Here is a 144,179-nt window from a genome sequence, read left to right as displayed (position 1 = left end):
TTGGGGGATAGAAAGAGGGACAAGAGAAAATATTAAAGAGAAAACAGTTACTTTTTTCTGAGTTAGAACTCAGAGAGTCCTAGCTGTAGAAGTCTGCAAGCAACTGTGTGGTACCGAGAGGAAGAGAAGTTTGTGCAGGAAGTGGGGGTACAGCAGCTGGGATCTGTGAGCAACTGAGGCAAGAGAGGGGCTTCTGGGTCTACAAATTCATTAAGGGCTTAGGTTATTCTTGGGACTTCTTTTTGTGTGTGCAGGTGTACTGAGATCTTCACTAAGAGCCTTAGGTGCTCCGTTCAGCAGCTGTGTGCTGTGTACAGGCCAACAGTGATCAATATGGGCAGCATGAGATGATATCAGGTGCTATGACGTCTATGCCTTGCAAGATGATTTCTACATAGGGAACCACAATCTCTACAATGTGAACTGTGAGCTGAATGCGGAGGGGGTGGGTTATAAGTACTTACGGTGGTTATAAATGCATACAGTGCTTCATGAAGTCTATTCTGGGTACACTTTCCAATCTACTGGGCCCTGTCATTCTATTCACAGCCTGATGACAGCTATAATTTGTATTATGAGATGTATACAAAAGCAGGAAGATCTTTGTATGGACCATGATGCACCCGAACAAAAGCGTAATGTGAGATGAATTGATGGTACCACAATTTCCATAGAGGGAATTACATGTCTCATTCTGCTGCACAATCATAAATGGTCAAATATTAGGCACAGAAGTGCAATTATCTACTCTAGACAAGTGTGCTGTCAATATATAGATGCACTATAGGCTCTATGCAGGGCAATGTGAGCCTCATATACTATAACATGGCACTTTTGCAGAGCACTATAGACTCTAGAGCAGGCAAAACGAATTATGTACAGCAAAGAATGGCTTATACAGTATCCATTAGGAGCTGCATATAGGGTATCACATATGCTATACAGGGCACCAGGACATCATACAGAGAAACATGATGAATGCATAGTGGGAACTATGATTGCTACAAAATGTGCTGCATGAGCGTTATACAAGACATTGTGAGCTCAATAAATTTGCACTATGATGTTCTCTACTCAGGAGTACTATGATCTCCATAAAGGGCATTATGAACTTTACACTGTGAGCTATAAGCTAGGCAATACAAGCTCTAAACAGGTCACTGAAGCCAATATACATGGCATTATGAGTTCAATAAATGGCTTTATGACCTCTATAAAGGACACTATGAGATGGATAGAAGTGTAGTATGGCACCTCTGAGGCCACTGTGAGCTGTTGTTACAACTGCTCTCTGAGATGCACAGAGGAGACTGCGAGGTCTACAGTTATCCCGTCACACCATGATCATATATTACTGCAGTACCTGAGTTCCCACATTCACTGTGAACTCTACACATGGCCCGGTGAGCCCTGATACATGCACTGTGAGTTCTGTGCAGTGCACTTGGGCTCTATAGAGGCCACTATGAGTTCATAGATACCGTACCCTCTGATGGTGAGCTCTGTGAGCCACACAGAGGTGTACTATGAGCTACGTAAAGGGCATTTTGAATGATCCAGTGCTCTATGAGCTCAACACAGAATTCAAACATGTATACATGGGGCATCATCATAAGCTGTGGCCATGGCATTCTGGGCTCTACACAAGTGAAGGAGGAGTTCAAATCAGGGCATTATGACCCCAGTGAAGAGCAGTGTGAGCTCTAAACAGGCCACTCGGAGCCTGATACATGACTCTATGGGAGCAGCACAGGTTCACTGTGAGGTCCACATAGGTCACTACCAGCTCTGTTCAGGGCTATATGAGCTTCAGGTGTATTGTGGTTATGAGTGGCTATGAAAGGTGTGCCGATAACTCTATGCATATGCAGTATGGTCTCTGAATAGATGTACTATAAACTGTTTGGGTGGATTATGGCCTATACCCAGGGTCTCTGGAGCTCCAGGAGCTCTGAGCATCACAGCATGCACACCCTGTACTCCATGCTAGTGTAACATGATCTCAATGCAGGGCGTCAGCCCAATGGAGTTCCATGTTTTTTGTTTTGTTTTGTTTTTTGAGACAGGTTTCTCTGTGTAGCTTTGTACCTTTCCTGGATCTCACTCTGTAGACCAGGCTGGCCTCGAACTCACAAAGATCCGCCTGCCTCTGCCTCCCAAGTGCTGGGATTAAAGGCGTGTGCCACCACCGCCCGGCCCATGGTGGGTTTTAATATATAACACTATGCACTCTGAATAGGGCACTTTGAGCTTCCTAAGATCATTGTGAGTGCCACATAGTGCACTTTGAGCCACAGATTTTCAGATTTTCATGGTGAAAGTGGGCTGTGCCTATTAGAATCTTCATAGTGGTCTTTGGTCTTTGGGTGCGTAAATGCTGTTTTGATTTTGTTCCTTCATATTTGTAGTCAATCAACCCTTAGATCATCATGTAGCAATCTAACTCAGTCTCTCTGGGTTCTATTGAGCATCCTGAGACCTAAAAGTCAGCAAGTGTGAAGACCTTAAAGCCTTCTATACTTCATTTCAGCTTTAAGTGGCCAGATCCATTCAGTACCTGTGGTGGTTTGAATGAGAATAACCCCCACAGGCTTATCTATTTCAATGCCTGGTCCCCAGGCAGTGAAACTCTTCGGGAACAATTAGGGGGTGTGGCCTTATTGGAGGAGGTGTGTCACTGGGGGTGGGCTTTGACATTTCAAAAGTCCATGCCATTGCCAGTTGGCTTTCTCTCTCTCTGCATTGTGGTTGTTTCAAGATGTAAGCTCTAAGCTGCCACGAGAGCTTACTGCCTGCTGTCATGTTCACTACCATGATCGTCATGGGCACACCCTTGGAAACGGTGAGCCCCCAATAAACTTTTCTATAAGTTGCCTTGGGCTTGATGTCTCTTCACGGCAATAGAAAAGTAACGAAGAGCTATCCCCTACGTGTTTTAGGGTTTCAACTTTTGAGTGTGAGCTGTTAGGTCAGCTATGAGAAGGCTTGACCATTGTTGAGGATAGACCCTTCCTTACTGATAGGTAACTTGTAAAACTAGCACCTGAAACCGCAGGACTTCAGTTCCTTGCCAAAAGATAGATTTATTTCATCATTGGCTCTGGTGAAGACATGACCTTCTAAACTTCCCCAAAGATGACAAGGTTACTGTCTAGCTGGGAACTTTCTGGTAAAGAACGAAGATATACCATTGTCCCTCCTCTAAGAGTTAGTCCAAGTGGACTGGTTGGTGAAGTGGACAAGAAAACACCCCCCAGGAAGTTGCCTTTCATATGTAGATGGACACAATGTTCTCACTAGCTATTGTCTGCTCTTTCCAAAGAGAGTGTTTCCGTCTGCTATGAACACTTTCTCTACTACTGTCCACTCTCACCTTGAGTGTACCTTATCTACTCTGAAATAAACTCCCAAGTCTCTGTGTCTTGCCTGAATACTTTCGATGATGTTTGCAAAGACTGGGGAGCTAGCCGAGGGGAGGCCGGAGGAAGGACCCAGTAACAATTGCTCTGGTGTGTTTGTGACATGCATCTGCTACATGCATGCGCTCACAGGTGATATGTTTGATTTACATCAATAAGCCGTTGGTCAGTCTTTGCTTTGTGATTTGAGCTGGACAGATGGTGGTTGTTTGACTGCACAAACAAGAGGGAACACTCATCAGCCCTCAGCATTGGCACTAGGGATGGAGTTGTCAGGAGCCTACTGTGTCAGAACCATTGATGACACGTTTGTGTCATCCCACGGTGTCAGAATGCACTGAATAACAACGAATTCACCAGCTACGTTAGTTTCATTGGAAGCAAGTTGCTAAGTAGCCCTGCTTTCCTTTGATAGCTGGGAAAGGAAAATACACAATCTTTTTATCCCAATGCTGACTGCTATTATTAACACACCACACAGTAAACACACACACACACACACACACACACACACACACACACACACACACACAGGTTAAGGATAGCTAACCGGGACCACAGCAGTGTGTAAGGAGTTTCAAAGGGTTCTACACGGGAGGCAGAAGCCGAGGTGACAGGACTGTGAAAGATCTCTGCTGGGGTTAGAGAAGGACCCCTGCTGGAGGCAGCTGCAGAGTGAAGGTTCACAGTCAGAGTTTAATCAAGTTTAGGGTCAATTCAAACTGCAGAGTCAAGATATGGGATCCTGGAGGCCATGGAGGTGAAGGTCCAGACTAGGTCTAGACAGAGAAATGAGTGGACAGCGGCTCCAGGTGGACTAATGGCAGGCACATTGGCGGGGGTGGGGGTGGGGGCAATTCTAGTAGGTCACATCAGCATTGGAGACTGAGCCCAGCTGAAGTCCTGGGGAGTTCTCTGCCTGTCAGTGCCTTGACTCACACCATGGGTGGCCAGATTGCAGGTTGGTGGGAACTGTTAACCACCACAGTTGTTAGGTTCATGGGGTGGTCCAGGGGAGGGTGTTGGATCCTTTCCTCGGTCTGGATGTTAAATAAGCTCTTGGCCTGGTTTGCTTGATAGAGTATTACTATGCCCATACAGTGCTCCTACAGTGCCAATTCCCTCTGATAAATTATAGTGTGGCACCCTTCCTACAAGTCAGTCATCTATCAGTCTGTGCCCCACGGGTACTGCTAGACAGATGGTGTTGATTATATGTCCACCAAGGTGCAGAGACATCAAGGCACAGCCCAAGACACCACTGGTTTATGCACTATGGGAGAACTTCATGTCCAGTACAGCTTTCAAGAGGAGCTGCTCTGTCAACTAGAATCGCCAAGGCTAAGGCCCCATCGAACACAGGACTCTGCATGCTACAAAGTAACTTAGAGCAGAACCGCATCTGACCTCTTCCCCACCCCACTCACCTCCCACACGGGAAATTCTCGAGCAGCCATTGAAACCTCACTGAATTTCTTCTGAGGCATGTCATTGTTTTTCTCATTCAACCCTTACATCACACTAAAATTCCTGTCTGGGGCTTTCAGGCCCATTTGTAGCAGCCAATTCCATCTCCATCCTGACTATTTCAGCGTAACTGAGTGGGCCACCCTCTTTGGACGAATGGTTGGGATCTTCTACTTGCCACACCGTCATTAGGAAGGTCCTCTAAATACGGGGGGGGGGGGGGGGCGCATCATACTAATGACCATGTGAAGTGCTCTCACTCTCACCTGGGCCAAGCTTTTGTCCACGCAGCCCACTCAGCTGGACCCCACGACTCCCGCGCATTCCTACTACCAAGTCCTTGGAGCTGTATTCCAAATGGTATACATCACCTACCATATCAATGTTCTTTCAGTCTCCTGTAGAATGAGAAAACCATATAAACACTGTTCAGTGAGTCCAGGCAATTCTTTGCAGGCCTTTGCCTAAGAGGATTAGTTACAAAATGCCAAAAAGACTCTTTTATAATGTAAATACAACCTTTGTCATGGAAATTACATCCTGTGGTCCCTGAGGACAGAATGGGAGCAATATTAACTTACTGTTTAATTCATCTTCCTTTCTCCCATTTCTGCCCATGATTTAAGGATTTGGAGACAGGAAACACAGTTCCATTCCACCCCCCCACACACATTCTACAGCACCTTAGCAAGGACAGATACTGCCCTTGGGAAGGCACAATGAACTGGGAACTCTCAGACATCTAAATGGACCTTGAATTACAAGGAGTCCTCAGAGTGGTCCTATGGAAGGATCCGCTCACATTCATTTGCCTTAATTTATTACATGTTTGATTACTGAATTACAACCACAGTTTGTAAACATTTTTTAAGCACGGCTGGGATTGAACCTAAAGCATGCTAGGCAAGCACTCTAACAAATGACCTACATCTTCAGCCCTCTGTACTCTTTGAAACTGAGTCTTTCTAAATTGCCTAGGCTGGCCTTGAACTTGGTTTTCTCTTGCCTTGTCCTCTGGAATAGCTGGAGTTAAATGTCTGTAACACCAGACTCATCTTTATTATTCTTAAATAGAACAAATTATAATTAAGAAAATGCCAGGCCAATAACAAAAACAACAATAACCCCCTTCAAAAACAAACAAACAACAACAACAAAAAATCCAAGAAACAAAAAAACTACCAGTTGTGATGGTACATGCCCTTAATAATAGCCACTGGGAGACAAAGGCAGATGGATCTCTGTGAGTTTGAGGCCAGCTTGATCTACATAGTGAGTTCAGTCTACAGATCAAATTCTAGGCAGCCAGAACTATGTAGAGAGATCCTGTTTCAAAAAATAAAAAGAAAGGAAGGAGGGAGGGAGGGAAGGATATAGGAAGGGAGGGAGGGAGATAGGAAATCTTGACAAGACAAGATCTTGGTCAGGAATTACTGTCTTTAGCTAAAGTAGAAGGACATGACTAGCTACAATACTTAGTACTACTTTTTGTTTGTTTTGTGGTTTTTTGTTTTTTTTTTGAAATAGGGCTTCTCTGTGTAGCCCTGACTGTCCTAGAACTTGCTCTGTAGACCAGGCTCGTCTTGAACTCAGAGAGATCCACCTGCCTCTACCTCTTGAGCTTAGTGCCTGATTAGTTACTTTTCTGTTGCTGTAAAAAAAAAAAAAAAAAAAATGACTGAGGCAATTTATAGAAGAAGGAGTTTGTTTTGGCTTACTTCTCCAGAGGGAGATGAGTCCACCCTGGTAGGGCAGCATGGGCGGCAAGGCTGTAGGCATGGCAACAGAGACAGGATGCTGAGAGCTCACATCTCTTACCATAAACACAAGACAGAAAAGGTAACCCGGAGGCCACACAAGGCCCTTCACACCAAAGCCAGCTAGCTCCCAGTGACATAATGCCCCCCAGCAAGGTTCTACCACTTAAGCTCCCCCAAACAGCATCACCAATTGGAGACTATGAGGGACATTTCTCATTTAAACCACCACAAGATTCTATTAATAACGTTTGTCGAGTAGCTATTAAACCATAGCATGATTTCTTTAAAAAAAAAAAAAAAAGCTTCCTGTTATGTATAATAATTCCAGTGACAGTGATTTTTCTGTGTGAGTAGCTCCCGCCAGGTATGACAGGCATTTAATGTCACTGGCTTCTCACCTTGGTCCAGTTTAGCAGATGGAAGCTGAAATTCTAGGGATTCCAAATCTGCTACCTGAGCAATCCCACAGCTGCAGGTTACCCAAGAACTTAACTCATTTCTTTGACCCTAACGTCTGTGTTCTAAGAAGGGCATGTTGCCAAGGAGAAAAATGTGAGCTGAACTATCTTCAGTTTGCCCAACTCTTTATATGGTTCACTACTGAAGTTACATGCATCCCCTTTGTAATTTTGGCTTGTAAGTAACTTCTGAACTCATGAAAACAATCATTTCATTCTTAAGTTTGGTTTGCACAGGTCTTCACATTTCGTTCAATAGAATGGTTTTTAAAGATTTATATATATATTCCCATTTCCCCAGCATTCTCCAGCTTGGAGGCTTGAGACAGTGACTGCTATATTGCATTTGCTTGTTTTTGTCAGGCTCTGCTCTAACACTTCTCACCTATCTCCCCCATTCACTTGAACTTGAACCCCTGTTGACTGGCAGCTCCCACATTTCACCTCCCACTCCCCAGTTGTTGAGGTTACTGGGGCAGATTCCCTCCAATTTGTACCATTATTCCCTGAAGTATTATGTCCAGCAAATGGCAAATCAACCAGCTGGACCCTTCCTTCTCACCGTGTCTGCTTTACAGATGTCATCTGCAACATTATAGCCTTCATACGTCAAAATTTAATGCAGCCAAGTGAGAACCAGGAAGGGAGATGCATCCTGAGTACACATTTACCCAACATCCTAACTCCTATTCTACCCCAGGTTCAGCTTGGTTGCATCAACAACCTGCTCCTGTGGTACTTGTGGCTTTATTCTGGACAGCCACCCTCACCTCTTCCACACATTCTCAACCCTACCAGCAGCACTGACATCGTTTCTCCATCCCCTAAACTTTGTATTCTAAAGACAAAGAGAAAAAAAAAGGTGGACAACATTTCAGGGTTCAGGACAAAGCATAAGGAATAAGACAAGCCCAGAATGGATTTCTCAAACCCATCCAATGGAGCCAATTCCTTTGGATCTGGCTGTCCGGTGTTGGTGTTGAACAACTCCTGGGTCTTTTCACATCCAGCATGGGAGCCGGGGTCAGGCTGCAGTGGTCAAGAGCCAAAAGCTTTAGTTTCCAAGCTGTGTTCTGTGCAAAGAGGCCATTGTGTGTTCTGGAAGATGGAGTGAGGCACCTTCAGTGCAGAGTAGATGGATCTGAGGAAGCTGAGGAAGTTCAGAGCCCAAGGGGGTCACATGAACACCAGCAAGAAAGTGAAAGGAAGGTCGGTCTAAACTGGTAGGCAAAGCTGACATTGGGAGGCCTGGCCTCGAGGTTCTTCCTACCTACCCCAGTTCTGTGGCACCGAGCAAGCCCCTATACCCGCACCTGGCCCTACTAGTGGATCCCAGATTCACTGCAAGCCGCTGTGGCCACTGTTCTGTATTTCGGGAAACCTAGCGCTGCTCAACTGCCGGGTCATCTCTACCATTCTGGTTGCTGTGTCCCAACACTGCAGTAACCTACTGAGGCAGGCAAGCCCTGGCCCCGCTGCAGGCGCCACATGTCCTAGGTCTGCGTCCCTCCTGGAACAGGACCAAGGGCCAATAAGCTGATCCAAGGGCTCTGTGGGGGAGGGGGTGTCTGCTCATCCAAGCCTGGATAGGGAAGGAGTTATCTCTGAAGACTTCCTGGAGGAGATGGTGTAAAGAAACACACTAACACTCCCCCTAAGGCCTTAGGTACTGAAACTTCTTGATTTTCTTTTGCTTCCTGAGAGCTAGGATTTAAAGGTGTGCATCGTCCTGCCCGGCTTCCCTAATCACACTCTTTGTTACCTCATTAAGCGATGCCATTTTGTTTGAGACCTTCCTGCTGTAGAATAGCTTGTGACTATGTGTGCGCAAACACACACACACACACACACACTCACACGTACACATCCAGAATGATAGGATTGTACTCAGATGCCCTGATTGTCACGCCCTTCCACCTATTCGGAGAACTATGTGTAGATGGGTTCTACCGCTCTCACTGAACCCAGAAGTAGCATAAGAGGCATTTCCTCTCGGGGAACCTAGGCCCGGGGTTGTGCTGCCCTTCTACCTGCAAACTCTTCAAGATGAGCTATTCTGCAGTTGGCTGCAACTCTATCCTCTCTATGAAACAAAAGTAGACACACTTAAGAACTCCCTTTTCATTTATCATTTTTTTCCGCCCTTCCCTTCCTCTCCAGTACCAATAACTTGCAAGAAACTGGAATGCACGCTGTCAAGTCTCAAGGCTAGACTGACCATCCTAGAGTGTGGTCCTGTTGGGTTAGACTGGCCCCTATTCTCCTAACCCCGACCCTTCCCTAAGGAGTCTGGCCGGCAGATGACACCCAGCCAGAAGGAACCGCAAAAGCAGATTCCCCAGCTGTGAACTGGAATGATGTATGCCAACTCCAAAAAAGTGTCCAAGAAAAAGATCTTAGAGGTTGAGGATTTCAGTCTTTTCCATCTCTCTTATAGATCTGACCCAAGGAGCACTGTCTTTCTCATTTCCAAGGTCATCTGCAGAGGGGCTGGGGAGTGAGGGGCCGGCAGCCAGAGCTCTGTGGTTCTCAATCATGTGAGAGGATCTTGAGCCAAGTGTGCACTGAACTGAAGACAACTGGCTTTATGAGTTACTTGTTTCGTGAGAATAAGCTTCAATGTATAAAAGTCCCAGCTGGGCTTAGTGGGGGTGATTAATTTTCTTCGAGTGACATCATGTGGAGGACCACCCGGCTGGTTCCCTCAAAGTGCCCATACATTTTGAACCTGCAAGGGAAAGGGGTTGAGAGCGTGGGCTGTGTCCTTCTGGGGAGGGGGCGGTCACAGAACCCAAAGGCATGAAAGGAATTAGGAATTGTGGCATTTTGAAACTGAAAGGGACTTACCCTCCCACACAGATCTGAAGCCCATAGAAGGCTTCTCCCAGCCCTGGCTGGGAGGCTGTGTTTAACTCTGGATGCTCTGCCTTCCAAAAATAGGAGCCCTCCACCCAGAAGGGGCAGCCAGACCACGCATGATAGGACCCATAGAAGCAAATCATGTGTCAGGCTATGGATGTCATGCTTGCCAAGTTCCGGGTGAAAATGGTTTTACAAGGGTTGGCTGAACTTAAGGTGCTGTGAACAATTTTTTAATACTGCTGTCAACTTAAGACTAAAACCAACACGCTCCACCGTGCACCCAGGGAATCAAGTGTTACTCGAATCAAAGGGTTCTATGGTAAAATCAGATTTAAAAAAAAATACTGGACTTAAAAAAAATAGACAGGAGGGCCCTCTATGGTGTTAGAGCACTTCTGCTTATAGCAGTATCAATGTCAAGGTCCCGGTTACAATACTGGGCTATATAGGTATATAGGTAAGGAATATGCTACCGAAGAAGGAAACTGGGTAACTGGACCCATGATTAGTACATTATTTCTTTGTGACTATAGTTATCTCAAAATAAAATGGTTATCTTAACCATGTTAAGAATTTAGGGGCTGGAATGTAACTCGGTTGGTAGAATGCTTACAGGAAGCCCTGGGTAAATTCAGCTTGGTGGTATGTTTATTCCCATACTCCCAGCTCTCAGGAGGTGGAGGCAGGAATCTTGACTATTTAGCCCAGGCTACCCTGGGCCACATGAGACCTGTCTCAAAACAAACAAACAAACAAACAAACACAAGAGTGCAACTTGTAGTAAGTAATTTTTACACTATCTAAGGAAATATGTGTGCTTTTAATTTCTAAAAGGTGGCCCAGCATGATCCTTGCTTTTTAGGACCATAGGCAAGTTCTATGCTGAATCAGGGCTATTTGTGTGTGAAGGAGAAAAAAATAACCATGTATGACTTTGAAGCCAGGTCCAAAAAGGCATTAAAATCTTCATGTGGCCCCCAAACACAGTCTGCTGAGTTCTATTTGCTAGTATTTTACTTCAGATATTTGCATCTAAATCACCCATGTAATTTGCATTAAGACCTTCTCTTCCTATCTCCAAGTGGGTACGAAGGTTACATTACATTAGCCTTATAGAATTAGCTGGCAACTTCCTCTTTTTCTCTGTGAAGTGGTTTGAAATAGATAAATGCTCTTCGTAAGTAAAATCTGACATGGTGGTGTCTTTTTGAGGGGTGAGACAAGGCCAATGGGACCCTCTGACTACTGATTTTGTTTCTATCATGACTGTCCTATTTATGAGAATCTTTGTCTTTTTGGTATCTTCGAGGTTCATGACTTTTATTTATTAATTTATTTATTTTAGAAAAATAATTATTTCAGCAAAGTTTTAGGCACTCATGTGTGCTTTTAAAAATCTCCACCAAACCAAGTGTGATGGCTCACATCTGTAATCCCAGCACTCAGTAAATTGAGGCAATAGATCCTCTACGTGCTTGAAGCCAGCCTGGGCTTCAGAGAGAAGCCCTGTTTCAAACCATAAATACATACATATTCAAACTCCACTACATCCATAGAGATATACTCTTTTATTATGAGTATTATTTGTGTCTTTTTTATTTTATTCCATTTATTCACTTTAGTAAAAAAAAAGTTTTTTATTTTAACCCCCAGTTTCTTTCTTTCATTATAAGACACAGAATTCCTTATTCTTATTGACAAGGATAAGAGAAACCAGGAATGTTAAACATGCATGGTTGTCTCTTCAAAGAAAGAGATGTGTAACCTGTTTTCTGCCCAGAAGGCTAGGAATGGTTACGGTTAATAGTCTAGTGACCTCTGCACTAACTGTATGACAGAGACCATACCAGATCCTCCCCAGACCTTTAAGATGTCGCATGTAGTCAATCTATGAAACCTTTCTTGATGGAAGTGGTCGCATGTACTTTGCAGAGTTTCAATTTAGTCATACCTTAAGCTTTATTGTGCACATGGGACTGAGTTAATTATCTGTGGGAAACTTTTTTCCAAATTGTGCTGTACTTAAATATGCTAAAATCAACTGCCTGGTGTCAGACTCTAGAAGTCTGAACCAACGCTGGCTACTGAGTCCTGTTGAACTGGACTTCCTTCTTGGCCTTACTCGGATCAACACTCTGCTGACCATGGTGTTTGCAGAGACTCCCACAACATTTTATTCCTTTCTGCTCCTTTTTAAGTTCTTATGTTTTATGCGTATGGGTGTTTTGCCTGCCTGCATGTCTGTGTACTATGTGTATGTTTGGCTCCTGAAGAAAGCCAAAAGAAGGCGTTGGATCCTCCGGAACTGGAGTTAGATAGGTGTGAGCAACCAAGTAGGTACTGGGGATTGAATCTAGGTAATCTACAAGAGCTAGCCCAAAGGTAATTTTTACATGCATATGTATTCACAAGCACTACATGTTCCTTTTATTTTTTCACATGTATGCTTTTTCTATCAGTTGTACTTTGTCTGAAATTGACATTGCTAGTCTAGCATTTTAGGGTTGATTGAATTATTTTCAAGGCACAAGTGTTCTAATCCTGTTTTAATTTATCTTGCTGCCTTAGTATTATGCTATCTTGCCTCAGATAACTATTTGCTATGGTCTGAATGTCGTATTTCTCCTACATGTTGTCTTAACACTACTGTGATAGTATTAGGAAATGGGGCCTTTGGAGGCGATGAATTCCTGAAGCTACAATCCCTGTCCTTACAGACTATGCATCTTCTTCCATCACGGCCAGGAGGCTCCCTTTGTGACCCAACTCTGCTGGTGCCCTGACCCAGGCAGGGACTTCTCAGCCTCCAGAACCATGAAAAACAAATGCTTTCACTTGTAAGCCACCCAGGTTATGACATCTTGTTATGCTAAGCTGAATGCCCTAAATCACCACGCCAAGATTGAAAAACAATTTTTTGATCCTATATCCCTTACTTTTTGCTTTACAGTGAACTAATGACATCTTCAGAGCATGGGTTACTGATGAATTTACAATGACTCCCTCGTGTTTTGACCAGTTGATAATCTGTTGTCTTCTCAGATTCTCCTTGTTCCCCTTTCCTACAGTCTGCCAAACTGTACAGCTTCCCGTGTTTTCCCTTTTTGTTACTGACACTACCGATGATGCTTTCATTTTTGGACTGCTTATCTTTCCTTATTTAACATACTTATTAGACCATACATTCTAATGATTCCAAAACGTCTAAAAAGTTTTTGGTTTTGAAAAAACAAAAGCAAAAGAACTCCTAGTACACCCTACATGCCATCCATGTTGCTGCTCCCATATCTAGAATTAGTTTTGAACTTACTGAAACAGAACAAAATTTGGGGGACTTTTTGCTGCTGTTTTATGGTCAGCAGTTTGTAAATGCCGGCTTCTATTTGATCAGTCTCTGGACTTTCACTCAATGCTGGCTCCTTTCTCTTTTTAGTGAGGAACATTTTTTCATCACTTCAGTATAGGTCTTTCTTGGACACTGCATTTAATAGTGTTGTATTTCTGGTCAACTCCTAGCCCACAAAGTCATTTATTTTGTTTTTGAACAAACTGTCTCTTCACAGTTCTCTTTTTTGATAGCCTGTCTTTCCTGGGGATTCATAATTTAATAGAAAGAACTGGCATGGTCACTCAGGACCAAAACCAGAATTAGTGACTGTTGAGTGTCTGGTCCTTAAAGGAAGAACCAAAGCAGTGCCCAGCAAACTTGCTTGAAAAGGGAAAGTGGTTTTTTAGTTATATGTACACTACAATTTAAAATGTATTTGGATTATTTTTTTCTTGGTAAAATTCAGAGGAAAGCTGGGGAGCTCACGCTTGGTGTGCTGACCCCTGGTGGATTCTTCAAGTGCTTATTTATGGCAGTTTCTGGAGACAAGACTTCAATGCCTCCAGAGGCCAGACAGGTTATATAAATGTACCAGACAAACCCTGTATATGACAGTAAGTTGTGGTGTCATCCAGCAAAACTGGATAAAGCTGTCTCCACCAACAGCATAGACAATGTTTTTTAAAAGTTGGCAAAGCATACACAGGTGAAACCCAGAGTGAGTCTTTAATTGGGTCAATCATGCTGGTGTCCAAGTATCCAAATTCCATACTTCAGTTGCACACAGAGAGGTTATGCTGTGACCAGGTCACACACAGAGCTGGGCTGTAAGTTAATAATCAATGTTCTTTCAAGGATGTATTCTGTCTTTGCAAAATGTATGAAAAACTCATCAATGCTATGGAGAGCTATTTTATTCAAGTAAGGTTAAGTATATGCTGACAAGACCAGTGGGAAAAACATTCTTCAAGTGAATTAGTGCATTATTTCTGTGTTTTAAGGAATAATTGCTTTTGTTCCTATATTATTTGGGGGTGCTATGCAGAATTATCTACCATGAAAGTTGAGTGCTGTGATAATTACACTCTTTCTTCTTTTTGTTGTATCTGTGGGCATTTGTTCATTTTTGTTGTTATTTTGTTTCATTTTGAATCAGAGTCTCACCATGTAACTCTGATGAACTAATATTTTGAAGCCCGGGCCAGCCTAAGACTCATGGCAATTCTTCTATCATGATCTCCCAAGGGCTAGGATTTGAAGTGTGAGCCACAATACCCAAGCTTTTCATATATATGAAGCTTTTATATACATATCACTTATATTCTCTAACATATATACATATGTTATATATACAGATATATATTAACTACTGATGAATAACATCAAAACCCAATCCTAATATGATATTTTTATCTGGATAAAAGAATATGAGTAGACCACATTAAAAACAGCAAAAGCAAAGGTATAGAAGAAAGATATATATTTTACTGACATTTAAAAAAAAAATCCAAGTTACACTTTAATTATAATTGTCAAAGAACACTTACTTAGTCTCCTAGCAGCAGTAATGATTTATACTTACTTACCCAGTCTTTTTCTAGGACCTGTATGATGTCTAGCTGTTCTTTAGTTTAGTGACTCTTTGTAACTGTCATGCCTGGAAAGAATGAGAATATTCCAGAGAAACTTTGCCTCTCCCTTTGGCTACCAGACTATTTAAACAAAGCACCCCAAGAAATTGGAATGTCCTAAGAATCTCCTGCTAGGAAGAGAAAAAGGCTGAAGACTGGACCACGCAGAAGTGGAACTTGTCTCCTTGAAAGAGATTTACAACTTGTAGAAAATACTGGATTCCAGACAATGATAGGTGATGAACAGTGGGCTCACACCCTAAGACCACTTAACTATGCATAATTCTGGCTCTCTGCTTAAACATAAATCTCATTCCAGTACTCTCCAGACGATTTGAAGGTGAGTATTATTGGATCACTTTGTTCCTTTTCCCAATGTGGCCATACTAAGTAAATTTTTTTTTTTTTTTGCTTTTTGCTATTGTATGTTTAACTGGCCTAGCAGATACAGGCAAAGGGATCTCAGGGATCCTGTGGTCTGTTTTGTTAAGTCCTAGAATTTCCCCTCCAGTTCCACCTCTGTTCTCCACATTTTCTGTTTTTCTTATTTGTTTTTTGAGACAGGGTTTCTCTGTGAAGCTGTGGTGATATTTTATTTGTACTGAAATGTTATTTTAATTTTATGTTAATAAATAAAGTTGCCCTGGGGTCAGAGCTATTAGAGCCATAGTAAGAGCGTGGTGGTTAGAAGAGCTAGGTAGATTTCTGTGTGTTCAGGGATACAGCCAGTATTGGAGACATACGCCTTTAAGACCTGGAGGGCGGTACTTACAGGCAGTGATGAGGCAGTCATGTGGTTGGGTTTACAACCAATGAGAAGGCAGAACAGAAAGATTATTTAAACAGGGACACAGGAAGTACCTCCCTCTCTCGGGGAAGCTAGGAGCACTGCAGGAGGTAAGATTTTATCTCTGAGCTCTGACCTCTCGGCTTTTCTCTTTTACCTTGGCTCTGTGTTTCTTATTTTAATAATACGATTGGTTACATCTACATGAAGCAGTCCTGGCTGTCCTGAAACTCATTCTGTAGACCAGGCTGGCCTCGAACTCAGAGATCCACCTGCTTCTGCCTCCCAAGGGCTGGGATTAAAGTTGTGCACCACCACCACTCAGCTCTGTTCTCTACATTTTAAGCACCATGTGTCCATCCTACTCTGTGGTCTGAAATTCTTCCAGGGCTTGAAATTTTGTTTCATCGCGATAACAGTGTATTGGACCTGTTCTGAGCACTGAGTAGGTATTCTATCTGAAAACACACATCATTCTGTCTTAAGACAAATGGAGGAGGAGGAGGAGGACGAGGACGAGGACGAGGAAGAATTTCTTTGATGTTAGTTGTCCCTTTATTTTTTCCCCTTTCCCCCATTTTCTCTGGAATTAATGTAGGCATCTAGCATCTTAGATCAGCCCTCAATTTTTGTTATTTTTCTTACTTTCTGGTATGTTTCCTTGACTTTATCCTCCAATTCTTTTGTTGAGTCTTTCATTTCAACAACGATATTTTTAATTCTAAAAGTGCATCTTTACTCTTTAGCGCTTTGGGAGAGGGGCTATTGTGCTGTGTTTTATTTTATTTTAACATTTCTTGTTGCTTCATTTATATTATATATTTTCTTTACAGTTTTTAACTAGATTTATTTACTTGTGTGTGTACTATGGCATGCACGTGGAGCTCAGAGGATAACTTATGGGAGTTTTTAAAAGTTATTTATTATTTTTTAGAGCAAGCAGTCAAAAGTATAAGTTAGAGCAATCAACTGTTCTTTGTCTTGGTTTCTCAAATGAAAGTTGTCAGGATCAAAATGGAGTCACTGTGTCAGTTTAAGTAAAAGAAGTAATAACGCCTGAAGGCCATAAAGGAAGACTTTACATACGGTTGCCTGAGAAAAGCAGCTATCACCAAAGACTTTGCCAGAACTACAACCTTGCACAAAAGCTACCACCTTATGTAAAAATAATGCTGGCTGGGTGGTGGCACACGCCTGTGATGTCAGCGCCTTAGGAGGCTTTGCTGAAATGCATCTCTCATTGACTCAACTTTCTTCAAAAGCAAAACCTTACTTTAGGTTCATTACTGGCTGTTTTTGTATGTGTATCAACCTGACACAAGCTAGAGTCATCAGAGAGGAAGGAGCCTCAGTTGAGGAAATGCTGCCATGAAATCCAGCTGTTAAGCATTTTCTCAATTAGTGATCAATTGGGGGGGGGGCGCAGCGCTCGCCCATGGTGGGTGGGCCATCCCTGGGTTGGTGGTCTTGGATTCTATAAGATATATGAGCAAGCCATGGAAGCAAGCCAGTAAACAGCATCTTCCATGGCTTCTGCATCAGCTCTTGACTCCAGGATCCTGCCCTGTTGAGTTCCTGTCCTGACTTCCTTCGGTGATGACCAGCAATGTGGAAGTGTAAACCAAATAAACCCTTTCATCCCCAACTTGCTTTTTTGTCATGGTGTTTTGTCACAGCAATAGAAACCCTAAGACAGTTTATAATTTCTTTATCCATTAGTTTCTAGTTTTATATTTGTTACATAATTTTCCTGTCTTTTGATTCATTTTGTGGTTATTTTATTACAGGCTTAAAGTGAGTGCTTAATTTGTTTCCTACTTACAAATAAAAGCATTGAATCCAGAATTCTCTTCACTGGATAGCTGTAGCCAATTCCATAATTATTAATAGCTAATAATTCTATTGTATTGAATTCTAAGGAGTTTGTATCTTCAGTTCTATTTTCTGACTGTTTTTGCATTTTTGGAAGAGTAATGACACCTTCCTATGCAGAATTGTCACCCTTTCTGTTTATTAATGTGTACCCTTGCTTTACTGCCTCCCCAAAGGAGACCTGTGAGCATTTTAGTAAAATATTATTCTTATATTATATCAATCATACATTAAAAATAGCTTTAGCTTTCTGTCAATTTCATAACTACTGTAGGAAAATTATTTTTTAAATAAAAATATTAAAAAATTGTACACTTTTCTCTTCTGACTTCCCACACGAGTCCCACGTGTTCATCTACCACCAAGAAGAAAAGTGAGGAAACGGGAATTACTAAGATTACTTTGTAGAAAATCATAGAAGAAAACTTTTCCAACCTAAAGAAGGAAATGCCTATGAAGATACAAGAAGGTTACAGAACATCAAATAGACTAGACCCCCCCCAAAGTCCCTTCCCCACATAATAATCAAACCACTAAACATATAGAATAAAGAAAAAAATATTAAGAGAAGCAAAGGAAAAATGCCAAGTGACTTTAATGGCAGACCCATCAGAACAACACCCAACTTCTCAATGGAGACTCTGAAAGCCAGAAGGTCCTGGACAGATGTAATGCAGACACTGAGAGACCATGGATGCTAGCCCAGACTACTATACCCAGCAAAACTTTCAATCACCATAGATGGAGCACACAAGATATTTCAAGACAAAACCAGATTTAAACAATACCAATCCACAAATCCAGCCCTACAGAAAGCACTAAAAGGAAAACTCCAACCTAAGGAAGTTAGATGCACCCATGAAAACACAGGCAATAGATAATCCCACAGCAGCAAATCTCAAAGAAGGGAAATAAACACACTACCACCAAAAGATAACAGGAATTAACAATCATTGTTCATTAATATACCTTATTATCAATGGACTCAACTAGCCTACAAAAAGACACAGGCTAACAGAATGGATAGGAAAACAGGATCCATCTTTCTGCTGCATACAAGAAATACACCTCAACTTCAAAGACAGACACTACATCAGAGTAAAAGGTTGGGAAAGGCTTTCCAATCAAATGGACTTAAGAAGCAAGTTGGTGTAGCTATCCTGATATCTAACAAAATAGATCTCAAACTAAAATCAATCAAAAGAGATCAGGAAAGACATTACATATTCATCATAGGAAAAATCCATCAAGATGAAGTCTCAATTCTGAACATTTATGCCCCAAATACAAGAGCACCCAATTTGTAAAAGAAACATTGCTAAAGCTTAAATTGCACATCAAACCCCATACACTAATAGTGAGAGACTTCAACACTCCACTCTCACCAATGGATAGGTCTGCCAGACAGAAACTTAACAGAGAAATAAGGGACCTAACAGATGTTATGACTCAAATGGATTTAATAGATATCTACAGAATATTCCACCCTAACACAAGAGAATATACCTTCTTCTCAGCACTCCATGGAACCTTCTCTAAAATCGATCACATACTCGGTCACAAAGCAAATCTCAACAGATACAAAAAAACTGGAATAACCTCCTGTATCTTATCAGACCACCATCCTTAAAGTTAGATTCCAACAACAACAAAAACTACAGAAAACTTACAAACTCATAGAAAATGAATAATGCTCAATTGAATCACCAATGGGTCAAGGAAGAAATAAAGAAAGAAATGAAAGACTTCCTAGAAAATTCAATGAAAATGAATGTACAACATACCCAAACTTATGGGACACTATGAAAGCAGTGCTAAGAGGAAAATTCATAGCACTAAATGCCCACATAAAGAAGTTGGAGAAATCTCAACAATGATTTAACAGCACACCTGAAAGCTCTAGAATAAAAAGAAGCAAACTCACCCAAGAGGAATAGATGACAGGAAATAATCAAATTGAGGGCTGAAATCAATAAAATAGAAACAAAGAGAACAATACAAAGAATCAATGAAACAAAGAGTTGGTTCTTTGAGAAAATCAACAAGATAGACAAGCCCCTATCCAAACTAACTAAAAGGCAGAGCGAGAACATCCAAATTAACAAAATCAGAAATGAAAAGGGAGACAAAACAACAACAGACAATGAGGAAATCCACAGAATCATCAGATCATACTTCAAAAACCTGTACTCCACAAAATTGGAAAATCTGAAAGAAATGGACAATTTTCTGGATAGGTACCACATACCAAAATTAAATCAAGACGAGATAAACAACTTAAATAGACCTATAACTCCTAAGGAAGTAGAAACAATCATTAAAAATCTCCCAACCAAAAAAAAGCCCAGAGCCAGATGGTTTCAGCATATAATTCTGCCAGAATTTCTAAGAGCTTACACCAATACTCTTCAAATTGTTCCACACAATAGAAACAGAAGGAACATTGCCAGATTGTTTTTAAGAGGCTACAGTTACCCTGATACCCCAAACCACACAAAGATACAACAAAGAAAGAGAATTACAGACCAATCTCCCTCATGAACATTAATGCAAAAATACTCAATAAATACTGGCAACCAAATCCATGAACACATCAAAAAAATCATTCACCATGATCAAGTAGGCTTCATCCTACTTGATCATGGTAAATGATCAAGTTGTTGAGCCATCCATGTATCTACATGTATCTACATGGATGGCTCAACATATAAAAATCCGTCAATCAATGTAATACACCATATAAGCAAACTGAAAGAAAAAAAACCCCACACAATCATCTTATTAGATGCTAAAAAAGCCTTTGACAAAATCCAATACCCCTTCATGATAAAGGTCTTGGAGAGATCAGGAATACAAGGAACATACCTAAACATAATAAAGGCAATTTACAACAAGCTGACAGCCATCATCAAATTAAATGAAGAGTAAATCAAAGTGATTCCACTAAAATCAGGAACTAGGCAAGGCTGTCCACTCTCCCCATACTTATTCAATATAGTACTTGAAGTTCTAGCTAGAGCAATAAGACAACAAAAGGAGATCAAGGGGGTACAAATTGGAAAGGAAGAAGTCAAACTTCCACTATTTGCAGACGATATGATAGTATACATAAGTGACCCCAAAAATTCAACTAGGGAACTCCTACAACTGATAAACTGTGGTGGGATACAAGATTAACTAAAAAAAAAATGGGCCAAAAAAGAAATCAGAGAAACATCACCCTTTACAATAGCCACAAATAATATAAAATATCTTGGGATAACTCTAACCAAACAAGTAAAAGACCTGTATGATAAGAACTTTAAAGTTCTTGAAGAAAGAAACTGAAGATATTTAAAAATGGAAAGATCTCCCATGCTCATGGATAGGTAGAACAAATATAATAAAAAAGGCAATCTTACCAAAAGCAATCTACAGATTCAATGCAATCCCCATCAAAATCCGAACATAATTCTTCACAGACCTGGAAAGAACAATACTCAACTTCATTTGGAAAAACAAAAAACTCAGGATAGCTAAAACAATCCTGTACAATAAAGCAACTTCTGGAGGCATCACCATCCCTGACCTCAAGCTCTACTATAGAGCTACAGTAATAAAAACAGCTTAGTTTTAGTATAAAAACCAACATGTGGACAAATAGAATTGAAGACTCTGACATTAATCTGCATACCTATGAACAACTGATTTTTAACAAAGAAGCCAAAACTATACAATGAAAAAAAGAAACCATCTTCAACAAATGGTGCTCGCATATTGGATGTCAACATATAGAAGATTGCAAATAGATCCGTATCTATCTCCATGCACAAAACTCAAGTCCAAGTGGATTAAAGACCTCACCATAAATCCAGTTACACTGAACCTGATAGAAGAGAAAGTAGGACGTAGCCTTGAACACATTGGCACAGGAGACCACTTCCTAAATCTAACACCAGTAGCACAAACACTGAGAGCAACAATTAATAAATGGTACCTCCTGAAACTGAGATGCTTCTGTAAGGCAAAGGACATGGTAAATAATACAAAATGACAGCCTACAGAATGGGAAAAGATCTTCACCAACCCCACAATTGACTGAGGGCTGATCTCCAAAATATATAAAGAACTCAAGAAACTAGACATAAAAGTACCAAACAATTCAATTGAAAAAATGGGCTACAGAGCTAAACAGAGAATTCTCAACTGAAGAATCTCAAATGGCCAAAAGACATTTAAGGAATTGCTCAACATTCTTAGTAATCAGGGAAATGCAGATCAAGACAACTCTGAGATACCATCTTACACCTGTCAGAATGGCTAAGATCAAAAACACTGATGACAGCTTATGTTGGAGAGGATGTGGAGCAAGGGGAAGAACACTCCTCCACTGTTGGTGGGAATGCAAACTTGTACAGCCACTCTGGAAATCAGTATGGTGGTTTCTCAGAAAATTGGCAATCAATCTACCTCAAGACCCTATGATACGACTCTTGGGCATACCCAAGGAATGCTCAATCATACCACAAGGACACATGTTCAACTATGTTCACAGCAGCATTATTCATAATAAAACCTGGAAACAACCTAGATGCCCCTCAACTGAAGAATGGATAAAGAAAATGTGGTACATATACACAATGGAGTACTACTCAGCAGTAAAAAAACAATGACATCATGAAATTTGCAGGCAAATGGATGGAAGTAGAAAATCTCATCCTGAGTAAAGTAACTCACTCAGAAAGACCAACATGGTATGTACTCATGCGTAAGTGGATACTAGATGTAAAGCAAAGGATAACTAGAATACAACCCACAGCTCCAGAGAAGCTGGCTAACCAGGAGGACTCTAAGAGAGATGCATGGATCAACCTGGGAAGGGGCAATAGATGAGAGCTTCTGAGTAAACTGGGGATGAGAGGTGGGCAATGGAGGGTAGGGGACGGGGGATGATAACGGAACAAGATAGTTGAGCTGGAACAAGGGCCGAGAGGGAGAGCAATGAAAGATATCTTGAAAGAGGGAGACATCATGGGGATAGGGAGAAATCTAGTGCTAAGGAACTTCCCAGGAATCCACAAGGATGACCTCAGCTTAGACTACTAGCAATAGTGAAGAACTACCTGAGCTCACCTACCCTGACAATTAAATTGGTGAATACCCTGACATCATAGAGTCTTTCTCCAGTAACTGATGGAAGCAGATGCAGAGATCCACAGTCAAGCACCAGGCCGAACACCAGAAGTCCAGTTGAAAAGAGGGAAGAGGGATTCTATGAGCAAGGGGCATCAAGATCATGATAAGTAAACCTACAGACAACCAAACCAAGCTAGTGGGAACTCACGAACTTTAGATCAACAACCGTGGAGCCTGTATGGGACTGGACTAGGCCCTCTGCATAGCAAGAGAGTTGTGTAGCTTGATCTGCTTAAGGGGCCCTTGGCAGGAGGATCAGGATTTATTCTTGATGCATGGACTGGCTTTTTGGAGCTCACTATCTACGGTGGGACACCTTGCACAGTCTTGATGTAGGAGGAGGGGCTTGGCCCTGCCTCAACTGAATGTACTAGGCTGCTGACTCCCATGGGAGGCCTTACCTTGTCAGAGGAGGAAATGGGGGATGGGTTGGGGAGAGGCTGTGGGGAGATCGGGAAGAGGCATGAGAGGGGATCTGTGGTTGGTATGTAAAATTAATAAAAATGTATTAATAAAGAAAAAAAGACCAAAGAAAAAAAGATTCCTTTGTAGAAATGAAATGACAGTTTTTCAGTTTCTGACATTTAAATGGGATTTTGCAGTAAGACAATAGGCAAGTATGTGTGCAAGTTAGTTGAAGACAAATGTCTTTGTATCTGTTTAATGCATCAAATGCTAGGCCTGGCACAGAAGTTTGCAGGACTTCTAGAACTCAGAAAAATCATCCTGCTTGCAGGCAGAGATTAGCCAGGAAGGCTTGACTCCAGAGGGGCAGGGGGGATTAAGCAGAACTAGTATATAAAAAGCCTGCTTGCCCTTTCTGGTCCTGTGAAGATCAAGACAAGGGAGTGGGGCATGAGACCTAGAAGGAGAAAGTCAAAGAGGTTTTGTAGTTCCTCATCTTGGAGCCCTACCTCGGTGAAGGAATCCTGTGATGAAATGTTAGTGAGGACTCTGTTTCCCATAGGTATGGGAGGAGCCTGAGGTGCAGACCATCTGGTTTAATGAAGGAGGGACCAGGGAAGGGAAGACAGGTGTGTAGTGACACAACCCATATTGTGGTCTCAGTCTTGTTCAAATCCAATAGTACACTGAGGATGCTGAATTGCGCTGGGCTGGTAAAGGAGCAGGTAAAGTCAATACTGTAGCATGACGTGTGACCTCCAGCCAGCTTCAGTGAAAACAGGAGCAGGGAGGAGCAACTAGGACCTAATAGAGTCTAGAGAAACTAGTGGTAGGTTTCTCTCCTCCAGAAGCCAAAAGTAGGTTCTGGTCAGTGGCACCCAAGGTCCAACTTGAAGCAAATGAGTCTCAGAGGATCTTGTTATCTGGACCCTGTAGCTGGAGAGTTTCTCCCCGGGGTTCTGCCAAGCCTCTGCAGTTCCACAGCCCGCTTATAATCACTTAGACACTTATATTACTTATAAACTGTATGGCCGTGGCAAGCTTCTTGTTATCTGGTTCTTCTATCTTAAATTAACCCATTTCTATTAATCTATATCTTGCCAGGTGGCTCGTGGCTTATCAGTACTTTACATCCTGCTCCTCATCACTGCGGCTGGCAGCATCTCTCTGCCTCAGCCTTCCACTTCCCAGACTTCTCCTCTCTCTTTGTCCCGCCTATACTTCCTGCCTGGCTACTGGCCAATCAGTGTTTTATTTATCAATCAATCATCCACAGCAGAATCCCCGTTCTGGATAGCATGGTAGGCGGAACAAGGGAGGTTGGGTGAACCCATAGTCTGCAAATTCATGCCACTGACACAAAGTTAAGCCTAGCTATTGCATAAATGATTGTTTCAAACCAAATTGGCATAAAATCAGTTGAACTAAAATTTAAAAGTGCTTCTAGGCTTACTTATTAGAGACTTTTTCACATATGAATCTGTCAAATCCCACACTCTGATTTAGTCCTTCTGGGTGTGACATGACCTTCGCTGTTCTTTGTTATCAAGAGTTTTTACTCGTTTTTCAAATTGAAATTAAGATTCACACTTACTTTAGGCTGAAGGACTTCAAAAGAATTCATTTCAGAACATTGTATGCTCTTTTGTCCTCGGTGAGTGCCCTTAGGTCTCATGGTATGAAGTTCTGAGATGTCTTAAATTCCTCAAATGCTGTATCACAGTTCACTCTGAATTGGAATTGCAACAGTAATTCCTGTCCCCGTCTGAGTTTCCTTTCCTTGTAAGCAACTCTTTATTACTGTGTTGCTTAGCTTGCAGAACATGTACTTTGTTGAGAGAGGCCAAGTGAGTGATTTCTAATTTGTTTCAACTTTTTAAACAACCATACTCAGCATGTATGATGTGTTTGGAGCAAGTGTTCATTGGTTTTTAAACTTGGGAAGTCTCTTCTAAGTTCTTTTTCTGCCCCAGTCTCCACCCCCATCTCTCCCTCTCTCCCCTCTCTCTGTTGTTTTGGACTCCTGGAGTTTGTTACTCTTCCAGCCATTATTTCACTTTTGGGAATATACATTCCTTTCAGTGTCTCTATTGAATTGAGACTATTTTGATAATTTTTTTAATTTTCAGAGATGATTTTTGTTGTCAGAGCCTTTTCCCTGACAATATTGGTTTATTGTTCTAATATCCCTGAATCAGTGAGTCTGAAACACAGTTTTTTAAATACTATTCTATTGTTCTCTTGTTGCTTTGTTAATTCTGTCTGGGAGCCACTTGCTGACGATTCAGTTTGTCACTGTTTTCACATGGCTAATCCTGCTCAGGGGATTCTTGTCTGTCCCATGCCCACCTAGGATGGTAGAATATAATTGTACTGTAGGAGACATGGACTTTGTAATGGCCATGGAGGCCAGATTGAAGCAGCCCAGCTCATATTCTATGTCAGGCCAGGAAATGTGTCTTCTCCCTTCTGAGCTGGCAGTGTCTGTTGTAGGCTTAGGAAGGTAGTATGTTCTTCCTTTTCCCATGATGGTTAGAAGGAAATCACCTAGTAAGTGACCTGTCCTCTCCAAAATGACTGATGAGAAATACATCAGCCCCATTTGTCACGTTCAATTAGACACTTGGGACCACTGGTTGTAACTGGAATCTAGTTCTCATTTTTCAGGATTGAGAGAGTGAGCTTTCTTTATACTGACTGATATACATGGCTAAAGGGCCAGAAGAGGGAGGTCCCATAGTAGGTCCTTAGTCTGAATATATATGTATATCTATCTATCTATCTATCTATCTATCTATCTATCTATCTATCTAATAAATACATTTATATAACATTTTTATATAATACATTCTGATCAGTTTCCCCTCCTCGAAATTCTCAAAGATCCTCCCCACATCCCCACCCACCCAACTCCACACTTTTAGTCATCACAGCTGCTTGACAATTAACAGGCATGGGATGGAATTAGGCTTGTTACACTAGGCACAATAATCTGTTTCATGCAAACAAACACAGGTTAGAGAGAAAGAGAACCTTCTGGGTTTCCTACATAATCATGAAATGTAGCAAGATGATATTCACTATGTACATAAAATAATAATACTTTCAAGAGGGAACTTCATTTAAATAAATCACAGGTTAAAAACCTCATATGTGAATTACAGGTCAGATGCTCTGCCTTCAAAACTTGTTATAACCCTCTAACCATAGATGACAGAATATAAATAGACAAGTCAATGGAGCAAAAGTAAGGGTTGAGAAATGAATGGAGTCAAATAAATCCAACTGAAGGAGAAAAGGCAATTCAACAGAAGAGGATAGGCTTTCCAACAACAGGAGCTTTAACAAAAACATCCATGTGGGAAGCAAGGAAGCAAGGAAGGAAGCAGGCAGGAAAAAAAGAAAAAACCTTGAACCTTTCACAGAAAAGAACTCAAATATGCCCAAATTTAAATTGAAAACCTTTAGAAAATTACTTGGAAGAAAAGCTCTTTGACCTTTGACTTGGCAATGACCTTTTCAACTAAAAACAAAAACGTATTCTATGAAAGGCATGAATGCTGGTGATCATTGTCAGAGGAGCAGCAGGTGGCAAATGAAATTCAAAGTGTCAGCCCACCAGGAGGAAACTCTCTGATGGGTCAATCTCAGACAGGCAAGGGCCCAAGACCACAGACCCTGGAATGTCTTTTGCTTCTGCTGTGCCTTTACAAGTTTGCCCCTGCCATCTTCCTCTGGTATCTGGTATGGTGTGAATGGATGTGGGGAGATCCCCACTGCCTGTAATGTAATGTGTTTATCTCATAAAAATATTCCATTCTACTGGGCATTTTTACTTGTGGATATTATGAAGATGATTTCTTCCTAAGCTATACTTTCTAAATGATAATGTTAGTGTAGTTTAAAAAGAGTTTTGATGATTAAAAATATAAACAAGTGTCACACTGCTACAACACATGAGTTTTTATTAAGGAGCCTATAGACTGTGGCTCAGGTTAATGGTTAAGAAAAACAAGTAAGTCCCAGCTAGCCCAGCTAGCTTAAGTTCTTTTAACTTTAATATTAGGGGGTGTATTCACAGCTTTTAAAGTGTGTCACAACTGAAACAAAGCTTTGAAAATAACTTAAAGTTAAACTAACATGTTTTTGTCAAATAGCTTTGAGGTAAAAAACCCAAGAGCCAGGCGGTGGTGGTGCAGAGGCAGGCAGATCTCTGTGAGTTCAAGGCCAGCCTGGGTTACCAAGTGAGTTCCAGGAAAGGCGCAAAGCTACACAGAGAAACCCTGTCTCCGGGGGAAAAAAAATTAAAAAAAATTAAAAAATTAAAAAAAAGGATAAGAAATATTTGGTAGAAGATGGCGGAGACAAGCAGACGCAGGTAGGCCTGTGGCAGCGGCCCGCGGAGGTAGACGGGCCCAGAGGCAGCCTACAGGGACGTTCAGGCCCGGCAGCAGCTGGCGGAGACATTCAGGCCCAGCGGCAGCCCACAGAGGTGGACAGGCCCTGCAGCAGAGATAAGCAGACGGAGGTGGACGGGCCCGGCGGCGGCGGCCAACAGAGACATTCAGGCCCGGTGGCAGCCCACAGAAGTGGACAGGCCACGCGGCAGAGACAAGCAGACGCAGGTCGGCGACCTGCAGAGGTGAACAGGCCCAGTGGCAGCAGCCGACAGGGACATACAGGCCCAGCAGCAACCAGCAGAGACATACAGGCCCGGTGGCAGCCCGCAGAGGTGGATGGGCCCCGCAGCAGTGACAAGCAGAGGTAGGTAGGCCCGCGGTGGCAGCCGGTAGAGATATACAGGCCCGTTGGCGGCCCGCAGAGGCAGACAGACCCAGCAGCAGCTGACAGGGACATACAGGCCCGGTGGCGGAGACAAGTGGATGCAGGTGGGCCTGTGGCGGCGGGGCGCAGGGGTGGACAGGCCCAGGGACGGAGAGGGGCGGACGCAGCTTGGAACGGGGATACCCCTAGCCCCAACACCTGGGGAAGAGGCTATCTCCGTGGGACGGAACCAGGGCGAGTCTGGGCACTCTGTCTGGGGACAACCCAGGGCCCAACTGCTGATCCTGTGAAACCCAACAACTTGGAGGTGTTGGTGAGACTACCCTGCTCAGCTGAAACCCATCTGGGAGAGGATTCAGATGCCTACAGTTTGAAGTCTGAAGAAACAAGATCAGCTGAGGAGTTGACAAATGAACAAAACGTGACCTGGGAACACAGAAGAAGGTGCCACCCAGCCACTAAACCAGATCACCAGAATCATAAGTATATAATTCACCAACTGAAATCAGCTGTCCCTGAAGAAACAGCCCAATAGCACCAATTTAACCAAGAACCCCTACTAAACCAAGACTAAAAATTAGAACAAGAGAGGCACTCTCAGACACAGACACCACCTGCACCGCACAGAGGAAAAGATGAGTAGACGCCAGCGCAAAAATACAGGCAATAACATAAAGACCTATATGGCAACATCAGAACCTAGTGATTCTACACCTGCAAGACCTAAACATACCATGACAGAAGAAACAGAAGAAATCAACCCTAAAAATGACTTTAAGAAGATGATAGAGGCCCTTAAAGAAGAAATAAAACATTCCCTCAATGAGGAAATAAAAACTTTCCTTAAAGAGGAAATGAAAAACTACCTTAAAGAGGAAATAAAAACTTTCCTTAAAGAGGAAATGAAAAACTCTCTTAAAGAGGAAATAAAAACTTCCCTTAAAGAGGAAATGAAAAACTCCATTAAAGAGGAAATAAAAAACTCCCTTAAAGAAATGGAAGAAAAAACGAACAAAAAATGGGAAGAAATCAAATCAAGCCAAGAAAAAGCAATTAAACAGATGAAAGAAACATTCCAAGATCTGAAAAATGAATTTGAGACAATAAAGAAAACACATGCTGAGGGAATGCTGGAAATAGAAATCCTGACTAAACGAACAGGAACTACAGAAACAAGCATAACCAACCGATTGCAAGAGATGGAACAGAGAATCTCTGACACTGAAGACACGATAGAGAAAATAGATTTGTCAGTCAAAGAAAACACTAAAGACAAAAAAGTCGTAACACAAAACGTCCAGGAAATTTGGGATACCATGAAAAGACCAAACCTAAGAATAATAGGGATAGAGGAAGGAGAAGAATACCAACTCAAAGGCACAGAAAATATATTCAACAAAATCATAGAAGAAAACTTTCCTAACCTAAAGAAAGAAATACCTATGAAGATACAAGAAGCTTACAGAACACCGAATAGGCTGGATCCAAAAAAGAAGTCCCCTCGCAACATAATAATCAAAACACTAAATACACAGAACAAAGAAAAAATATTAAGAGCCACAAAGGAAAAAGACCAAGTAACATATAAAGGTAAACCCATCAGAATAACACCAGACTACTCAATAGAGACTATGAAAGCTAGAAGATCATGGACAAATCTCATGCAGACACTAAGAGACCACGGATGCCAACCCAGACTATTATACCCAGCAAAACTCTTAATCACCATAGGCGGAGTAAACAAAATATTCCAGGATAAAACCAGATTTAATCAATACCTGTCTACAAACCCAGCCCTACAGAAAGCACTAGAAGGGAAAATTCAACCCAAAGAGGCTAAACACATCCATGAAAAATCAAGCAATAGATAATCCCACACCAACATACACCACAGAAGGACAACACAACACAACCACAAAAAATAACAGGAATTAACAATCACTGGTCATTAATATCCATCAATATCAATAGTCTCAACTCACCTATAAAAAGACATAGGCTAACAGAATGGATAAGAAAACAGAACCCATCCATCTGCTGCATACAAGAAACACACCTTAACTTCAAAGATAGACACTACCTCCGAGTAAAGAGCTGGGAAAAGGCTTTCCAAGCAAATGGACCTAAGAAACAAGCTGGTGTAGCTATCCTAATATCTAGAGAAAAAGGATGTTTCAAAAGAGAAGAAGTCTTGTGGCAATGCCTCAGTGGTCCAGGTAACTACCAGGACTCGTAAATCCGAGACAGAGACTAAGGCAGCAGAGATCTAGAGTGGAGTGCTGAATTCTGGCAAACAGCTGCATCTTTCTTCCAGATGTTGAGAAAGATGCATCACAAGCACAGACTGGAGGCTGGGGGCTAGATGGTTTTGAGGAAGAGGTCTTGGGGGACTCTTTCATAGATCAAAGGGAAGCAATGCCTTCTGGGAAATGAGCTAAGTTTGAATCTAGTCTTTAAGATTAGAAGTCAAAAACAAAAATATTAAGGAAAGGAAAACCTAATTGATCTTTGAAGTATTGTTATGTGGAATTGAGTGGGACTTTTGAGGCCTTGGACTCAAAACAAGGACTTGGTTGTCAGGCCTATATTAGGCCTAAACCTTGGTGCCATGTAGTTGTACTTAAATCATTTCAATGGAAAGTGTCTTAGTGATTGGAACTTCTAGTGCAGTTTGGAGTTCTTCCATTTGAAAAATGTGATATTTGCATGGGATTTTTTGAATCTTGTTTTCTAGTCCCTCCCCATCACTACCCTCATAGTCTGAAGGTAGATTTTTCTCTTGATAAAGGAACAATAAAAGTAAACATCTTGTTTGTAAATAGGTATCTAGTAACTAGTGGTAAACTTGAAATGGTAGAATTCTTTAAAGCCTAATTCTAGGTAGCCTTAAGAAAATGTATCTTAATTATTTTTGAACCTGTATTCACCTTGTTTTTTTCAAATATCTTAAGTTATATTTTCTTTTTCAGAGCTGCTTCTTATTTGGGGCTACTTTTTTTTTTTTTAATTGAGGCGTAATTCATAAAAGGGTATATTGTTTTGATGAGACTTTTTACAACTGTGGCTGGATGTCTTTCTTTAGTCTTCCAAGAAGGGCCATTTTACTTTTTTAGAGTTACTTTTTAAAGTCATGAGGTCAACAACTTGGACTACTATGCTTGTAAGTGCTAATGCAAATTAAAACCCAAGTTGACCTCCAGCAGCAGTTCATTCTATGTTGACAGCGAGAGAACACTTTGCCTGTTAGGATACTGTTACTCGTGGACTGAAATGCTGAAGAAACCCCTCCCCCTACTTTGTTTTTTGCAAAAATCAAGGTATATTCTTGGGTTTCCTGGTTGACCTCAACAGATAAACTGAGCTGATAGTTTTAGTTCAGAAATGATCTGAATGTAGATTTACAGTCTACGTGTACAGCTGGCTAAGTGAGATTGCTTTCACAGTTCTGCATGTATCCCATCGGCTCCCCATTAGTCACTGAACTCTTAAAACTGGTATTGTAACATTATCACAATGTTTTGCGCCAATTTTATAAACTTTACAGTGCAATATGTGTTCCTTTTCTGAGGCAAACCAATGGTATATTTCTCAAGGTTCTGCTGCTAACAGCAGCATTGATGGAGGATTTTTTATACATTTGTAATAGATAGAAATAAACCAGAAAGAATGAAGAAAAAAAAAGTGGTGGAGGAAAAGGTGAACACTGCAAGAATACTCAAAAGGGCTGAGAGTTGCAAATGCCAAGAATGGCTTTGCATAGTAAATGGAATAGAACAGCTCTGAACTATAGCTTACTTTTCCTGGTTTGGTCTGACAGAATGATTAAATGCTTTTGTACAAAAATCAGAGCCTTAAAAACAAGGATTTGGTGAGATTGTAAAATGGTGTGTCACTTTGGCAAAACAGTTTGGTGGTTGGTCAAAATGCAAAACATTGTTACTCTGTTACTCAACAATTCTACCCTTAGGAATATATCCTCAAACTACTGAAAATGTGCACCTATGAAACATGTACATGAAAGTTTATAGCAGTATGTTGCTAGTAGTAAAAAAGTTAAAACAACTCAAATAGCTATCAAATACTGGAGAGAAATAAAATGTGGCTTATTCATACAATAGAATATTACTAAGACATAAAAATGAATGAGAAACTGACAGATTAAATGACTTTGGTGAACCTTCATAATTTCATTTGTAGATCTTTCCATTTCTATTATATAAATACATTTGGGGTTATAAATTATAAATGTACTGCCTCCTGTCAACATTGTATACTTCTATTTGATGATTTCTGTGTCAAACATTATATGGAAATGTTTCCAAGTATTTTCTGTATTAACTGTGAATGAATAGAACAAAATAAATTGCCTGTGATGGAAAATAAATAAATAAATAAATAAATAAATAAATAAATAAATAAATAAAAATTAAAAAAAAATCAAGAAGATAATCTAAAGTTTTAGAAAGGCACATAGTTGAATGTTTTATTACAGTCCAATTATTACTAGATGATACACTTTTTCTTGCTAGGATTGGTTGATGACCAAAGGTGATGATTAATTCCTTATACCCATTTCTGCCCTCAATTTCCTGATATAAAAAAAAACTATTGATGAGTGTGAATGTACCTTAAAGATTTAAAGTAGAGCTGATTTTTTTCACATATAAAAGTTTACATTTGTGATTCCTTTAAGATTCCTTGTAAGATTACCTTTCAAGGTAAGTAATAGAGTAACTGCAAAATGCAGCCTGTCAGCAAAAGACTTGACTGAGAAGAATACTTTGCTTGCCCACGTGGTTGATCTATGACAAGTTGCTTGGGTATGAATGTATGCGGGTTCTTGGGATAATTTGTTTTTCACCTGTAATACATAGAATGTTTAATCATGTAAAGGATTTACATGCTGTTTTTTACTGTTTGTTTTGTATTCATTGTAATCATTCACTTGAAAAACAAAATGTAACCACACTGTAATTTTTATATTGCCTGAAAGATTTGTTGGGATATATAAGCTGTAAGGAAAAGAATAGAGATGGAGTTAAAGAGAGATTTTTAACTCTCCAGAATGAGAATTAGAAGGAAAACATCAAGAATGAAAGAGTAAAAAATGAGTTAGAAAAAAAAAATATTAGGAATGAGAGGAGATCACCAGGACAATAAAGAATAGAGAATGCAAAAGGAGACTAAAGAAAAGGTCTGAAGAAAACTATCAAGACAGTTTGTGAGTGTCTTTTCCCCAATCCCTTCAGATAGAAAAGTCTAGTATGTGCTGATGCTGTGGATTTCCCTTTGATCCCTGAGCTGCCTGGAGGCTGGTCCCTCAGGCAGCAATATATGAAAGTTGGACTTTGCCAACACTGCAAACCCATACAATGCTAAAACAATAAAAAGATAAACCACATGCATGTGAAAATGGATATATCTAAAATAAAGGAAGAAATCTTAAACTTGAAAACCACCAGGGTGTCATTTGATTGATGAATAGACTGATAGCTCCTTGCTGTGGAGTATAGCAATTTTCAATGACAAAGGAGTGAGCTATCCACAAATGATGCATCTTGCTAAGTGAACAGAGGCAATATGGGGAGCCACTGGCTGTGTGGGTCCAATGGTATGACAATAGAGGCAGTAAAAAGATCAACAATTCTTTGAGTAGACAAGGGGGGGAATGGAAGACAGAAATACAAGGATTCCACAGGGCAGTGAAGCTGTTCGTCACAACATTGGAACACTGGGACAGCAGGTACACACAGCATGCACTAGTCAAAAACCACAGCAGAAGCAAGAAGGATGGATTTTGGGAAGTGATTGAATCATTAAGGATTCTGAACTCACCAATGAATTAGTTCACTGACAGGTTCATAATTTGATGGGCTCTTGAAAAGAGGTAATATTTAGGAAATAAGATCTTTTCTAGTTGAAAGGAGTGGGGCAGTATTTTGTGAACCACGGCATGTGTTCACAGTCATCCTCAAACACACACACAAATGTGTAATTAAAAAAATCAAGGCTACCCTTTTCTGTAGTTGTACAAGTCATTTAAAGAAGGCCACCATAAGTATTTGACCACTAGAAAATGAATGTCAAGGTCTAGAGTATAATTTTTATGTCTTAATATTTTCGTGCTGATGAAACATATGTGACAACTTATCATCTTTGCATTTGAAAAAAACAAAAGCAATAAGAATTGAAGTAGATTTAGATTGGTTTAGCAGTAGCTGTTAAGAATCCCTTACATACATGAAGATGCTTACACAACTCTCTTAAGGAATATACCAACTCTGAACCAAGACCACAAAGGGGGTTACAATAAAAGCAAAGGAAAAAGTTAAACAAAGGGGGTCAGGCCTGGTGGCACAGGTGGGAGGCAGAGGTAGGTAGATCTCTGTGAGTTCAAGGTCAGACTGGTCTACATAATGAGACCCTGTCCAAACCCAATAAGGTCAGTGAGATGGCTCCACAGATAATAGCCAATCAGCCAAGCCTGATGACCTGATATTTAACCCCAGTTCCCCAATGGTGGAAAGGGAAAACAGACTCCCATAAGTCCTCCTCCAACTTTCACACACACAAATGAATGAAGCATATTTCATTTGTGCGTAGAAAAGATTTGCAAACTGAGAGATACAAGTCCTATTAGATGCCAGTTGTTCCATTTGAGGTGAGGAATTAAGATTTTTTAACAAGAAAAAGGCAACATAGTATATTCAGCTCAGCTGATTTATGCGACGACTGGAAAAGTCCAGCTGTTGAAAAATTAGTACTAATCAGGATAGAGATAAAACTGGAAAATGTTGATCCTGGTGACTGAACTCAGGTCAGACATGGTGGCAAGCATCATTACCCTCTGAACCAACTTGCTAGCCCAAGAATGGTCTTTTAATAGGTCATAATAATACTTCCTGTTATAAAGCAACTGGAACAAAGAAACTAATCAATGTGAAGGGAAGAAATGGAATCTACATCTCTCCTGATGTTTTTTTAATCAACACATATCACATTATTAAGCAGAAGCTGTTAAATCCCTCAGGTTCCCATTTGAAACAAAAAATAATAAAGGTTGACCTTATTTTAATGTTTATTTTTCATAAAAAGTAAATATAATTAGTTTACTTGGTATAATATACTATATAATGGTTTCCCCAGAGCACACGACTACTCAGCAGCTGCGATGAATTTAAATAATCTTGAGCAGGAAGATTAACCTATAGTATCTTGGGACTCTTGAGAGAGGACCAGAAAGGGTAGGAGTCAGAGAGAAAGGTGCAACAGAAGGAGCGGGAGATGGAGGTGAAGATGCTACATGGCTGCAGGAAGAGGCTGAGGCAAGAGGGGTTGGAGACTGTAGAAAAGCCAGTGAAGGAAAAGGCATGAACTCTCTCCCTCATGCCTCCAAATGTACGAGACAATTCATGGGTTAGTAACTTTCGTGTGGGACACACTGAAAATTAGGAAAAACAGTAACAGAAGGGTTGTGTGGATTCAGTCCATCCATAGACTCAGGAGACTACCTAGGAGATTTGTGTTCTACATAGGAAGCAACTTATACTTAAGTGTAGGAATGAAATTAATTGAATTATAAATTCATATATACATGTATTTTTATAACTGTCATAAAAGCAGATTTCTGCTACAATCAAGACCTGCAAATATTTGTGATGACTTATATGTCAAGAGTTTTCAGCAGGAATCAGTAATTAGTGGATGAACTAAAGTGACTAAGGTAACAGGAGGCTGCACTGCAAAGTGGTTCCCTTTAGACTTCCAAGTTCTTGTCTTCATGATGAGAACATGTTTTAGTTTGCTCTAGTTACTATGACAAAATGCCATAAACTGGGGAATTTAGAAACAGAAATTCATTTGTTGAGTTTCTTGGAGGCAGGGAGAACAAGGTGACAGTACAGGCAAGTGTGTTATCTGGAGAGAACTCACGGGAGACATCATACAAGGACACTTGGGTGCTGTGTCCTTACAGGTTCTGCCCTCACAACTTACCCCCTTTTCAAAGGCTGCAGCAATGCAAACATCTTGGAGATGAGGCTTCAACATAGGAATTTCTAGAGAAGACAAACATGGTAGGATGGATATATTCTGTGGGCATACATTTTCTGTAAAGGAGCTACCTCCCTTAAGATGCTTCAGCTTACCTGGACACACAGGAACACATATAACTGGAAGTAAAAGAGGAAGAATAGGGGGGATAAGCAGTGAGATAATCTTTAAGTATGAAAGGAAATTCTCATGGGAAAGTTAAAACCAAAAGTGTTGGGTGTGGGGGTTTATGAAAGGTCACAAAACATGAGCCACATAGGGTCCAGCTTTCTGTCCAAGGCAATAGTTTACCCTCTATATGCCCATCACCCCACCTTCTCCTGTTTTCACTAATGTTTTCAGTTGTCTTCTCTCTCTGTCAACAGACTCGACAAAGCCTCTCCTTTTATTTGCTATACACTCTAGCAAAGACACTCTTTGCTCAGTTCTGTTTACCTCTGTCCATGTTTAGGTTTCAGCCCATATACTACTTCTTCCAAAAGGACTTCCTAACCCTATATGCCATTCTAATCTACTCCTGCCACTCCTGTCATGTCCTTTGCACAACTCCTTCAGAAAACATACTCCTTTATGTACTTCTTTTCATGTTTACTGTGTGTTTCTCCATCCATCATAGGTGCTTTGGGATGATAAGCTCATTCCTATTCTACTCACTAAACATTCCAGTTCTTAGAGTAACAGTAACATACTAAAGTCATACAAAGAAACATCAGGAGACATCCTGATATCTTATGCTTTCTTTGTTTACAATAACTGATGCTACAATAACTGATGCTTCTACTGAAAATCATACTAAACCCCAAAGTTTACACAATCAGTGATATTCCAAACAAAGTTGTCTATTCCTACACATAGAGGTTTGTCCCTGGAGACCTGGAAAGCAGCATTGCTTTGGGTTACAAGTTGGTTGACTGTCCCAGCTTCCAATTAAGTGCCTCACAGGCCTTCCCCTAACCCTCCTCTCTATTCTCAACTCCTGTTAGTATGGGTATAATAGGAGAAAGTTTCCAAACAGTAAATTATCCACAGCTACTTTAACATAGAGAATTACTATTTAAATGATTTAACATAAAAGTATTTAAGCTACTATGGGAAAATACTTATAAAACAAAAGAATTTTGCAAGGTACTCTAAGGTTTAGGCAGAGTACTTAAGGACAAACTCACAAGTATGCTGGAGTTCACACCTCTCTGTGAAGAGGGGGTAGAAGCACCTGCTTATTCCTGCTCACAGACAAGCAGGGGCAATCCTCTGAGAAGTTGGGGAGCCAAGGGTTGTGGGGAGGTATAGAGAAAGAGGTGCCACAATGGGATCAATGTCTGAACTATGCTGTCGGTGCTGGGAGACCTTGGTGAACAAGTTCCAGGTTTAGGCCAGTGGAGACAAGTGGTGAGTTGACAGAAGGAAACGAGCCTGCAGAAGGTTGGGGTATCTCTGTAGACATTGCTGGAATCAGGTACTAGAGGCAGCATCCTGCTAGTTTAGTGAGCTTCCTCCACATGTGGCCTCACATAGGTAGCTCCAAAAGCTACAAGGGGCCAAGGTCAAGCAGCCATTTGACTATAGCTGCTTAAAGTGTGTGTGTTGTGTGTATGTGTGTGATGTGTGCATGTGTGAATGCGCCTGTGTGTGTGGCATGCCCAAAAAGGGGTGGGGCAGCAGCAATTTTAGCTGGGGTGCAGGCCTACACTGCCAGTATCTAATAAGCTGCTGAACCAACATTAAGGGCTTAATACCAGAGTAGGACTGGAGAGATGGCTTCCAGTTAAGAGCACTGGCTGCTCGTCCAAAGGACCTGGGTTCAGCTCCCAGCAACTACAGTGGCTAACAACCATCTATAACTCTAGTTCCTGGGGATCTGACTCCTGGCCTCTGGTGGCACTGCACATACATGGTACACAGACAAAGCAAAAAAGAAATCCATGGCTAGAGAAAGCTATACTTTGTTGGCATCTAGCGCTGGGGAAACTGCCTGACTGAGCCAGCAGAGCTGGAATCTGACTAGAAGTTTTCCTTTCTTCCCTGTGGTGACTTACTATCTTCCACTAACAAAGCTGAATGTCTGGTTAGCAGGCAGGAGAGCATCCTCCAGAATGCCAGTGGCCAGTACACTTGGAGAAAGGCAATGCATCATGGGTGTGCAGTACCTTCAAAGGTTCTTACAGCACGCCCATACAGTGATGATTCTGTGCACTTCCAGTCCACTCCCTTTCCCCAGGCCCCAGGTGCACAGTGAGTGCAGTACTCGGTGTTTCTGGCCACAGAAATGGCAAGGATCCACACTGACCTCTTGATTCTTCTCTCTCAAAATGATCAATTTTCCCATGCATTTAAAACTACTCCAAAAGAAAGTCTATAAAAAATAAACAAGTAGGGGCTGGAGAGATGGCTCAGTGGTTAAGAGCACTGACTACTCTTCCAGAGGACTTGGGCTCAATTCTCAGCATCCACATGGCAGCTCACAACTGTCTGTAACTCCAGGTCCAGGAACCCAACACCCTTACACAGGCATTCATGCAGACAGAACACCAATGCACATAAAATAAAAATAAATTGTATTAAAATATCTGTTGTAGAATATTGTTTGCATTTAAAAAAAAAAAAAAACCTCTGTGAAGCTGTGTTACTGTGCTGTCTGAAACACTTGATGGTCTAATAAAGAATTGAACGGCCAATAGTGAGGCAGGAGAAAGGATAGGCGTAGCTGGCAGGCCAAGTGGATATAGAAGGAGGAATCTGGGAGGAAGAAAAAAGCAGCAGCAGCCAGAGAAGGAGAACTCCAGGGGCCAGCCAACCAGTTACACAGCAAGCCACAGAGTAAGAAATAATGAAAGGTACACAGAAAGAGAGAAAGGTAAAAGCCTAAAGGCAAAAGCTAGATGGGTTAAGTTAAGGAAAGCTGGCAAGAAACAAGACAAGCTGAGGATGGACATTCATAATTAAGAATAGGACTCTGTGTGTGATTGACTTGGGAGCCGGGTGGTGGGCTTCCCAAAAGAGCCAAAAAACAAATAACAAATATCAATAATAAATAAGTGCAAAAAGAGAAATGAAATAAAACCACTTAAAACATCCTTAAAGATGTCAAACTTGTTTGACACCAAAATCACACCAAAAGCCTTTGAATGACATCTTTTTCTACCACATCCAGGTACTGTTTGGCAGAGTCCATGTTCTTACAATGGCCACTTAACCTGATGCCAGTATTCATCTGCCGTCAGCTGGAGATTGTGGCAATCGCCATGCCCCAGCAAACAATGGTCTGTGGCACTCTGCTTATAATCCTTGCAATGAACTAAGAGCCGCAGTCCTCCCTGTGGACTTCACAGCCTTGTGCTTTGGGTTTCTTCTCTCTTGTCTGCCTATTCTGTCTCCTTCTTGTATTCTGCACCTAGATGCCAACCTCCCCTAATCCTCTCCAGATGACTCATCTTTCTCTGCCAGAACTTTCTTTCATACCGACAGCACTTACTCAAGGCGCACCCCAAAGTATCATCTTTTCATTCATTAAAGCTCTTGTCATCTTGTCTAAAGTGACAACTTACCCATTCCACCATGCAGTAACTCCTCACTCCCTTGAGCTCTTCATGTGCCATCACAGCATGTCCACAGAATTCTATTCCCGTCTGTCATTCTTCTCAGTATGCTCTTCTTGTTCAAGATTGTCTATTTTGTTCCTGTTGAGTCTCCAGTAGCTAACTTCTAACAGAGAAAGTGCCAAAGTGACAAACAGGGTAACATGAATTCTATGGAAAAACAAAATGTTAGTCTAATTGGTATTTCATTACACTAACGTCCTTTAAAATTAGGCTATGTACAACACACAAATCAAGTCACAGATTGGAGATGTTTGTTTGATAACAGCACAGTTACACCTGGGAAATCATACCGCCAACAGAGGCAACTTCCAAAAATATAGCTGTTTGTGTGCACCGTGTCTAGAACAAGTCAAGAATGAACTAGAACTTGACGAGAGCCCCTTGTGCTCTACTGTCCTCTTCTGACTTCAATCCTTTTAGAGTCCCTTGTAAATCTGGATTGAACTGTAAAGAATTAGAATTTAATCCAGAGAGATGATTTTAAATTAGCTATATAGTTGCCTAAAACTGGTATCAGAAATTATGACAGGAATACAAATCATATCAATCTCTGGCTGCAATGGATAAATGAAACAGTTTTTGTAAAGATGTTGATATCTTTTTATAATCATGCATTTGTAGTACATTTTAAGCAAAGGAGATATAAAACTTGATACAATTAACAATGGGAAATTAACTTACATAATTCCTTAGTAAGTAAATTTACTGTAAAGTTCCAGGTATGTGGGTTTGTATGTTTGTACTTTTTTTTTTTTTTTTTTTTTTTTTTTTGCCTAGTAGAATTTGTTGGTATTCATAAGGGTCTTAGCAAGTTTAAAAAACAAAAACCAAAAAAACCCTAGGGCTTCAAGTCATTTTATTATGGTCTGCTATCCAACTAACATAGCAAAAAAATCCTTTCCCCATCAGTTATCTACTAACCTTTAAGATCTATTCTCTAACCAAGCATATACAAACAAATACACTCAGATCTGTGTGCCCCAATACATAGACATACATGTTCAAAAGCACTTACATGAAACTAGATTTCAGCATAATTATTTTATAACTATTTTAATATCTCATATTTTGGTCATGATTGTAAAAAGCAGGGGAAATGGGACTCTAGGTAAAATTTAGGAAGTTATACTAGCTTAAAAATGGAGAGCCAGGCGGTGGTGGCGTGCACCTTTAATCCCAGCACTCGGGAGGCAGAGGCAGGTGGATCTCTGTGAATTCAAGGCCAGCCTGGGCTACAGAGTGAGTTCCAGGAAAGGCGCCAAAACTAGAGAAACCCTGTCTCTAAAAAAACAAAACAAATATGAAGGGAGACCTTAATTTAGTGTATAAATAATTTCTAGGTGATAAGGTTAGTTGATAAAAAAAAAAAAAAAAAAGAGTATTACAGCAAAGCTAATGGGTAGCTTAGGCTCAGATGCAGAGTTCCTAACTATATAGAAGTGGGGGCACTCAACTTGTTCAGTGTTTTTTTTTTTTTTTTTGGTTTTTCGAGACAGGGTTTCTCTGTGTAGCTTTGCACCTTTCCTAGAGCTCGCTTGGTAGCCCAGGCTGGCCTCGAACTCACAGAGATCCGCCTGGCTCTGCCTCCCGAGTGCTGGGATTAAAGGCGTGCGCCACCACCGCCCGGCTTGTTCAGTGTTTTATAAGTGACTGCTACCATCAACGGGTAGAAGTGAGCAGTTACTGCAAACTGACTGGCAGGTACCACACTGAGAGCATGCCACCAGCTGCCCCTTAGTAAATCAAAGCTTCAATCTTCTAGAAGAGGCCAGAGATGGAAATGAATCTCCCATGAGAGTTGCAGTGCCACCTACTTCATGCTGCCACTGGCTCCAGAGTCTGGAGAATGAAGTCATGAATAAGTCAACACCAGGCTGTGCTTTCATGTAGACAGAGAACAGCAATGTCTACTGAGTAGTCTATGAAGGGCAGAAACAATCTGACAACAGTAGAGGATGGAAGATGGTGTTAGAGCGGGGGGGGGGGGGGGATCTCCAATTCATTAACCTTGAAAACCAGAAATGGATTTTAATAGCTTGTAGGTTTTATATACTTAGATTATGCAATATGTGTACCAATCTGATGAGGGAGCTAACATCTATTTACTTTTACTGGATAATTCTATGAATGCTCATTACATAAAAAATAACCCAAACTTTACACTGGGGAATTAGGGAATCAATAGTATTACATTCTTCTGGAAGTTACCTTAATGTTAGATTATATGGACACTCCAAACCAAAGGCTAAAAATAGAATACCTTCAAGCCATCTTGATTGACAACAACCAGGTTAATAGTTTATACTTATGGTCATAATTTGTGAACTTGGCTATACAAATTTCAATTTCTGCTACCCAGACTAAGTCACTTCATAACCTATCATTCTAGTAGAACAAATTCCAAGCCCATTCAGTAGGCACTTGCTTTTTTTACTTAGTCATTGGTAGAAGTTACTAAGCTGTGGTTTCTAAGCTCACTTTTCTCTTAGTGACAACGCTTAATTCAGCCAATAGGCTGTGTTGCTTCTCAAGTATAGAAGTGCCATGACTGATGTTACTCTCTCAATAGGGACTAACAATAGCTTGCTTGTTATGAATGTGACCTGTGACCAGAGCCCATTTTGTTACAAAATTCCTTGAGAAACATGCTGTTTTAACCATGTCTTTCATGTCTAGTAAGAACAAGAAAGATATTAAAGGGTCTTACATCTTACACATGAATATTCTTAGCTAATGAAACTGGGAGTAACTTTAGTTTAACACAAATAACCTAAACAATGATTCCCAAACATAGTTGTCCCAGAGCCCTCACCTTGCACCTATAAAAACATGAACTTCGGATGGGGGAACCCCCTACCCCAAGCTTCTAGAACCTGGTGAGCAATTAGGGTAAAAAGCTTAGGCCTGGCTACTCCCCTTCTTGAACTGCCTTTTAGAGCTGGTGGCACTCTTCTCTAACCTTGGGGACAACAAGGAAATTGACTGTTCTCTCATGGGCTCGGTCAGCTGAATATAGAAACAAACAATACAAATTTTTGCTTAAAAAATGCTTTTCTTAGGAATATTACAAAAATGCTTTGTGGGCAACCTCATGAGAGGAATTTCTGAAACTAAATCAAGATCTTCCCCAGCCTCTCCCCCACCCCCTTCATTTAAACATCACAGTCACAATGTCTTGTTTTGTTACACACATGCTGTGCTTCTTCCTAGAGCTGCACTGGAACACACAAACTATTTCTTTAGCTAAACTTCTCACTCTTGTTTCATCTATTAATTCTACCTTTAAAACATCAGGCTAGTAGTTATTTCATAGACCTAGGCTAACAGAAAACTATTAACTCCATAGGTGTTGACATCTGACAGTTCTTTTTGCAAATAGTAAAGAATATGTACATACCTTATATACCAATATGCACATTAGATGTTTTTTTTTATGTGTGCTGTTTCTGTATCAAGAACACTATAAGCCAACAAAAACTTTCACTATAATATATGCCAAGAAAATTCTCCAAGACCCAAATTCAACTTGCAGTTCTGCCCACTGATTCCTGGAGATGGTACTTAACAGTCATTAAAAACACAAGTTTTAGAACGATCAAGACTTGTGTCCAAATTCCAGCACTGCACTATTAGTGGGATGTTGCACTTTTTTTTTTCCAGCCCTTTCTTATTTTCCTTGTTTTTAAATCAGTAAAAGAAACTGGGACCTAGAAGCTGCAGTGACATCAGCAGTAGCAAGTTTGTGCATTGGTCTTTTAATACATTTAAACCACCACACTACCAGCACACTTCATTTGCATGAAATTCTGCACCACACATACTAATTGTAGTAAAGTTCTTTACCCCCATACCTGGGGTGGGGGAACCTACTTTAGAAGATTTTCACTGAAACCTATTCAAACAAGATTATAAACAATATAAAAATAACATTTTAACATTTGACCATCAACCCTTTTAAAGCCATTTGCTATATAATTTTTTGCAGTTTTTTTCAAAGATAATACATTCTACCTTCATATGGTCCTCAAAATTAAAACATAATTAACAGGAAAGAAGCTAGGAAGTAATGAAGATAAAATATATGCTGAGTAGAGTACAGAATCCCAGAGCCAACAAAGTGTATGTACTGTTCACTTATATAAGTGAAATGGATTTTCTAATTACCAGTTGTGTTAAATACACCAAATAAAGCTCCTAAATTGGTACTCCAAGACACCACCTTAAGTTTTCTGTCCACATGCTCTTGTTTCATGATGCCTGAGTGAGTTTTGTTGCACAAATTTTAACTTAGGAAACTCAATGCTTCCAAGACCTGAAGCATCTGGGGACTTAGATTGCCATGTCCACCACACCAGATACTGCTAAAGCACTCATAAATCAGAACAGGAAAAGAAGCTGGAGACTCAGGGTTTTAACTTTTTCACACTGCAAGAACTGTGCACGCTCATATAGTTTTATGCTATATGAGTTGTATGCTACTTAAAATGTTGAAACTTGATTTCATTAACTAGAAACACAGCACACACTACTTGGAGCTTCTCATGTATTTCAAATCTAATACTTTAAGGCATTTCAATGAGGTAAACTCAAGATCAAGTTAGACCCAAATATCAAAAAAGAAATTGTTTATGTCATATTTACAAATGCACAATTTCTAAGAGTATTAAACGAAGTTTTGTTCACGTTCTCCCAAGAGCTAGCTTCATGACCAATCATTAAATTCATTGTCATTTTGCATCCTCTACCTTCTGGATAACAAACTGATGTGGTATAGAAAACCATGCAGTAAGGAAAGGAGTTTTTAAGTATAGAATTTAAATTAATCACTTACCTTGTAACCCACATACTAGGAATTTGGAGTATGTTTTCCTTTAAATGGACATATTCAAAAATAACAGCCATCATTATCCTTGCTTCTGGACTGATGTTGGAATCATCAAATATGGGCCAACAAAAATGTGCACAATTCCATACTGAGATAATTTCCACACTACATCCATTGCTTCAGGCAAATGAAGTACACAATGACAGATTTTAATGGAAAACCACATTCCTTTGCATGGGACATGGACAAGCTCCAGAGTCCTGGCTTAGAATTAAACCAAGGTCCAAATATTGGCTCAGGCACTTTTTAGCAGTTACTGTGAACAACTCTGGTATAATGGTCATGTCAGCTGATGATGACAACTCAATGAACAACAAAGAGCTCACACAAGTGTTACCTATGACTTGACTGTGTCTGCTCTTTGGACTAGAAAGAATTTACAATTTCACTCACATCTCCCTTTTTTTTTTTTTTTTACATTTTCCATGCTTATCAATAGAACATGAAGTGCTTACTAAATGAAGTACTACCATACAGTGTAACACGTTACAAATGACACACAGAGGCTTTCCTTCTAACACTGTGAGAATCTTTTGTTGTTTAAAACATAACATGAATAATTACGCTACTCTCAAAGTATAGTAGACAGACAAGGATAAAATCTTGTATTATTTGTTTAAAGTGAATATCCAAATTAAACTCAAGAAAGCATTGTATAGACTTAACATCAAACATTAATACTCAAATAGAGGAATTAGGTATTCAGAAGCCTAAGGTGTCAGTCAGGGTACTAGTTTCTGGATTACTTACTTCAGGGTACTAGTTTCTGGATTACTTATACATTACTTACAAGAGCACCAGTTCTTACCTAAGTCTTTCCATCTGTCCAGCATACTGAGAAAACAAAAGTCAATGTTTCTTCACTGTTGTCAAGATTCTCACTACAAAGTACTTTCCAGGTCTCAAAATGGTGCCTTCCTGCACTGTACTTACAATGCCCATGCATGCACCCCTTCAATTCCCTGGTTAAATTCACTGACATAAAGAATCCTTGCAATCACAACCATTTCTTTTATTTTGTAAGGCTGTTTCCTAATTGTAATAATAAATTTTCAATTTTTAAATGACAATTTAAAAATAAATGCTGTCCCCATGAAAAACAACAGCAAAGAATCACAACATAACAAGTAATGAACAGAGGTAACATCATTTTATAGCTGGAAAAATTATCCATCTTCCCTAAAATTCAAGTCACAAAAAAATTTAGTCACATTATTCTTTCAAAACATTAAAAGTGGGTAAAAATGTCAATGACCTATTGCTGAGGAGAAACCTCAAAATACATCACATGAATTTTGTAAGGTAGCAGAGCCAGCATTCCCCAGCAAATCTATTTTAACCCAGAAGCAGGCATCTAGAAGCACAAGTATCAAATCTTTATATCTCTACATATATGCTAGACCTGATCTGTACAGCCATACTGAAAATGACAAAAGTGGAATTTTAATGGTTTGAGCTAGTACTTCATTGTTTTCAATGTCTGACTTAGGAGACTTCATAATTGAAGCTTTCATAGCTTTCCCGATTGCTGACAACCAGAAATGTCCTTACTTCCAAAGTGTTAGAGCAGCAGCTTCCTTAGTGAAAATTCTAACTACACCAGAAAGCAACCCTTCAGCATTTAGCAGTACCCATGCAGTAGAGCAAAGTGTACTGAGAACACTGTCCATATTCGTTACATCTTCCTCACTGTCTCATGTAAAGGTGGAAAACATGTAGAAACCAAGATCAATAAAGCATAAAATTGTACAGTACAGATAAAAGCAAATTTCAATGCAGTAAAAGCCTATTTGCAGGCCTAAAAGAAAAATTATAATCCAAGACGCATGGGGAAAATATTTATGTGGAGTTTTTAATCCATATTAGAATTCAGTTATTGTAACTTCACCATAAATTTAAACAGAAACCATCTTCTGAGACATACATTCCAAAAAGTATATCAACAGTATTGATATTAAATGGAGAGTTGGTTACTTGAACTCAGTAACATTTTTCTGACAGAAATCTCTAGTGGTTTCCCCTAATTACATCTCTAAAATATTATCTTGTAAGAGAAAAAAAGGAACAAAATTAAATAAAATAAAAGATAAAAATACTCTGACGTTAAAGCAAACTATAATCCTTGGAGATCAATTAATTGGGTAGAAAACAACTTCAGTGATGGTTGGAAGCACAGAGTAACGGACACAAATCTCCAGCACAAAGCACATCTCTGCAAACATGAAAATGACTCCTCAGAGGACAACGGAGAGCTAAATACCCAAGAATCATCACATTTGAAAAATATTGCTTAATCACTTTCAAAACACAGCTGCAAGAACTGAAGACTTCCTTCAAACTATCAAGGTAATCTATTTATTGCATCTTTAGATTGCATTTTGAAACAGACAATTAATGGTGTACCACAGCTTCACCAATATATATTTCAAATGTGTGTGTGTGTGTGTGTGTCTGTGTGTGTGTGTGAGAGAGAGAGAGAGGGGGGGGGGAGGGAGGGAGGGAGGGAGAGAGAGAGAGATGGGGGCTAAGATATTTATAAACAAAGGGTAGAATGTATGTGCTTTTCAAAGGGACTGAATTAAATATAACCAGCTGCCACCTTTGTGCTCTGACATACTTGAGTTACTGTGTATGTGAATACTAAATTCATTCATGTTTTTGTCTACAATAAATGAAATAAAAACACCACCCTATACAATCCACTATTAGCATTAAGTACAACAGCAAAAAATTATTGTACAATTTATACATACTAAAATATTTTCTTTCTCTAGAAATAACTCAGAGCAAAACCTAATCCTCTTAGAACTGAATTTGGAACCCTCAAATTACAACAGGGACAAAACAACTCAGAGTATGTACTCATGTCCAAACAAAGGTTCCTGGTCATAAGGCTGGAAGATTAGTAAGTGCAAGTGATAGGATAAGCATGCGCCAATTGTATGCCTGGATCTTTGTATATTTATCGAACCTTTAAACAATACCAGCTAAGAAAATGTCACAAGCAGAGCAAGATTAACTGGGAATTTTGCGTTTCTTTTGCCATTTTTGCTACCCAACTTACACAATGCGCAAAGTGCTAATAAGCAACACTACAGAAACACATTTACATCAACACTGAAGACCTGGGGAAATAAAATCCAACAATTTTATTTTAATGAGCTGTGTTTTCTAAATTTGTTTATTTTTTTCCTGTTTTCATACAATATTGAAAACAAAACGCGGCACATTCACATTTTCCCGAGGAACTGTAAAGATGATCTCTACAGGGATAACGTTGGAAAGCCTGAAGCTCAATCAACTGATGTTGAAAACTCTCAGAGGGAGGAGGCTTGATCTGAGTGGTCTATAACATGTACTGCAATTTAACAGAAGAGATGGTCGTCTTAATAGTAATGATTTAAAAGAACTTCCCAGTCCATGCGAAGAGTACAGTCCAAGAATAAATCAAATTTCTGAATGCATTTTATGCTACGTATGTGTATACTTTGCGATCCTCAGGGGTTCGTGCCAAATATTCTCTCTCAATAAGTCCTTCAATACGTTTCTTAATAACAACTGGACTTGGTAAGAATCGAGCCTTCAATTGTTGAGTTACCTAAAAAGAGAAGGTACAAGCCAAATTTTAACTAAAGGACTTCCACATAAACACAAAAAATCCTTTTTACTACAGCTGACATGCCATTTTAAAGCTAAGAATATCAAAATTTAGTGACTGTGCAACTAAATTAGAAACTATAGACATGGTGGCTAACGTCAATAAGCACAGCACTTGAGAGGGTGAGGCAGAAGGAATACTCTGCGCCTCAATGTAACAGACAGATAAAACAGAAAAAGTACCAAGAAAAATTTAAAGCTTTTGCTTGGGAATGTTATGGATGGTTAGAACTCACTTCCATGTGTCAAAATGTGAATGATAAAGAGGATTACTTCGATTTCACTAGTCTGACTACATACCAACATATAGTTTAATCATTTTGATGATGATATTACTAACTTCTGGGTTATTTTCCCAGTTCAAAGAATCTGGGTATTGTGTTTACATGCACTAGCTCTGGACCAGACTGCCTAGATTCAAATTCCTGATTCATATCCATATCCATCCAGCTCTGGGATCTCAGAGATGAGTTAACAGATAGAATGACTTGCAGCAATGGCACCCAATACTATGAGCAACTGCTGTCATTCTTTGCTCCAGCTGAAGTCAGAGCCTAAGTATGGTGCTTCCAGTACTAAGTAGCAGCCACAGTCTACTGCTAGCAACACTGTGTGTGTGTGTGTGTGTGTGTGTGTGTGTGTGTGTGTGTGTGTGTGTGTGTGTGTGTGTGTGTGTGTGTGTCTACTGCTTTTAACTGAAATAGAGGCTATTTCATTTTATAAAGGAAAAGAAGAACTTGGTATTAATAATTAGTACCAGACCAGAGAGAATTTAAACCTCTTTGTCCTCAAAGCTCACGAACATTTCAATAATCCACCCTAACTCATCCATCAGGTAGTTCTCCTTTTCCAACCTTAGAATCTCTGCATTCTCACAGTATACTTAATAAACCTACTAATTAAAAAAAAAAGTAACAAAAACAAAAATCTTGCTACCGCCCACTTGAAATGGCCAATCCTTATTTATCTTCTAGAATGTGAATAGCTACTTTGGGCAGTCTCCTTCCTTACAAGACTGCATTCAAGATTCCTTCAATTCTCAAAAGCACTCTAGATTCTTTGGTCCTACTTTATAAGCATTTTGATGAAATTGCTATCAGTATAACTAGGAGTCATCAGCTGCACTCACAGGCCAAATACCACCTAATACTTTGTTTTTTATAAAATCACTTATATCTAGTCACACTTGTATGTGCTTCTTACAGCTGTCCTCAGGCTAAACTTGGCCTTTTACAAAGGTTTGATAACTCCTGGGAAATCCTAACACAAATAAAACCGCCACTCTGCTGTAGGCACAATTTCTTATTCTGATGAGCTCCTTGTGTTTTTAACCTTGGTGCTGCAACCTGCAGAACCACCATCCTGTTTTACCAGGGACCAGAAGCCATCTCATTTCCCTTTCCTAGTCCTCATCTTCCTACCTTACATTGTGTTTCTCTACTTTTAGCACTTCTTGGTCAGCACAGACTCTGCACTACTGTGTTCTCAGGAATAGGAACATTGTTAGTGCTCACTATTTCTACTACCAGCCACCAATATTAACCTTTCCTTCCCCAGACTTCACTACCTCTTTGTCCTAATTACCTAGCACCTCCTCCCCACAATATAAACATCTTCAACAGTCGTCCATTTAAAAGAAAAAGACAAATTCCAGAACTCCTAATTCTACCACTTAGTCCTCTAGAACTCTTCTGCCTGTTACCAGGATCCACTATCTCAAAAGTACAAACTCTTGGTGGTTTCCACCTTCACTTACTTTCTGGGTGATGCATCATCTATCTACTCTTATTAGGCCAGTGAAAAAGGATGGCAAAGTTAACTTGTCACATTTGCCGATATAGTCATTCATCTAAGCTTTATGGTTTTTATAATTACTAACCACTCACTCATGGTCATTCCCCTAGTGTGTTAAAACTGTACTTGGTTATTTGTTTTTTCTCTTTGGAAGGTCATCAAATTTGAACACGCTTCATAATCACGTATGCAGAGCCTGTTAAAGGCCAGATTGCTGACCTAAGAATTTCTGATTTAGTAGGTCTAGGCGAACTAAGAACCTGTATTTTTAAGACTGGTTCAGAAGAAACCCCTTTAAAACCAGTGCTCAAGGGCTTCTTCTCAGTTTCATTGGGTGTTCTTGTTCCTGAATGTGGCACTGTAGGGCTCTTTCTTGCAGTGTTGTTTTCCTTCTGTTATTTCCCATGTTACATCTCAGCAATTTAATACCAACCATTTTGACTATATTCCTATATAATGTGAATTCCCAATTTAACATCTGGCTTTCACTTTCTGACTTTTAATGCTTTAATGGACTCCTAACTTCACATATGCCAGTGAAAAATAAAGACAAGTGTGCAAACCATTATTAATTAAGACACAGAGCACAGAAGCAAACTATTCTCTCTCTCACCTTATAGTTAAGGGGCCCAACCTCTGTCTGTCTATTCACTCAAGACAGAAACCCAGGAGGCTAAATTCTTCCTTCTCATTTCTCAGTTAAAACTGTCAGCACTACTTCTCAATTCTCAAACAAGGCTTTTGTTACCTGTTAATGGGCCCTCGTGGGCTTAGTTTCCTAACTTGTAAAGAGGCCCTCAAAAAATGGTAACCATTACTAATGTTCAGAAACACAGGTGATTTGTTTAAAATTGTATATTGAAGTACAGGTGTTTAATTATGCACAGTATCTTGTTCTTAGTAAGAAGTGTGGTGTGATAATGATGTTGACCGGCCTCAAGCGTCCTTACCTCTGCTACTAAAACATTGTGCTGCATCTTCTTCCTAGACTTCATTATTCGCACTATAGCAGCTTCTATTTCATGTTTTCTGTCATCATCTACTTTCTGTCTTGTTTCTTTCCTTTCTGGGTCAGATTCACCTTGTTTGGCTGCAACTAAAATAGAAATAAAGGCATTTATTAGATATACAAATAAAAATTTGGTTTAAAAAAATGTAATATAATTTAATATTATTCAGAGCAAAATCCATCTCAACTAGAGTACGCACATAACACACAATAAGCAAACATTCTCATTCATCTCAATTATAAATTATTCCTTTGTACAATTAGAAGTTAGTTTTAATGGGGGAAAATAAAGCAAAAAAACTTTACAAAATCTCACTATACAGCCCTGGCTGGGCTAGAACTCACTATTTGGACCAGGAAGTCTTCATATTTCAGATACATGCCTGGCTGAAAGTCAGTTATTCATAGACTAGGATAATTCCTATCCTGGAAGAAAAATGGTAGTGGATATCTCCAGTGATAAAAATTAGCAGTATACAATTTGCCTGTTGTTCACGGCTTTCAGACCTTAACTCTTACTTTTCTGTCATGTCTTAAGTTTTATTTCAACAAAATCTTTCAGGCAGTCAAGTATCTGCTGTCTAACTCCTAAAACACTGCAGGAGAGGGACCGGCAGGTATTGTCAAGATTCTATCAGTTAAACAACTAAAAAGGACTACTGAGGTATCAGTAAAAGGAATTCTCTATAGCACTGAAATACTTCTGTGCAGGCCTTGCCAACTCCCTGAGTCTATTACCTAAAAAATTCTTTTCATCTCATCATATATTTACTCTGTATTCTAACCTTTAAGAGAGTGTTACTTCTGTCCTTCCTACAGTGTTAAATATAACCAGCAAGGGTTAAATAAATGTCCAACTGTGCTATAATTGATGTAGCAAAAAAAAAAAAAAAACAAAAACCATTTGTTGTGTTATTTGGCCCTTAAAAGGAGATAAGCATGAGGTTTTCCTTTGAGATTTCCCTCCCCCAAAGATTAAACCTCAAACCTCAAAGAAAAAAATAGCTGACATATGCAGACATAGACATGATATAGTAGATTTATAATTTATAATATTATCTTGGTATGCATAAACATTTAGCTACTTGTATGAAAAGTTCCTTGATAAGAATACTGCTTTCTGCTGGGGACATGGCTCAGTGTTAGAAGCATGTGGCCTAGCTTATGTGAGGTCCTGGATTATAGCCCTGGCATCTTATCTAATCTCATCCATGCATCTGTTGGATCAAAATCAAATCAAATAATATCTCTTTCACTCAAACACACACAGGGAGACACATGCACAAGAGAAACTGCATTCAGTATCATTTGCTAAGAAAAAACAATAGCAAAAAAAGTAAAAGCAAATAAAAATAATCTATACAAAGAATCTACCTCCCCCCTGAGGTCAATGAAAAAAGGGTATGGGTTTAGATTAAGAGAAACAAAAGAAATATAGTGATAACATGGAAATCCTGAAAGACTCCTAGTTCCAAAAGATAAGACACAAAAGGAATCCTCAAGACAACCTGAGAACACACAATAAATAGATACAATATGAAATCATTTTTCCCATGTGATATATTTAGAATGATGGAGAAAAACATCTTACTTCAAGGAGACATGTATGCTGAGGTATGTCTTTCTGTACTAATATTTACCTTGAAACCAAGCAGCAGGATGCTTTAATTCTAAACACTGGAAAGAAGGGATTGGTTTTTTGCCATTTACAAACAGAAATTAAAGGTAATACTGGTTTTACAATTTCAAAACTTAGGAAATATCTGAAGACCAATCCTTCTGTAGGTAACAACCAATTTTGAAAAATCTGTAATACAGCTTTGAAATACTGTCTTTCATTTGCATTTGGGTTCAGCTGCATTTTGTATATGCAGGTATCCCTTCTCAGGACCAAGCACAATCATACTATAGGCATTATTTTATTAATAATGAAACTATTGCTTTTTAAAAGGAAGAAATCCAGCAGATGAGGAATTTTTTTTATATATAAAATATACATAATTTTTAGAGGAAAACTTGAATTGCAGGTACCTGTTTGAATCTTGACTCTGTGTAGTTTGGATGTGAACTGATCATTAACTGTAAATATGTGGCCACTTTCTATCTCCTTTGACTTGGGTTCTTTTGTGAGGACCCGCTGTGTTGGTTTACCACAGGCGAGGGACTGGAGGGCTCTAACAAGTTCTCTTTCAGGGATATCTGTCTCTTGTTGAATTTCCTGAAATTTCATTAGATTTGACATGATTAGATTCCCTCCCCCAAAGATTAAAAGTACATTAGTTAATCAGCAAATAAATAGACCAAGCAGTGGCTAGAGAAAGGTAATTCTATTATAGAATTAATTTACAATAAAAAAATCTCCTGAATATTATGACTTGTTACTAAAATCTCATTATTTGAACAAACTATAAAACTGTTAAAGGCAAGGGCATTTCTGCTTAAGGAAATACAATGTGCTCTCAAAAAATGCCATCTGCAGACACCACTAGGAAATTGATGGCATTTGGATAATATTGCTACAATACTCAGTCTCAGGAATATTTACTATGTTCCTTCCAAGTTTATTTTCAAGATCACTTGTTCAAGCTTTCTTTATGAAAACAAACATTAGAACCTGAATTTGACCATATTTACTGCCTCTTGGATCAAAATAAGATTTGACTACTGGAAATTAACATTAACCACAAAAATCAGTTAAGACATATATTCTGAGGTCTAGGTAATAACTTTTATATATGTTATGATATGAATATAATTATAATGTTATACTGAAAAAAATAAAAACACCTGGGCGTAAGAGCAGTAATTTTTAACCCACTATTCTCATGTCAATAGGATAACTAAAAGAACTGTACACTCACATGACTTAGTACACATATATGTATATGGAAACTTTAATTAGGTAAAAATCAAGAGTCTCTGAAATGCTATTTTACATGTCTTTCCTACAAATAATTACATGTTTACTATTATTGTAGACATTACAAATACTATATGAATTAATAGAAAGCTAAACAGGTTTTATTATTAGATCACAGATAGTTATAACATATTTAAAGTTATTTATACTGAAAGAACTGACAAATATTTTTAAGTGGTATCTTTATTTATACTTACATATCAATTTTCAAATTTATGCATTTACCTAGAATCTTTCTTCATATATGATGAGATATAATGGCACCAAAGTCCTCCTACTGTCCTCCAACACCCCCAAAAATATTTCGATTGACGTAAAATGATAAATTTACCATATCTCAACTATCGAAAGATATAATTAACTTGCTTCTGGGTTCTTATTTTATTCAAGCATGTTCTTCTCATCTATGACTTTTATCATAACACCAGCACTTAGGAGAAAAAGGTAGGAGCATCATGAATTTAGATGCCAACCTGGGATACATGATAAATCATCTTGAAGGAATACATTTAAAACAAAATAGTTTTATATTTTGTTATGAAGACTCCCCATCACCAATCAAGACCCATTTCCTTGCAATAAAAAGTTCTGCTTATGGCCTGGGCAGTGGTGGTGGCCACCTTTACTCCCAGCACTTGGGAGCCAGAGGCAGGAGGGTCTCTAAGTTGGGAGACCAGACTGCTCTACAGAGTGAGTTCTAGGATGGCCAGGGATATACAAGAAACTCTCGAAAAATCAAGAAAGGAAAAAAGAAAAAGAATAAGGTTTTGTTTAATCTTACACACTTTCTTATCCACATTAATTCTGGGATCAGCATAGCAAGTTCATAAAAGAATACTGATTTTTAAAGTTCTTTGAACTTATAGGTGACATAAAAAAATGATCATATAATATGGAGTCCTCCCCTTCTGGTAATTGTTTTCCCTTTTAAAAGCAAAATTGATTAATCTGGTATAAATTCTCTATTGCTTGCTGCAATGAGTATAAGTAAGGTTATGATTCTTGGTAATTCTTTTCTTAATGTCACAAACTATGAAAAGCTTGCTAACAGAAAGTGTAATTTTTCCACACAACTATTCTGAGAACACTTTCAAGTGATTGTCACACACGATCAAGCTCATAATCACACTATGTCCATAAATGAAAATGCATTGGTTAATTCTTTTATGGTATTTATCACTTTCACTTTTTCTTTTGTTAATAAACCTGAACAGAAATTGTGGTAGCAAAGGTAGGCATTCTGTGTTTCCAATGGAGCAGGAAAATGTCTAGTGTTGGGGAATATAACTTTAAGGTGTATTATTTTTGTTTATGTTGCATTTGTTTAGCTCTGTGAAGCTGTGTTACTGAGCCTGTTGTCTAAAACACCTGATGGTCTAATAAAGAGCTGAACAGTCAATACCAAGGCAAGAGAAAATAGAGGAGGGACGGGCTAACAGAGAGAATATAGAGAAGGACGAGCTACTTTTTGGGAGACATGAGCAAAGAAAGATGAGCTACTGCTATTCAGACTCTCTTAAGGAGCAGACTTTGACTTTAACCTTTGAGTCTTGAGTTCTTTAGAGAGGTAGATTTAGAAAAATTCCCTTTGTAGCTTTCAAAGAGTCGGTGCCTCAAGGAATAGAACCCCCTCAGGTTAAGAGCCTTGCAGCCTAACAGCTGTTGGTTACCAGTGGAGTTGCTGTTGCTAATTAGGACAGCCACTGCTTAAGAGGCATCAACAGTCTAGTGCTGTTCTGTGTGTTTAGAACTCTCCTTAAATACAACCTCATGACAACTAAGAAAACTTTCATTCTACTTAGGTAGCTAAAAGACCTACATTTCAGAAGTGAATATGAAGAATGACTTTTAAGCAAATACTTTCAGTGTATCTGTAGAGATCACCAAGTGCTTTTTGTGTTAAAATGGCTTGTGGCAAATAAAAATCTGTTTAATATCCTACAATTACAATTTAACTGTCTTTTAAAAATTATCCTCATGTAGATCCTTCTTTGTATTCCAAGGAAAGAATTACAAAGACACTGTACATCATTCTTTCAACAGATATATAATATCCATCTGTAACAGAGTTAACATCTTTTTCTCTTTTCAGTTTTGGTAACACAGTTGTGTCAGGTACAAATTTATTTCTATTTTGCTGAGTCTAAATTTTTTAACCAAGTTTCAATTCACCTTCTGTTATATCATGCAATCGTCTATATCCCTTTTAATTATTTTATTAGTTAATAAATATATAGGGAATTACTAACCATTGGATTCTCTAGGCTCAACCTGACCATTAATTGCAGCCTTTCCAAGGACCTTAAGATAAAAGGTACTTAAGCCAGGCAATGGTGGTGCACGCATTTAATCCCAGCACTTGGGAGGCCAGCCTGGGCTACAGAATGAGTTCCAGGAAAGCCGCAAAGCTATACAGAGAAACCCTGCCTCGAAAAACAAAGGAATAAACAAACAAACAAATTAAATAAATAATTAAATAAAGGGTACTTAAGCCACAGCTACCCAAGTAAGCTCCAGCTAAACATTCAACTCAGAGAAACCAAGAGACAATAGATTGTTAGTGGGTATTTGATATGTGGCTAAGGCATCCACCTTCCTAAACTCAAAGACTTATAAATATTTAATAATTTTAAAAGAAGATGACTTTAATGACTTTATATCTCCTCTAATTTCTGTAAAGAGCCGGTTAATGGGATTTAATCAACAGATGTAACACACAGTGTAAAACGCAAGTCAACTGTCATGTATCTTCTCACAATGCCTTCGTTAGATTCGAGGTAGAGGGAACCCAAAGGTTTTGAGGCCCATTATACTGCATGGAATTCTACACAGAAAACTCAATTTGTATGAAAGAGCTAAAAGTAGCAACGGCAGAGCAATATTCTACTTAACTTCTACCTAAAACTTGCTCATTTGCATCAATGGATCCCACGTTGATTGGGAAAGGGAAGCTGCCTTTGATCATTACAGTTAAAGACAGCAATTCCATAGTAGCTCTAGAAAATGAATTTGTACTGTTTTTATGCTGTCATACTTCTTAGTTCTTTAATAAAATAAAGCTCTCAAAAATCAACCTTAGCATTTATAAGGTATGACATACTACTCTTCATAAAATATTCATAAAAAAAAATCTCAATTAAAGAGTATGTATTGGAGCTAGGCAGTAGTGATGCACACCTTTAATCAAAGCACTCAGGAGGCCAAAGCAGGTAGATCTGTGAGTTCGAGAACAACTTGGTCAACACAGCAAGTTCCAGGACAGCCAGGGGAACAAATAGAAACCCCGTCTTGTAAAAAAACACACATAGGCCAGCCTGGTCTACAAATCAAGTCCCAGGATAGGCTCGCAAGCTAAAAGGAAACCCTGTCCCCCCCCCCCAAAAAAAAGGGGGGGGGGAGAACACACACACATACAAGATTCTAGGATAGCCAGATTTACATAAGAGAGCAACCCTGTCTCAATTCTGTTCCTCAAAACAAGTAAATATAAACTGAAACAAACCTAAGACAACTGGGGATATAGTTTAGTTGGCAGAATACTTGCCCAGCATGCAGGATCCCCACCCCCCGTTTGACCCCCAGCACCACATAAATTTGAAACATACCTGCAATCCCAGCATATCTAAAATATGACAATTGAATTCCTCCTCTGTAGAAAAGATTTATGCATATTGCTTGACTAAGGTATACGCCACGTTTGCTTCATCAATATTATTAGGACTCAATTCCATATAATCTGTGCACGAAAATTCATGTTGTTCTTGGGTAGAATTTATTTGTTAAATATAAAGGAAAAAACTTCTTGCCTTGGCCACTGAACTAAAACATTTAAGTTTAGAAGCTTTCTTTTAACATATCATATAAAAATGCACTCTTTTAATGTTTGCCAGAAAATGGAGGCATGACAGGAGTATCAAAATAGATGTAGAATTTAATCTTCTTTATTTCAAACTCATACTCCTTTCCTGTCACCTACAGTTAAAAATTGGCTTTCAATAAATAAGAAGGCAATTTTAAAGTCTTTCAAAATACCTTACTTCAAAAATTAAAATCACACTCATTTCAACACCAAGTAACTCTTCACAGGTACAGAAAAGACTAGTACACTTTAATGTAACTGGGCTTAGAGATGGCTTGGCAGTAAAGGTGCTTGCTACCAAGCCTGGTGACTGGAATTTCATCCTTGATCCTCAGAGCCTACATGATAGGACAAGAAACCTGCAAATGGTTCTTTTTCACACACAGATCCTAGCATGTATATACACACATACCCGCCCCCCCCCACTACCACATATCCATTTAAAAAAGTTAATGTAACCAAATCATAAATTAAAGAGACAGGTAAAAAAAAAAAAAAGAAAAATAGGTATGTACATTATAATAAGGTGCCAAAGATGGAAAAAAATCACCACTTTTAATAAATGATGATAGAATGAACTGTTTAAAGAGAAATAACTATTCAAACTTATTTTATTATTTTGTGTCTACATGTACACCTCTGCATCAAATGAATGTCTAGTGCTGGCAGAGGTCAGAGGAGGGTGTCAGACCCCTTGGAATTGGAGTTACAGACTGCTTTGAGCTGCCATGTGGATGCTAGGAATTGAGAAGGTCCTTCTGAAGAGTACCCAATGCATTTAAACAGCTGTGCCATCTCTTCAGCTCTAGAAAAATCCATTTTAATTCTTACCTCATACCATATAGAAATTAACCTGAAAATTACCATATCTAAATATAAAAACTAAATTTGGCCGGGCGTTGGTGGCGCACGCCTTTAATCCCAGCACTTGGGAGGCAGAGCCAGGCGGATCTCTGTGAGTTCGAGGCCAGCCTGGGCTACCAAGTGAGCTCCAGGAATGGCGCAAAGCTACACAGAGAAACCCTGTCTCGAAAAACCAAAAAAAAAAAAAACAAAAAAAAACAAACTAAATTTATAAACTACTTAAAGCTAGAAGTAAATCTCTACATTTCATGGTAGAAAATCATTTCTTAGGACATCAAAATAATAAACCATAATGAGCCAGTCAAGATGGTGCATGCCTTTAACCCCAGCACTTTGGAGGCAGAAGCAGGCGAATATCTGAGTTCTAGGCCAGCCTGGTCTACAGAACAAGTTCTAGGATAACCAGGGCTACACACAGAAACCCTGTCTCAAAAAAAAACAAAACAGAAAAAAGTAAAAAGTTACTAAGTGGATTTTAAATATTAAAGAGTTTTCTTCTTCTGAAGACTTTTTAAAAAGCAAACAACAAGTTGAAAAAATATTTGTAGCATATTCATATGTGGTTGTTGGAATGACAATGTCCCTATAAGCTATTGTGTTTGAATACGTGGTCCTCATTTGATGGAGCTGTTTGGGAAGTGTGGCCTTGTTAAAGGAGGGCTTTCCCTAGGGAAAGGCTCTGAGGTTTCGAGAGACTAGTACTTTCTGCCTCCTAGTTGTGGATCTGGAGCTCAAATATTCCTGACATCATGCCTTTGCTCTGCCTTCAGACTCTAAATTTGCTGAAACTGCAAGTCCAATTAAATGCTTTCTTTTATAAGTTTCCTTGGTCATGGTGTTTTTGTCACAGAAAGACAATGTAAAATTACATACATACATACATACATACATACATACACACATACACACACACACACACCTCAAGATAATATATTTACGGAGCTCACAAACACATAAAGTATGTGCAATATCATTAGTCATTAAAGGAAGATTAAATCCATGATACAAGTGAACACAAACTAAACTGACCTAAACTACTTAGACTGCAGAAGACACGGAGCAACTGGAGCTCTTGCTTTAGGGCAGTTTGGGTAGTTTCTGAAAAGTCAAACACAATGTTTCTCTCTTCTCTCCTCATCCTCTCTCCTCCCCGCCCCCTCTGTGTGTGTGTGTACAGGTGGGTGGTATGTGGATGTTAGAGGACACCCTTAGGTGTAGTTTCCCAGGGGGTAGTCACCTTTCTCTTTCTTTCCCTCCCTCTCAATGATGTCTCACAGGCCTGGGGCTCATCTCTCAAGTTCTGGGATTATATGTAAGTGCCACCACAATGCCTGACTCCCCCCCCCTTTTTTTTTAAACATGGTGGTTCAGGTGATCAAACTCAGGCAATTCAATGCCAACTGAGTTTTACTTTCTAGTTCCATGGTTCTATTCTTAACAGATCAAGTCTGGTACAAACCCCAAAGTTTATCATCAACAAGAGAACTGATAAAGAAAATGTAGCAAATCTACATGCAGTAAAAAGAACTGGCTACTGATACTACACATCCTAGATGAATCTAAAAAACACTGAACCATGAAACTTCAACACAAACAATACACATAATTATATTTATATAAAATTCTATAAAAGGCAAAACAACCCACAGAAATAAAACATTAATCATTAGTTACCTGGCACCAAGAGTGGTTGGGGGGAACTGACTACAGACAGATACAAAGAAATATAGAAGGTAGTATTCACGATTGCGATAATGGACAGAAAGGTGCCTACTTTTAAAGCTTAGCAAGCTATGCACTCATATGATATGAAAACTAAATAATGTCAATTTAAAACAACAAAAACAAAACATGCCCCTGTAATGAAGGATACTCACAAAGGTCAATGGCTGAATTTTATGCAGTTTCTCCTAATGGTATGTATTCAAAGAGTGTTTCTTAAGTTTACTCCATCAAGAAAGACTCAAGTGATAAGTAAGAGTTAGAAACAACAGCATGGGTCAAAGCATTTATTACTATAAGTCATACCTCAAACGTGTATTTCTCTCTATTATTAAAGAGCATTAATATGGTCATCTGGAAAGTGGAGACTTGCAATATGTGCTTCCGGGTATTAGAACCAGTTACTTGTGCACCGCCAACACCAACCTCAGATCCATCTTCCTGTTGTATTTTTTAAAAAAATAAAAAAGACATTATCTCCTAACAACTTTAATCACAATCTCCTCCCCTCCAATAAATATACCTCATTTCTATATATAACCTGCTTAACCCACATGCACTCAGACACACACCCATTTACTAAGGGACTGTTCCCATTTCCCTACACAGTGAATACTTCAATGTAGCCAAGAAAGTGTTTATATACCCTAAGGAGTTAACAGTGCCAAGTATTTTTCAACTAGATAAATTATAAAGTTCTTCATCTTTGGTAATTATATAAAAATGCAACAATATTTACACATGCATTAAACAACACTAAAAATGCTTTGGTGTCATAGCAAATGAAGTCTAGATTAAGGCACCTAAATTGATTAATTTTCAATTTTAAGTCAAATGACCTTTGCATGATTCAAACCAAGTAGTAAGAATAAATTATCAGTCTAGACCTCAAAATTTTAAAAATTACTTTTTAAAAAAGAAACAAATTATTTGTACATCATTTAAAAAATGATTCCACAAATATTTGCATGTCTTACAAGTCTTAAGTGCCAATCTCCTGGTTTTGATTGATCAGAAGAACTAAAAGAACTTTAAAAAGGGTTACTTTGCTTTGTATGCCCTCAAATCAACTTATATTATGCTAGAATTGGCAACAGGGTCTCTGGCTTAATCTTATAAATAAAATCCATAATTTCTCTATTATTTTATTCTTTAAAGAAGGCATGATTTTTATGCTTTCAAATGCAGTTAGCAAATTAACACATAATAAAAGCACAGATTTTAAGCTTTCCAACTTATGAGATGGAAGTAACAGCTATACTCAGGTCAACCAAAATCACACACAAGTTCTGTACGTGAATTTTAAGTTACTCTGCATATTGAAAGTGTCAATATTTACCTTTTTAACTGGACCATAAAAGGTAGCATTGAGATCTGCAGAACCCATGTGATGCTGGAGTGTGAGCTGTCGACCACTGTGTTTGGCTAAGTAGAACCTGTAGCAAAGTAAACCAAGTTTTAAGAAATTATACAATTTATGCATTTGAAATTACAATTGTAAGACAACAATCCTTAGCAAACATATCGATAAGAGACATTAAAAGATGAAGGAAGGCCTTAGGAATTAAGTTCTGTTCCTGCTTTTTATCAGAAGAGGAACATAAGGGTTGGGTACAGGGTGTTGATGAAAGATCAATGAAACTTAACTAGGTACCAACACACTAAATCATCCCTCTTGTACACTCGAAGCCCGCTCTTCAAAAGACTTTCTCCATAGCCTATCCTAAGCCAGTGATTGACACTAACAGTGCAAAACATAACCCTACTAACATGGCCCAATGCCAAAGGAAGGACATAGACACTCTTCTGAAGTTTTATTTAATCTGTTCTTACACGCTAACAAATTCTTCTGAATATGAGGTTTAAAGTGGAATATATTTACCATTAAAAGAAATACGACTAATGTGAAAACAAAATTCATTATTTGGTTATTTATATTCAGAAAGTGTTTTATTAAGGTGTTACCTTCTAAATATCTCAAAAGCATGTCTTGGTGCTGGTGGGATGTTGCACTTTGGTGTGGCTGACTGAGTGGGCCAATATCCCGTTGTGAGAACCCGGACTGTGAGATCAACACCACCTAAAGATACCTAAACAAACAGAAAGCGATGAACTACAACAGACTAGATTCATTATCTACCCATACAGTCTCTATTACAATTAGCAAAGTAGATATCTTCATGTCTAGAATTAGAGAGAGAGAGATCTTATAAGAATTGGATGTTCGATGTTTTCCAAGTAATAATAACTATTGTCTAAGCTGTTAACTTTAATGAACACAAGATAATTCTTACATGTGAGTAGAATCATTTTAGACAAAACTGTATCTTTCATATCTGCTTTTAACATTTTTACATTAGATAACTAACTTTAGCTGTAGGTCCAGTGTTATGTATCTGCTTTCAATAAACATCTCTCTACAGATAACAACTTCAACAGAATACATACTAGCATGATTCTAACCATTAGGCTTTCTGCCCTCTTAAAAAGAAACAGGAGAGAATAAACAAACACTTGTAATTTCATATAATACTGTAAACAATCACAGGTAGTATATTTTTTAAGAGCAAAATATTTGTTGTATGACTCCTGAAAGTAAATACAAGAACCACTGTGCTGAATAGACTTCAATGGGTTTTAAATCTTAGCAGAGTTGTGTTCAGCATGAAGATCCACAATATTTTAATAGAATTCAAAGACCTAAGGATGCTCAAGTTTGCTTTGCAGATTCTGCTGCTGTCCTTCAACTGTTTCCAACACAGGGAAAAGCTTAGGAGATTTAAAGCTTATGATCTGCAGCATAAAGTTACTTCAAAAGATTTCTTCAATTATTAGTTTTAATTATGTTTATATGTGTGTCTGTGTGAATTTGTGCATGTAAGTGCAGTTACACTCACAATACAGAGGGTTTCAGAGCCCTTGGAGGTAGAGTTATAGGCAGTTGTAAGCTGCCTAACAGTATGGGAACCAATAAAAACTCTTATCCACTGAGCCATCTATCTGTCCAGCCCCGACAACTACTTTTAAATACCCGTGTAAAGTGGCCTCAAAGTAAACAGAACTGCCAGAGATGAAGAAAGAGACTTCTGAAATATAAAAGCAAAGATCCAACATTTGAGAAAAGAAATTAATGCACATTCTTACCCCTGTTGCCTGTAGATGTTGCCTAAACTCATCCATAGTTGTGTTTGAGATGCTCATATCCCTAAACATTCCTTCCAGTTTCGATGTGAACTGACATCCACACTCAGTCTATGGAGACAGAGCACAAATACACAGAAATAAATAGTGGACTTTCCTATGAAAAGTGCGGAAACCAAGTCTTTCACGTTACTGCCATCCCTGATTATCTCCTCTGAAAGTCTTCCCTCTGGTTGCTATATGTGTATGGCTATTAAAGTTCAGAGTGTTTAAGAATAACTTAAGGATTTTAGATATTATACCCAGGCTCTTTCAGAGATTCAAATACACTCCAGAGAAAGTAGGGTCTAAACTGACACTTCTACAAACAGCTCAGGGAATTCTGGCACAGTTTATTTTAGAAACCACTCTACTGTAGCAGTACTCAAGAACTCTGACATTCTGTACCTTGGACAAAGCCTCCTGCTCTAAACCAGACTACCTTGAGTAAGTCTGGAAGTAAACAGTTAAAATCCAACAATTTCTAAATATAAATTGATGTTGCTGGTATTCAACCACACAATCGACATTAGTTAAGCATACTACATTCACTTTTAAATAGAGCTTACCTTTAATTTAGAAATCATATTTTTTTCAGAATCATCGGAAACACTTTTATTCGTGAGCAGTCTCCTTGCCAGGTGTTGTTTATAGTAACGTTCAAATACATCTTTTTCTTGCATAAACCTAAAAAGGACCATTGCCTTATCCAATATTGTTTCTACTTCTTGTTCTGTTAGCTGCAAAAGTGATCAAAAGACAATTTAGTTTAAAAACAACCATATTTGGTTAAGAGAAAGGATGTGATTTGAGAATATTCCCCTACTTTTATCCATTCCTATACGCTCTAGTGCATTTTTAAAGAGTGAGAGACTACTATTCAGATGGGTCATTAATTATTACAGGGCTGGACTAAGAATAGATGAAATTTCATTAACAAAGTGTATATTAAAACTTTCTGCAGAAATTTACATAGCGATAGATTTTTTTAAAGGGTTCATTAAAAAACCTCAAAATTGGCAAACAAATAGGTAAATTTTTGTTAAATCCAAATTTATCTTATATCTTTAATAAGGGAGGGAAAAACACTGCAGGGGTTGTATTATGCTTGTGATTTTAGGAATGAGAGATTAAGCTGAATGTGGTTTCTGTGCAGCCAGTGACTTTATTTTCTTACTCAGCTACTGCCTCTGCCATCTGCAGGCAATTGCTGCTTTCTCCTGTCTCAGAATTCCTAAAATGAGGTTTAAAAAGACCACGTGTCATCAAAATAATTTAATTTTCTATCGTTTCAAGTGAGCTCCCAAGGTCCCAGAGATGAAACTTAAAATTGAGCTTCAGTATATGGAACTTTCAAAGTTATTTCAGAGAACTGTTCTTCTGAGTATGCCTTCAAATTCCTCAAAAATCAAGCCCTGCTTGATATCCTACATCCAGAACCAGATAAAAGCGAGCAACAATCTACAACTGCTAGCAAATTTTCCAGTTTTGTCATCCTTACACAACTAATTCTTAGCTACAAAGGCAATCATTTTTAAAACTGTGTAACACTTGTGCTTTTTCTTTAAAGTGAAAACTATACAACAAAACTGTCTAGTAGACAGTTAAAGAGCCCTGCTTCGTTTTTTATCTGTAAAACTTAAATTTCCAAACTTTAGATCAGGAGGTAAAAGCTAAGGAACTTTCCAATGTATTACTACTTACCCCTTTGACTCCTTTTTTCAGCTTATCATCAATAAATAATGAGAGGTATTCAGGAGACCTGGAGTTGAGGTTTAGAAAATACTCAAAGTCCCCAGCAATAGTCTGTTTAAAGAGCCGGTCATTATTGAAGGACTCTTGGAGGAAGCGGTCAAACCTACTCTTCAGGTCCAATAAACCCTTACAAAATAAAAACAATTATAAGTAAAATACCTTAACTTTGTTGGCAATTATGTGTTCAGAATTTGTGTATAAGCTCACATGTTAGTCATGGTAAGCATTCTACCTTATGTGTATTACTTATGTGTAATAGATCAAAAATCAAAAAGGACCCAAAGATGGATCAGCAGATAAATGTACTTGTCAGCCCCACAGGACCGGAGGAGAGAAATGACTCTGTCCTCTGATGTCTATATAAGGCATGCATGTGTGTGCATCCACTGCCACCTCAACTACATACAAATAAATGAAATATAAACATTTTAAAACAAAAAAAAAAAAAAAACCTTGCTACTGCTTCTCCTTACCCCCTTGTCTGGACGAAATGGGGTAAGCCAAAGAGAATACAGAGTTAAAAAAACACACACACAAAAACACTGATTATTCATATTAAAACAACACCTTAGATTTAGTCAAAGTACTGCTTAAAAACATTTTGAGATTAAAGCATTTAAAGCACAACTTGGGTTTTCCTGTATTTAAATACTAACACACAAAAAAATACAGTTTTTTTTTTTTTATTGAGATTAAACAAATCTTGACTAGGTTACTAAAATCAACAACAAACAACAGCTGAGTCCAGCTCCCTGACACATGTAACTCACATCTTAAAATACTCAGCTCAGGTATATAACACATATACTTAGTAAAAGTGATCCATAAAGTACTTGCAAAATGCTTATTGGGAATGTAAAACTTTTATCTACCTGGATATAGTCAACAGGGTTCTTCCCTTCTCCTTCCTCAGAAACAAGGGCTTTTCCTTGTTCCCTCAAGTAAGAACTCATACATTCACACATTGTCTTCAAACCATTTGGCACACGACTAAATAATTTGTACATGCAAGCAAGGTCTGGAATTAGAAAACAGACAGACTTGTTACATTCAACATTAAGGTAAAACCGTGAATCTGTTCAAGAAAGGTTATCGATTATCACTGTCCACATGACAAATAAAAATCAGACGTTAGCTGAAAGCTCCAACAATTTGTGAGATACAGCGCTTGACTAGATGTGATGAAAGCACCAATTTACATTTATTTTTTATTCACATTAAGCAAACTAGACTTTCACTTTCTGATTTGTGAAAATTAATGATGAAATTGTGTCTGAATAACAATTGCTCATCAACAAGGCCCACCACAATCAACACATTCTTTGATTAAGCTTCTAGTGGCAGGGAAGTTAAAGACAATTTAAAAATCTAATTCAGAATCACAGGTAGCTAGTTACCTGCTAACAACATTAAGAACTAAAGTAGCTATTCTGCTATTCAGAGTGCTTGCCATAATGTGCTGGGGGATGGGATGGTCTATATATCAAATTACTCTGATTGGTCAATAAATAAAACACTGATTGGCCAGTGGCTAGGCAGGAAGTATAGGCGGGACTAACAGAGAGGAGAAAAGAAAGAACAGGAAGGTAGAGGGAGAGACACTGTAGCCACCACCAGTACAAGCAACATGTAATGACACCAGTAAGCCACCAGCAACGTGGCAAGGTCTAGATTTATAGAAATGGGTTAATTTAAGATACAAGAACAGTTAGCAAAAAGCCTGCCACGGCCATACAGTTTATAAGTAATATAAGCGTCTGAGTGATTATTTTATACGTGGATTGTGGGACTGCGGGGCTTGGTGGAACCTGGAGAGAAGCCCTCCAGCTACAATAATGGGTATAGCTTACATATTCACAACACATGTCTCCATGAAACTTACAGAATTATTGTCATTCAAGCATGTCTAGTGATTTCAAACACCTTCCAGCCCCTAAGCTCAATTTCCATAAATGTAATTGTTTATACAAACAGCTAGGCTCTTTCCTTTGGTATCACTGCCAGTGGTTACTTTTTCAAGGTAGCAGCATATAAACCTGAAATATCTGTTTTCTATTCTTTTGCAAGATGCTTGTTAGGAGCCTGTGAGATGGCTCAGGAGTTAAAAGCCCTGTCAAGCCTGATGACCTGAATTCAATTCCCAGGGCTCACATGATGGCATAACCAACTTCCACAAGTTGTTCTCTTGACTTCTATGCATGTAAATAATGCACACAACAAATAAATGCAGTAAAACTGTTTTTGAAAAAGGTTATCATCTGATTTAGACAAGTATCTAAGAGTACTGTATTTTAGAAGACACAGCAAATAAACCAGAAAACTTGTTTTCTGAAAAAAACAAAACAAGGAACAGTTCCATTTAAAAAAAGGCACCCTTGTTAATAAAAACCAGTTAACTTTGTGTGTGTGTGTGTGTGTGTAATATATTTAAAATCTACCACATAGTTAAAACTATAACTGAAGTATAAGCCAAGGATTCCATTAGAGATTTATCTAAAACCTGCCGGCCCCTTCTGGGTCTTGTCTTGATAATTCTGTTTTTAAAAAGCAAACAAAACTTTTTTCATTCCTTATCTGGCTCATACAAATAGACAGTCCTTTTACTAATAGTAAGCAGTTAGAATACTAAGATTTTTTTTTCAATCAAGGAAGCAGGAAAACAATGACTATTGAAAAAAAATCACCATTGTCATGTAAAAGGACCAGAAACCAAGAATTTCTCTTAAAGAACACCAATCATTTACATAACCTTTCAAGCGCAAATACAGTAAATTAAAGTTAACAATGACTGCTGTAGTTAATGCATTATCTTAAAAAAAAAAAAAAAAAAGCTAACTTTTTTTTAACTTGTCTACTAGTTTTTCTAAATATTCTCAAACACAGACACAGGAAGGCAGACAGATGGACACAGACACAACAACTTTGTAAGATGTATGTGACACTAGAGAGCACTCACACTAACAGAAATTTAAGAAAGCATACAAGGAGGAAGCCACTGGCCTATGGTTAACCATTAAACTTCTTAATCTTTTGCACTAGTGAAAATGAAATGAGGAAACAAAATGTAAAAAGCATGGGAAACCCACTGAATTCACTAGAAATATGTTAACATTTTCATATATAATACAATGTAAAGCTCTATCATTAATTCTAGCCTAGTGCTAACTGGGAAAAATTATTATTATAAAGCATAGCCTTTTGAAAACTGACATTTGTAAGTTAGAGTTAAAAATTACTAATAGGGTAGATTTATCTTTAATTGATAGCACTTACCTTCTGTCTTTCCATTTTTCAACATATGCACTAGCCCAGAATTCTCCATTTCTACAATTGTCTTCATGTGCTTGGAAATGAGTTCCCTTTCAACCACCTTCACAATCGGCTCTTCTGTGGATTTGTCAAGGCAGTGCATCACCCGCTCTATTTCCTCATTAATTCTAGCCTCTACTTTCTTTATATATACCGAAGCACTGTTTTCTGCTAAAAATTTCTGGCTTTCCATCTGCAATTAAGAATTTTAAAAGCACAATAGAAAAATGTTTCTATTCTAACAGGGTTTCTATAGCATTACAATAAAACATACTAAGCAGTATAACAGCTAAATATAGTTCATGCAATTTCTTACTACAGATTAAGTCTAAATTTAAAGCATTTATTTACATAAAACATTAATATATTACCTGTAAGCAGTGTTTTAAAGATCTGCTAATGTACTACATACAAATTTAAGCATCTGACCCAAGTCAGCAGGGGAACTTCTTCCATTATTATTGCAAACTGTAACTAGAAAGATTCACTGCGTTCGTCATATGCTTTGCTGACAGATCATTGTTACTGAAGTTCTCCTGCCACTCCACTCCCAACCTTAAAGTACACATATATGCAATGTGAAAAAAGAGCATTTAAATAACTATTAATCTTGTCTATCAAACACTAGCCTTACTGCTTTCAGAATTACTAGTATCATCCCAATAAAATTTTAATGTACCTGATAGTAACATTAATCAATATATCAAAGAATTGCATAATAAGACATGTTGATATATGCTATACAAAAATGTACTAACATTCTCGACCTAGCAAAAGTAGTTTTAGTCTTTAGTCTAGCCCTAAGAACACTTACACTAAACAGAAATCCTGGCAAGACCATCTCCATTTATCACCGTGTGCATGTGTCTAAGTACACTTGTTATACACACATAAGCTCGTTGCAGCATATTTTGGAGATGAAAAAATTAGCACTAAAACCACCTGATACATTATTTAAAAATAAGCATTGCTTCCAAGAGTATAAACTTGTAAAGCATGACCCAGGCTCTTTAATGTGGCCAAAGTCTTTTCTAATGCTAACTACAAACCAATTAGAAAAAAGGCAGCAACTCCGTTTTTTGTTTGTGTATAGGTAAATTATCAAGCTCTAATTTAATACACATCTAATGACTCTTATGAATGAATTACTGAACTTTTCTAAGATAATAGTAATTTCCTACTGACTTATTTTTAAAGCGTATTATCAAAGTAAAAACTCAGTATTGTAGTAAGATGTCTATTTGAGCACCATTACATTTCTCTGTAAAATACAGTTGCTGTGTAAGGGAAGAATGCCTGATTAATCAATATGATAGCTCTTTTTACATTTATTTGTCAGCACTCAGTGTTATTATATTTCATTATTAATTTGATCTAATATAGCCTTGCTTTTAGAATTTAATTGGTTTGGGGTAGCATTCAAATTTTAATCATTTTACTTTCTTGAAGTCAGCTTTAAAATCTTAATCAGTAACCTTTAAGTTAGGCAAATATGCCGTATGGAATCACACACATTGCTAAATATTTATTATATTGATAACTGATAGAAAAGCATATAGAGAGATTTCATTAGTGATATGTGTCTGTGAATTTACTGTAATTAAATAAATGCAATAAAATCTTAAGGGTACTTACTTCTAAGCTTAAGTTTTTTAAACATAAAATTTTAAAGTGGAAACTTTTTGATTATTAAATCAATGAGCAGCTCAATAGTGTGTAGGAACATAAAGTAGGGGTTCTAAAGAGTTTTTTTGGTGTGCGTGAGCGTGCGTGCGTGCGTGTTATGCGCGCGCGTCTGTGTGTTGTATCATCCTCTCTCCAATGGGTTCTAGCCAAAACAGGTTAAAATGTTCAGGTTGGTTAACTACATTGAATGATGTTATGATCATCATAAAAGTGTATTTATCTATACAATCATTGATTACCTGAAAAAATTCTGCAGACATTTCCAAAAAAGGAGCCTCAAAATCTTCCTCATAGACTGATCTTCCTTCAAGGCCTAAAATCATTAACATCTGGCAAGCATTTCTTATTGCTCCTCTGTCAAAAGAAATTTCATTAATTGATATATTAAAGACATGTAAAATATACAAAAATTTAATAGAAATACCTTTATAACATTTAGCTTTTATCAAAGTGACCAGTTGTCCATAGGAAACTCCTTAAGAATGGATATGGAATAATTTTAATCAAAAAGCCCATCTTGACTATGAAGCTCTTTATCAAGTCATCCTTACCCTGACATACAAAAATTTTAAAGAAAGTATGCTTAAGAAAATTTTTATTTACTTAAAAAATACAGAGGTAATTTAATGGGATATGACTGGAGAGGAAAAGGTACACAAGTAAGGTAGAGTAAGCTAGACAGCAGGACAACCTATGCTAAAACCAAAGAAATACAACATTTTTTACTAAATGACTTTAGGACCATCCTGATTAAACACCAAGTTCAATCAGTAAGAACTCTGCTAGCTCACTGCTCCTCTGAAACCAAAGAGAGAAGGAATCACACATGTTCCAAACCACTCCAGCAACAATATCAAAAAAATGGTCCTGTCACGTCAAGAAAAGTGATAGGTAAGACATGGAAGTGGTTCTGGGATATTTTAGGGTACATTCAATATTTTTCTACCAAAAAAAAAGAAAAAAGAAAAAAGAAAGAAAAAGAGTCAAAGTTAGACAAAAGTCCACCAAGGCACAATGGTATATATACCTATATTTTAGGCTTTTGGGGAGACTGGAAAGGAAACACCTGTGTTCAGGAGTGCCAACATTGGTCTATGTTCATAGTGAGACCCTGCTACTAAAATACGATGGGGTAGGCTATAGATGCAACATTGGCATAAGCAAGGTCCTAGGTTCAAATCCCAGGAATGCAAAGAAAACAAAATATTAAAAAAATAAGAGGAAGGAGAAAATAATTTAAAAAGAGCCCTTAAAAGGAAAAAAACCTAGGAGACTAAAAATTTATTACATAGTAAAAACAAACAAATGATGGTTTGTTTCTTCCAAAATGGAAAACCAATTTAGTTTAAAAAATAAAAAAGCTTAAGATAACTATCCTTAAATTCTGGGTAACTGAAAACAGTGAAAGTCTTTGAAGGTTTTAGTAAATACTAAACATTGAAGTTTTTAATTGTTAATGAAATTATTACACCAATCAGTTCTTAAGATATAAACACTAAAAAGCCAAAACCAAAAGGATAAATGGTATGTATACCTGTCTACAACTTCTCCTTTCCGCTCTCTGGCAATCATATCCAACAAAGTTTGCCGAAGATGATCCCTAATACACCCATAACGTACAACTTGATCTCGAAAAATTATTAATCCCAAATTGTAGACATTTTCTACATTATTTTGTTGTACATATACACGGTCCTGCAGTTAAAACAAAATAATATTAATCAAAAGTGATGCACATATAAAATACTCATAACCTATAATAAAAATTATTTTAAGCATTTCAGAATTTCTAGTCTTCTCAAGTTATGTAAAATTAAATCTTTCCAATTTACCATGGTTAATAAAACAAATTTAAAATAATTTTTGTCTACTATACACCTAAAATGGATAAAATGGGAAGTCCTGGTAATTGTAACAAGTTTTTTTGTGTGTGTTTGTTTCAGCTACATTATAAGCCTATGAAACATTAAACAATTATTATAAGACACACCACCAGAGAGCCAATGAAAGTATAAAAATCATACCAGAAACTTAAGTGTAGCTATATAAAATTAGTAATATTCATTTATGGCAAATGCTTGACATGTATGGCTAATTACCATCAAGTAAGACAAAGTCTGCAATTTGTAACACTTATCAAAGGCATACATGTATTAAACTAGTTCACAAGATCTTAGTGTAAAAGGGTAGACAGTAAGGTAAGATACACTGAAATATTTGCTGAGTGGAAATGCCAAGTGCTTTGTTTACTGCTTATTAGCACTGAGAAGAAATTCAACCTGAAGGTGAAGAGCATTTTCACAACTTACCCCAATAGGAATCTCCTTTTGTTACTATATTGTTGATTTTATGTAATACAGTAAATAATGTAGTTCTAATCATTTAAATCCCTGCAAGATTTCTATATTTTTGCAGATGTTTCCGTTAATTTAAAAAGACTCTTTACTAATTTTAAACGGGGCCAAGACTTAAAAAGTCATCCCCAAGAGATAATACATTAAGGACTAGTTTTAAATGTTGTAATCTCAGGATTAGACCAAAGAGCAATTATGTTTAAGCCCAACATTAGTAACCATCTACTGCAAAGAGTGCAAACAAAATTGTCTGCTTTTAGCTTGCCTTTCAAAATCCAAAATTCAGGTATTTTAAATATAAAATATGCTGAAAAGTATTTGAAAGTTTCATAAAGGAATGTGCATTTTATCAGCATAGAGATAAACCCCATTTTAAATCTATTTATAGTTTTCTCCCAGGTGTTACTCCTTGCCCTATCAGTCTATAGTAGACACAAACCTTCCCAGGCTTGGGAGGCAGACCATGGGGGTAAAAGGAGGAATCAAAACTTGGGTACCATCTCATACCTGGCCTTTCACAGAACTGGGCAAGGAGTCAGATCTTGCTACTTACTTTGCTCATAGGTCACTTCATAAACCAACTTGTAAACACAGCATTTTTAATATAGTATCTTAGAAAGGATAGTTTTTCAGACCTTTGTAAAAACAACTATAAAGACTGGCTAGCAATTTTTAAGAAAGCACTACTGTGGGAGTTGGGTAGAGAGATGCAGTCTATCGACAGCTTTAACCGAGTGATTTTCATGCCAAATTCCTTCCTCCAATGTCTAATCAAGGCCTAGTGGGTACTTATTTCCAACAGATAAGTATTTCGTTTTATCCACAGATATTAAAGCATCTACATTTTAGCAAAATGTATCCTTTTCCTCCTGATGGCTCAAATGCACCAAGACACCTGTTTACTACGATATAAAAGATCAAACTCAGAATACAAAACCATGTCTAAAAGTGCCAAAATATACATGCCAAAGTAGTTTTTGAGAAAGCTAACCTAAAGAGAGTAAAGGAATACCTCCATAAGTGGGCCAAATGGTTTTATTACTCAAGGAATGGTATTAGTAGAAGTAATGCTACAAAAAAGTCAGGGTAAGTGGCTACAGACTCATAAAATCGGTGTGCAAAAGATGGAAATGTCACTTCTACTATTCCTATCTAGTGTTCATTTGAAACAATGTTTGCTTTCAAGATTAAAAACATTGGGGGAGGGGAGAGTGGCATACACCCATAAACCCAGCACTCAGTAGGCTAAGGAAAGAGAATCCCAAGCTCTAGGTCAGTTAGGGCTATGCAAAAAAAAAAAAAAAAAAAAAAAAGCAAGCCATATTTACAAAAACAAACAAAACCAAAGGCGTGGCTTGGCGATGGCTCCGTGGGCAAAGGTGCTTGCTGCCAAGCCTACTGAGTTCCACTCCCAGAACACAGGTAGGGAAGAGAGACACCCACACCCCCAAGTTTTCCTCTGACCTCCACACACAGACAAAATAAATTAATATCATAAAAATTTAAAAGCTCCAAAGGAAAGAGAAAGAATTAAGTAGAGTATTTAGGACACAAATTCTAAGTTCCACCTTTGGGTTGGTTATATACCAAGTCTGAAAACTTAGTTCTTCTGTACATGGAAGTCTTTATGAAATGTCTGACTTTACTTAAAGACCAATAGTTCTACAATCTAACAACTTATCAATACCCTCCTGAGCCAGAGTAGTCATGTGTTACTCACCTACACTTTCCCAGCTGACCTCACTCATGGTCAAAGTTATAATGCTCTAAATATCTGTGAAAGGTGATGAATCAAGCTGTCAAGTGGGTTAATTAAACTCAATTTCTCACTTGAGAATCTATAACAATGTTTTCATTCATTTCTTATAATAGGAAAAGAACAAAAACATTAAAATCTTTACAAATATTAAATATTTATCCTGCTAGTAAACAAGAAATAAACACTAAAAAACTTAAAACTCACACTTTTATTAAAAAGCCCCCAACAACAAAATACCCCCAAACTAAGCACTGAATAACTAGTCTGTCAGAACATGTTTGAAAGAGCCTCAAATAAGCTTAATCATAAGGCAATCGTGTCTAATAAAAAGTAATATAAAAGTATTTTCAAATAAGGTTCCTTTCAAGCCATGAAGTAGAGGTTAAAAAGGCCTAACTTGGTGAAGACAGAAATAGTAAAAAGTCAGAGCACAAAAAAAGGTTCTTCTACAGAGTCAGAAAAATTCTAATTTTAGCTCATAGTTTACAAAATGAACCAAGTATTTCATTTTGTACAAAGGGAATCAGGTAAGGTGTAAAGTGGTAAGCTCCACACTTACTGTGTGAATACACAGCACTACCTACTGATAAACTTAGAAGAAAAGCATAGGGTACAGCATTACTAAAAAACCTGGTGTGGAGACTTGGATGCCTTAAACTCGGTCATGGTTTCAACCACTGCAAAGTGAGCTCAAAAATCTTTCACAAGGATGTAAATACTTTAAAATAAATAACATTCTAGTTATTAAAAAAATTCTGTAATTTTCACTCAGGAATTATCTACCAAAATATAAGATAAATGAAAACCAGGTTTGTGTAAAGCTATATAAATTATACCAATTCATACTAAAATGTACTGTTCTCCACTGTGAAATTTTATAATCTATGAGCAGAAGAAAAAAAAATATCACTAGGAAATAATCTCTATTAGACCCGTGTGAGTTCAGAAGACATGTATTCAAGTGACATAATTCAGTGGTTAGGAACACTGGTCAGGGGCTGGAGCGAAGGCTCAGTGGTTAAGGGAACTAGCTGCTCTTCCAGAGGATCCAGATTCAAGTCCCAGTACCCACATGGTGGCTAGGAGTGGTCTCTAACTCCACACCTGGGCACTCTCGGGGATTTGATGCCCTCTTCTGGTTTTGGCAAGCACAGGACAAATGTGAGGCACAGACATCCTTGCAGGCAAAACAAACAAACAAACCAACCCCAAAACCCAAGCATAAAGTAAATTTCTATTCATCTGTCCTATTTCTGCCACTTAAATATTATCTTCATATCTGTTTCCTTATCCATAACATCTACCTCAAATAACAACAATATGTAATATTGACAACAATAGAAAGAACTGCCAAAGCTACCACTTAGCCTTAAAATTAAAACCCACTATTAAAATAAAAACTAAGCCAGGTGTAGTGGTATACTTTGAATCCCAACACTCAGGATGCAGAGGCAGGTAGATCTCTGAGTTTGAGGCCAGCTTGGGAGTTCTAGGAAAGCCAGGGATACATGGAAATTCTGCCCCCCCCCCACCTCAACCAACAAATAAAAACTCAAACAGAACAAGAACAACAAGTAAATAACAGATAGTAAGTGGTGGTCAGGATACAATAAAAAACAGCATCAATTATTGTCAAAATTAAAATCAGAGTTCGCCTATGACAGAGCAGTTGTACTTCTAGGTACACACGCTACTAGGTATAGAAAGCAGGGTCCTGGAGGGGTATGTGTATTCCAATGTTCACAGCAGCAACTTCCAATTAAAAAATGACTATTAATGAGTGGATAGAATTATTATTTAGACTTAAAAAGAGAACGACATATTTTATACCATGGAGGAGCAGGTGCTAAGTGAAAAAGAACAAATTCTGTATTGATTCATTTACAGAGGGTACCACAGTAATCAAATTCATTGATGCAAACAAAGATTAGAATTGGAGACTGGGGAGGTTAGTAACGGGTTAAGAGTTCCAGTTTTGCAAGAAGAATTCTACAGGAATTGCCATCTTAAAAATCCAAACAAACCACCACCACCATCACTACCCACCCACCCACACACCAACCCCAGTGGTGTTTATAATCACCATGGCAACTTGGACTTTTGGGACCAGGAAAAGCAAGTACAGTCAGAGCAGCACTACATACTAGCACTAACACACTTACTGTCACTTAGTATCCCGAGAGGTCAGGCACAATGTCACAGGTTAGATTATGGGGGCTGGCTATCAAACAGACAAGGGTTCTGAAGAGGAAAGAAAGAACCAAACTCGGTCAATCAGGAGATGGTTACTGGAATGTGTGCTGCTGCTGACACAAGCACAGCCATGTCAAGTCACCAGTACTTCAGACCCACGGGAATTGACAACACCTTCCTCTGGTTCAAGTGTGGAAGTTGACAGTGTAACAATCGTCCACAGCTTCCTGATCTGGGACAACTACAGCCCAGACTTCTCCCTTAGCCAAATGAGATGAGCTAAACCACGCGCCTCCCGACTCAGCTATGTACTATCAACCTGCCCTCTCCTCTCAGACACATAAAATCAAAGTGCTCCGTATCTGGGTGGCTGCTGCTGCTGGGTCTCCATTAGAGAGCACAAAGCCCATATCCTGTCTCAGCTTTTCTACATCCGTGTCTGTGTCCTTTCTGCATTCCCTCTTGGCCCCAGTCAGGTTTCAGAACTAAGCCATGCAGGTCTTGGGCAGTTACTGACAGACAAAAAAACAAACCAAACCAAAATAAAACATCCAAACACAACAGAACAAATCTCGGGCTTTCAGCTGAGATCTCAAAGGGGCTACAGTCACTGTATAGAGAGCTATGGGGGGGGGGGGGGGGGAGGAGATGGACCAACTTAAAAACAGGTCAACACTAATAATTCTTTCAAGTAGTTTCCACTAGAACATTTTGACATCTATTTTATCAGCCTACTAAAACAAAATTAAATTTTCTCTAGAAGAAGGTATCACAGCCTTCAGTTTTTAACATACAGTAGTACTAGCACTCAATTAACGCTGCCCTCCCCCAACACAAAACAAGTAACTCGGACACCACTGTCTGGATACTATTTATGGGGGGGGGGGGGAGAATAAGTGGGTGGTGGCGCGACACAACCCAAGAAGTCGGTGTTCTAAAACCCTTATCTGACTAAAAAAAGTGGCTTCAAAAAACCAAAAACTTAATGTGACAAGGATGCGCTAACTGCTCTAGTAACCACTAAATTAACAACTGACCATATAAATCTTAGCTAAATGAGTCTAAAACAAGGCCAAAAAATCAATAAAAAACCAATATAAAATATGAAATATATCAATAATTACTTTAAGTGTAAATGAATAGAAAATATTTAAAATTAAGATCAAATGCTGTCCTATGGCTGTGGTGGTCAGTGCTACCTGTCAACTTGACAGAATCTAGAATCACCTGGGAAATAGGCCTCTGGCCATTCCTGTTGGGATCAAGTTCATTGAGGATCCTAAACTGTGCAAACAGGAAGGAAACTGAGCAGCCACATCCACTTCCCACTCATATCTCTCTCTCTCTCTCTCTCTCTCTCTCTCTCTCTCTCTCTCTCTCTCTCTCTCTCTCTCTCGACTATGGATGTTAAGTGACCACCTGCTTCAAGCTCCTCTGCTCCCTGGACTTCCTGCCACAGTGTGCCTTCAACTGCAAGCTAAAGTAAACCTTCCTCAAGTTGCTTTTGCCAAAGTAATTTATTACAGCAATGGGAAAAGAAACTAAGTGAAAAGGGGTTAGAAAGCATGCTACTACATGGTACAAATGATACACTTCAAATAGAAAGCAGGAAAGAAAATGGAAGTTTGCCACGCAGATGCGCTAACCAAAGAGCTAACAGCAGCATCCGACAACACAGGCTTATGATGTGTCAATAAACGACAGCATAACTGCCAATGTGCCAATGGTTTCAGAGCTTAAGTATTCCCATGAAGTGCTCATAACTGATCTTAGAAAGTGACTTCTTCAGGGAGATTTTTACTATCACTTTCAACGTAAAAAGCAAGAAAATAATTTCCAATGTTTTCATACCTCTAGTCATTCCCAAGTTAGGTATGTGAAACCAGAATTAAATGTTTTAAACTGAAGAGAAGCATGAAAACAGAGCCAGTCATTGCTGAATCACAACACAAAGGAGAATGTTAGTTCACATTCTACCAGACAGAGATGATTTGTATGACTGACTATAACATTCTAAGGTGGCATAGCAAAGTGGTTAAGACCACAAGCACAGAATAAAAGAATGGGAATCAGCTCACTACTCTGCTGTTGTTGGTTGTTTTTTTTTTTTTTTTTTTTTACTCTTCCACCCAGCTCTCAAATCACTCATGGAAGCTTATTCTTAATTATAAATGCTCGGCTTTAGCTTGGCTTGTTTACTGCCAGCTTTCCTTAAATTATTTCATCTACTTTATGCCCCAAGGCTTTTCCCATTCTCTTCTGTAGATCTTATCTTAATCTGTGGCTTGCTGTGTAGCTGGGCGGCTGGCCCCTGGAATCCTCCTCATTCTCTGGTTATTTCTTTTTTCTTTCCTCCCAGATTTCTCCTTCTATATATTTTCTCTGCCTCCCAGCCCTGCCTATCCCTTTGCTACCTTGCTATTGGCCATTAAGTTCTTTATTAGACCATTAGGTGTTTTAGACAGACAAAAATAGCACAGCTTCATAGAGTTAAACAAATGCAACATAAACAAAAGTAACACACCTTAAAATAATTTCACACAATACCCTGGATATAACTAAATATTCTTGCTAAATCAATCCCTCTAACCCCAACTCTTAATTACTATACCTTAAATTTCTTTACCCACAAAATGGAGACAATATTATTCAACTTACTATCCAAGTATAATAAAGTAAAGGATAGAGAGCTATGTAATAAGAGATATTTACTGTCATATACTCAGGCAAGTATTTTATTTTTATTGCTTAACTACTTTTAATTCTATATCTAAAAACAGTGATTAAACCATACATTATGAAGACTAAACCATAAAGTGCTTAAAATTAGTGCCTGGCCCCATACAGTGAAAGTGTTGTCATACAAGTTTGCTACCTAAAGAAACTGTGATCCACTTAATTAATACCAATCTACCTATGCTGCCTGTTTCCTTCCTTTTCTCCTCCCTCCAGATATATCTTGCTGTTCACTTTCAGTATTAAAATAGTTCCAAGCCTTAGAGCTGAAAGAACCCTAAAATTTTAATGATCTAACCAACACATTCTTACTATATTCTACAGATGGCTTCATGCCCCCTGCCATGAAAATAAAAGCAAGTTTTGTGTGGTACATAAACACATACATGCCTATTTCTAGGAGAGGATCCAGGAATTCCAACCATGCACTAAGAATTCTCTGGCTCCCAGAAAACACCAGGTCCCTTATACAATAAATCTGGTTCATAGATAAGGAAAAGCAGGCTCACACAGAGGGTTAAATAATTAATAATAATAATAATAAATTAATGACAAGGTAGGAACTAACACCAAGCATCTCTTAACTCATCATTAAGCATTTTCTCTCTGCTTCAAACTTCCCACAAAAATTGGCAGCACTCCACTCCAAAGTAAGCTTTATTCCACGTATTTTATCAAGCAATCTGTGCTATAAGCGCAAGTCCCACACACAGTTTCAAACCAGACAAAATCCCAGTAATGAACTGAACTGGGAAGGGCACACAAAGTTCCATCCTTAGCAAAGCTATTTACAACTGATATTCTGCCAGGAAGAGGGAAACCAGTTTTTTCCAATGGAGTGTCACTTATCACTTATATCAACCACACTCCAGGGGAAGGCCCCATGCCCAGGAATAGTTGGCCAACACAAAATATACTCCAGGGTTTTTTGCACGTTTTTCTTCGTTATTTGTCTTATTGGGTTTATTTCTATTTGATTTTTCTTTTAAGTGAGAGAGAGTCAGTGGGTAGATCTGGGAGGAGTAAAAACATGATCAAAATGTGTTGAAATTTTAGAAAAGTTATAAATATAATACAAAAATCAGTTCTGAATACTCTAGTGAGGTCCAGACAAAGTGTAAGGGAAGGTTACTGTGATCCATGTGAGCCCAATTCTTTCTGTTCCTTGGAGGATAAAGACAAAGTCTTTGGAAGATTCTATCTACACTTTTTTCAAAGATCAACAGAATGTATTTGTTGGGATAAATAGCCATGGTTTCTGAGCACATAATGTATTTTTGTCTTCCCACTAATTCCTGTATATACTCCCTAATCCCATATGTGTTGTTTCATCTTCCTCACCTCTGCCTTAATACATCTTTAAGATGTTAAATGTTATATAGGGCATGGTATTTATAAATGAAAGTCTCCCTTATTTCCATAGTATACAGAAAAAAGTAAGCCAAATGTTAATAGTTAACACAAATAACTAAACTGTTATAATATTACTCTATAAAACACTCAAATATGGTTAGGAATGTAGCTCAGTTGGTAGAGTACCTGCCTACCAAGCAGTTAAACCTTAGGTTTCCTCCTCACTATCACAGGCATGATGGTACACTCTTGCAATTCCAGAACCCAGGAGGTGGAGACAAGAGGATCAGACATTCACGGTCATCTTCTGTCACACAGTGTGTTTCAGGTCAACCTGGATTACATGAGATTCTGCATCAAAAGAATTTCTAATTGTTTCCCACTCAGTTTTTTAGATAATCCAAGCTGAAAGTGAAACTTCCTACAACCCCAAACTATTTTAAAAGCTATACACAAGGACACAATGAATGTGAAGCTGGAATGAAAGCTCAGCACATAAGTGTCCTTGCTTATAACAGAAGGCCTAAGCACCCATAACAACAAACTCTAACTCCAGTTACAGGCGACCTCATGCCCTCTTCTGATCTCCAAGGGCAGTAGGCACAAATGCATACATGCAGGCAACTGAAACACACACACACACACACACACACACACACACACACACACACACACACACACACACACACACACACACACATCTAAAACAAACCAAAACAAAAACCCAACAAAATAAAAAGCTAAAATTTAGCTAAAGTGGTTACAAACTCTTAACCGCTTCACCTGCCAAGGCAGAAGGATCTATGTGAAAGAGAGAGTGGAAAGATTTTTAAGAGCCAAAGGTAGTGGAAGACTTTCAAGGAGGCTGTTTTTCAGATACAACAAAGATGCATATTAAATGGGGCAGTTTGCACAAGACCTGAATGAGCTCAAACGGGGAGGGTGGGGGGAGGGACACGGACCAGCTCAGGAGAGGATATAGGCATGAAGTCCCATCCTGAACTGGTATTTGATGGCTGCTAGGAGAGAAAAACTCAAGTCATCTTTAATGGTATATATGGATACATACACCAACACCCAGTGTATCGACAACTACTCACACCCAGGGGTACTTGGCCAACACAGACTGGACTTAATACACAGAACATGAAGTTGGGTAGGTAAAGAGGTGGGGGAGATATGGGAGGAGTTGAGGAAGGGGATAAATACAGACAAAATATGAAATTCTCAAAGAATTAATGAAATATAAATGATACACATTAATATTTCAAAAATTACTTCATTTTAACATATACACATTTTTCTTAGTTTTAAAATGTCATTTCTGATATATATCTGAATTAAAACCAGAACAGTACATATATTTAAAAAGTATGAAATAGGAAAATGAAAGACATAAAGATTTAAAAAAAATTGGCTATGGAATGAAGATTTTAAAATAAGATTTTAAAAAGGCAGTCAATTCAAAAAGATCAGGTACTATACTGCTTGTCTGTGTCTAGCTTGCACAGGGAGCTGCATTAGGTTTTATGACATACAATGGTTGTACAGGCATTCACTGTCCATGTCCTCAGTTCAGTGTAAGTAGAAATCATACAATACAGTTAGGATAATACCACTTTTTCTGAAGGTTTGTTTTGGTGGCTCCAAATATTAAATGTAAAATTTAAATGGAAATAAACAACTTCTCAGTTTGAAATAATACAGCATTTCGAGGACATGAAACCTCACCGTCTCACTCCAGATTGACCTACCAGATTGAATCAATGTCCTGTCTAGAATTTCCAAACTGCATTCCAAACCCTATTCCCAACCTCCACTCATGAACTCAGTTTTCAGATCCACAAGTAAGTCTTTTATTCAAATAATTCTTAAACTAAATAACAGCACCAAATTTCAGTAAGTGATGGGATAATGACTGCTATGAATATTGCTAAAGAACAGTTCTCAGTACAAAGAGCATACTTTTAACCACTAGAGCAAAACCCATCAGAGACCACTAATAAGAACTGGTCATTTTCCTTAAGACAGGGTCTCAGGTAGCCTAGGCTGGCATCTAACTCACTCTGTGGCTGAAGATGATGGTCAACTCCTGATCCTCTTGACTAAGCCTTCCAAGTGCAGGAATCATAGGTAGGTCACCACTAATTCCACCCCAGCTTTGACAAGAAATTTCAAAATGTTAAGTCAGAACAAGGTCAGACTTTGTCAAACCAGAGAATACGAGAACTATCAGAGAATTTAAGTGATACGGTTTTGTTTTTTTTTTTGTACCAAGGAGAAAACAACAAAAACAAAAAACAACACAACAAAAGAACACCTGTGGGAGAAATACAGAAAACAAAATATAGTGCCTAGTGGATGCTTTAGGAATAGTACATACACACACATATATACTTCTAAGATTAGTGCACTAATTTCAAGAAAGAAATACAAGAGGAACAGTCTTGGCCAATAGATAGGAACATAAGAAGACGTAGGTAGGGAGAAGAAATTAAAGAAGTGCCAGGTTTCTATGTGAGCAACTAGAATTACAATTCTAGTTCATCTGGAGATGCCAAGTCTGAGTGCCTTGCAGACAGACAATGAAGGGTGCCACAGACAAGGAGGGGAGCCATCAACTAAACAGACAACGTAACCTGAACCTCTGAGGATAGTTGTTAGCATTTAGGCATCTGTACTGGCCTGCCCTTAGGGTCCTGACAGGATATATCCTCAGCTGCAGCCTCTATGCGCATTTGCTGTTTCCTCATACAAGGAGGGCCTTGCCCACTTCCCGTCTGTCTCTTTCTTCCTTTGCTCTAGTCCCCAGGGACTGGTCTCTGCCCCCTTCTCTGCTCCTTCTCTCTCTTCTCCTCAATAAACCTCCCATGTGGGCCCTGTTATATGATGTGACTCCTTCCTGCCGTTTTAAAAATACAACCAAAGTGAGATATATATATTTGGGAATCATGTGCTGAAGCACAAAGAGTTGTAAGAGTGAGTAGTGCAGTATGAGAAGAAAAATCAAAAGTCCCAAATGCCTTGATTTACAGAAAAGGGGGATGTGAAAGAAGAGCATTAGCTGAGGAAAAGGCAGAAGGTAGGAGGCATAAAGTGCTCTGTCACAGTAACAAGGGCCCAATATATTGAAAGATAAGTGCAGCCAGCTGTGCCAAATGCTGCTAAAAAGTAACAAAGACAAGGCCTAACATGCTTTCTGTATTCAGAGATGGAGAGCTCCTCCCTCCATGGTGATCCCGGTATAAAGACAAAACAGAACAAGAACTGAGGGAGATGCTTAACTGGGCCGTGTTTAGAAAGTGGATATAAAAAAGAGAGCAAGTTTTCACATTTGCTAATGAGACATTTACCTGAGAGGTAGGTAAGAACCCTGGGAGATGGCGGTCCATCAGAAAAATCTATTTGAACAAAAACAAAAACACCAGAACTCCCAAAACGTAAGGGTACAGAGTTCTAATGTTTTTGGTTTTGTTTTTAATTGATCTTATCAGCATTGGGTGTGTTTAAGCCAATCACGCTCAGGATAAAATTCAACTAGGTTTTCCTGGTCCCTAATACAAGTAAAAAAAAAAAAAAAAAAACCTGGCCTATGACAAAGTAAATGCCTTCCTGAATTAACACAGGTGGGAAGAAAAGAAAAGAAGTCCACAGGTCCTCCTACCTGATACTTTCCCTTTTCTGAGAGGGAGATGGTAGTCTTTTACTAGGAGAAGAAGCCAGAGGGCAGAGCTAAGAGCGAACAGCATTAGCCAGGAGAGCACTCTCACTAGAAAAGGAGTCTACAACTCCTTAAGCCAATAAAGAGGGCTACCAGGTATGTGACAGTGGACAAACCCTGACACAAACCCATCTAGTATCAGGTTTCCTCCAGCAGAGCATAGGAAAGGGTAGCATAAGTCACTGATCCAGCCAGCATTGTGCTACTACATGGTTAACAAAAACATTAAGAGACTAGAAATATTAATACTAGCTAGCTAATTTTTACTGAGCTTATTACTATGACCTTGCTTTTCATAAATGGTTCATATAAGCCCTATCACTCCCCAATTGGTGTTTTGGTTTTTGTTTTTTCATTTTAATGAGTAACACGTGACAGGAATAAACTGACATGGTCATGTAAGAAGCAATCCTACACAAACCTTGAGATTTCATTAATTTGTAAACAGAAATTAAACAATTTTTAAAAATGAGAACACATAATTAAAAATGACAGACAACAAATAATAAAATTCCAATTCCAAGTGGCTTTACAACTGTTAGCAACTGTACTGAATTTAAAGGCTCCCCCGTTAAAGCTGTAATGGGAACACGAGTGGCAAGCTTCCTTCACATGTCACTTGGTTTTCATGTGCTATCTCATTTATCCTAAAATTGTTAACATAAGGTGGACCCTAACCTGACAAAGAAAACAATGCTCAGAAAGCAGTTAATTTGGTAGATCTCTTATTTCATCCCAGAAAAATAAGACTGTCTCTCTCTTACCCTTTTGCCACTAAGCCCTCACAAAATCAGGGGGAAAGGTTTGCTTCAATTCCCTCAGCAGAACAACATCAACAACAAAAACCAACTCTGGTTGCTTGTTCTCACTGGAACTACTTTCCGAACGCAGCTTTCCTCTATTGGGTGAAGGAAACTAGGGCAAGCTTTTGTTGCTGTACTGCAACTAAGGAAATGAGAACTGCAGAGAGTGAAGGGTTGCTAAAATCAATATGGCTAGTTCTCCAACATAAACACTGATAGCAAGGGCTGGAGAGAGAGCTCAGTGGTTAAGAGCACTGGCTGCTCTTCAGAGGCCCTAGGTTCAATTCCCAGCACCAACACTGTGGTTTACAACTGTAACTCCTATTCCACAGGATTCAATCAATGCTCTGTTTTCTGGCTTCCATAGGCAGTGCATGTACATGGTATACAGACATACATGCAGGCAAAACACTCATGCACATAAGCAAAGAAACAGAAAACATGGATAACAAGTCATTAGACTTACTAATTTTGCAGTGATACAATAAACTAAATTGAAATAATTTAGTTTCATTCTATAAGTTCACAGGTATTTTTTAATTAAGAGTAAAATCAGAGGCTAGGTACATGCCTTTAATCTGAGCACTCGGGACACAGAGTTTGAGGCCAGCCTAGTCTAAAGAGTGAGTTTGAGGACAGCCAGGGCTACATACAAGAGAAACCCTTGCCAGAGAAACAGAATGCCAAACCAAACCAAACCAAAAACCAAAGGGCGTTAAAAGGAGCAAGAGAGAAAAACCCAAGGTTTCTCAAGCCATCTCACATCTTTTTCTTGAATGATAAAAAATGAAAAACAATTCCAAGTGAAATAGATTATGTATCCAATAAAACTTATATACTAAAATAAGACCAACTGCAGTAATACACTGCCAGGAATTTACAGAAGAGATGAACAGCAGCTATGAAGAATATAACTATGAAAAACTGTTTATATTAATAAGACATTTTTGTCACTGTAAATATTTATAGTTAGCTTTCATAAACTTAGAACATTCAGCTTTCAATTCATGCTGTAATTTAGCTACCTTTACCTCAGGAAGAGGTATTAAATAAGGTTTTTTTAATACTTTTTATTTTGAAGCACAAGCACTTGGTTTTCTTATTATGTATGCTCCCACCTGTGAGTGCAGGGACATAGACATATGCATGTACCTCTTGTTCCTTATTCTTTTGGAGGCAGAGTCTCTCAATCAAACTCAGAATTTGCCAATACAGGTAGCACAGCTAGTCTAGCTAGCCAGATTTCTCTGGGGACCCTGAACTCCACCTTTCAAGGCTGGACATACAGATGAGCCACTGCACCCACTCAGTACTGGTATGAGTTCTAGGGATCCAATCCCAGCCCCCTTGCTTTCTTGGCAAGTATTTTACCACTGAGCTGTCTCATCTCTCAAACCCAAAAAACACTTTTTTTTTTTTTCTTCTTCCCCGAGACAGGGTTTCTCTGTGTAGCTTTGTGGCTTTCCTGGAACTCACTTGGTAGCCCAGGCTGGCCTCGAACTCACAAAGATCCGCCTGCCTCTGCCTCCCGAGTGCTGGGATTACCCAATAAAACACTTTTTAAAGTCATGCCTTTAATAATAATTTCTAATATTAATTGAATGTGAATGATTAAAATTTCATTTACATAGGCTGACGATGGCCTTTACAAAGAAAGTATTTTTACTTAAGAAACTAAACCTGGGCCTAGAGAGATGGCTCAGTGGTAAAGAGCACACTCACTGTTCTTGCAGGTGACCCAGTCCAGTTCGTATTACCCACATGGTGATTCACAACTACCTGTAACTCTAGTTCCTGGGGATACAATGTCCTCCTCTGACCTCTAAAGGCACTGCAGCAAGTGGTACAATACAAGCATGAAGGCAACAACACTCATACATAAAATAACATTAAAAAAAAAAAAGAAACAAAAACAAAAAACAGCTACAAAGATTTAGCCTGTATCCAACTAAAATTGACAGAAAGTCGCTGCTCTGAAGTTTGATTTTTTTAAGGGAAAGACAGGAAAACCGTACTTACCATATACATTAGTATGTCTCTAATCATCACCATGGCTGTTTGATGATCATTCCAAGCTTGATTTAATGTTTGAAGAAAGTTGTTATTCAATGAATTTAGTACATCTTCTCGCACCTATTAATAGAACAATTCATTAGTTTATGCACACAAACACTCATACATATACATTCATGTATCAATTGTTCTATAAAGTAATCAAGTAGAATCCTTAGATTTAAATCAAAGTAGTTAATCTGTAACCTGCACACAGCAGACTACCAAATGTGCTTTTATAAAATCCAGATTTCTCTCTTGAACTCTAGAATCAAAAGCAACCACCTAGGTAAAATAAAATCCTAAATGCTTATAGTGAACAAGGCTTTATTCTTGGCCCCAGGCTTCCAGGCCCAATATCTTCGTACACTTTCCCCGGGTATGAAGCTGAAGACCACTGGTATGGAGTCAAGCTGCCTGAGGGCCTGCCAATGCTAGGTCTCCTAGGAGCTCTGTGATTTGGAAAAGTTACTTCACCTACAGAACTTGATTTCCTTACACATAAAATAGTATCCTTTTGCAGGATTGGAATGAGGAATATACAGAGAACAGTGTCTGTAAATTTCTAACTAAACACAATAAATGTAAACCTCCAGCAGCAACCATAATGGCCATTATCCTGCTCACTCAACTCAAGAGTCTCACTTCACTTTCTTCTACTCGAATCTCACCCCCAGTCTTCCCTGGCCTCCCTCTCCCACCTACACTATTTCAAAATCTCTCTCTCTCTCTCTCTCTCTCTCTCTCTCTCTCTCTCTCTCTCTCTCTCTCTCTCTCTCTCTCCACGTTCGTTCTATTCCCAGCTCTCTACTTCTTTACCTTCTGCTTCATTTTTCTTCCTACTACTCATTGCTTTCCGACTATTTTACACAGTAGTTATTTATTGCTTCTTCCACTAAAATCTAAATCCCTGTACGGTGGCAGAATATCTCTTTAGCTGTTCCTCCTTCACAAGCAGAAAAAAGCCTGGTATACAGAAGATCCATCCTATCAACTGTGAGTCACTTTCAACAAGTTAAATGTTTTCATCAAGATTCCTTGTGTCATCGCTTCTCAGCCTTTTGGCTAAGATCAAGTGAAGATTCCTTGTGTCTGGTATGCCTTCTTGCTCCAATCTCAGTAAAAGACCACTCAACCTGACAAAGTCTTTCCAAACATACAAGCTTGCTACCCCTTTCTCTACTCTCCTGCTGTGCTATCAGCCCAATGGTTATTTATTTGCCTAGAAAACAGACTTTCTCCACTTCTAACTTTAGAGTGAAGAAGTAATGTGGTTGTGTGCCAAGGTCATACAATTCTTTGAAATTACAATTGGACCTTCATATACATGTGTCCCACACCCACATATTCAAGCAACAATCAATCAAAAATATTTGGGAGTAAAAGCCCATTTCCTACTGAAAATACACACATCTTTTGTTCTTGTCATCATCCCCAAACACAACAGAAAAGCCTTTTCAATGCATTTGCACTGTACTTGCTATATGTGACTTAGAGATGGTTCAAGTATAGAGGAGTATGTACGTGCATATTCCACACACAAGAACCAACTGAACACTTATGAAGTTTGGTTTCTATGGGGATCTGAAACCAATCCTAGAGGACAAAAAATGAGTGCTATGCTGCACACCTCTACAAATATTCAGACTCCCATGGTCCAACTCAACTCTCATTAACTCCAGTCCAAACACATGTCAAGCCATGTGCATTTTTGAAGCACACTAATTAATGAATCAGGATATACATATCTATAAATCTGAGTTATAAATGCATGCAAATAAAATGTCATTCTATGGAAAATCAATTATAAGCAAAGATTAAAAAACTAAAATGCCTTCAACACACAACAGACTAAGTTAAAACCAAGAGAATTGTGTCTGATTTACTTTTTAAACTTTTGAAATAACATTTATTTATTTAGAGTGTATGTGTGTACATAGATGCATGTATGTGTATGGATGGGAGTGTGAGTGACACCCTGTCCATGTAAAGGTCACAGATAACCTGTGGGAATTGGTTCTCTCGATCAAGTAGGTCCTATGTATTGAACTTAGACTGACTGACAGAAAATACTACTCCATTTTTTCTTATATGCTGGATAAAGGTAAGTTATTATATTTCAATAATGGGATCATAACCTACCCAATGTGTAATATGAAAAATAACAGACTATATCATAAACCCAGAATATGACATATTTTAGCTTTTAAGACTGAGCACCTTAATTTCTTAAGGTGCTCCTTATAGCCCCTGGAGTTGCTCCATAAATACACTGACTCTGTGTGTGTGTGTTTGTTGATAGAGTTATGTTAGTTAATCAAGTGTTTTCACATAAAAGAGACATAATTGTAAAATTATTTATTAATGAGTAATTAAATAATTTCAATTTATATATTTAAATATTAAGTGTAGGGTTTGTCAGTTGCAAATATCAAAGGTATGTAAACCGTGCCTGCGTTCGCCCCCCCCCCCAAAAGCATCTTGAAAAGATGCCCATTTACAAATGCTTTCATCAAGCTCCATATACCTCACTGGATCACTGTGAGTAGTAATTAAATGAGAACATGACAATGCAGGGCAGGTGTGGTAGTAAACAACTGGAACACAAGCATTGGGAGGAGATGGAGGCAGAGGATCCTAAGTTCCAAAGATAGCAAGACTATCAAAAATAAAGACAATCTACACATGAAACTCATGTATCCCAAATACGAAAACATCTAGCCAATTATTATTAAGAACTGAACTTTCATAACTATTATAAAATTGAGTTCAATGTAAACTGTATTAAATTGCTCCAGTCTGGGAAAACATTCAAATCAGGAAATTATTTCTAAATATACATGACACATTTGTTGAATAAATGAAAAACTGACCAATCAAATAAGTTAGTATTACAAAGTATGTTGTCTAAAATGTACTGATTATACACTTTAATATACCAACAAATATTTCACCTAGTGTAATGTTTATAATTTGTATCAGTGTGGTAGTTTGATTGAGATGCCCTTGGGCATTGAATACTTGGTCCCTAGTTGGTGGCTGTAAGATTAGGAGGCGTGTCCTTGCTGGAGGGAGTATGTTGCTGGGGCTGCTTGTGGGGATTCAAAAGCCATGTGTTGTTTCTAATGAGCTCTTCCATGTCAGACATCTGTTGGTACACCACCCCATCATTATCGACCCTAAACCTCTGAAACTGTAAGCCACAAATAAACCCTTCTTTCTATGTGTTGTTTTGGTCATGCTGTTTTACTACAATAACAGAAAACCTTGACAACCAGCCTCTAGGTAAAATTAAAAAGACATCACCCAGCACACATTGCAAATGATGCTATTTACATCATTTTTCAAAGAACTATGCTATCAGTTAAATAGTGAGCTTTTACCAGGTAGAAAAATCTGACTAAAAGTTGTTTTATTTGTTAATTACTTGTTTATATATACGAAAAGTTGTCTCCATGTATGTATGTGCCTTATGTACATGCAGTTCCCACAGGGGCCAAAAGAGGGTGTTCGAATCCCTAGAACCATTGTGAGCCTCCTGCTGTGGGTGAAGGGAAACAAACCTAAAAGCCCTCTGCAAGAAGAGCAGCCAAGTGCTCTTAACTCTCCTGCCTGACCTTTCCCCCACAAGTCCCATGATTATTCTAAAAAACTGGGCATACACACAAAACCTAACAAAAAATGAAGTCTCTTAGACATAGCTGTTATACTATTCTTAATTATTCAAGACTATACTATGAGAAACTTCTTTTAACAATTTCCTACAGAAATTTTTCTACCCTTAAGAAGTAAAAGTGAAAATATCAATCCAAACACAATAAAAAGTAAAAAACAAGATGAAAGTTCAACCTTTATAAAAATTAACACATTTTTAAGAGAGAGTTAAGTAGGCACACAGAAACTAAATTGTACCTACCTACTTTTAAAATTAACACAAAAACGGAAAGTAGCAGAGCAATGTGTATCTGTGCAGTAACACTGTTAATCATTACTTTTTTTTTTTTCCACCAGCAGGGTCAATGACCAGAACCTGCTGCAGAGGCAGTCCTACAATAAAGGGACTGCACACACCGAGTACTGAACGAAAACTTACATTAAGTTCATCCAGGTGAGCTGGCATTTGAACAGCAACACAAGAAGAAGCATGGAAGAAGTGATCACATCAGAAGTTAAGAGTAAGAGGGAAGCAACTGTGATGAGAAGGATAGAAGCCGCGGAGCACTAATAGCTGTGTAGTACTTAGGCTTGCAAAGGAATGAGAAAGTCTCACAGAACAGTGAACCAGTCTGCAGAAAAGTAAAACCACTTAAAAACTTTTGAAAAATAGAGAACAGTCAAGAGAACAAGAAAGACCACCACCGCCGGCTAGAAGAACCTATTTACAAAGACCTATCTGATAAAAGACTACTGTCCAAAGCATACAAGAAAATTTTCAAATTTAATGAAAAACTAAGTAACCTTATTTTTAAAAGGGGCAACAAAAGGTACCTAACTAATGATAAACTGACAGCAAGTAACTATGAAAAATGTTCAACACAATACTATTAGGATAGCTAAAACAAAACGTAGACAAAACCAAACATTGATAAATATGTGGAACAGGGATCTTCTTATTCACTGCTGACAGGAATGCAAACTTATTTAGAGAGAGACAGAAGGAGGGGGCGGGGGAGAGCGCTCTTTCTCTGCACCACAGACCCGCACATGCAAACAGTGACGTACTACTAAGCACAAAAAGGAAATACGGAACCAGGCCGTGAAGAAGAGGATACTTAAATGCATCACTCAAGCAAACACAGTCAATGTGAGCAGGCTACATGCTGTGTGATTCCAATTACATGATACTCTGGGAAAGGCAAAACTAAGAAATCAGTGAAATAATGGGTTGTTGGTTAAGGGAAAGGATGAATAGGCAGAACACAAGGATTTTTAGGGCAGTCAAATTATTCAGCAGACTATAATGGTTACATACATGCCCAAAATTATAACCTTTAATGCAACAGAATCAACGCACACTAAAGGCTTATATAAGTTATGGGCTTTGGGTGGTGATGAGGCATCAACCAGTGTGGGTTAACAAACAAATGTACCATTCTGTAAGGGATGTTGGTTGAAGGGGAGACAGTGAGAGCCAATGGGAAATCGCTGTAACTTCCATTCCATTTTGCTAGAAATCTAAAATTTCTCTGGAAAACAAAGGATATTTAAACAAATTTTAGGACCACCCTTAATCCAAAGGCAGAAAATCCATATAAAAGTAAAATGCTGCCTAGGTAGTTCTCCTATAAGGCCCAGGTACAGGAGACCACTGGCTTAAAGAGCCATGTCAGCCTTTCTGGCTTTTAACCCACTTCAACATCATCGTACTTACACTGCTGTAACATGATGTACACAATTCTGATTCCTGATATTTAAGACAATGGTTAATATTTTACATTATCCCTCACTTTAAATAACAATAGTCATAGTTGTATTTGCAAAGCATCAAAGAAAGGTTTTATTATAATGAAAATGCATCACTTGAGAAGTAAAAGTAACTGTCACCCTGGTTTGTAAAGGCATGGCTTAAAAAAGGAAAAAAAAAAAGATATAAACTGAACTCCATCAGAAAATTTTGAAGTTTTGTTCTATCTAAAGATGCTGTTAAAATGAGAAAAGGCTACAGAGAAGCAGAAAACCAAAGAAAACAAAATACAAACAAAAAAATTCACACATCTCAGTACAGAATTCAATTTTAAAAATGGGTATCTTAAACAGACACTTTACAAAGAAAAGCAAAAGGCCAAATTTCAAGAATATAGATTAAAACCAGGATGAGAAATTACTAACAATGCTAGAATTGCTAAAGTAAGCTGACAGGATCAAGTGCTGGCAAAGATTTGTAGCAAATAGAAGCAAATTAGTACAGCCATATAGGAAGTCAAGCATTTTATAAAGTAATACATACATATCTAACATATGTCCCAGCAATCTCACTTCTAAATATTTATCCCAGAGAAATTAAAATTTATCAACACAAAGTTTGTACGCATACATTTATAAGCTTTAATCACAATCTCAAAAAGCTGTATATAAGAATCATCTTTCATTAAGCACACAGGTAAATCGATGAGCAAATGGTGATACTCTTGAAACAAAAGAGTATGGGTTGGTCATCAACAAAAGGGACCAACTAATGCTGCTTCTAACCTGACTCAGAAATAAATCAACTGACTCCAGTTACAGGGCATTCTTGAAAATACAAAACTACAGTGAAAAGAGAACTGATCAGTAGTTGCTAGAGATGAGAGGATAAGGAGGGCATAACTATGAAGGGGTATCACAGAGTTTTGGGGAGTAAAGGAACTGTTCCACATTTAAGGTAGTGGTGGTTGCATCAATATGTATGTATATATGCTAAGAATCAAAAAAATGTGCGTGGAAATAAAGGCCCATTTTTATATATTCATTAAAAAACTGACAATACAATTCTCAAGTTGGACCTGTTTAACATAAACTAAAATTCCACAAGTGTTAAAAGAACTTAAATGCCAAAAATTACTGGAGCTGTTAAATAACTTCAACCAATACTGCAACAAACCAAGTTTGAATACTATTTATTTCTGTGAATCCAGCTTTTTCTTACATCTTAAAAAAATTTCAACTTTAGCTAAGATTGAAGGAGAATTACTGAGTCAAAGGAAATCTCTATTTTTCAATAATAAAATCTGTTTATGCACTATGTTCCGGCTGTAACTGACATACTCTCCAGTCAATAAACTACTGGCAAAGAGCAGGACAGGGACCTGACAAGACAGCCAACAACACAAGAACCAGTCTTTGTTCTGGAATTTCCACATCCAAGAGTTCCTGCAGATGGACAAGAAGGCTGAGGCTGGGCCACAACTCTTGAGTAGGACATAATCTGCCAGAATATTCCACCCTCCAATACACAAACTTTTAATCATCAATTAAACTCTCACTTTTAAAATTTTAATGCTTAAGGCAAAAATTCCAAAGAGCTAATTTTATTCAAATGTTTAGGTAAAGCAGAAATCATTACCTAAAACAATATAATTCTAAAGTTTATCAAAAGTATAACAAAGTCATATAATTATTAAGAAACTGGACGTGAAAACTAAGGACTTCAAGATTCAAAATTCATGTCAATATTTACGCTAAATATAGACAAATCTCTTTCAATATTTCTATCCACCCACCCCACCCATCTATCCATCATGAGACTATATATAGCTTCAATCCCCAGTACTCCAAAAACTCTAAATTTGTGTTAACCCATATTAGAGAATTGTGATTTCTAAGTACATTACCATGAAAGAAAAGGAAGCTATATATAATACATAAGACAACACACCTATAATATGTAAGATATACATATGTGTAAGATATATATATATTATATGTAAGATATTTATATGCTTGGCATTAAATTACATTGAAAATATAAGTATGTAATTAAAATGGGTTATGAATTATATGGAATACATGCTAATTATAGCAAAAATATTAATACAACAGAGGCATAACTCCGGGCGTACGATCCTTCTAGAAATTTGTGGTATATAAATCTTCACCAAGAAACCCAAATAACCAAAACCATCATTTTCAGACAAATCTAAGTAGGGTCTCTGACCAAATCACTTAACCGGTCTGCAACCCCTTTCTCACATCAAGTGTGACTGTGACTGATCACACCTGTGACTTCATAGCATGCCTGACTGAGATAGATGCCTTACTAACCAGATTTCCCTTTACCAGATATAATTTTTGTGTGTGGTTTTTTACAGGGGTTTCCTAGAATTTTGACATAAATAGACAGTAGATGCCTTTCTGCTTCTGAACTCTAGGACATGATTATTTCACCTGATGACATCAGTGTTCTGCTGAAATCAGTGTAATAAATATGACGGCTAACATACAGCTGTATACCATATTCTTGCATTATGAACCATGTCAGCACTTCAGTTTACAGGTGTAATCAGTAGCCCTCCTATATACAAATGATAAAAGGGCTGAGAAAGAAATCAGAGAAACATCACCCTTTATAATAGCCACAAATAATATAAAGTACCTTGGGATAACACTAACTAAACATGTGAAGGACCTGTATGATAAGTCTCTGAACAAAGAAATTGAAGAAGATATCAGAAAATGGAAAGATCTCCCATGCTCATGGATAGGTAGGATTAACATAGTAAAAATTGATATCTTACTACAAACAATCTACAGATTCAATGCAACCCATCAAAATCCCCACACAATTCTTCAGACTTGGAAAGAAGAATACTCAACTTCATATGGAGAAACAAACAAACAAACAAAAAAACAGGATAGCTCAAAGAATTCTGTACAACAAAACAACCTCTGGAGGCATCACCATTCCTGACCTCAAGCTCTACTATAGAGCTATAGTAATAAAAACAGCTTGGTACTGGCATAAAAAACAACATGTGGACCAATGGAATCAAACTGAAGACTCTTACATTAATCCACACACATATGAACACCTGATTTTTGACAAAGAAGCCAAAGCTATACAATGGGAAAAAGAAAGTATCTTCAACAAACATTGCTGGCATAACTGAATGTCAACATGTGAAAGATTGCAAATAGATCCCTATCTGTCACCATGCACAAAACTCCAAAACTCCAAGTGGATCAAAGAAAGACCTCAACATAAATCCAGTTACACTTAACCTGATAGAAGAGAAAGTAGAACGTAGCCTTGAACACATTGGCACAGGAGACCACTTCCTAAATATAACACCAGTAGCACAGACACTGAGAGTAACAATAAATGGGACCTGTTAAAACTGAGAAGCTTTTGTAGGGCAAAAGACACAGTCAATAAGATCTTCACCAATGCCATATCTGACAGAGGACTGATGTCCAAAGGTATAAAGAACTCAAACTAGACATCAAATTACTGAGCAATCCAATTAAAATGGGCTACAGAGCTAAACAGAGAATTATCAAAAGAAGAATCTCAAATGACTGAAAGACATTTAAGGAAGTGCTCAACATCCTTAGTTGTCAGAGAAATGGAAATTAAAACAACTCTGAGATCCCACCTTACACCTGTCAGAATGGCTAAGACAAATAAACACTGAAGATAGCTTATGTTGGAGAGGATGTTGAGCAAGGGGAACACTCCTCCACTGTTGGTGGGAGTACAAACTTATACAGCCACTTTGGAAATCAGTACAGCAATTTCTCAGAATCAATCGACCTTGAGACCCAGCTATACCACTCTTGGGCATATACCCAAGATACCACAAGGTATCTTGTGAATATACCAGTGCTCAATATACCACAAGGACACATGCTTAATATACCACAAGGACACATGCCCAACTATGTTCATAACAGCATTATTTGTAGTAGCCAAAACCTAGAAACAACCTAGATGCCCCTCAACTGAAGAATGGATTAAGAAAATGTGGTACATATACACAGTGGAGTACTACTCAGCAGAGAAAAATAATGACATCATGAAGTTTTCAGGCAAGTGGATGGAACTAGAAAATATCCTCCTGAGTGAGGTATCCAGACTCAGAAGGACAAACATGGTATGTACTCAATCATAAGTGGATATTAGATGTAAAGCAAAGGACAATCAGACTGCAACTCACAGATCCAGGGAGGCAACCTAGCATGGGGAGACCCTAGGATGACTGTGGCTTATAGTAAGTTTTGGTTTTGACCAATCACTGGGCAAGCTTTAGTGAAACATTTCAATATTAAGATAAGAATTTGTACTGTATCAAACTGATGAAAGAATATGCTGGCTGTAGTTTTAGGAGGGGAGGCTAAAATCTCTTCATTTTATGGATTAGCCCATAGAAAAATGTCTGCCATAAATCAAACAGTGAAGGGGAATAGGAATCTCACACAACTCATATATAAAAAAAAAAGCGAACAGATGAAGATATGTTTCTTCTGTATCCCAGAATCAAATCGATATTTATATGTGTAATTCAGCTATTATTTGGCTTAAAGGGGGTTATTGGGAAATGTTTTCATTTTTACTATTTTTTATAGGAAGTATTTTCCATTTTCAAATAACCCTGAACTTTTGAATTATAACCTGTTTTTATATTCAAGCTATCTATGTATTTCTCCTGCAGCTGTACATAAAATGTTTTTACATTCAAAAAAGGACAAATACTATAGAATTGTATTGCATGACATATACAGAATATACAAATTCAGAGACAGAAAGATTAGACATTATCTCAAGATGGAGAATATAGAGCAATGGTTTCATAAATACAGTTTCTGTTTTGTGTGGTGGAAAAGCCCCACAGACAGACAGTAGTATCAGATCATAGTATCATGAAAGTAAAAAAAAATATATATATCAATACAATTAATATAATTAATATGATAAATATAGTTACTGAATGAATACTGCTAATGTAATAATCAATGAATACCACAAATGTAATTAACATCATGAGTGTAATCAATGAATATCATGAGTGTAATTAATGTCTTGAATGTAATTCATGCCACTAAACTGCAAATATTAGGTTCATTTAAAAAAAATAAGATGGAATGTAATCACCATACATTATATGTGTGTATGAAATTGAAGACAGCGATGTTTTAAACAAAGTGGTAAGGATGTCATGGGCCTATGAGGATGCTGGACTAAAGTCTATCAAATTGTGCAAACAGGCAAATTGTATACTATGTGAATTATTTGTCAATAAAGATTTTATTAAAAAGTTAAAAAAAGATTATAGGTATTGCTATCCTTCCCTCTAAAGAATAGAAATGCTAACATGACTAATTTTCCTACTTTGTAGAGTTAATGCACAACAATGCCAAAGATCCAATCAACTGCATCTTCAACATGAACTTGGTGAATTGATGTTGCTATTGCTCTATTCTTGCTTCAGATTTCTGTATCTCAAACCAAACATCTATCAAGGCTAAGAGAATAAAAATGTACATTAGTTATTTATGCTTTTCAAAACTCCATGAATGAGCTTCCTGAACATCTGTCATAAAACTCAATGATTATTAGGTAGGTTACCATATTACTCTAATTACTTTTCATTAATTTAAGAATAAAGGTAGGAATTAAAATTAGTCATGTTAGCATTTCTATTCTTTAGAGGGAAGGATAGCAATACCTATAATCTTTTTTTTTTAACTATAAGGTAAAGCATCAAGAAAGTCAGATTTACAATCTAGAGCTTCTAATGCACACAAAGGCAGTAAGGTCTGCTTGACAGACTATAACTGCCTGAACCAGGGCCTGGAACATACAAGGTCCTCAATGAGCAGTTCTCTGAAGGATGAAAAATGAGCAAGATGAATCTCCTCTTATTCTCCTTCCCATTCAATCAAAGTAAAAACACCACTGGAGTAAATGCTCTATATAGCAGTAAAAATCTAGATTTTAAAAGTTAACACCTTTTTCTTCAGCTATAACCAATCCAAAGCTTTCACAGGTTCATTCATAAAATACATCATTCAATTATATTATTCAAGAATATTTAATACTAGAGGGTATTAATAAAAGTATTACTGCCAATAATAAATAAACCAAACCCAAGAAATACGTTGAGTATTAAAAACAGACAATAATATAAAGTCACACCAAAACTAGTTTCTTCTTGGACTTACTGGAAAAGATTTTATTCTAAACACATCTGTGGTTCAAATATGAGTAGTAAGCATCACAAGTCTTAGCCTTAATGTTCCAAACGTGGTGGCTCATGTCTACTGTCCTAACACAGGAGGCTTAGAATACCAGTCTGAGGCCAACCAGGGTGCTCTCCTGTCAAAGCAAAGGAAAAGCCCAGCATGATGATGCATGCCTTTAATTCCAGCACTTAGGAGGCAGAGAAGCGGAGCCAGAGGCAGGTAGATCTCTGTGGGTTCTACACAGCAAGTTCCAAACCAGTCAGGGTTATACAGTCAACTCTGTCTCAATAATAAATACATAAATAAATTATTAAAAGGATAAAATTTTAAAGAAAAATTGAAACAAGCCAAAGAAACAAACAACAAAACCCTAGATTTATCATACAACCCTCATTTAACTAAAGAATTAAAATTTAAAAAGTGCAAACTTTGGCTTCATTTGTTCAAGATGAATAGCAGAAGAATTAGGCTTCTAACTGCAGTTCTTATTTCTACTTACTACTTTCCCAATGAAGCTACATCTAAGTTACTTATTCAATAGATGCTGAGACGGCAGAAGGGTAATTTCCTTACTGAAGGACAATCCTAGAGACTTGTCAGTTACACTTAGCATCCCAAATAGGAAGCATCTAAGGAAATCAGCTTCATCCTGATCCTATCTACAATTGGCGAAACTAATGATCACTAATTCTAAACACAAAGCAAAGCTGACTTAACATTTTTCTCAATTCCTTACACACCAACCATCAGCAGGTAACATTCCTTTTACATGTGAGATACTGTGTATCTGACAACTGTGCTCTATAACTCTTACTATGTCAGTATATAATATTACCATCACTGCTATAAATCAACTTCTGGATTACTTTGTTCTAGTCCTCTTCAACTCTTAAGCCCTCTAAATTCTCCAAACAGCACAAGCAGGACTTTAATAACCTATATAATAGCATGTCACCATTTTACTTAAACCACAACTGGCTCCAACAGACATATAATTAAGAACCAAGCCATTCTGCCACAGCTTCATGGTGGTGGCTTCTGACTCTTTCTCCAACTTTATCTTGTCCTGTTCCCAGCAACTACCAAGTCTTAGACAGCTCCATTCTCACAGCAGATTGTCAGTATCTTTATTCTAGGAATTGATAAAGGATGTCCTGCTGCTATTAAAATGAAGTCTCACTGGAATCCCACCATAAGTATTTGCTTACATATGATATCTGCTGCTTTGTGCCTTAGGAGAAGAGGTAAGGAGTGTGACAGAGACTGGCTGAGAAAAACAAAAATACTATTTGTTTTTTTACCGAAAGACATGACATAATAGGCATTCTCTTTGTCTGGAGGGCTCTTCAACCCTCTCGAGGACCTGCTCATTCTTTTTTTTGGTTTTTCGAGACAGGGTTTCTCTGCGTAGCTTTGCGCCTTTCCTGGAGCTCACTTGCTAGCCCAGGCTGGCCTCGAACTCACAGAGATCTGCCTGGCTCTGCCTCCCAAGTGCTGGGATTAAAGGCGTGCGCCACCACCGCCCGGCAGACCTGCTCATTCTTTAAGTCTCAATTTAAACATCACCACTTCCTCGAAAAGCCTAACTTGACTCATACAGCTCCTCGCATTACTCTTCTTCTATCATGCTTTTATTGTATTTATTAACTAAGCATGCTTCTTTCATGACTGGAGATCAAACATGTTCTGTTTATCAATACATTCCTTACACCCAACTCAGAGCCTGACATATAAGAAATACCTGGTATGTTGAATTCTGTCATGACAAACTATAAGGGTACCTCTGAGGCAGTCACAAATTGGTATGTAAAACTTCTTGAATACAAAGCATCAAAAATATTTTTCAGCCATGCTTCAAATTTATTTTCTTTAGAAAAGACAGGGGAGAGAACAAACCTGTTTTCATGCTTACTAAAATAAGAGTATTTTTCTTATGGGAAGGCACAAAGACCTCATATTCAGTGTTCTGTTCTGTTCTCAAGCATTTCACTAATTTCTTTACGCTACCAACACTGGACAAGAAATAGCACTTGGATTATTTGGACTTTCTTAAATCCTCAATCCATACAAACATTCAATTTTCTTTTAACTCTGAAGTCTGAAAAGATGGGTCTTGATTACTTATACAATGGTACTAAAAGTTTACCTATCTTATCAATGTTATATAATTCAGGTAACTATAAGCAATAAGAAAAGGAAATGCAATGCAGTAAGTAATACTGGTTTCCATTAAGAATATATTGTATATTACATCATATTTAGCATTACTGAAAAACATTCACTGAACCAGTTGATACTTTCTACATCCAGGGACAAACATTTTGAGCTACTATGTGCTGACCTCCCCTGTCAATTAACATTTCTCTCTTGGTAGTAGTCCATTTGTATAACACTATTTGCAGCTGTTTCTTTTTCTCTAGGAACAAAAATGAATATAAATAAAAAAGACAAAAATGAAAAAAAGCAAAGATACTAGCAGAGGTTCAAAACTGAATTCATTTGACATACAGAATGACAGATGTGCGGAATCAGTAAGTAGACTTCCTCACTAAAAACAGCTGGCTAAGTGTGTGGGGGGGGATCATAACACTTCAGATGCTGGAGACATATTAAAGATTGTGTATAGAAAGAAAATCAGAAGAGTGTATATGCTTTCAAGTTTTAAATTTAAACTTTAGAACAATCAACATGAATGCATGCCCTTAAGAACATACTGAGGGTAGAGCCCTCACGAACATGATTCAAAGTCTCTCTCTGCCATATGAAGATATAGCAAGGAAGCAACTATGTGCAAACCAGGCAAACAGCTCTCCCCAGGAAATCAATCTATGGATATCTTGGTCTTGGACTATATGGCATTGGCACCTAGAGCTGTGAAAAGTTGTTTAAGCCATCAGAGTCATGCTATTTGTGACTGCAGCCCAAACTGAGACACGTTAGAAGATCACATTAAGCCTAAAATCTCTTAACATTTCTCATGGCTGGAATACTCTAATGACTTCATTATGTACTTAATCATGTTTCAGATTCCAAAAAGTATTCACTTAAACGGGGACCTCATACTCTCTCTTCTCTCCTTACTTTTTCCATGAGCCAATTTTCATCAACACATTACAGATTTTTTTCTGAGTCTGTGCCCAAGTTACAAAGCATTGTTTAAAATAATAGCAATACTACAAATTACACCTTTTATCCAACTCCTACTAAAACCCTTCATCAATTCTTTAGTAGTCTTCACAAGGACCCTGTCAAGTAACTTTTCTCATTTTCAAAAGACAGATTATTTATTTAATTCTTACATTCAACTAACCTGAAAGTCCTACCCACTATGGCTGGGCCTAACATACAGTAAATGCAGGGGGGTGGGGGGTGTTAGGATCAGCGGGGTGGTGGCGGCGCACGCCTTTAATCCTAGCTCTTGGGAGGCAGAAGCAGGTGGATCTCTGTGAGTTCGAGGCCAGCCTGGGCTACAGAGTGAGTTCCAGGAAAGGCGCAAAGCTACACAGAGAAACCCTGTCTCAGGGGTGGGTGTGGGTGTTAGGATCATTACTGTCATTCCAACAAATGTGAACATAACTTTCCTCCACATCCATCCCTTGACTCTGTCACTTCATTCTCTGAAACCTAATGCTTACTCCTCAGTACATATTACCAACCACCAAATCTTCATGTCTAGTTCTGACTTTTCAATTACATCTACAAACATGTGCTTATATTTGAGGATATTATACGGGGATAATGACATCTAAGGGATTTTCCAATAAAAACTGTCAATATAACCTAAAACAAAACTTACCCTTTCCTTTACCTGCTGCAAATCATATTCTATTCTGACATAACAGTACTCCTACTGGATGCACCACAATTTGAAAAAACTAATTTTGCCTGCCTTTTTTCCAAATCTCTACCATCATTCACTCTTTTCTAGTCTATCCTTTTACTTAGGTTTTTCAAGATTTTCTTCTGATTCTAATAAACATCTGCCCGATTCTAATTTCGTTTCTCCTCATATTAGTAATCTCCAAATATTGTTACACTGTCACCCACTTGTACCTTTTAAACCCTTCCACTGTTTAAATCCCTTTGTGAGGCATTCAAATTTTCTTAATCTTTTCCTATGCTCTTTGCTATATAATAATTCAATAATCCAGTAATTATTATGCTCCTTAATTAACAACTCCTTTTGTCCTAAGAGTAACCAGTTTATGAAAGAAATAAAAAAAAAAAAGAGTAGCAGTTGTTCTTTTTTAATACTATATTCTAGTTGCTATACTGGAGTGCCTCCCACGGTGTTTGGATACATCCCCCAATCCTTTTTTTTTTAAAGACTTGATTTAATTTCCTTCTTTCTTATAGCTTACGTTAACTTTTCCTCCACAGTCCCTAAGCTATTATCACCTACACAACTCAACTCATTTGCCACTTAATGTCTGGGGTTTCACACTATTACTAAAAGTGTACCATCTCTCACATCAAAGTCAAAACAACTCCAGAAAGGGATAGTATACACTATCTGTGCATCTACTGCACTTGTATTGAAAAGAAAGCACAGGTATTTAACAAAAATCTGACTACATGATGAACATAATGCTCTTAAGGTCAGGAAATACTAAACTACCTAGCTCATGTAACCTCCCCACCCCACCTTCCAGAGAAAGAAATTCTAGAAGATGGACAGGAAGAGAAAGTAATTTTGCAACCCTACAGTGATGACTCTCAAAGAACCATCAATGACCGCTGAAACTACCACATAGAAGTTTCTAGAAGAATAGGACATTCATACAGTATCAAAATATCACTGAACAGATACTTAGGAATTACAAAGGGAAAAATGGTACCTTCACAGTGAAGAAATCTGGCGGACACCAAGTGATCAAAGTTAACATCACCAATAATGGGATAAACTGACAGCATGTGCCTCCTGATGTGATGCACTGAGGACACAACATCACTTATGTATTATTCCTGCCAAAAATGCACAACCTGAAACTAGTCATGAGGAAACAATCAGACAAACCAAACACTGAGGGACAATCTGTAAATCAACTGACCTACAACCTTCAAAATTGCCAATGTGAGGAATTCAGCATGTGATCCTGGATCAGATCATGGATCAGAAAAAGATTACTATACAAGATATCACTGCTACATAGAACAACCAGTAAAATCTGAATATGGACGGCAGCATGGTACTACACTAATGTTAAACTTTCAGGTTTTCCTCGTACCACTTTGGTTACATAAGAAAACTTCCTTATTCACAGGAGAAACGCTACCAAATAATTTAGGGTAAATGAAATGTAAACCTTATTCGCTAATTGTTTGATAACAATCATAATAAAAAAAATTAGTAATAGAACGATTTGCAAAAAAATGTAGCAAAATGTATAGGTTAGAAATATGAGTTCATTTTACTATCCACAAAACATTTCTGGCTTTTCTCCCCAAAATATTTAAGAAATGAATATCACATAAAAGTATCAATGAATCTGTGATATGTCACATTGTATTTGACAATCTTAAAGCAAGACATAGTAAGGAATTTCATAAATGAAATTAGTTTTGCAGTCTGTTCAATGAAAATACTTTATAATGTTAACAACTAATTTATCTTTAAAGATTTCACATTTACCACAAACTTAGCTAAAATGATTAGTCTACTTCAATTAATGAAAGTCTTAAAGAATATTTTTAAATAGTTTTCTTATTTTCAAATATACAGAAGATAAAGCTAAAAAGGCTAGTTGAAATGTTTAAAAAAGAATTGTAATATTTAATAAGCATTTGTAATTCACTAATATTTTCTTCATTATGATTATATATTCATTACAGACCACAAACTTCCTTTTTTCTCAACTATCATAAATTGTGATTTAGTCTATTATAGGTTTTCAGTAAGGTTTTACAATACAGTGAAAAGAATGAAAAGAAAGTTAAACAGCACAGTATATGGATTCTCTATAGTCAAAATTGTATTAGCAACAGTCCTTTAAATTGGGTACCTTATTTATGAGATGTTCAGTAACAACTTCTCTTAGTCCAGTGTAGAGCTTTTCTCCATGTTTATGCAAAACCATTGTATATGCATTTCTATAGAGCTCCTCAAAACTAAGACCACTGTTATTCTTACGCTGGATTTCTTGAATTGCATTTTTCAGAAGGTCCCAAATGCTGTTTACATATTTTTCATCCATGGTCATCTGCAATATCCAAAAGAGAGAAGGGAATAAAAAGTTAAGAATATTTCTGTATTTGTTCATATCATAAATGTTTCAACTATGACTACAAACTTGTTCAAATCTGAAATGGTGTTATAATAAAGCCAGATATTGGGGTGAAAGCTGAAAGATCAGAGAAGCAGAGCAAGCCACAGCCAACCTCACCTGCCAACTCAACTGATCCTGTTTCCTCAGACTGAAAGCCTCTGAGTCCTCACCCAAAAGGATATCAGCTAAACTGCCTTAGTTCCTGTTTCCTCGGGCCTTATATATCTTTCTCCACCCTGCCGTCACTTCCTGGGATTAAAGGTGTGTGTGCTTCCTAGTACTAGGATTAAAGGTGTGTCACCACTGTCTGGCCTCTGATCCTCTGGCAAGCTTTATTGGGGTACACAATATATCACCACAAAAACCTGTATGATTTATAAAGGCATTAACAACTATTTTATTTTAGCAAACAAAATAAGATACATCTGAAGTTAGTTGAGCTAATACAAACATTCTTATTCATTCCTCAATAACCTCCTCCTCTATCCCTAAGTATATCAAAACTCTCTACTTTAACATCACGATTTTGTATCCACAAGTCACTTAACACTCTCTTGCTCCCTGCAAAATATTTGCCATGCTAAATTCCAACAGCCCATCCACTCCACTACATGAACCCATGTAGTTAAAAATACTAGCGGGGCGGCAGATCCCAGCACTTGGGAGGCAGAGACAGGCGGATCTCTTGTGAGTTCCAGGCCAGCCTGGGCTACAGAGTGAGTTCCAGGACAGGCTCCAAAGCTACACAGAGAAACCCTGTCTCGAAAAGCCAAAAACAACAACAACAAAAACTAACATACAGTAGGGCGGCGGTGGCACATGCCTTTAATCCCAGCACATGGGAGGCAGAGCCAGGTCTCAGGTCTCTGTTTGAGGCCAGCCTGGTCTACAGAGCGAGATCCAGGACAGGCACTGAAACTATGCGGAGAAACCCTGTCTCGAAAAACAAAACTAACATACTACTTATATTTGACCTGTTTAAATTCATACCAACTAACTCTAAGTGTGACCTTCCTGCAACCCTACAAGCCCAATTTTCTAGTCTACTATTATTATACTTTTCTAGATGATTTTTACACCATATCCTCACTTCAATGCTTCCACTGCACTGAAAAATAGAAATAATTGGGAGGCACTATACACCACAAATGCAGGATGTCAGGCCCCACCCCAGACCTTCAGAAACAACCTGCATTTTAATAGGAAGTCTAAACAAAATCTATACAGAACGAAGTCTTTCGTGTCCAGTCTCCTACTAAAGGAGATCCTTTTTAGTAGGATCATTGCTAATTTTCCCTCTCTACTAAATCATTCCTATTTACATGTAAAATTATTTTTTCTACCTTAAAAACAAATCTTCACAATCCTTTCTTAACTTCTTTACATTTACAATGAAATAATTAAATACCAAGGGGTTGGAATGATCAGCGTCTCCAAATTCCATTTTCCCATTATATCTTTAATCCACAACAATATAACTTTCATCCCTATCATTTCACTAGGACTAACTGTGAAAAAGTCACCAGTGACTTCTATATTCATAAATCTAATGTTCAAAGTTCCAGATCTCATTTTACTAGACTTATCCAGGAATATTTTGAAAGAGCTCACCAATTCAATGTTTAAAGCAAAAATTTCACTTGCCTTCCAAGCACCACAGCCACTTATTTTTCTTCTCATTTCATTGGTTCCTACTTGTCAGTTTGCTTCTGGTTCTTACCACTACCTCCAATCCTAGACTTATGTGCTAGGGACTGCATTTATTTCTATGACATTAAATCACTCTCAAATTTCCAATACCCTATCTAGCCCTGCCTCTTGTTCACTACTGATATTTCAGGTGCATATTAAATGTTCCTACAAAGCATATCAAACTCAAGTTTCAAAGACAACTCCTAATCTTTTCCCCACATTCCACCTGCCCTGCAGTCTTTTCAAACTGAATAAATGCCTGTCTCTTTCTTCCAGGTATTAAGGGCAAAAACCACCATCTTTGGCTATTCCCCCACTTCAATTCCAACTCAAAATAGAAATCTTGTTCTCTACCTTCAAAATAGAAGCAGAGAGCAAGCACAACCCCTTCACAATAGTTCCATTAATACAATCATGGTAAAACCACCATCTCTCAGATAGTTCTAACAGCTACTTCACAATTCTTGGCTTGTCTCCAGAAAATGATCTCCTGAAAACATAAATCAAATCATGTCACTTATCTGTTCCCAACTCTCAAATGACTTTTCATTTCCCCTGGAGTTAAAGTCAAAAGCTTGTACAGTTCTCCCACAAAGCCTTATTATTTATCTCATTCATCTCTCAACTTCATCTTTTCCCCCTTGTTCACTCTGCTCTGTGCACCTAGTTCCCAGCTCTTCTTTGGAATACATAAATAAACTCATTTTAGCTTTTGTGTTTCTTAAATTCTGTCTGAAATGGTTTTTCCTCAGACATACCTGAATGTCTCAAACCTGGCAGGTGACAAGGAACGGTTAGGTACCCATCCTATTTACACTATTAGCCTCCGCTCACTACTAAACCACTCCACCCCAAATCTACCCCTATTTTTTCTTTTCCTTTTTTTTTTTTTAAATATTTTTTTTTTTTGGTTTTTCGAGACAGGGTTTCTCTGTGTAGCTTTGTGCCTTTCCTGGAGCTCACTTGGTAGCCCAGGCTGGCCTCGAACTCACAGAGATCCGCCTGGCTCTGCCTCCCGAGTGCTGGGATTAAAGGCGTGCGCCACCACCGCCCGGCTTTTTTAAATATTTTTAAGATTTATTTATTTATTATGTATACAGAAGAGGGTGCCAGATCTCATTACAGATGGTTATGAGCCACCATGTGGGTGCTGGGAATTGAACTCAGGACCTCTGGAAGAGCAGTCAGTGCTCTTAACCTCTGAGCCATATCTCCAGCCCTATTTTTTCTTTTTTCATGTTAGCTTCATGAAGGTAGAAATTTTATAATAGCCCCTAAATAATACTTGGTATGTAACAGGTATTTGTAGTTGCTGACTGAGCGATCCTTCTGCTAATACTTGACCAAGGAACCCCTTCTGTATTACACAAATCTACTTACTCAGCTCAGTATTTACAAACTGAGAAACACTAGTCAGTCAGCACCATTCTGCCCTAACTGGGTTAGAATTACTGAGTTAGTGGAATTTTTTACCAAGTCATATTTATGCATAAAAGTATGGAAAAGGAAGTACAGAAACTAACTATTTCACTTACCCTAGCTGAAAATAGCAGCTAAACTGAATCAAAAGGATCCTTATGATGACTCAAACTCAGTCTAACAATTTGGGGTAAGCTTCAAAATGTGAAATGTTAACACAGTATTTCCTTCCATCCACCAAATCCTTCTCATACACGAGGTCTAGCGACTTTAAGAGAATCTACCTCTACACCTAAACTACTCTCTATTTTTATCAGATATCCTGATAGACAAAATGGCATGTTTGGAAAATGTAAAGGTGTGGTGATACGTAACTTTTCACATGCAAAAAAAAAAAAAAAAAAAAGGTACAAATCAACACAGAAAATGATGGCTTCAACTACTTCACTCACGTGTAATGAGGATTTAGTCTATTCATACCTATCAGCACTGTAGTAAAACAAAGATATCTCATGGCATTAAATAATAAATATACAAAGCAGAATATAAACAACAATTTCAATGAAAGGGAAAAAATGAACTTATTAACTCCAGAAATACTTCTACCATAAAATATCTGTCAAAGGATCTTTTCAGGCTCATTACTATCTAATATAAGGTAGACAAAGCACAAAGACAGATCTAAAACAGCCCAAATTACTAAGAAGCTTCTAATATTACCTAAATATTCTCACACTATTACGACAAACTACTTTTAAAAATTAAGAGTTGTTTTCTAATACCATAGTAGAATTTTCTATGCCATGCCTTGTAAGTAGAGCAAGGGATTAGAGTCTGAGGACAAACATTACTTCTAGTGATTACTACGGTAAAAATATTAATCAAATAAAAATAAACTAAGATCAATCACCAAATACTACAATATTCAAACCACTGGACTCACTTCACATTTCACATGTAGGGTAAATCAGACTGTGAGTCATTGATTATTATCTGGACCAACATTAATATGCTACACTAGTAAAGAACATAGGTTTTGATGTCAAGGGGGTCTTGATTTGTATCATGGCTTTCTCACTGTCAAGCTTAGGACCTTAAATCATTTAACTCCTTTAGATCTTGATCACTCATTTCAAAAGGAGGTCTAGTAACATTATTTATGTTACTAGACTATTTATACATTATATGTATAATATACATTATACATAGACTATACATTATTGTCATAAAAAGTAAATGAGAATGTCAGTAAATTTAACACTGAAAACAAGAGTGTTTGCTGATAGAATCTCTTGAATTCTCCTGTGTTCTTGAAACAAAATTCAGAAATAGCTTTCAAACTCTCTGTATGTAAACAGGTAGGAGCTAAGACAAAAGTCCTTAAGAGCATGACTATGAAAAATAACTAACTCCGGGCTGTGATGGCACATGCCTTTAATCCCAGCACTTGGGAGGCAGAGCCAGCCTGGTCTACAGAGTGAGTTCCAAGACAGGCATCAAAACTTACAGAGAAACCCTGTCTTGAAAAACCAAAAGCAAAAAAGGAAAAACGCCTATCAGTGTTAAGCAGCTTTTTTTCAAAAGCAGTATTTCTCTATACATTGTCTCTCAATACTATCAGTCATATAAGTAATTTCTATCCCCATTACTCTCTTTGGCTTATGTCAGTCACTCTCTATAATGTGTCCCTTACGTACCTTTACTCATCATTTAGACTACAATTACTATCCATACATAGGGTTCAGATTCGATTGTTGCAAAAAGTCTGAGGTTTCCCAAATTGTATACAATATTTTGCAAATATAGCTTGTATGTATTTCTTTTCTGGAGGGCAAGTACCTCGAGTTTTTAAGCAGAATTCCCAATCTGGGTTTATTTTTGTTTCACATGATTGTTAATATGTTTATCTTAATAAAATCATAAAGACGACACATGATTGGCTTATGTGGCCCAAATCCAGATTGACAGCTCAGACTTTGCCCCAAAGTCTAAAACTCCATTGCTCAACTACCTGCTGCATATCTCCCACCAGCTCCCAAAACAAATCTAATCACGTGCACATTCCATGTAAAATCAACTCTACACACATGCCCAAATCTTTGTCTTCTTTTTGTTAGTCATAGCATTATAAATCACTTAATTTTACAAACCAGAAGCATAAACTTGATCTTTTAAAACATTCTTTCCTATCAAAACCCTTCTGAGGTAAGATGGTCGAGGAGCACTTGAAAGAGCACAGACACACTGGAGGCAGAGGCAAGTGCATCTCTGTGAGTTTGAGGCCAGTCTGGGCTACAGAGAGAGTTCCAGGACAGGCGCAAAACTACACAGAGAAACCCTGTCTCAAAAATAAAACAAACAAACAAACAAAAAAAAAAAAAGAGCACAGACACATCCTTCTAGATCTAGTTTAAGTTTCTCAGTGTATTTATAGTCAGCGGGTTTTGTTTGTTTACATTTTACTTCCTTTATTTGTGTGTGCATGTCTGCAGGGTGGAAATGAACATCACAGTATATTTGTAATCAGAGAACAACATGCAACAATCAGTTCTCTCCTACCATGTGGGTCCCAGGGATGGAATTCAGGCATGAGGCTTGGTAGCAAGCAGGATAACCACTGAGCCATCTCACTGGCCCTACTTTCCCCTTTCTTAATCAAATTCTTACATGATTCTGAATGCGGTAAAGGTACCATACTCTCCTGGATTTTTTTTCCCTCGCCACACCAAAATTCAACATTCTTCTTCAGATCTTCCCTAACACTATCACTACAATTCCATATTGCTTTGTAACTATTATTTTGTTTCTTCCACTGGACCAAGAATCCTAAGAAACTTGTGTTTTTCTTTAATGTCACTTTAGTGGTAGTAAACCAATGATTGTCAAATGAAGATCATTTTACCCATTAATACACTAATAATGAATTTTGAAAATGTGAACCAGTACTAGGCACAAGGATAATGGAAGGACATTAAACATGCTTATCTGGAGAAATTAATCTAATTCTTTAAATATTCAAATGTCTTTTTAAAATGGAAATAAAGAATAGTAAGGGAGAAACAACAGACTCTAGAATCTACCAGGCACTATTTTCATATTTACTCATTTATCTTACCCATTTTCAAAGACACTAGAAATCTGCTTAATTACTGCTTTCATTGTTAAGTGTTAGCTGGGAAGAACTAGTGGACTGAATGAGCCATTCAGAAAAGGATCAACAAGCTATGATTTTGCTTTCCCTAAGTAAACAAGTCTAAGAATGATACAACAAATGAAACGGGCAGTCACTATAGAGTCCTCCATGATTTAGTCCTGGCACTAAGCACATCAACCCTGGCAAAATGTTTTACCAGTAAGCTTTATCTTTCACTCACTCAGTTCATCAAATTTAACCATAGAAACATTTATTTTCTACACTTTACACAGGATGAGGAAAAAAAAAATCTTAAGGTTATACCCTATGTACATCAAAAAAAAAAAAAAAAAAAAATCCTAGGCCAGGTAGTGGTGGCACACGCCTTTAATCCCAGCACTCAGAAGGAAGGCAGGCCGATCTCTGTGAGTTCTAGGCCAGCCTGGGCTAAAGAGCAAGTTCCAGGACAAGCTCCAAAGCTACACAGAGAAACCCTGTCTCGAACCCCCCCCCAAAAAAAAGATCCTTTAGTAACAATCTAAACTATCTGAGCAGAATTTCAGTAGTCTGATAACACGTATTTGCCCTAAATTTGTTATAATAAACTTGGAGTTTTTTGCAACCAAGGCTTTAGGGGGACAATGTACATGCGTGTGTGTGTGTGTGTGTGTGTGTGTGTGTGTGTGTGTGTGTGTGTGTGTGTATGTGTGTGTGTATGTGTGTGTGTGTGTGTGTGTGCGCACGCGCACACACACACAATTGCCATTTAATGCCTAGTATGTAATTATAAATACATACCATATCCTACCCCAAGTTCAAGCTACAGAAAATAAACTCCTTCAACAAGAAAAGCTTATTTTTAAGCCGGGCGGTGGTGGCGCATGCCTCTAATCCCAGCACTTGGGAGGCAGAGGCAAAGGCAGGCAGATCTCTGTGAGCTCGAGGCCAGCCTGGGCTACCAAGTGAGTTCCAGGAAAGGCGCAAAGCTACATAGAGAAACCCTGTCTCGAAAAACCAAAAAAAAAAAAAAAAAGCTTATTTTTAAAGGAAAGAGATACAATTATTCTTAAATAGTTTATAATTCTCTCATTAGGCAATAGCAATGGAAATTACTGTCTTTTAAAAACTGTAATGCTCGCCGGGCGGTGGTGGCGCACGCCTTTAATCCCAGCACTTGGGAGGCAGAGCCAGGCGGATCTCTGTGAGTTCGAGGCCAGCCTGGGCTACCAAGTGAGTTCCAGGAAAGGCGCAAAGCTACACAGAGAAACCCTGTCTCGAAAAACCAAAAAAAAAAAAAAAAAAAACCTGTAATGCTCATCTATACTATTTCAAATGTTATAACCTGCAAAGGCCTGAGTTTGAGAAGATGTCTATAACATATTTAACACATCTTCTGGAAAGTGCTACAATTATTAAAAGCTTGAGTAGAACTACATCATAAAACAAGTTAAAATTAAGATGGAGAGAAGTGTATTCTTTGTGTCCACTATGTACAAAGTACAAGTTTTTAGTCTCTTGTGAATGTTCTACCAGAAATATGCAACAGGGCGGTTGTGTGTTAAAAAACCTGAAATTCCAAGCAATTCAGAATGCCACAGATACGCACACGCACACAGCATGATGACTAGGTGACATTAGCTAATACTGGTAAAGGATCTTACTTGGCAACAAGATTCAATGACATACAGTATCAGCAATAACCTCATTTTTCTAGCACTAATCCCTTAAATAATGTCAACCATTCAAAACATAGTCAAAGATCCAAGCTTTGAGGCAAACAGCATAGTGAAAAGACACTGAGTAAACAAGTTAATAAAATTTGGAAATTTGGAAATTTGGCTTTCCTCATCTGTTTGTGGTGAAGAAGAGAGATGGTGTACTGAATGGGAATTAAGAACATTTATGAAAGCACGCAGAACACAGCATTTGCTTAATAAATGTAAATTTATTTCTCCCATTACTGAACAAGACAGCATTGCTTAGTGACTTTGAGTATAAAACCACTGGTGTTGGCTTAAATGCATTTGGGAATAAAAGTGTGCTCCCAAGCCAAACATAAAATAAAACAACAACAAAACACCCCAATAACTAATGTCATGAAGGAAAAAAAAATTAATCAAAAAGCACAGCAGCCTGGGACAATTACATGAAAGCACAAAACATGCCTATCTATACCCAACTGGCCTCTACCATTAACTTATAGGACAGCTACATTTATAATGAAAAAGTTGAGTCAATAGGAGGTTCAAGTATGCCCAGGATTTCAATCTTCAACACATGAGTAGGATGCTCAGGTATCATGCTGAACATTTAGAAAATGTGGAACTTTTCAAAAACAGAAGATTAAGTTTCTATATTAGTCTATCAAAGCCCATTTGTTTATAGATCTTACTACTTTCATAATTCTACTTCAATTACATTCCTTGAATGATTTTTATACATGAGAAATATTTCATAATCCAACATGACCATAGCAAGATGCAATCGCGTAAGTACATTCGTCTCTCGCATCTGTGGAAGACTGATTCCAGAAACCTTGGGGATAACAAAATTTGAGACTATTCAAGCCTCTTTTCTAAAACTGTGTACATACATCCTCCCAATACTTTTAAGTCATTTCTAGATTACTTGTAATATTAATGCAATATAAATATTATATGAATAACTATAACTGCACTGTTTATGGACTACAAGTAAAGTCTGTAGAGATTTAATAAAGATGCTTCGGGTGAACAGACTGTTTTCCCACTGAAGCACAAACCTGGCTAGTATCTCACCAATGGTCTTGTTTTCATAGTTGATACAGAAAAGACAGAATCTCAAAGTAGTTGTTAGGAAAAAAAAAAATACTTGAACTCATGACTTAAATTCATACTTCTATAATCTAAAATTAGTTGTTTTAGTAACAATGACACTACCATTATCATTTCCCCTTTAGCTGAAATCACTATTTTTAAATAAATAAAACCTCTATAAACTATAAGACAAAACCAAATTGTAGTTACACAGGAGAATCAATTATACATAAACAAAGGGAGAAACAAATGAAAGTATAATTTGCCACAACTATTAGCTTTGTCTTTGACTAGCCCTAACTGTAATCAGTTATGACAGCAAAGACCCACCACATACATTGATTACAACGGTGGAATCTGCCCAACCTTACCTAAAATGGTTAGCTATTCATTTTTCCCACTGCTTCATATGCAACTTAGCCACCACCAGTGGAAAACAGCATTCCCACTTTGGAGAATTCTGAAAGGCTAAATAATGTCTGCAATGTGAGACAAAATGTTTCACACAAATTCCAAGAGCACACAAGCACTGTTTCCTAGATTTACACAGAAAAGGAGTCAGAATGTGCCTAAGGTAAACCCCAAAGTAAAACCTCTTCATTTTACAAAACAGGAAATAGACTAAGTAAGTGGATTATCAAAGATCATAAAACTAGTTAGAGCAATGAAGGAGCCCAAGAGTCCCTCTATTTTATCATGTCAGCTCAAATTATCAAGCTTCTCCAAACTGAGAAAATTATTTTTAATTATAAATTATATTAAAAATTATGAATTCTATTAAAAAATTCAGTATCAACAACTAATTACTGTGGCTACATACTTATTTCAGTCTGGTCCATAGAAACAAGCTTTTAACAAAAAATCAGATGTCAGTAGCTGTTCTTCCATAATTCAAGTAAAGTGCAAATTCCTAGGTGAAATCACCTTGTCTAAGTCTTCAATTTTTCTCATCTGTTAAATTAATAACCAATTTTCTCTAATGTCTTTGGTATGGTTTGAGTATTTGTGTCGGCTCCAAGGCTCTTAATTCAATGAATACACCAATACTAAGAACTGAGGCCTATAACTGATGTAGGTTATAGAGGGGTGGAACCCTCATGGGTACAATGAGGTAACCTTATGAAAGGGCTTGATGAAGGGAGCTAGCCCCCCTTGGCCCTTCTTTTGGCTACAAGAGGAAAGAGCATTCCTCTCCTCTGGAGTATGTGGCATCAAAGTGTCATCTTGGGAACAACAAACAGCCTGTCAGAGAACTGAACTTGGGAATATCATGATCATGGACTTTCCAGCCTCCAATTTGCTCTTTGTAAGTTGTCCAGTCTACGGTTCATTGCTACAGTTACTAAGACAGTCCTACCTAGCTTTTTAAAATCAGGAGCTAGGGAGACGGCTCAGTCCCATAAAACGCATGAGGACCTAAGTCTGGATCCCCAATGTACACAATGATGTGTACCCCAGAGCTAGGAAGGTAGAAACACAAGTATCTCTGGAGCTCCCTGGTCAAATCAATACAGCTTCATCGGGGAGCTCCAGGTCAATGAGAGCACCTGTCTGTGTACTGGCTATTTTTATGTCAACTTGACATAAGCTAGAGTTAGAAGAGGGAGCCTCAGTTGAAAAAATGCCTCCATAAAAATGGGCTGTAGACAAGCATGTAGAGGATTTTATTAATTAGTGATTGATGGGGAGGGCCCAGCCCATTATGGGTGCTAAACCTGGGCTGGTGGTTCTGGGTTCTGTAAGAAAGCAGGCTGAGCAAACTATGAAGAGCAAGCCCTCTATGGCTTCTCCATCAGCTCCTGCTTCCATGTTCATGCTCTGTTGTCTTGAGTTCCTGTTCTGACTTCCCTTGATGAGGAACAGTGATAAAGTGTAAGTCAAGGGGCTGGAGAAATGGCTCAGGGGTTAAGAGCACTGGCTGCTCTTCCAGAGGAGCCGAGTTCAATTCCCAGCACTGAAGTGGCAGCTCACAACTGCCTGTAACTCCAGTTCCAGGAGATCCGGCATCCTCACACAAACATACATGCAAACAAAATACCACTGCACATAAAATAAAAATAAATAAACAAATTAAAAAAGACAGAGCACTCGAATACATGAAAAAAAATCTTAAAAAAAGAAAAAGTGTAAGTCAAATAAACCCTTTCCTCCCCTAATTGATTTGGCCATGGTGTTTCATCACAGCAATAGTAACCCTAACTAAGACAGCCTATCTCAAAGAATAAAGTGGAAAAGAAACTGAAGACACCGAACTTGGACCTTGGCATTCCACAAGAATGCATACACACATGCATGTGTTCATAAACAACCACCACACACACATACTCTTTCTCCCTCCCTCCCTCCCTCCCTCCCCCCCTCTCTCTCTAAGAAAATCATTTAATTTGGCTAATTTAATTAATTTAAAAACTATATTTCATGTTTCATTTACATATACCAAGAGAAATAATAACTGAACTCTCTAATCCTTGTGCGTTAAACTTATTTCACTGTTTTACTACTTTAGCATACATAGTCTACATTTCTTTAGAAGTAATTAAACATGTTAACTTTAAGGAATAGTCTAAGTACATACTTAAGATACACTGCACTGTGCTGCATACTCTGTATAAGCCCCTAGGCTCCTAGATCTGTCATCAGCCTATATATATATTTACATTTGTTTTTTGTTTTGTTTTTTGAGACAGGGTTTGTCTGTGTAGACCTGGCTGTCCTGGAACTTGCTTTGTAGACTAAGCTAGCCTCGAACTCAGAGATCATCAGCATGCCTTTGCCTCTTGAGTCCTGGGATTAAAGGTGTGCGCCGCCACCATCTGGCTATCAGCCAATAATTTAAACCACCTTAGAATTATTTTTTCCAATATATTTCTATTAAGAAAGCATATTATTCCAGAATCTAGAAAACACTTAACAATGTAAGTACGTAGTATAGCATGCATGATCAACCTATGTCTCATGCACTGTATGAGAGCATGCTAGGATAGCTATGAACATGACCCAATCTTTTATAGATGACAATGCCATCCAGCAAGTCCAAATGTTGGACATGCCTGGTAGTCTAATGAAAACATTGTTTTTCAGACAATTGGCTATGAACCCTGCCTCTACCCTTTTCTATGTGTATATGTAATATTACATACTTTTAGTGGGTCTCTCAGAATTCCCAATTAATTTTAAACAAGAGGAAAAATGTCTCAACTAAAACTTGTCTTTAGGATTTGAGATCAGTCAAAATACTTAAAACAAAATCCAGAATTAAAGTAGGTGTAGGAAAACAAGGTTCATTACTTGGAGAGGATATAGCAGTGTAAGAGGGTAAAAGTTCAAGAGCTACTTTAGACACTAACTTGCAGTGTGTCTCTCTTAGTGATGCTAAGAGGGTATCTATAAGAAATCTTGTATTTTCCAAAGGTAAAGAAAGACTCCCCTTTCAAGTTTTTGTCCACTTGCTCAGCAGCAACATTTCTCATTTAAAAAGCAAAATAGGTCCTCTCCTTTTTCTCTAGATTCTAATTCTTAAATGTATACAAGACAAACCAACAAGTTTTACTTAATTACTTCAGAATTTCAGTTGGCTTTAAAACATCAAAAGGAATGCTTTCTAGTAGCAAAAGCTATGGGCTAGTTAAGACTACTACAGGGCAGCCAGGCGGTGGTGGTGCACACCTTTATTCCCAGCACTCAGGAGGCAGAGCCAGGTGGATCTCTGTGAGTTCGAGGCCAGCCTGGGCTACCAAGTAAGTTCCAGGAAAGGCACAAAGCTACACGAAGAAACCCTGTATGGAGAAAAAAAAAAAAAAAAAAGACTACTACGGGGCTAGTTCTCAATTTACTATTATTACCTAGTTGGGCAAGTAGGGCCCTGTTAAGTAGGCTGGTGATTAGTGATATTAAGGCAGTGGCTAAGCTTTTTAAGGGAACTCTGTTACAGAATCTCCTATTAATAGCAATATAGAAGAAGCAGTTCTAAACAACCATGGAGGTCAACTATGAGGATACCTTTCTACTACAAATCCTCTAGTCTGCTGTAATCTGTATCTAACTGTGACTACCCTACAGAAAAGACTAAACATTTTAAAATGAAAATTATGGCTTTATAATTAGCAACTCTTAAAAAAATCTCCCAGTTACACCACTATTAGAATGTAATTTTTTTATACTATCTCATTTACTCCTTATAATTAGAATCTGAAAAACCGTCCTTTGGTGTACCATTTTATGTGAAGAAATGGACTAAAGAATATTGGCTGTATTATTTCACTTACTGAATATTGTCTATTCTGTGTTGTGTACTATTATATAACTAGACTGATAAAAGTCAATAGTACACAATACTGACTTAATGCTTCCTCAAAGAGAAATTTATACTTCTAATAAAGATATATAGATCATTCTATCAGATGGTTTTTCAAGACAGAATTTCCTCTATGTAACAGCCTTGGCTCTTCTGGAACTCATTTTGTAGACCAGGTTGGCCAAAACTCAGAGAGACCCTGCATCTGCCTCCTGTGTGCTAGGATTAAAAGTGTGTGCCACCATGCCCAGCTGAGAATTTCTAATAAACAGTTTTATGAACAGTGATTGAAATTTTGAAGCTGGAGAGATGGCTCAGCAGTTAAAAATACTGGCTGCTCTTCCAGGGGACCCGGGCTCAATTCCCAGCACCCACATGGCAGGTCATAACAGTAACTCCAGTTCCAGGGGATTCAACACCCTCATACATGCAGGCAAAACACCAATGCACATAAAATAAAATAAATAACAGCTGAGCAGGAAAGGTGAGAACGTACTAGCTAGATACACACACAAAATGCTTCAAGTCACCAAGTGTCTGCCTAAATTAGTGACCACTGTCTTTCAGTTCCTTCTGTACACCACAGTCTAGAAAACATGAGCAATGAAAGAAAATAGGTGGTATCATCCAAGATGGGTTTTGCTGATACTTGTCTTTGTTCTGCAGAAGAGAATAATGGGACAACTGGTAGCCAAGGAGATAGTGACAATACCATAGCTTGGTCTCCTTGAGGTCATGAACACAATGTTGGAAGCAACCAAGCAAAAAATAGGGCAGAATAATGAAATAACAGCTTACATCTGTTTATAATGCTTATTGTGCCTCCAGTACTACTCTCAAAGTTTTGTATGTATGAACTTTTTACAAGGGATAGAGAAAAGGTTCAACAGTTTACAGCACTTGCTGTTCAGTCATCAGGACTGGAATTTGCATCCCAGTACCCATGCCGAGTGGCTCACAATTACCTATAATTCTAGCTCCAAGGGATCTAACATCTTCTGACCTCCATGGGCTCACACGTGTGCAGATACACAGAAAATAAAATCTTTATAAAAATATCTTATGATGTAGTAGTATTCTCTAGAAGTCCTGTATCTAGTTAAGTGGAAGGGCCATGACACAATGTTAGGTGTTTTAAGATTTCTAACAGCTAACATAGTCCAAGAAAGGATGAAGTTCATTGTAATTCACAGAAGGCCAGGATCAATGAGTTTTTAATGTAGATTCATTATTTGAATCATACCAGGAACATATTATAAGCATTTTTAAATTAAATGACTATTCTGACATGTAATGGATAAAATTAAGACTTGAACTAGAGATAATTTATGTCTATGAAGGAGACACTAAGTTACTCAAAGTCTGAGTGATCAAGAAGTTCTCAAGAGCCTGAGCCTAGAATGATGATGGCTATGGCAATAACTGCATTCTGGGACCAGAATGAGCAGAAAGAATAAGATAAGCCTATCTATTCCCCTCAGAGCAAAGCCATGTTTCAGAAGGTGAGAAAAACAAGAAAATCCTGAGGACACTACAGATTAGTCCATCTAAGGTTAAAGCAGTGGCTTACACTGTACAAAGAGAGCTGAGAGGAAGGACATGCAAGGGTGGGTGTCCTGGCAGAGGTGTTCTGGTGGAGCAGTGTGGAGTTCATTTGGATACAGAAAATACTGAACCACAGATTAAGACTCCTAATGCTGAATTTAGAGAGACCTTCGTAACCCATCATACTATTTACTTTCAAGTCATTTCTCTTCCAAACACTAAGATTGCCCTTCTAAGAAAAAGGATACAGGTTCATTAATGATCAACTACTTCACTTACCAACCCAAACATTTCAAACATCAATTTGCACTAAATCAATCAATTACTATTGTTTGGCTTAAAGAACCAGTTTCTCATTTAATCAGTCATTCGCTACCGATACACACTCTGTGGTTCAAAGCTGTCTGGTATAAGCACTGGGCAAACCCACAATCTAATTGAAGAGCAATACCAAAAAAGGGAGGAGACAGGAAATAACAAAAGTAGTTTTAGATCTGTACTTCTCAACCTTCCTAATGCTGTGACCCTTTAATACAGTTCTTCATGTTGTGGTGACCCCCAACCACAGTATTATTTTCATTGCTACTCCATAACTAAATTTTGCTACTGTTATGAATCATAATGTAAACATCTGACATGCAGAAGGTCTTAGGCAACTCCTGTGAAAGGGTTGCTTGACCCTCATAGGGACCAAACCCCACAGGTTGAGAACTGATGCTTTAGACGAGCATTTAAATTTGTGTTTGTTAGGGTTTATACACATAGCAAATGAGTGTTTATATACTTGTATGAGAATGACTACTGGAAATTCTCTCTTGAAGCCATATCCCAAGAACCAGTAGCATTCCTGTACAGAGAACCACAGAGGTACTAACCCTATATTCTTCAGAATGCATTCTTGGGTGGTTCACAAATTGGTTCTACAGGCTTTCAGAAATGTTAACCTAGAGCTTGTTTAAAATAGGGAGAGAGAGCACATCACTAAATAAGTATGCAAAATTTCAATCTAACTACCTACAAAAACATCACAATTTGAATACTCAATTTTTGGCAAAATCATGACTCACGATTGACATAATTATAGTTAACAGTGTGCTAGGTAAAGTCTAAGTTTTACTTTATCACACAAGATGGTAAGGCAGGTCCTTTTAATACTCTCATTTCATTGAGAAAAGAGGCTAACTTAGGAGGCAGTGCAGCTATAAAGACGTGGGCCTGCTGGTCAAACCACGGAAGCACAGAGCCCACACTCAGAACTGCTCTTCTCTCAACCTCTTTACTTTTTAGCCACACAACTAACATATATGCCGAATGCTGCAAAACTAAAGTTCCCCAGGGTCTATCCATAGTTCTATCCTTACTAATTAATAGTGAAAAATAAAACAAGACAAAAAAATGTCCAAGTACTATTTTTTTTTTTTTTTTTTTGGTTTTTCGTTTTGGTTTTTCGAGACAGGGTTTCTCTGTGTAGCTTTGCGCCTTTCCTGGAACTCACTTGGTAGCCCAGGCTGGCCTCGAGCTCACAGAAATCCGCCTGGCTCTGCCTCCCGAGTGCTGGGATTAAAGGCGTGCGCCACCACCGCCCAGCCCAAGTACTATTTTTTAACCTATTAAATAAAAAGATATATCTGGCCAAGATTCAAAAAACTCAAACACCCTTAAAATGTATACTTCCTATTCACATTCACACAGAACCAGTTATAACCTGGTTCTCATATTTACAGACTAACTTCAAGCAAATTAAACTCTTAAGCCCTCACTTGTAAAACAGATAATACTAAGATAGTATAAAACGGTAGTTCCCAACCTTCCTAATGCTGTGACTCCTTAATACAGTTCCTCATGTTGGGGTGATCCCCAACTATAAAATTATTTCCATTGTTACTTCATAAGTGTAATTTTGCTACTGTTATGAATCTTAATGTAAATATTTGACATGCAGATGGTCTTATGCAAACCTCTGTGAAGGGTTGTTCGAGACCTAAAAGGATCACAATCACCATAGGTTGAGAACCACTGGCATAGAGCTTCGAGAATTAAGTTTAGACTGTCTAATACATGGAAAAAGCATTCAACAAGTTTTAGCTATATTTCTACCTTTCTGGATACTCATTACATAATATATTTGAACTATTCAGCCCAGTAATTCTAGAATCATAGATGGATTATGCAAAATCCAAGCTGCATTCTGTACAAAGAAAACAGGAATTTCCTAGAGTCAATCAAAATATGTGACAGTAGGTGAATGATTAAGCAAATGTGGGAATTTTAAGATACCAGTGACTAAAAATGTTTTCAAAAATATAACCATATGTGCTGAAGGAACCATTATAAAAATGGAATACAGGGAGCTGGGGACTTAGCTGTTAGGAGCACTTGTTGTCAAAGACCTGGGCTCAATTCTAACCTCCTCCAGCACCAAGCACAATGTGCTGCACAGATGAACATGCAGGCAAAACACTAATACACATAAAATAATACAAATAAAATTAAAAAATTTCAAAAGGAATACAAAATGGGGATATAATAGCTCAGTGTTAAGGGTGCTTATTTAGCTTATCTGTGGCCCTGGGTCAAACTCCAACACCACAAGAATCCAAACCACAAAGAAGCAATATACAAAACAAAAAAATGAATTATGTAATCACACAGTGACATGAAACATTAAAAAGAAACACATCAAAACGTTAATATTCTTTGTTTCCAAGTGGTACGCTTATTGGAATTGTAAGTATGGATATTTATCAACTCTTCTCTCATTAGCCTAGTATCACTTTCATGATTAGAAAATCTCCTAAACTGTCAAACCATAATAAATCTATTAATTACATACCATACTTTATTTAGTGATTCTTTGTATTAATATTTTTGGGTTCATTTTACAAAAGGCAAACAATTATATTAACTTATTTTAAAATAAATTATTCAGGAACATACAACATACAAGTCTATCTACTAAAGACCCTTCTGAGAATCCTGAAAGTAACAAAAATCTGTTCTAAGTTCTCCATATTTATAATATAAAGAAAAGTGATATTTCTAGTCATAATTCTATACTCTTTATACAAATGTTATTACTACCACCACTAAGCTACATTTAATGAATGAATGATCTTCAAATAAATGACTACTTTATGTGAATGATTCAACTTCCTGACTAATGTACTATACACAAAAGGCCAAATTTTCACATTATAGACTATTCTACTGTGCAACTAGGCTTTAAAATGTATGGGGCAGGATGGATGAGATAGATGTCTCAGTGGGCAAGAGTGCGTGCTGCATAAGGATCTGAATTCAGACCCCAGTACCTATGTAGAAAGCTGAGCACAGATGTGTGAATGACTATCTGTAACCTCAGCTCTATGGAAGGGTAGAGACAGGAGGCTCCCTGGGATGTACTTGCTGGCTGCCAGCCCATCTTCAGGTTCAGTGAGAGAACACAACACAAGGGAATAAGGTAATGATAGACAAGGGCATCCAAAGTCCTCTGGCCTCAAACACACCCACAGACACATGTGCCCACACCACACACATATTCCACACTTCCACAAGTAAATAACAGACACCATTTTCTCTCTCTCATACACAAACAAAATTCAGCACAGGTACTAATCTTCCCAACTATTCTGAACTGCTGTTATATGCAAACTGGAATAAGACAGCTGACTCAGGAGTTACAGAGTGTGTACTGCTCTTGCAGAAGATCCTAGCTTGGTTCTCAACACCCAAGTCCTGGGTTCTCAACTTCCCATAACTCTAATTCCAGGGGATCCAACACCCTCTTCTGGCTTCAATAGGCACCTGCACTCATAGGCACAAGCATACATGTATAATTAAACACCAAAGTAAGGATCCCAGAGAGATGACTCAATGGTTAAGAACACTTGCTACTACTGCAAGGATTCAGGGTTCAGTTTCCAGAATCCATATGGTGGCTAGCAACTGTCTGCAAGTCCAGTTCCGGTGGATCCGGGATGCTCTCTTCTGACCTCTGAGGGCAACAGGCACACAGGCACAAACGTGGTAGATACAAAAGCAGACAAAACATTCATTCACATAGAATAAAAATGTTTTTAAAAAGACAATGAAAACTAACAGATTATCTTTTTATTTTCTCATTTTAAAGCAAAGATGCACTAACTCCTAACTACAAACGCTGTTCCACAACTACAAAGTAGAAAGCGTAAGTCTAAGTGTAAGTAGCATTTTGATATACATTCCTCCATAATTTCCCTGTAAGAAAATAACACAGAGGGGCTGAGAGCACTGAGAGCTCTTCCAGAGGACCCGGGTTCAATACCCCACACCTACACTGCGGCTCACAACTGTCTGTAACTCCAGTTCTAGGGGACCCAACACTCTCACAGACATAAGTGCAGGCAAAACTCCAATGCACATAAATTATAAAAAAGAAAAGAAAAACTAACACAGAATCTTCATTAGATAACTCCTGGCTTTGTGTGACTGTTTTTCACCTGTTTTCCTACATATACAGTCCAGCTAGTTCACTGTAAAAAGTAAAATCTGGCAAATATTACTGTAACTAGAAATAAAAAAAGACATTAACTCTCGAAAGTCCTTATCTCATCTCTCCATGCTCTCGTTTGTCATGAATGATCTTAGCATTTCTGTCAGTCACTTTGTGGGCACCATCTGCTGACCATGTTGCACAGGTAAGACTCATCTGCAATCATAGAGCAGATTACATCCAGAGTTGTCCCTGTGATGATTTTGCATGCTTCATAAACTATTAACTGAAGTCACTTCCAGGACCTAGGGGTGCTTTCTAGAGAGATGGGTCACATCATAAGAGTGACTTTCAGTGTCTTGTAATCATCCAAGTGAAGCCAAGAATGGCAAATGACAGAGGACAGCATTTTTTTTTTTTTTTTTTGGTTTTTCGAGACAGGGTTTCTCTGTGTAGCTTTGCGCCTTTCCTGGAACTCACTCTGTAGACCAGGTTGGCCTCTAACTCAAAGATGCGCCTGGCTCTGCCTCCCGAGTGCTGGGATTAAAGGCGTGCGCCACCTCTGCCTGGCAAGGACAGCATTTTCATTCAGGAATCACACCTCCAATTCCAACCAAGATGTTAAAGCCCATGTTTTTTAACCAAAATGGATTTTCAGAGAAAAGTTAACCCAAGAGAGTATCTGAGCAAACAACACAAATAACAGCAGGAAAGAACCTCTGCCAGAATAATTACTGGCCCAAATCCCTTCTTAATAATACTCAAATTCGGACTGAGTTCAAGGCCAGCCTGATTTACAGAGTGAGATCCAGGACAGCTAGGGCTGTTACACAGAGTAAATCCTGCCTAGATAGACAGACAGACAGACAGGTAGGTAAATAAATAGATGAATGAATGAACATATAAATGAATGAATGAATAAATAAATAAAGCTCAAGTTCTGTGGCCCCAGCTGATATTTTGTGTATACTTTCTACAAAATATTATCAACAGGGGCTAAATCAGTGGCTCAGTGGTTCAAAATGTCCACTGCTCTTGCAGAGGACCAGAACTTGGGTTCCCAGCACTAGAATGGGTAGTTCAGGACAGCTCCAAAGTATCTGACTCCTCTGTCCCCTGCAGCAATCTACACTCACGCACAAACCCAAACACATCATTAAAAAAGAATCTTAAAAAAATTACCAACAAAAAGATGTAAAATAAGCTGTATTTTATATAATGAAGCAGAGTCTAAATATTGAGACAACATTTTTTTCTGTCAACAATAAAAGCACAGAAATTTATCTTAAAATTTGTAGGTAAACTTATGTATACTGGGCGGGGAGCAGAAAAAAATTTAAACTACATTAAGCTAATGTGGTGTAACTTTCACTCTGCTAAATTAATGCAAAGGCAAACTTAAAATACACACTAAAGATATAAGAGAACCTGATTTATCTGATAAAACTGTAAGGTAACTTACCACTACTGGACAGTGGAAACCAAACAAGTCTAAACTTACTCATTCCTTTTACATATCAATTTGGAGAGAAAAAAAAAAAAACCTGAAAGGAGCAACTGAATGAAACTTCTGATTAACCCATTAAGCCATAACTTACAGCTAACTATATATGGTGTTAACACACACTAGTTGTAGAAATACACATATATATGAGCATAAATGGTATTTGTGTGTGTGAAATACTATTTACAACTTCTAACTAGCAGTTCATGTGGGCTGTGGTTATACAAGATCACTGATCTGAATGAAAGGAATTCTGACAGTCTAAGGACTAGGTTCCCACAAGTCAATAAAGTATCTATCACTGGAGCATTAGCTATACTCAACAATGCCTGACTATTTTCAATGGGAACTGTGACTGTTATTTACTTATGAACTAGGTTAAAAAAAACAAAAGAGCAAACAAAACAAAAATCTCAGTTCTAGTAAGAACGTATTATCACACACTATTATCTTCAGCTAATGGAATAAAATTCTCTCCTGCTTTTAATCCCTAATACTAGTTCCAGAAAACAAAAGATCTTTGCCTTTCCGTATCTATTGATAAATCCTAAAGCTCTAAGAACAAACAGTACCTGCATATAATACTCAGTGTATCTTGGATCAATGAAGGAATGGGAGAGAAAAACAGGTTCTAGTAGGGAAATGTGGAGGTCAAAGAGGTGTGAACACAGATAAGGAAAAACTGGTTACTCTGAAAAAATATTAACTTGTCAGATATAAGCTCTTCCACATTTTACCAAATAACAAAGACTTCAAGAAAGAAGAGCACCAAGAGCAAACATTTCCTAGAAAACCAGTGTCACTGTTGATTTAAAAACAAAACAAAAACCTAAAAAAAAAAAAAAAAGAAAAGAAAGAAAGAAAAGCAAGGGGAGGGGGTATCAGATTTGACAATCACTTGGATGGTTGATTCAGCAAGAAAGTTGTATCACTCACGGTCGTAAGTCCAGTTCATTACCCAATTACAAAGGAAAACACAGTGAACTTTATTAGTGCTGTCTTACCAGCATTTCTCATTTTTTGATGTAATATTTTTAAAAAACCATTCACAATGCAATTAATATCAAGGTAAGTCATTCTCCTGATTTACCCTCCCAGTTTACATAGACCCCTTTTGTTTACATGCAGGTGCAAGTGTCTACACACTGACAATAATAGTATGTTCCTTGCAAATCACAATTCTGCATCAGTTGCATACTTTTCGAAACTAAGAATTCAGAGGCCCTCAAGATCTCCAGGACAAAGCTACTCAACTCGGGCAATACTGTGTCCCTTCCTCACTGCAAAGGGTACTTCAGGAAAAGCCTGTTAGAAAGTGATGACAGCCGGGCAGTGGTGGCGCACGCCTTTAATCCCAGCACTGGGGAGGCAGAGCCAGGCGGACCTCTGAGTTCAAGGCCAGCCTGGGCTACAGCGTGAGTTCCAGGAAAGGCACAAACTACACAGAGAAACCCTGTGTCGAAAAACAAAACAAAACAAAAAAGTGATGACAAAGCCCCCTCCCACTCCCACATGACAGAATGCTTATGAGCCTTACAAGACAAAACAACTTGCCTTGGTCTCAACTTTTAAAAACCTGCTCCACTGCCGGTGTGTATCTGACTGTTACCTGTTACTGTAGCGACATGAGCAAGTACGTCCAGTTTGTTACAACAGATTTTAATTGCCTGCCACTGGCTGTCTGATCGAGGCATGACATCCAAAGTTACACTCCATCTACTAAACACCGCAAGCCAATGACTCAACGTAACGCCAAGAGAAAAAGTTTCTCAAGAGAAAACGTTTGCTTGTCGCTAAAAACGTACACGGTTACAACAAGCCGGCGTGGCGACTATTCTTGGGGACTTCCTTGGCTCAGAAATGAAAAACCTGAGAGTGCAATTCATTCTCTGCCTGGGGACCGCTCCGAACAAGAGTGGGCAAAGTGCTCGGGAGGCTTTGCAGGTTCAAAGATGCTATAAACATTATTATGTTCGCTGCTGGTGCTGTGTTGCCACCGGGCTATTTCGTGGCATTTCTGTCACCGAGAGGGGCAGGCGGCCAGCAAGACCGCTGCTGATTGAGGAGGGGGGAAGAGGCGGACAGTCCTCCTCCCCACCGTCAAAGCCAAGCCGGGTCGCTCTGGAAACCACAAGCTAAAAGTTAAGACACACGCCCCACGCGAGGGGTGCGGCGGCGGCAGCGGCGGCGGCGGCGGCAGCGCGCATCCCCTCTGGGCCGCGGCACCGAGGCCGGCGCGAAGGAGGCCCCCGGGGCGGCCCGGACGCAGGGAACGGCCCGGGAGGCGACCGCGCCGGCCCGCGCCGCCCCGTTGCCGGGAAGGCTCGCGCCCCGCCACCGGCGGCCGTGGGGGAGGGGGAAGCGGCCGCGGCCTGTTGGAGGGAGTTCAGCCCCGGCCTCGCGTGCGGCTTCCCGGCCGCGGCTCCGGGTCCCGGGCGCCCAGAGGACCGACTCACCGGAAAGGCCCGGATCCGCATCTTGGTGTCCTTCCGGCTGCCCGTGCCTTTGCTCAGATTCGACATGGTGCTCGGCCCCTCCCCGGTGGCGGCGGCTGCGGCGGCGGCGGCTGCGGCTCGCACTCCGAGGCGCCGGTGTCACATTGAAGGCGGGAGGGCGGCCGCGGGGCTCGGCGGGGGGCGGCGGCGCGGCCCCCGGGCTGGGCTGGGCAGCGGGCCGGCCCCTGGGCGGCCGCGGGGCTCGGCGGGGGCGGCGGCGGCGGCAGCGGCGGCGGCAGCGGCTCGGGCTCGGGCGGCTCGGGCTCGGGCTGCGCTGGCGCGGCGGCTCCGCGGGCTTCCCCTCGCGCCGGGCTCGGCTCCCTTTATCGCGCTCCTCCGCGATGGCGGCGGCGGCGGCGACGGACAAACATCTCACTGCGCAGGCCGAACGTCGTCGTCGTCGTCCTCCTCCTCCTCCTTCTCCTCCTCCGCCTCAGCGAGACGAGATCCGGCCCAGAGGGTGGAGGGGGGAGGAGGGAGGGAGGAGAGCGGAGAGTGGAGAGCTGGGGGAGGGGGGCAGGAGGACGGGAGGGGAGGCGGGAGGCCGCGGCGGGCACGTCAGATCTCGCGAGATCGGGGAGGGGGGCGCGCGCGGCGCGGGGCGGGGCGGGGCGAAGCCCGGGAAGGGAGGGCGCCGGGAGAAGTGGTGAGGGGGGGGGGCGACGGCGGGAGAGGGGAGGAGGAGAAAGAGTTGGAGTGTGGGCGTGGTCAGCGTCCTGAGGGGCGGGGCCCGAGGCTGGAGGCGTAGGCTGCGTTTTCAAAAGAGGAGCGTCCGAGACCCCGGGAGGCGGAGGTGGCCGCTGATTGGTGGAGGGCGAAGATGCTGTGTCACGTGGGCAGTGGGCGGGGGAAGTTCCGGGAGCCGAGCTGGGAGGGTTGAGCGGTGGGCTGGCCCGGCTGAGCCGGGCTGGGGAGGTTTTGCAGGTAGGGTTGGGAGAGGGCGTGGGTTTGCGAGGGGGACGGGTTTACGTCCTAGAACTGTTCCTGTGTTTTTCTAGGGCACGTGGCCTAGGGATGGGTACCTGAGCCCCAGCCGGAAACTTGAAAGCAGGGTTTGTGCCGGAGTTACCTGCGGAATAAGAAACTAGCGCCCTGTGTTTAGGGAAGTGTTGCAACGCCTCTGAGCTGAGGCAACCAGGCTTCCTTACGCCGGGTTTGCTGGCTAATATTTCCTGGAGGATCCAGAGCCCACCAATGTTAAAAGCCGGTTTTTGTTTCTATTGAAATAAAACAAGTGCCTGATGTAGTGCAATAATTTAATAATTTGTGTTAAACATAACGATAGATACCTGCCAAACAAATCTTTGGTACCATTACCAAGAGTAATGTGGCTCATTAAAACAAAACTCACGGCGGAATTCAGTTTTCTGTAGATTTGGAAGCGTTTTTTGTTTGTTTGTTCGGGGATTCATCATTCTATAGTAGAAATGTCTAGTTTGAGTGCCTTTTTGCCTTTAATTTAGTATGAATCCTACTTCCTAATTTATCTGTTTGTTCAATTGCTGTTTCCAACTCCTCAGAGAAATCTGAGTTTATCCCACAGTTTCAGATCTTACCATTTTGAATGAACTGTTGTTGGGATGTGCATCTACGTTGAAAGCTGAGCTCTAAATACTTTTTAAAATAGAAAACAATAAAGCTTGTTTATTTATGGTTGAATTCTCCCCTAAATTATTTCTAATGTTTAAGCTTACAGTGCTATGCTGTCAACTTTCCTTGGTTGAAAAGCCCCTATTGAAAATAAACATTAACCGGGCAGTGGTGGTGCACACCCTTAATCCCAGCACTTGGGAGGCAGAGCCAGGCGGATGGTTGGGAGTTTGAGGCCAGCGTGGTCTACAGAGCGAGCAGGCGCAAAGCTACTCAGAGAAACCCTGTCTCGAATAAACAAAAAGAAAGAGAGAGAGAGAGAGAGAGAGAGAGAGAGAGAGAGAGAGAGAGAGAGAGAGAGAGAGAGAGAGAGAGAGAGAGAGAGAGAGAAAGAGAGAGAGAGAGAAAGAAAGAAAGAGAGAGAGAGAGAGAGAGAGAGAGAGAGAAAGAAAGAAAGAAAGAAAGAAAGAAAGAAAGAAAGAAAGAAAGAAAGAAAGAAAGAAAGAAAGAAAGAAAGAAAGAAAGAAAGAAAGAAAGAAAGAAAGAAAGAAAGAAAGAAAGAAAGAAAAAGAAAGATAAACACTAAAAAGTATATTTACAGCCGGGCGTGGTGGCACACGTCCTTAATCCCAGTACTAGAGAGGCAGACAGGAGGATCTCTGAGTTCAAGGCCATCTTGATCTACAAAGTGAATTCCATGACCGTCAGGGTGGTTACACAGAGAAACCCTGTCTCGAAAAACAAACAAGCAACAAAATATCAATATATTTACTAATCAAAACAGAAGCTTAAGGAGAATGTTGCTTACACTGAGCTAAAAATAAGACATCAAGAATGGGTTAAGAAAAACCAGGGGGCCTGGAGAGATGGCTCAGAGGTTAAGAGCACTGACTGCTCTTCCAGAGGTCCTGAGTTCAATTCCCAGCTACCACATGGTGGCTCACAACCATCTGTAATGAGATCTGGTGCCCTCTTCTGGCCTGTAGACATACATGGAGGCAGAACACTGTATACATAATAAATAAATCTTTAAAAAAAGAAAAACCAGGAAGGGCTCTGACAAAGATAAGTGTTGTATAGGAGTTTATAATTTGTATGCTAATTGATCTCCATTTCCATAATTATCAGAATATAAAACTTTTCTATTGGCTGTCCTGTCACATAGCTCAATCTTTTTTTTTTTCTTTTTTTTTTTTCTTTTTTGGTTTTTCAAGACAGGGCTTTTCTGTGTGGTTTTGGTTCCTGACCTGCATCTTGATCTGTCGACCAGGCTGGCCTCGAACTCAGAGATCCACCTGGCTCTGCCTCCGAGTGCTGGGATTAAAGGCATGCGCTACCACTGCCGGCCATAGCTCCATTTCTTAGTAAAATTTAATATATATTCTGGAGCCATTGGTTTGATTCTAAGCTCTGCCACTTTATTAACTATGTAATAAATGTCTTTGTGGGCAAAGACTTGGCTGTTTTGCCTGGAAGACTTCATCTTTGAAATGGAGACAACACTTCCTCCTGAGTTGCTATCAAATTTGAATGGGTGAATACATTTAAAAACCATCCTAGGATTGACCAGATGGCTCAGCAGGTAGAAGCTTGCTCTACACAAGTCTGATGAACCTCAAGTCTATCCTTGGTGCCTACCTAACAGTTTAAAAGAGAGAGAGAGAGAGAGAGAGAGAGAGAGAGAGAGAGAGAGAGAGAGAGAGAGAGAGAGAACTAACTCCCGAAAGTTTTTTTCTGACCACACACAAATACACAGAGGATGTCAACATCCACATATTTACACATACAACAGTAATAAACTTTAAAAATGATATGAAAGCCATCACAGCAGACTTGCAATACCTGCTGGCTATTACTGTAGTATTGATTACAGCCAAAGTTATACTATTTACTTCCTTTTTTCCTCCTTGTTGTTGTTGTTTGGAGACAAAGTTTCTTTGTGTAGCTTTGGCTGTCCTGGGACTCACTCTGTAGACCAGGCTGGCCTCAAACTCAGAGATCTGCCAGCCTCTGCCTCCCCTAGTGCTGGGATTAAAGGTGTGAGCCACCACGGCCCAGCTTGCTCTGCCACCACCTGGCTATACTACTTCCTAAAAACAAGTAAATAAGTAAATACTTGTATGCTTTTATAGAACGGATCATATCTGAAGACCAGCCTGCAGCTCAGATTCCACAAACCAGGAAAACGTTTTTTTTCAGAAAACTGGAGAGCCCTTATAAAGTTATCAATTTTACTTTGTCAAATAAAAAGGTACAACCAGATAGATGTGTGAGATGGCTAGACAGATACCCATCAAGCTGAGGACCTGAGCTTGATCTCCAGTGCCTGTAGGTGGAAGAAGAGTTTATTTTATTTTTATTTTTTTACTACTCAGCTTGAAAAGTGACATTAAATATGCAGAAAATTAGATGGGCTTAGAATGTATGCTATTAAGTGGGGGTTCACACAATCTCAAAAAGAAGGAAACTGCATGTTCTCTTTCATAAGGAGAATCCAGCAAATAATATATAATATATATAAAATATATATGTAATATGTAGACACATGTGCTTGTGGGTATGAAGAAAGAGAACAAGAAAAGGCAGCCAGGCAGTGGTGGTACGAGCCTTTAATCCCAGCACTCGGGAGGCAGAGCCAAGCAGATCTCTGTGAGTTGGAAGCCAGCCTGGTTTACAGATCGAGATCCAGGACAGGCACCAAAAAAAAAAAAAAGATAAGACTGAATATAATGGGATCAGGAAGTACTGAATGCAGGTAATGGACATCTTAGGAGGGAGGCTAGAAAACTAGTTTGTTTTTTGTTTTTGTTTTGCTTTTGGTGGTAAATAAGTGCATAAAATATATTCAGTAGTAAAAAGTGTAAAATTTAATGAGGCTCCACAGCTTCCATTCTGAATGTCAATTCTAACTAGAGAAGTTCATCAAGTCCATGTATGTGATGTTTTTATTTCTTTGCAAGTGTTTTTTAAATAACAAAAAATATTTAAACTTAAAAATTTATAAGAACAACCATCTCCACAATTTTAATAAACAAGAGAGTTTTTGACTCAGAAATTGGGAAGATTTAAGTTTTGAATAAAGAATAGTTCTTTCAGGAAGAGGGGTCTGGGATACCTCTCAAGCCTGTTCACTGCTCTGCCAGTTAAACTGGAGGTGCCAGGAGATTAGCAGTACTGGGGGGCAGGCTTTGGGTCCAGCTCTCAACCTGCTCTGGCACCAACCTTCTCCACTGCTTCCTGGTTATGCATAATGTCTCTTTCTCTACACAGCCAAGCTAGTTTCTCTCTCTCTCTCTCTCTCTCTCTCTCTCTCTCTCTCTCTCTCTCTCTCTCTCTCTCTCTCTCTCTCTGTTTTTCGAGTAACAGCCCTGGCTGTCCTAGAACTGACTTGTAGATCAGGCTGACCTTGAACTCACAGAGATCCACCTGCCTCTGCTGGGATTAAAGGTGTGCACCAAAAAAATAAAATAAAGAATAGTTCTTTACATTGATTGATTTAGCCTTATGAAAAACAGTACATTGACCTTTCTCAGTTTTCCATGAACTTGGGAAAATACAAAAGGCCAGACTGGAGGAATTAACTATACCTTAAGACCTATCTCAGCCGGGTGTGGTAGTATATACCTTTAGTTCCCGCACTTGGGAGTCAGAGACAGGCAGATCTCTGTGAGTTGGAGGCCAGCCTGGGCTACAGAGCGAGACAGGACAGCCAGGGCTGTTACACAGAGAAACCCTGTCTTGCAAAACAAGAAACACAAAGAAAAAGAAAAGAAAAAAGACCTATCTCAATTGTAAATTTTTTTTCAAACATAGATTCTCATGTTTGTGTTACTTCAAATTTAAGTGCATTTAAAGGAATCACTATCAACTGTTTCATAGATTTTTTTGCATTCCACCCCACCCCCCAGGGTTTCTCGGTGTAGCCTTGCTGTCCTAGAAGTTGCTCAGTAGACCAGGCTGGCCTTGAACTCAGAGATCTGCCTGCCTCTGCCACTGGAGTGCTGGGATTAAAGGCGTGCACTGCCACCACCACCCAACCCTGTTTCTTAGATTTTAACTACCAGGAAAATATAAAAATGCTTCAAAAGGAATTGCGTTAAAAAATTTATTGATTTGGAGGTAGAGAGATGTTTCAGCGGTTAAGAGCACTGGGTGTTCTTCCAAAGGACGTGAGTTCAATTCCCAGCCCACCGGTGGCAGCCTACAGCTGCCTGTAACCCTACCTTCAGGGGATCCCACACCTTCACACAGACATACATGCAGGCAGAACACCAGTGCACATAAAATAAAAACAAATCATTTTAAAGAAAGTTTGCTGATTTATTTGTTCATTCATTTCTTGATTCAAGTATTTACTGAATGACTACTATATATGTGAAGTACTAGAGTGAACAAATGAATTGAGAGCCAGCATCACAGAACATAAAACTTCTTTTTTATATCTCAAAATTAGAAACCACAAACCCAAGTTGAATTGAGTAGTAACTTCCTGTATATTTCAGTCCAGAAATCAGAGATTTTTTTCTTTCTTTCTTTCCAGGGAAGCAGCCTCCTCAAAATATATATATGAAAAAACTTCTAAGCCTCTGCAGACCATTGTATGCCTCATGGTGGTCCCTGACTTGCAAATAAAAGATGACCTTTCAGGATATTATCTTTTGTGCAAGCAGCTAGCTACCTTCCCAACAGAGCAAGCACGCTGCAATAGGAACACACTAGATCTTGCATGCCTGACAGTTATTATCTCTACTCCTGCTGACAGTGTCCTGACACAGGGAAACGGTGGCCCCGTTTCCATTATCCACACAGAGGAGGACGTGCAGTCAGACAGGTCAGGCCAGGCAGCTCGGTGGGCCAGCCCCGCTTCTAAGTCCCAGTCTGTAAAAAGCACCACAAGGTGTGAAGAGCCTGTAAAAGGGAATAATAGCCTCTTCTTGGCCATGAGTTTCTAGTATCCAGGAAACCAAGCCCCTCTAATCACCACTGCAGACGCACATTGTTTGATTGTAAAGATATTGGTTATTAAATCAGCTCACAGCCTACCAATTCAATTAGAATGTAATGGTTTTGAACAGACCAAGACCATAGTAAGGGAAGTTGTATGCTTTTCAGATTAGAACACAGATGTAGAGAGTCCCAGCTCCTTGCATGAAAGGGCTAGATCCTTTCCATAATAAGTATCACAAGTCAGTAGATGTGGAGTTGCTCAGATGCCTGGTAACAGCATGTATACCTGCATTGTACGACGCCATGTTATTAAAGGAAACCAGAGTAGACTGACCATCAACAAACTAACCACTTAAACATGCAACAACTATACATCTTTACTGTGTACTTTTTCTTCTTATGTCCTGAGACAAGAAGTGTATGAGACCTTGTTACAGCTTGAACTAAAGAAAATTTCTAAATGCCTGATTACTTTATCAAAACACATCTCCATTTTTCCATCACACTATCATTGCTAAATATCATTTTATGAACAATTCTAAAAACATTGTCATTAACTTAGACAGTGTTCTGTTTATTTCACTTTTACCCAGGAGGTGTGTAGCACAAATCTTAAAAGGTCTTATTAATAAAAACAAACCTGGGTATCGGAGTAAATTCTGAAAGATCAGAGAGACAGAATAAGTCACAGCTACCTCACCTTGCCCATTCCTCAGCTGTTCCTGTTTCCTCAGACTGGAAGCCTCTGAGTCCTCATCCAAATGAATCTCAGCCGAACTGCTGCTCAAAAGCCTAAAAGCTTAACCAGGCTCTAGTTCCTGGTTTTCACGCCTTATATACTTTTTTTGCTTTCTGCCATCACTTCCTGGGATTAAAGGCGTGTGTCACCATGCCTGGCTGTTTCCAGTGTGGCTTTGAACTCACAGAAATCTGCATGGATCTCTACCTTCAGAAGGCTAGGATTAAAGGTGTGTGTTCCACCACTTTCTGGCCTCTGTATCTAGTGGCTCTTCTGTTCTCTGACCCCAGATAAGTTTATTAGATGCACAGTATTTTGGGGAACACAATATCACCACTGAAATGAATATTTTTGAAATAAAAATATGTATACATTATCTTGGCAGAATATAAATTCACAATTAAAAATCACAGGCATTGCAGCCTTCTGTTTTTTTTTTGTTTGTTTGTTTGTTTTGTTTTTTTTTAAAAAAACTTACTCATTAGCGCCGGGCGGTGGTGGCCCACGCCTTTAATCCCAGCACTTGGGAGGCAGAGCCAGGAAGATCTCTGAGTTTGAGGCCAACCTGGTCTACAGAGTGAGATCCAGGACAGGCACCAAAGCTATATAGAGAAACCCTGTCTCAAAAAAAAAAAAAAATTACTAGCATGTGTGTGTTTGTGTGGGGGACATGTGCTATAGTGTATATGTGGAGATGAAGACAGTTTATTGAGTCAGCTCTCTCCTTCACCTTTACTTGGATTCTGGGGGTCGAACTCAGATCCCCCGGCTTATATGGCAGGTGCTCTTTTACCTGTTGAACCACCGTGCTAGCTTCCACATGACTTTATTTTGAAGGAAAATAATTTCCTCTTACCGATAGCATTTTAACAGTAACCATCCCAAGAAGCCTCCAGGGGACAATTATATTGTGCACTGCTTTCATTCATGACAGCTAAAGTATATGTTGAAATTTATAATTCATCAGCTCATTCTTTGTAAGGTAATTTTGGAGTTGAAGATAGAGCATGGTGCCAGAGAGCCATAAAAGCAAATAGTATAAATGTTATGCTACATTTAGTAATTGTACAAACCAGCCCACCAATAAGTGTCATAAAATAGCATTATCTTTAAACTTCTTCAAGCTCTTGTCTGTCTTGTTCAGAATGAAGCCGTATGCTGAATTCTTCTTTGTAGACCTGGTAGAAGTCATAATGTAAATGAATGAAAGCAGCCCTGGTAGGACAGAATTAGCAGGAACGAACAAAAACACATCAAGACCAGCAGAGCCACATCTTGCCCCAGTTAGTATAATGAAACATAGAGAAAAGGTGACTCCATGCAACCACATTCTGGTTCCTCTCGTTCTTTCGTGGCTGGTTTTGGAATAAAGGATCCTCTGAATGGGCTGTTCTGAGATGGTGGCAACATGGACATCTTTTTAAGATGAATCAGACTTTACATTTAACTGGGTTTAAAAAAAAAAAGAATTTTTATGTATGGGTTTATTAACAGTGGTATTTCTCTGTGGCTGGCATTCTCATTGAAAAGTAACTATCCCTACATGAACCTACAGGTTTCTTAGAAAAACTGCTTCAGATGATTGGATTGTTAAGGTGGCTACACGGTTGGTTAAATTAATTATGACACTGATGACAGTGGTGTTTGTTCTCGGGGGAAGGGCATGTTTCTTTTTTTTTTGGCAGCGGGGCCGAGCTTGCGATAGGGTTTCTCTGTGTAGTTTTGGTGCCTGTCTTGGCTCTCGCTCTGCAGACCAGGCTGGCCTTGAACTCGCAGAGATCCGCCTGGCTCTGTCGCCTGAGTGCTGGGATTAAAGGCGTGCACCACCACTGCCCAGGGGCATGTTTCTTATTAGCTTACCAGTCTTTTGTTCTAAGGGGAATTTCTGACTGGGGGTCAGTCAGAAACTAGTGGATAGCAGTTATCACTTCCAACCATGTTAGTCACGGTGGCTTGACTGGTCTTTCTGTATAAGGATGTATATAGATAATTCAGGTAATCAGATCCATTCCTCAGATCGTGAGTAGATGACTGAAGGACACCGGTAGTCGAACATTCAGGGCAGGATGTATATAGATAATTCAGGTAATCAGATCCATTCCTCAAATCATGAGTAGATGACTGAAGGACACAGGTAGTCGAAGATTCAGGGGCAGCGGCAGTAATGAAGTGGACGACCTTCATTCATTGTCACCTGCTCCTCAGCTTCTCAGGTTATCACGACTGCACAGCAAGTTCTCTTTCCCACTGAGCCATGTCTCCAGCACCCTGAACAGTCTTTCCATCTCTATTGTGAAGAAGATAGCTCATCTTATAATTGTGCTCAGACTGACCTGTCTTCCTTCCTCTCTCCTTCCTTCCTTTCTTCCTTCTTTACTCCCTTGCTCCCTTCCTCTCTTCTTCCCTTCCTTCTTTTTGTGTGAGCAACTTATCCACCTCTGTTTTAGATGAATTTACACAGCTACCACTACCACTTCATGTTCTGTCGCCATGGGTAGGTATGGAGAAGGTTTGAAAATTAAACAAGCCGCCGGGCGTTGGTGGCGCACGCCTTTAATCCCAGCACTCGGGAGGCAGAGCCAGGTGGATCTCTGTGAGTTCGAGGCCAACCTGGGCTACCAAGTGAGCTCCAGGAAAGGCGCAAAGCTACACAGAGAAACCCTGTCTCGAAAAACCAAAAAAAAAAAAAAAAAAAAAAAAAAAAAATTAAACAAGCCAACCAACTCTTTTATGTATAACGTGTTTCTGTGAACACAAAGAAAATGATCAATTATATGGTTATATGACAGCCATAGAGTAGATGAGTACCCGTAGACAATACATCAAATTAGATGATTATTTTTTGAAGATTTATTTATTTATTTATTTATTTATTTATTTATTATGTATACAGTGTTCTGCCTGCATGCCAGAAGAGGACACCAGATCTCATTACAGATGGTTGTGAGCCACCATGTGGTTGCTGGGAATTGAACTCAGGACCTCTGGAAGAATAGCCAGTGCTCTTCACCGCTGAGCCATCTCTCCAAGCCCCTAGTTGATTCCTAACTATTAATATTGTCTTTGAAAAGTATAGTGTATCTGAATCAGCTAAACTGTTTTCCACAGCAAGGCAGAAAACCCATCTTTGTCTCGTGTGAGAACAACCAGATCATTGTCTTGCATAAAAGAAACCCAGAGAGCCGGGCGGTGGTGGCGCACGCCTTTAATCCCAGCACTCGGGAGGCAGAGGCAGGTGGATCTCTGTGAGTTCGAGGCCAGCCTGGACTACCAAGTGAGTCCCAGGAAAGGCGCAAAGCTACACAGAGAAACCCTGTCTTAAAAAAACCAAAAAAAAAAAAAAGAAAGAAAGAAAAGAAACCCAGAGTTAGCTTCCAACACAGATGTAGTACATTGAGGTTCTAGGTCAAGTTTGTGGCAGTTTTGGGAGCCTTAGCATCCTCTATTGGCTAGTGGCAAGGCAGCTATAGTCACGATATGTAACATTTATAAGCTAGAGCGCAATATGTTTCTTTTTTCTTTCTTTCTTTTTTTTTAAAGATTTATTTATTTATTATGTATACAGCATGTATGACTACAGGCCAGAAGAGGGCACCAGATCTCATTACAGATGGTTGTGAGCCACCATGTGGTTGCTGGGAATTGAACTCAGGACCTCTGGAAGGGCAGTCAGCGCTCTTAACCTCTGAGCCATCTCTCTAGCCCGCAATATGTTTCATGTGAAGCTAGAGCAGTGGTTCTCAAGCTGTGGGTCACAACCCCTTTGGGGGTCAAATATCACATATCCTGCATATCAAATATTTACATTACTATTCATAACAGTAGCAAAAATTACAGCTATGAAGTAGCAACGAAATAACTGTATGGTTGGAGTCACCATAACATGAGGAACTGTATTAAAGGGTCAAAGCTTTAGGAAGGTTGAGAACTACTGGGCTAAGAGGAAGAAGAGAAATAAACTCTTACAGGTGCTGTGATAAGGGAATGGTTCCCAGAGGCAGACCGTGGAGACAGTGCCATGGTTCTCTGGCCAAGAATAGGTTACATGCCTATTTATCTCATTAGGTGGCAAGAGGAATGAACATGGCTAATTCTAGTCATTGGAGAAGAATAGGTCTTATAAGTAAACCACTTTCACTTAAGTAGTACATCACACATTTATATTTATCTCTTTTTGAGGAGATGTCACATGGCCACCAATGTGTTGAAGGGTCATGGGTAAGAGGTATATGTGTATTAAACTAAGTGGTTAGCTAATGAAAATGCATGATCTCGGGCCCAGCCACACTGAAAGGAAAGCTGTCATACAGGAATGATAAGACCAAAGAGCCATAACACATAACAGCCACAAACCCACGGAGAGGTGAATCCTACTGCACAGAGGTGACATAGGTATCCATGTTTTCACAGACACCTTCACTCTCTGGGCTTCAGAGGCACTTAGCAAATCCTTATGCCTTTTGTCATGTGGCCTATAGACTAGAGTAGCCAGAGGCAAATGGAAGCAAATCACACACTGGATTTGGAAGGTGATGAAGTGGCCTCTTTGCCTACGTCTTCTTTTTAAAAATCAACATATTTGCAGGTGGTGGTGGCACACGCCTGTAATCCCAGCACTTGGGAGGCAGAGCCAGGTGGATCTCTGTGAGTTCAAGGCCAGCCTGGTCTACAGAGTGAGATCCAGGACAGGCACCAAAACTACACAGAAAAACCCTGTCTCAAAAAAACCAAAAAAAAACCCAAAAAAAAACCCAATATATTTTAAATAACTTGTAAATTAAAAATAAAACAACCATGCAGCTAGGCTAATGAAAGCACCCCAACAAGCCCAGACCCAAAGTCTATATACATCTCAATGAACTTGTTTACAGTGACGATAGCTGTTCTGAAATATTGAGAATTGACTATTCAAAAATGTGTGCCATTTACTCCAAAAACCATTCAAATTCTTGAGGCTATCCGACTTGTGTTTTCTGAAGATGTGAAGAACTGGCCATACTCCTCAGCCAGCTGTCCTTTGGAAATAGGCTAGTATTCCAGATCAGTTCTGGTCTCTATGTGTTGCTTCTTTGAAGAGGAGATTAACTCACTTCCTAAATGTTAAACAACACCTAACACAAGTTTCTGGTGCTCTTGTTTGTGTAGACTTTTATGAGGAAAAGGGCTGTCTTTGAATGAACATATAACCCATGCCATTTTCTGACAGTGTGGTCTGTTTCTCCCTCACAACCACTGCAGTACAGAATTCTTATCATGGTAATGAAGAGTACAGGGTTCAGTTAGTTGAGAGACTCCAAGTGCTCCCGAATAAAGAAGGATAGTAACAGTAATAAAGAAGGATAGTAACAGTACTTATCATAGTAGTTGTGAAAATTAATTGGTGTAAGAAATGTGATGTGCTCTTACTCAGCACCCCAAAGATAATAAGCACTTAGCCAAGTCGGCCTCCTGCTTCATAGTAAAACTCATTTTACAGGTAAGAGGCTAAGTAACTTGTCATATCTGAGGGAAGTTAAGTATCTTACTTAAGGGTTCCACATAAGTAAGTCACAACAGAAGGATTCAATTCCTTTTAACTAATTTCGGGTACGTTCAATTCTAGAGTCTGTGTTTCTCACTATGTTACTTTTCTGTTAGGTCATTTATTTGGACCTATGGTCCAATGCCATAAGATGATGGGATGAAATGCATAACAATTGGGGATCACCGGGCGGTGGTGGCACACGCCTTTAATCCCAGCACTTGGGAGGCAGAGCCAGGCGGATCTCTGTGAGTTTGAGGCCAGCCTGGTCTACAGAGTGAGTTCCAGGAAAGGCACAAAGCTACAGAGAAACCCTGTCTCGAAATACCAAAAACAAACAAACAAAAAAAGAACAATTGGGGGATCAAAAAAATGAGAGATTATCTCAAAAATTCTGTGCCTACAAGTCACATTCTAGATCATCATACACAGAAGAGGAGGAGCAGGAGGAGGATGAAGAGGCAGCATTGGCAGAGGCAGCTGCTATACCTAAGACACTAACGGAGTCCTTTGCACTTTTGAGTGATTTTGAGTTCAAAATAGTGTAATAGACATAACTCGGCAAAGTGAAGGAGTTTGCCCAGGCTCATACAATGGACGGATGGTTTGGAAGCCCAGCAGGAAGCATGCAAGTGGCCTTCACCAAGCTCTTGACCTCTCTAATAAATAGATCATCCCCTTGCTCTGAAAAAAAGACTCTGATCCAGAGTGAACTTAGCATTAATACACGGTATAGCCAAATCTTAAATGGCCGGAACCTCAGAAACAGGGTAAGTTAATCTTGTGAGATAAATGTCATGATTGTGATTGGATAAAGTCAACGAGAGGCCACAGCAGACCAAACTAATATGCTATCAGCTAAAGGAAACACTCTTGTGGCCCTGGCTTGGGACTGGGATGTGTTTTGTGCAGCTGGTCCGTTTTCATACTGTTTGCCTCCTTGTGCATTTCTGTTCACTGTTAGGATATTTATTCGCAAAGACCATCTCTGGAAGATGTAGTTTTGTTGAATATATTCTTCTCAGCATATTAGAGAGGAGAAGTAAGTTTTCATGTTTTGGAGCAAGCTGAATTTAATTTGCCAGAAAAAGTAGGTACATCTGAGCATATGTTTAATTGATGTTTTTCTCACTAACTACAGTGGCACTTCTTTTTACTGAAGAGTGTGCACTTTATGGATTTGGATAAGCTGCATGTGCCCCAATGGGGAAATTACAAAAGAGAATCTTGATGTGGTTTAACTAACCTGTGAGACTGCCATTCAACATCAGAATTTTAATTCTCCCTCCCTCCCCCCTCCCTGTCTCTTGCTCTGAGAGAGAGAGAGAAAGAGAGACAGAGAGACAGAGAGACAGAGATGTGTGCACATACATTTGTATGAGTACAGGCATGTGCATGCCACAGCATATGTACTGAGGCCAGAGGACAACCTTGGGTATCAGTCCTCACTTTTCGACTTGTTTGAGTCATGGTCTTATTAGCTGCTGTGTATGCCAGATTTAATGGTCTGTAGGTTTCTGGGAGTTCCCTTGTCTTCAGCTCTTATATTCCAGTAGGACCCTTGGGGTTACAGATGCACACTACCCTGTCTGGGTTTATGTGGGTTTCAGGGTATAGCAAGATGCCCACTGAACCATCTTTTCAGTCCAACAATGAAATTTTAAAGGCATTCTGAAATCTTGTGTAGCCAATATATTTTTGAATTATTAAATAACAAACTCTAAAATACAAAAATAAATACATGATTTTTGTGTCTTAAAATTACCTAGGAAGAAAAAGAACCACAAATGAATTATAAAATCTCTTTAACAAGTGCAAGTAAAAACCAAAACCTTAATATTCAACACTGTTAAGCACTATGTTCTAGAAGGGGGACATTTCTCCATGCCTTGTTACAAATGACACACACACACAATCCATTATCACTAGGATCCCAGAGTTTCTAGAAAGTCTCTCATCAGGACTTTTCCCACTCATTGGGGCATTTATTTATTTATTTGTTTGTTTGTTTATTTATTTATTCAGGTTTTTCAAGACAGGGTTTCTCTGTGTAGTGTTAGAGCCTGTCCTAGAACTTGCTCTGTAGACCAGGCTGGCCTCAAACTCACAGAGATTCATCGGAGCATTTATGTGAGTGCAGTTTTATTGTTGTTTCTCTCCAAATGGATTCTCTTTAGGATTTCTTAACATAACAAATTTACAAGGCACTTTCACTATAATTTGATGGAGTAGAACTTCGTCTATATCCTTTCTCAGTTAGCAATCATGCCATAAACAGCCATCCTGCTGCTATCCACAGTGTGTCTGAAAGTGTAACATTAGCTCAAGCTTTCAAATGTGTTCAAATGATGCATATTTTTCTACTGGAAAATGTATGAAATTCTGAAATAAATGTATATTACCCCTATGTGAGTGAAAATGCTATAACCCTGATAATTCTCAGAGGCTTATTTGAATCTGAATTCTAAGACTATAGCTTTCCTTTGTCTTCGGCTTCCACAGTGACTGATTTACATCATGCAAACCACCCTAAAAAGACAGGAAAGGGGAAATTGAACATTAAAAAATGAATAGCATATTTCCGAGGTATTCCCCTGACTTATAAAGGTCTAACCTTTATTGCAGTTGTTAGCAGGTTTACTGTGAGCATCAAAGAAAAGAAAAGTCTGGTTTTTTTAATTAAAATCATAAAACCTAAGAACAATAAACACTCTTAAACTTTTGCAGTTTGTTTTCCCTTTTCCATCATGTACAGTATATGGCTTTACTTTGTGATAAAACCCTGAACATATTTCTTGATTTCAGTGTTGAAGGACAATTTTCTACGAGTCTGGATATTGCCCTGTACTCCATTCTTTCTTCTTTCCTTCCCTCCCTCCCTCCCTCCCTCCCTCCCTCC

At 38.7% G+C, this 144,179-nt stretch overlaps 1 protein-coding gene across 2 annotated transcripts; it reads right to left on the bottom strand.

Moving 5' to 3' along the window:
- Window positions 1-47,619: 47,619 nt before the first annotated feature.
- On the bottom strand, window positions 47,620-128,635 carry Cul3 (cullin 3). Of its 2 annotated transcripts, XM_076549973.1 has the most exons (16): window positions 128,445-128,635; window positions 104,872-105,069; window positions 87,179-87,292; window positions 71,775-71,935; window positions 70,480-70,594; window positions 68,519-68,747; window positions 66,118-66,263; window positions 65,195-65,371; window positions 64,060-64,230; window positions 63,455-63,562; window positions 62,276-62,400; window positions 61,650-61,746; window positions 60,617-60,751; window positions 52,977-53,163; window positions 50,887-51,032; window positions 47,620-48,083 (listed from the first exon to the last, which is right to left on the bottom strand). In XM_076549973.1, exons 1-16 carry the CDS (start codon window positions 128,508-128,510, stop codon window positions 47,952-47,954), a joined length of 2,307 nt encoding a protein of 768 aa, XP_076406088.1. In that variant the 5' UTR covers window positions 128,511-128,635; the 3' UTR covers window positions 47,620-47,951. The 2 variants fall into 2 exon arrangements, with proteins under 2 accessions (XP_076406088.1, XP_042115979.2); XM_042260045.2 differs by lacking the exons at window positions 104,872-105,069; window positions 128,445-128,635 and adding an exon at window positions 103,708-103,833.
- Between the last annotated feature and the right edge of the window lie 15,544 nt (window positions 128,636-144,179).

This window comes from Peromyscus maniculatus, chromosome 13, assembly GCF_049852395.1.
Source record: "Peromyscus maniculatus bairdii isolate BWxNUB_F1_BW_parent chromosome 13, HU_Pman_BW_mat_3.1, whole genome shotgun sequence".
In the NCBI taxonomy this organism is placed as follows: Eukaryota; Metazoa; Chordata; class Mammalia; order Rodentia; family Cricetidae; genus Peromyscus; species Peromyscus maniculatus.
Note: the sequence above shows the minus strand (reverse complement) of the source record. Positions and strands in the feature narration are given on the sequence as shown.

Coding starts and splice junctions, on each gene's coding strand:
- Cul3 (XM_076549973.1), bottom strand. CDS start 128,510: ATGTCGAATCTGAGCAAAGGCACGGGCAGCCGGAAGGACACCAAGATG. Junction 105,070..128,444: donor TGCGGATCCGGGCCTTTCCG/GTGAGTCGGTCC, acceptor TGGATATTGCAG/ATGACCATGGATGAAAAATA. Junction 53,164..60,616: donor GAGAGAAATACACGTTTGAG/GTATGACTTATA, acceptor ATGAAATTTCAG/GAAATTCAACAAGAGACAGA.